The sequence below is a fragment of the Phragmites australis genome, chromosome 11 (assembly GCF_958298935.1).
Source record: "Phragmites australis chromosome 11, lpPhrAust1.1, whole genome shotgun sequence".
Classification (NCBI taxonomy): Eukaryota; Viridiplantae; Streptophyta; class Magnoliopsida; order Poales; family Poaceae; genus Phragmites; species Phragmites australis.
Window position 1 is genome coordinate 207,956 of NC_084931.1, and position 115,079 is coordinate 323,034.

General features: G+C 42.7%; 18 protein-coding genes and 1 pseudogene across 30 annotated transcripts; 10 read left to right on the forward strand and 9 right to left on the reverse strand.

The window, feature by feature from the left end:
* Positions 1-10,682: 10,682 nt before the first annotated feature.
* On the forward strand, positions 10,683-11,493 carry LOC133885646 (uncharacterized). Its single transcript, XM_062325380.1, has one exon. The coding sequence runs from the start codon at positions 10,872-10,874 to the stop codon at positions 11,079-11,081; it is 210 nt and encodes a 69-aa protein (XP_062181364.1). The 5' UTR covers positions 10,683-10,871; the 3' UTR covers positions 11,082-11,493.
* Positions 11,494-16,324: 4,831 nt separating this feature from the next.
* LOC133884474 (uncharacterized) lies at positions 16,325-20,616 on the reverse strand. Its single transcript, XM_062323904.1, has 13 exons — positions 20,474-20,616; positions 20,330-20,392; positions 20,070-20,243; positions 19,790-19,921; positions 19,553-19,692; positions 18,713-18,799; positions 18,216-18,341; positions 17,627-17,779; positions 17,461-17,523; positions 17,219-17,320; positions 16,902-17,072; positions 16,711-16,790; positions 16,325-16,608 (listed from the first exon to the last, which is right to left on the reverse strand). The coding sequence occupies exons 1-13, from the start codon at positions 20,499-20,501 to the stop codon at positions 16,548-16,550; spliced, it is 1,380 nt and encodes a 459-aa protein (XP_062179888.1). The 5' UTR covers positions 20,502-20,616; the 3' UTR covers positions 16,325-16,547.
* Positions 20,617-21,186: 570 nt separating this feature from the next.
* On the reverse strand, positions 21,187-25,644 carry LOC133884958 (uncharacterized). The gene is made up of 11 exons (XM_062324574.1): positions 25,627-25,644; positions 25,320-25,509; positions 22,997-23,067; positions 22,694-22,795; positions 22,429-22,518; positions 22,266-22,340; positions 22,147-22,179; positions 21,983-22,063; positions 21,819-21,854; positions 21,600-21,728; positions 21,187-21,504 (listed from the first exon to the last, which is right to left on the reverse strand). Exons 1-11 carry the CDS (start codon positions 25,642-25,644, stop codon positions 21,355-21,357), a joined length of 975 nt encoding a protein of 324 aa, XP_062180558.1. The 3' UTR covers positions 21,187-21,354.
* LOC133884475 (uncharacterized) lies at positions 25,529-26,354 on the reverse strand. The gene is made up of 2 exons (XM_062323905.1): positions 26,158-26,354; positions 25,529-26,037 (listed from the first exon to the last, which is right to left on the reverse strand). Exon 2 carries the CDS (start codon positions 26,013-26,015, stop codon positions 25,821-25,823), a length of 195 nt encoding a protein of 64 aa, XP_062179889.1. The 5' UTR covers positions 26,016-26,037; positions 26,158-26,354; the 3' UTR covers positions 25,529-25,820.
* A 3,116-nt stretch (positions 26,355-29,470) lies between these two features.
* On the forward strand, positions 29,471-30,387 carry LOC133884959 (uncharacterized). The gene is made up of 3 exons (XM_062324575.1): positions 29,471-29,652; positions 29,767-29,966; positions 30,056-30,387. The coding sequence occupies exons 1-3, from the start codon at positions 29,471-29,473 to the stop codon at positions 30,385-30,387; spliced, it is 714 nt and encodes a 237-aa protein (XP_062180559.1).
* A 1,982-nt stretch (positions 30,388-32,369) lies between these two features.
* LOC133885877 (formin-like protein 14) lies at positions 32,370-36,469 on the forward strand. Its single transcript, XM_062325643.1, has 4 exons — positions 32,370-33,780; positions 33,879-34,027; positions 35,093-35,337; positions 35,584-36,469. Exons 1-4 carry the CDS (start codon positions 32,558-32,560, stop codon positions 36,292-36,294), a joined length of 2,328 nt encoding a protein of 775 aa, XP_062181627.1. The 5' UTR covers positions 32,370-32,557; the 3' UTR covers positions 36,295-36,469.
* A 7,168-nt stretch (positions 36,470-43,637) lies between these two features.
* On the forward strand, positions 43,638-44,956 carry LOC133885281 (polygalacturonase inhibitor-like). The gene has a single exon (XM_062324973.1). It carries the CDS (start codon positions 43,681-43,683, stop codon positions 44,674-44,676), a length of 996 nt encoding a protein of 331 aa, XP_062180957.1. The 5' UTR covers positions 43,638-43,680; the 3' UTR covers positions 44,677-44,956.
* A 627-nt stretch (positions 44,957-45,583) lies between these two features.
* LOC133884963 (polygalacturonase inhibitor-like) lies at positions 45,584-51,486 on the forward strand (annotated as a pseudogene).
* A 430-nt stretch (positions 51,487-51,916) lies between these two features.
* On the forward strand, positions 51,917-53,014 carry LOC133884966 (pre-mRNA-splicing factor cwc25-like). Its single transcript, XM_062324585.1, has 2 exons — positions 51,917-52,426; positions 52,934-53,014. Exons 1-2 carry the CDS (start codon positions 51,917-51,919, stop codon positions 53,012-53,014), a joined length of 591 nt encoding a protein of 196 aa, XP_062180569.1.
* A 1,799-nt stretch (positions 53,015-54,813) lies between these two features.
* On the reverse strand, positions 54,814-57,400 carry LOC133884658 (eukaryotic translation initiation factor 3 subunit F-like). The gene is made up of 6 exons (XM_062324153.1): positions 57,052-57,400; positions 56,875-56,954; positions 56,083-56,312; positions 55,535-55,656; positions 55,341-55,454; positions 54,814-55,250 (listed from the first exon to the last, which is right to left on the reverse strand). Exons 1-6 carry the CDS (start codon positions 57,274-57,276, stop codon positions 55,161-55,163), a joined length of 861 nt encoding a protein of 286 aa, XP_062180137.1. The 5' UTR covers positions 57,277-57,400; the 3' UTR covers positions 54,814-55,160.
* A 1,500-nt stretch (positions 57,401-58,900) lies between these two features.
* Positions 58,901-67,440, reverse strand: LOC133884659 (methionine S-methyltransferase). 2 transcript variants are annotated; one of them, XM_062324154.1, is made up of 12 exons: positions 66,992-67,440; positions 64,225-64,418; positions 63,644-63,850; positions 63,456-63,551; positions 62,720-62,908; positions 62,341-62,529; positions 62,028-62,264; positions 61,754-61,888; positions 61,342-61,662; positions 60,987-61,166; positions 59,707-60,672; positions 58,901-59,477 (listed from the first exon to the last, which is right to left on the reverse strand). In XM_062324154.1, the coding sequence occupies exons 1-12, from the start codon at positions 67,287-67,289 to the stop codon at positions 59,160-59,162; spliced, it is 3,330 nt and encodes a 1,109-aa protein (XP_062180138.1). In that variant the 5' UTR covers positions 67,290-67,440; the 3' UTR covers positions 58,901-59,159. The 2 variants fall into 2 exon arrangements, with proteins under 2 accessions (XP_062180138.1, XP_062180139.1); XM_062324155.1 differs by lacking the exon at positions 66,992-67,440 and adding an exon at positions 65,596-65,992.
* Positions 67,441-69,408: 1,968 nt separating this feature from the next.
* LOC133884660 (putative 12-oxophytodienoate reductase 5) lies at positions 69,409-70,913 on the reverse strand. The gene is made up of 2 exons (XM_062324156.1): positions 70,749-70,913; positions 69,409-70,650 (listed from the first exon to the last, which is right to left on the reverse strand). Exons 1-2 carry the CDS (start codon positions 70,805-70,807, stop codon positions 69,612-69,614), a joined length of 1,098 nt encoding a protein of 365 aa, XP_062180140.1. The 5' UTR covers positions 70,808-70,913; the 3' UTR covers positions 69,409-69,611.
* A 1,238-nt stretch (positions 70,914-72,151) lies between these two features.
* On the reverse strand, positions 72,152-79,276 carry LOC133884661 (protein argonaute 1B-like). 2 transcript variants are annotated; one of them, XM_062324157.1, is made up of 24 exons: positions 79,103-79,276; positions 78,665-78,727; positions 77,691-78,361; positions 77,390-77,610; positions 77,168-77,317; positions 76,950-77,083; positions 76,658-76,767; positions 76,463-76,569; positions 76,240-76,378; positions 76,003-76,119; positions 75,647-75,754; positions 75,470-75,541; positions 74,676-74,798; positions 74,408-74,573; positions 74,209-74,330; positions 73,990-74,127; positions 73,754-73,896; positions 73,604-73,666; positions 73,470-73,533; positions 73,255-73,390; positions 73,087-73,160; positions 72,904-72,998; positions 72,781-72,812; positions 72,152-72,665 (listed from the first exon to the last, which is right to left on the reverse strand). In XM_062324157.1, exons 1-24 carry the CDS (start codon positions 79,239-79,241, stop codon positions 72,451-72,453), a joined length of 3,402 nt encoding a protein of 1,133 aa, XP_062180141.1. In that variant the 5' UTR covers positions 79,242-79,276; the 3' UTR covers positions 72,152-72,450. The 2 variants fall into 2 exon arrangements, with proteins under 2 accessions (XP_062180141.1, XP_062180142.1); XM_062324158.1 differs by lacking the exon at positions 78,665-78,727.
* Positions 79,277-81,782: 2,506 nt separating this feature from the next.
* On the forward strand, positions 81,783-83,855 carry LOC133884664 (ras-related protein RABA2a-like). The gene is made up of 2 exons (XM_062324160.1): positions 81,783-82,180; positions 83,205-83,855. Exons 1-2 carry the CDS (start codon positions 82,013-82,015, stop codon positions 83,694-83,696), a joined length of 660 nt encoding a protein of 219 aa, XP_062180144.1. The 5' UTR covers positions 81,783-82,012; the 3' UTR covers positions 83,697-83,855.
* A 95-nt stretch (positions 83,856-83,950) lies between these two features.
* Positions 83,951-88,209, reverse strand: LOC133884665 (ras-related protein RABD2c-like). Of its 3 annotated transcripts, XM_062324162.1 has the most exons (9): positions 88,086-88,209; positions 87,973-87,999; positions 87,790-87,862; positions 87,629-87,676; positions 87,449-87,496; positions 85,710-85,781; positions 85,290-85,445; positions 84,827-84,930; positions 83,951-84,281 (listed from the first exon to the last, which is right to left on the reverse strand). In XM_062324162.1, the coding sequence occupies exons 2-9, from the start codon at positions 87,984-87,986 to the stop codon at positions 84,185-84,187; spliced, it is 612 nt and encodes a 203-aa protein (XP_062180146.1). In that variant the 5' UTR covers positions 87,987-87,999; positions 88,086-88,209; the 3' UTR covers positions 83,951-84,184. The 3 variants fall into 3 exon arrangements, with proteins under 3 accessions (XP_062180146.1, XP_062180145.1, XP_062180147.1); XM_062324161.1 differs by having other exon boundaries at positions 87,973-88,131; XM_062324163.1 differs by lacking the exon at positions 85,710-85,781 and having other exon boundaries at positions 87,973-88,132.
* Positions 88,210-88,429: 220 nt separating this feature from the next.
* LOC133884662 (tubulin-folding cofactor E-like) lies at positions 88,430-94,018 on the forward strand. The gene is made up of 15 exons (XM_062324159.1): positions 88,430-88,969; positions 89,220-89,390; positions 90,536-90,582; positions 90,720-90,866; positions 90,950-91,024; positions 91,289-91,398; positions 91,500-91,618; positions 91,778-91,839; positions 91,934-92,041; positions 92,122-92,156; positions 92,416-92,484; positions 92,950-93,041; positions 93,134-93,210; positions 93,517-93,594; positions 93,708-94,018. The coding sequence occupies exons 1-15, from the start codon at positions 88,666-88,668 to the stop codon at positions 93,804-93,806; spliced, it is 1,593 nt and encodes a 530-aa protein (XP_062180143.1). The 5' UTR covers positions 88,430-88,665; the 3' UTR covers positions 93,807-94,018.
* Positions 94,019-100,477: 6,459 nt separating this feature from the next.
* On the forward strand, positions 100,478-104,915 carry LOC133884906 (MACPF domain-containing protein At4g24290-like). Of its 2 annotated transcripts, none has more exons than XM_062324505.1 (7): positions 100,478-101,195; positions 101,296-101,534; positions 101,863-102,064; positions 102,476-102,556; positions 102,632-102,821; positions 103,348-103,514; positions 103,925-104,915. In XM_062324505.1, exons 1-7 carry the CDS (start codon positions 100,929-100,931, stop codon positions 104,621-104,623), a joined length of 1,845 nt encoding a protein of 614 aa, XP_062180489.1. In that variant the 5' UTR covers positions 100,478-100,928; the 3' UTR covers positions 104,624-104,915. The 2 variants fall into 2 exon arrangements, with proteins under 2 accessions (XP_062180489.1, XP_062180490.1); XM_062324506.1 differs by having other exon boundaries at positions 102,488-102,556.
* A 277-nt stretch (positions 104,916-105,192) lies between these two features.
* Positions 105,193-112,960, reverse strand: LOC133884904 (YTH domain-containing protein ECT2-like). Of its 8 annotated transcripts, none has more exons than XM_062324503.1 (10): positions 112,667-112,809; positions 112,464-112,529; positions 111,007-111,077; positions 109,660-109,756; positions 109,491-109,558; positions 108,551-108,952; positions 107,544-108,410; positions 106,400-106,612; positions 105,872-106,048; positions 105,193-105,476 (listed from the first exon to the last, which is right to left on the reverse strand). In XM_062324503.1, the coding sequence occupies exons 4-10, from the start codon at positions 109,754-109,756 to the stop codon at positions 105,423-105,425; spliced, it is 1,878 nt and encodes a 625-aa protein (XP_062180487.1). In that variant the 5' UTR covers positions 111,007-111,077; positions 112,464-112,529; positions 112,667-112,809; the 3' UTR covers positions 105,193-105,422. The 8 variants fall into 8 exon arrangements, with proteins under 8 accessions (XP_062180487.1, XP_062180486.1, XP_062180483.1 ...); XM_062324502.1 differs by lacking the exon at positions 112,464-112,529 and adding an exon at positions 111,759-111,836 and having other exon boundaries at positions 112,667-112,807; XM_062324499.1 differs by lacking the exon at positions 112,464-112,529 and adding an exon at positions 111,257-111,836 and having other exon boundaries at positions 112,667-112,807.
* A 747-nt stretch (positions 112,961-113,707) lies between these two features.
* On the forward strand, positions 113,708-114,702 carry LOC133883836 (protein PHOTOSYSTEM I ASSEMBLY 2, chloroplastic). Its single transcript, XM_062323219.1, has 4 exons — positions 113,708-113,878; positions 114,001-114,060; positions 114,174-114,220; positions 114,318-114,702. Exons 1-4 carry the CDS (start codon positions 113,765-113,767, stop codon positions 114,403-114,405), a joined length of 309 nt encoding a protein of 102 aa, XP_062179203.1. The 5' UTR covers positions 113,708-113,764; the 3' UTR covers positions 114,406-114,702.
* The last annotated feature ends 377 nt before the right edge of the window (positions 114,703-115,079 follow it).

Genomic DNA, 115,079 nt, shown 5'->3' on the forward strand with positions numbered 1-115,079 from the left:
GAGTGTCAAACTTTACTTACGGAAGCGTATTGGTATGTTGCTGAAAGGATACTGGAGTTTTATGAATTTTTTTATGATTGAATTGTGAGTTTATCAGGAGTTTATTATCCAACATATTGTTTAGTAGTGCATAATATTGTTGAAATTGCTACTCATTTAAACAACTATGAAAATGATAATCTTTTAAGAGATTGTGTAGTTCCCATAAAATCTAAATTCTTAAAGTATTAGAAAGAAATTCCTTTGTTATACGCCTTTGCCTTTATTTTAGATCCTAGAGCTAAAATTGTATTTTTTCTGTAGAGTTCTCGCAATTCTAGGTGATGCTCTTGGTCACGATTATTCTAATTATTATACTAATGTTCGTTCTAAGTTATTCGAAGTTTATAGTAAATATGAAACAAAGTATGACGGAGTTCGCCTGCAACGACCCACTAGCACCCATAACAAGTAAGAAGACGACAACGTAGGGGAAAATATTTGGTGCAGGTTCTTCATCAAGAAGTTCAGACTCTTCGTCACGATTGTCTACGAGCACCGGAATTTCAACATCCGGAGGGGAGCTAACTACCTTCATCGACAGTGACGTTATCAGCCATGAACAAGAAAACTTCAACATACTGCAATGGTGGCATGAGCACAAGACGAATTATCCAGTGCTTTCACTGTTAGCGCGAGATTAGTTAATGGTTCATGTATCTATAGTTTCTTCTGAGGCTGCCTTCAGTCTTACTGGAAAGATAATCGAAGAGAGAAGAACAAATATGTCAAGTGAGATGGTTGAAATATTCACCATAGTAAAGGATTGGGAACAAGCTGAAGCACGAATGCAACACACTGCAGAAAACACTGAGCTTGAAGAATCATTTCAAAATTTGTATCTAGATGCTGATGAGAACGTGTAATTTCAAATTTTCTGAGCTAGGTTGTACTCTTTTTTCCTTTGCTATAAAGGTTTTTAATGAGACAACCTATTAATAAAGCTCATTTTTAGAATTAATTATGTGTCCCTATTATTTCTAAGTTTTTTATTTTATTCATGTTTTTTCTTTATTTTTTTGAAAATGACCCCCACCCACCTCTCGTCTTGGCCTATAAATATCATCTTAAACTCCATGTGATCTCATCGGCCATCCATCTCCCTTTTCCTAGTTGCTAGCCAAGTAGCCAGTAGCCACTTCACATCAAGAAATCAATTCCATATTTCAATTCATGGATCAAGACGCCGAGAACTCGCGTGCATGGTCATGGGTGTGGCAATATTTTGAAAAGATCTTTAGAGAAATTAACAGGGAACATGTAAGATTTGCTAAGTGTAATATATGCAGCAATGAATTAGGTGTCAGATCTCCAAATAGAACGGGACACTTGAGGAAGCATATTAAATATTGCAAGCAAAATTCTGGGGTTTCTAATGAAATCATGTAATTTTCAAAGCATAATCATAGGTTGTACTCTTTTTTACTTGCAGTAGAAAAGTTTTTAATGAGGCAACCAATCAATAAAGCTCTTATTTATTTATTTTCTATATATTTTTGATTTTTTGGAATTTTTTAGCCATTATTTTTGATTTTTTCCTATTTTCGGAGTGCTGGCGGGCCGAGCGTGCCTCCACCGTGCCGGCCGGGCCCGTCGTGCCTCCACCGTGCCGGTCAGGCCCGTTGTGCCTCCACCGTGCCGGCCGGGCCCGTCGTGCCGACCGTGCCACGGGCCGGCCCGGCACGGCACGGTGAAAGCTGTGCCGTGCCGTGGGGATCTCAAACTTCTAGGGCGGCAAGGAGATTCTTTTTATAACTCCAAGAGATAAGATTGGCTCTAAGAAAAACAACATAAGCTGAAGTGGAAGTTCGATCGGACAGTAAATGGGTCTTTCGGGCCGTGCCGTTTGCGGGCCGTGCCGAGCTGGGCCCGTGCCGGGCCAACCCGAGTGGCCCATTTGGACATTTTTACATACGACCACAATAATAAAGTAATAAGTGTCCTCAGGAAAGCATAACATATATAGCTACTTGATCATTTTACCTATTTTTCCTTGAGTATCCGAAGATTGTTTCTCTAAGTACATGATTAGTTTACTTGTTTAAAGAGGGAATCTCGCATGCTGTTATCTCTTTTCTTGATTAGCTCAAGATTGTTTTTAATTACGTGTGAGGAAATCTCGCAGACTGTTATTCCTCTGCTGTCAAATAAATCAACGTATTTTTTGGTTTTAGAATATGTATTTTTTGGTTTCTTAAAAGGCATTTTCATATTCTATAACTTGTGTTTCTGGCTTTCCTATTTTATAATATTTGTTTTTCTATTTTATAATAAAGATTTTTTGATTACGGGGTAAAAAATTCTGCTTTTTCCACTCTGATACAAGTTTTATTGTTTTGTAACATATTTTTTGTTTTATAATGTGTGTTTTTTTGTTTTTTTTTCGACGCAGGCTGTTGGGTCGGTTCGGTCCGGTGAGTTAGATTGGTTCGGACGCTGGCGTGGGGAAAATATATAATAGAGAGAGAGACTAGGTTCCCTAAAATTCAACAAGTTATTTGTGTGTAAACGATTAATCGCCCGAAATGGCCGTCGTTTACTATAGGTAACCACATAAATTAAGATTAATAGAAGAACTAATACATTTCATTGTTGATTTATTTGGAGTGAGACTGTCTTGATATCTCCCTGTTTCTAAAATGCGTTCTTCCTTTACAACAACCACAGTTGATGTCCACCGTCGTTTTTTTCATCCAACGGGCTCCATTCATTTTACATATGCACTGCACGGCGCATACATAAGGTTCATCTCCGTTCCATTCGGGCAGCGCAATATGTAACGTCAGACACGAAAATTCTGCTAGGTCATTCAGACATATGGTTAATCAGCATCTTTCATTTGTATTAAAATTCGTGTTAGAGAAATAGATAAAAATAATAATAAAATAAATAAGAGAATCGATAAATAGATAAGTACCGGGTGGAAAGAATATATCACCAAGATAACATGTGCATACGAAAAGATCTGCAAAGTTACATTTCCATGTAAGATCATAATAAAAAAAAAAGCTCTTCTAAAGCGCTCACGCCATAGATGCATGCATCAATTTGCGCACTCTCTTCTCCGTGTCTATCTAGAGAGAGAGATCATATCAATCTAGCCCACAAAGTCTATCTAGGTAAGGATGCAAGTGGCGTGGGTCTTGCCGCAACGCCGTTGGGTCGACCTGTGCCGCGAGCCCACGTAACAGGCCACGTGACCCGCTTTCGCTTACACGGCTGAAGTGGTGATCTCGTAGGACCCGATGGCACCGCAAGCTCGCGAACAGACAGAGGTGGAGGCGAGGGCGATGGCAAGCCGCCAGGGCCTCCAGGCTGCACCGCCGCCACCTCCGCCACCCATCATCGGCGTATCCGCCCCCGTCCCCATCCCCGTCCCCGTCGTCCACAGCCACTCCACCGCCACCTCCCTCGTCGACGCATCCTCCGTGGCTACCCCTTGTCAGCGGCCCCATCTACATGTGCCGGCGCCCACGCCATCGGCGCGCCCTACGACATTGTGCCCTCCAGCACAACGCATGGTCACGGGATCCTCTCCTTCCGCTGCGACAGCCTCCCCCTCCCTGGTAATTTCTTGATTCCATCTAAACTGATGTTGCTTGCTCAGATACATCTATTTGCCGGTAAATTAGCAGAATATGCTGTAGTATGAATCATTTTATATGAATCTCAGTGTGTAGCTTGGTTCATGATTTGTGTGAATGTGGCCTTGATATAGTTAGAGTTTTTATTTGTTCTTTTAATAGACCTAGTTTTACTTGATTGAGGGTTCCAATGAAATGTGGTAGGTGACCTTTATTGAATCTTTCCCCTTATCATCAGAGCACAAATTTACAAAACTGAAGCCTTTCATTCATCAGTCATACAATCTCTTTTGTATATATAGTCAGTCCTTTCTTCTTCTTTTTTTGTGGTTCTTAGAACCTTTTGGTTTTCTTTTTGATTTATCATTCTTTTATTTATAGGTTTCGACCAATTTTAGCATTTTGTTCATTCTATAGGAATTCTTTGTATCTGATTTTTTACTAGAGACAGGGACAATGTTGGGTTGATTTGTTCATTATGTAGTGTGTTTATGGCCAAGATTCAGCTTTATGCTAGGCTGGTATTTCTCTGTTCTGATTTGAGAAAGGCATGGACAGAATAATCTCCACACAAATATCCTACTGCATTGGCTGATGTGAGGTTTTTTGATGCTGCATTGGCTGGCCTGATGGACCATGCCATTTTCTTGCTGATGGACCATGGCAACGATGACAGAATAGGCATATGCTGCATAATGCTTCAGTGCATTGCGTATTCTTGCTGCTGATAATTTGTACCAGAATAAGATTAAATGGTACAGTGTTAAACACATCCTAACCATGTCATTTTCTTGCTGAACTTAGAAATAGAAGATCCCAAGTGTGAAGCGGACGAAGGCACCGCAAGCAAAGCGGTTCAAGTCACCAATAGTGCCAATGGTCGTGAAGTCACCTGGGATAAAGATAATGTTATCACCAAGAGTTGGGTCCCCATCTATATCGCTGGCAAGGTCCTCGTCATCAATCCCGATATCTCCCTCTAGCGGTAAGTATTGTAATTTGCTACTTCTATTTTGTCATAAACGTGTATCATTTGTGCAATAGTTTCTATGTCATTGTCTTTTAAAAAAATTGAATTCTATATTAGGATCTTCACGTTGAAATAGAAGACATAAACTTACATCTGAGATATGGACTAAATTTGAGCCTATATATGATGGTTAGACTCTTGTGCAAGCTAAGTGCATTCATTGCAGTAGAATATTCAAAGCAAATCGAGATTTTGGCACAAGTGGTTGTCGTAGGCATCTAAACAGTTGTGAGGAAAAATCCAGATTGGATCATATGCTTACCCAAATGAATTCTAATAATCTGTCCTTGCATGGTGCTCCAAAGACCTGGAATTTCGACCAAGAAGTATCTCGATAAGAACTGATTAAGTTGATTGTCATACATGAATTACCATTCAGTTTAGTTGATTATGCAAAATTTAGAACCTTTGTTGCTAGCCTAAATCCTTGGTTCACACTAGTTTCGAGAACTACCATCAAAGCTGATTGCATTGATGCATATGAGGAAGGGAAAGTAGCCCTACGAAAGATCTTACAAACCTCGACGTCTAGAGTTTCACTCACAGCTGACTTGTGGACTTCGAATCAAACCCTAGGCTACTTATGTGTCACATGCCACATTATTGATGATAATTCGAGGCTTATTAAAAGGATTACAAAGTTTACTCTTGTAGAGACACCTCATGATGGTAGAAACATGTTCAATGCTATGCTAAGGACTCTCCAAGATTGGAACATAGAAGATAAGGTCTTTGCAATAACATTAGACAATACAACAGTAAATGATTCTTTTGTGATATCTTTGCAAGAGAACCTTGTAGCCAAGAGTTTGCTACTCCGTAAAGGAAAATTGTTTCATTGCCGATGTGCTGCATATGTCTTAAATCCGATAGCTCAAGAAGGTTTCAAGGCCATGAGTGGTGGTGTTATCAACAATATTAGAGATAGTGTACAGTATGTAAAGAGCTCACAAGCTTGCAAGGAAAGATTTGAAAAAATGGTCCAGTAAGTAGGTATAACTTTTAAAAAGTGCCTTAATTTTGATGTTGCTACAAGATGGAATTCAACATATGAAATGCTCAATTCAGCTTCGGAGTATAAGAGGGTCTTTGAAGCTTTGACTCGAGAGGACACTCAATATGTACATGAGACTTCGGTTGAGGAATGGGATATGGCCAAGAAGTTTTACAGCATGTTAAAGGTATTCTATGATGCAACTAAAGAAGTGTCAGGCTCCAAATATCCTACTGCTAGCTGATACTTCCATCAAATTTGGGAGGTGAAGAGAATGTTGGAAAGAACGTCCTCTAATGCAGACCAAGTCATTGCATCCACGGTTCACGAGATGAAGGAGAAATTCAAGAAATACTGGGATCTATCGTTCTTGAAGATTTGCATTTCTGTTATTCTAGATCCTAAATTTAAGTTTGGCTTTCTTGACTTTCGTTTGAAAAAAGGCTTTGGAAATAGAGCATCCTTATACCTTTCTAAAGTGCAAAAAACATTTGACAAACTCTTTGCTGAGTATTCTTCGGACTCAATCTACAAGAATGCATAGGCAGTAAATGATGATGAACTAAATGTAGATGAAAGCAATCCTTGGGCAGATTGGGGGCAACATCAAAGTGTGCAGCAAATGAGAAGAATAAGTGAGCTTGACGAGTACTTGGAAGAAGAAACAGTCTCCATAGGAGTTCCTTTCGATGTCCTAGAGTTTTGGAAGATGAACTCCGCCAAGTATCCTACACTTGCATGTATGGCATGTGACTTGTTACCAGTCCTTGCATTAACAGTAGCGTCCGAATCAGCCTTTTCCACTAGAGAGAGGGTTATAAACAACTACAGAAGCAAATTGACTAGTAACACAATAGAAGCTCTTATCTGTCTGCAAGATTGGATACGAGCAAAAGGTATTTACCCTTCCCCACACTACCCACACCAAAAGTTACATCTTTTGTTATTGTGTTTAACTGCGTATTGAATCCATTTCAATTGTTTTAGACTCTACACGCGATAACATAGCTAGTAATTGGACAAAAAATGATGGTGATGATTAAATTTAACTGCAAACTTCAGGTATCTCCTTTTAAATCTTCTGTTTCTGTTCTACATGCTAGCAACTATAGATTTCACCTTATGATTGTGTAACTGTTCTGATTGTATGAAGTATTTATTGTTTGAGTGTTATTTTGGTTGACCTTTTGCATTGATTCTGGCCTTAAATTTTGTACTTTAATGTGTGTTGAAAATCAAGTCTCTGGTCATTTTCATTCTATCCATACTCAGATTTTTCTCTAACCACCATATACTAATGGGGAAATTATGAAAATACTAGTGCAAAAGAGCGCTTGTTGCTAAATACCATCGCAAGGTTGCTGAGTTGCTAAATACCATCGCAAACGCGAAAAACTTTGGAAAATATCATTGCCGGCATTAAAACACCATGAATAGTACTCGACAGTTCCAATTTCAAAATAGTGGTCTTCTATAACTCCAAAAATGTTAGAACTTTTTGTACGTGTTCCATAATCCATTTAAAATCCATTTTAGTTGGATTCACCCAAAAGTACTATGTATAATTTAAACTAAAATGCTCCCAAAAAAAAGACTACTTTATAACTTCTAACAATTATTAGAGCCTCAAATAAATTCCAAAAATTCTGGTAAAATTCACTAATATTTTTATTATTTGATTTAATAATTTCTAAAATTATTTTTAGACATATCTTATATGGTGACAATCAAATTTAATTAAAATAATAATATCGCATGAAATGATAAAAATGCATAAAAATGGAGCATTACAAAGAAACTCACTTTTTCACCATATAACCTAATGAAGGAAATAATTTTAGAAATTTCTCCATCATATAATAAGAATATTAGTAAATTTTCCTAGATTTATTGGAATTATTTGAGGCCCTAATAATTGTTAGAAGTTATAAAAGTAGCCCTTTTTTTGGAGAATATTAGTTTAAATTATACATAGGATTTTTGGGTGAATATAATTAAAATGGGTTGCACATGGATTATGGAACACATACAAAAATTTCTAAAATTTTGGAGTAACAGAAGACCACTATTTTGAAATTGGAGCTGTTGAGTACTGTTCATGGCGTTTTAACGCCGGCGATGGTATTTTCCAGAGTTTTTCGCGTTTGCGATGGTATTTAGCAACTCAGCAACTTTGCGATGGTATTTAGCAACAAGCGCTCTTTTGCGATGGTATTTTCATAATTTCCCCTATACTAATATATGGCACTGAGCTGTTGTCACTCTAGAACCCTTTTGTTGTCTGCACATGTGGCCATGAAGAATTGGCATGATAAAATATTTCTTTTGATGTGTTGATAGTTCAAACATACTCAGACATGTCATCAGCCTAGTTCTACTCATTCCTTACTTTTTATTATGCACTGACATACTTATTTTAATTCTTATGTTCATTACTTTCATAGGCCTTAGCTACAAATTACCGGCGATTCATGATCTACGTTCATGCAAAAGGGATAATTTTGGACGATGAATATGTCATTTTGGGTTCAACAAACATCAACCAGAGATCCCTGGCTGGTTCAGATTGTGTTCTTTGAGTAGTTATTCTTGCCTATCGCAGTTTGTATTATGTCCAAACTTGATTACTTCTCTGGGCTATTATCCAGCGAAAATGAATTGGCTTGATTCTTGACATTTATCTAGTGTCGTCCACATGTGCTCAACACATTTCAATCAGAAACTGTTTGTGAGTTGTGACTTTGGTTTCAGGTTGCACATGATAGCCATTTTTTTTGAAGGAAATGATAGCCAATTTGGGATTCAGGGTGCATATAGCTGATGTAACAGATATTTGGGTTTCTATCTGCAAGTACTAGATAGCACGGCAAGGTAGATTATCAAAACATCTGCTGCATCCTTTCAGCTTCAGCTATTGGTCACGTCAGGGATGAAATCTTTGCAACCTGTTCATTGCAACATTTACCGATAGACGCTGATGAGACAAGAGATGATAAAAGCCCCGCCAAAAGCTAGCGGTGCTTTGCGAGCTGCCGCAAAATCCCACAAAAAGCACGCGGCTGTTGCGGACGGGGTGCAGACACCTGCAGCCCGCCCCAGTTGCAACCTTATATCTAGGTAGCTCGCAGCAGCAACAAACAACAGCAGCAGCAAGATCGATCCATCGATCGAAGCAGAGAAGATGCAGGACTGGGCTCCGGTGTTCATCTCCTTCGTGCTCTTCATCTTGTTGTCGCCGGGGCTGCTGTTCCAGATGCCCGCCAAGTCGCGCCCCATCGCGTTCGGCAACTTCCAGACCAGCGTCGCCTCCATCCTCGTCCACACCATCCTCTTCTTCGCCCTCGACGCCATCTTCCTCATCGCCATCGGCGTCCAAATCCAGCTGGGAAGCTCCTAAGACTATGTACTAGTACTGCTGCAGGATCCATCTGTGCTACCCGATGATGATGGATGATCAATCAGGTGGCTTCACTTCACTTGCTCCATGTATATACGCACCTGCAGCTTTTATATATATCAAGGCATATCCACCTTTGCGTTCCTTTAATTTCTTGAGAAAAATCAAAGGCCTGTATGTATGGTATGGATAATCAAAATCGATGCATGTTCCTTAATTTGGTTCTTGGCCAGCTTTACTGTACCCATAGACATGCGAACACGCGTGTATGTATTTTTCGTAATTAATTTTGGGTTTTGGTAGGTATCATGCATCAAATGCCTTATATATTATTTATGGAGTTGTCTGAATTTTCTTTTAACTAGCTAATTTCTGTTCGAGTTTACATGCATGCCAACCATAGCTTCCTCTGATCAAAAGAAAATCGATCGGTTGCAACTTAATTTCTTCTTCTTGTGTTTCTTTTTTGGCGATCGATGTTTGCTGCCATAATTAACAAGCTAGCTAGCTAGGATGGATGGATGGATGGATGTGAAAGCGCAAGAAGAGAACAAATCGAAACATTATGAACACAGTACAAGCAAGTAAACATCAACGTCCTTCCTGCATCCAACTCCAACCACGAGCAGGAGCAGATAGCTCTTGCTTTACATGTGTGGTGCTGTATGCAAGGCTCAAATCCAGCAGGGTACAACATACATAATGAATTGTTTGCTTTAACGAATTGAAGAGTTTATTTTAGTGTACTCTTGTGCTGAAGAGCCTAACTGATTAATTAAGCACAAAATGTTGTAAGATGATTCCTTGTTTTACTGTGACGATTTGGTTGGTTTGGTGTTGCCAAGAAAAAGGTTCAGTACAGGTTTTCTTGAGGAAAAAAAACATTTTGCCTTTTCTTCTTCCACTTCTTCTTTTTTTAATTTGGGTCCTATCTATCTATTCGATTTGTCTTTTGAACGGCTGCAGCATATTCAGGCATCAAATCAGTCGATATATTGACTGCTGTGTGGCTTTACTTTAGGTTGCGAAAGAAATATGGTGCCTTTCCACAAAAGGATTGTTTTTTGTCTATCGACTGCACCTTTTCTTTTTCCTTATTAATTGATGGAAAGCGAAACCATCCCAGACTCCACACCAGAGTCTTTTTGTGCACTGGATACACACACACACACACACATACTTGCCTTGCTTCAGGAATATTCTATCGTTTTCCCAAAAGAAAAAGGTAGATTGATTATGCAATCTTGAGAACGAGAGAGACCTCGGCATGCATAGGTAGCATGATGAAGAGATGTCCAGAGAGACCTCGATCGCTCTCACTGTCTGTTAGTAATGATCAATTAGGTAGTAAGAAGCTAGTGACGAAGCAAGTAATCTTGTAGCAGTCATCTGGTGACTCCATCCAGCGCCTAATCATCAAAATTACAACGTTGACGACCGATGACGATTGGTAAGGTTGAATTAAAAAATTTCATGTTTTTTAAACAAGTAGAGTAAAGAAGTACATGTGGTGTTATTAGGGAAAAGAAAATAGTACTCCACTAGCTAGGTGTTCAGCGGAGTATGTGGATGGAAGGGAACGAAAGCGAAGCGTCACCAAACAAATTGCAATCATCAAATAAATGTGAGCACCAAACCACACCATCTGCTCAACAATAAAATCTTGTAGTGTATCAATTCAAATAGAATAGGTAAACAACACAAGCGAGAGGTCGCCTGGAGTCGATGATGACCTCCTGCTTGCAGTTGCACTGAGAGATCGATCCTCCTTAATTTCTGCTTGCTTGGCTGCCTAGCTTGTAGCGAGAAGCAGATCGAGCAGAGAGGATGTCTGACTGGGGCCCCGTGGTGATCGCGGTGGTGCTGTTCGTGCTCCTCTCGCCGGGGCTGCTCATCCAGCTCCCGGGGCGCCACCACTTCGTCGAGTTCGGCAACCTGCACACCAGCGCCGTGTCCATCCTCGTCCACACCATCATCTACTTCGCGCTCATCACCCTCTTCGTCATCGTCGTCGGAGTACACATCACCACCGACTAGCTGATTCCATTACTCCTCCAATTCAATGGCAGCACTTGTTGATGCATCCATCCAATCCTCATCGTCTGCCTGCCCAGCTAGCTAATCAATTAAGCTATTTAGTACAGTGCTGTTTCTTTCCTTCTTCCTCATCGTTTCTTTCTGTGCATGCATCTGAATCCTGACTCCTCCGGCGGCATGCCTGCCTGCCCTGAGCTTTGTATAACTTCTTGTTTTGCCACTAGCTACTTGCTATGTTGATTGGTTTACAATACATACATGTAAAGAGTAGCATGTCGTCGTCATGTATAGTAAGTATATACTAGCTGCTAGTGATCAGCACATTGAATGTCGTCTACATGTGATCCTTCGACTGAGTCTTGAGCCTACCGCAATTATCTATATCTGGTTAGGGTTAATTTTGTATATGTAACCTCGCTCTGACGTGTCAAATGCTAACAGACTGCTAATTATATTCAATAAGTTACAGGAATATAACCAATCACACGCAGGGAAACTCTAATTAAATAATGCCCCAAATGCATGTTACTCCAGATGAGAGACTGATCAACCCTGCCTGCCTGCCTACCTTATACACAGGACAGGACAGGACAGGACAGGACAGGACAGGACAGGTAGAGGCTGATCGATATGATCCATCTGGTTAGGTCATGTTAGCCCCCACACCGATCATAATCGATCAACTTCATTCAGCATTGTCCATCCAACCACTACCATCGAAAACTTTGCCTTGTGTTCTTCTTAATTTGTTGCATAAGTGGTAAGTACATGCTGTTATCCAGGCATTGATAGATGACACAAATGACATGACCAGTAAACTAGGAGTGCATGCATACATCTCTCCTCCTCGAGATGCATTATTACAACAAGAAACATTATATTCTTCTCACCACTAAATGGTACGGTAATAGCTAGGTTGTCTGAAGATAAGAGCAGGCCGAGTGGAGTCAGTCTCAAGCAAGACGCACGTACCCCCTGTTCTTTTTGAATGATGGATGGACAACGTACGCATGGATTGGAGGGCTGCAACATCTCTTTCAATTCTCTCTGCGCATCTCACTTTGACAATGATCCATGGCATCAGGAAATGTGTCTTTTTTTTTTATCTCTTTTTCTCCCACTAAACAGTTTCGTCAATAATAAATTACAATTAGTAATACTCACTACGTGAAAAAGAGACATGAGTGATGGGTGATAACCCTGATGGATGACGGGTCCCGCATCCGTCATTCCGAACGCGTAACTGATGAGTTGTTATGGGTGACGGATACAAACCCTTCACCAATGTATTCATAAGTGACGTGTCATAACTTGATCCGTCACTTATAACCGAACATAAGTAACGGGTTATAACAGTGATCCGTTATTTATGACTGATGAACCTGTTTCGCACTTTTTAGACACGAAAAAAGTAAAAAAAAAAATCACCCGAGAGCCACCTAAGACATGGCACATCGTATATGCCCAATCCACATTATTTTCAAACATATTTCGTTATCCTTTTAACCTCGCGCGCAACCCTTACCACCCCAACTATCAAGTGCTTGTGATAGAAATCGGTTATGTTATATTTTTAACCTTCGTTGTCGAAGGTCGCAAGTGACAGGTCACAGTTATGATCTGTCACCAATGATATTTTTCTCGAAATGTTAACTCGGAGTGCTTTTAGTAAAAAAGGTATAATTTTTACATACGAACTCTGATTTCGACGTTTTTTTTACTCTAATGCATCTATAGAAAAAGTTACATCCGTTTCTCCCCTACTTTGTTGGGTTCGGATAATTTTTCGAGACTAAAAACAGCTTGGAAGATTGAGTTCTCGCCCCCAAAAGTTTCTGCATCATTTTCGGAGCGCGCGTTTGTGTCCATAGCCGCCACCCCTTACATCAAATTTGTGCAAAATTGTACAATAATTCATATTCTAGTACTGCTGAGGTGAGAAAAGAATAAGAGAAAAATAAAAGGAAAATAAATTTTTTGGCCTACTATACATATATATGAGTGTATGTACATGCACTTTTACATAGAGAAAAATATTGTGTATATATATCTACATAAATTTAAATATATGTATGAATACTTACGTGTATATATATACACATAATACATGAAATGATAGCTCTATGTGTTGATCAAGTCATTGGTGATGGATCACAACTTGATCCGTCACTAATGACTAGCTAGGATGACCCGTCACTGATTAGTTATCCATTGGTGACATGTCAAATTGTGACCTGTCATCAATGACTGGCTAGGATCACTTGTCATTTATGAGTCGTAATAGGTGACGGGTCACAACTACGATCTATCACCTTTGAGTGACTTAGGATGACTGACCCGTCACTTATGATAAGTCATAAGTGACGAGTATCTGTCACTTTTATCATTAGTGACGGATCAAAACATGATCTGTCACTCATTTCGTATCTTCTTTATCTGTTTTTTACATAATGACTGAAATTTTATCTCATGTAACTCCCAAAGAAAATTTTGAGGTGAGAATATTGTACAGATGGTGGACAGAAAGAAATGTGACATGGGACTAGTATTGTGTCTATATCTATTTTGTACTGTTATTGGGAGTAAATTGTATACTAGTATTGGTGGGTATATTGCTAGATGATGAAAGTGGGCTAAGTGAGATTAATGTGACAGTATAGGACAACTCTAGGCTGTAGTTGTGTTAATTACTATTTATAGCTTTGTTTTACAATTTGTCACTGTGAGTAAATAATGTTGTTAAATTATGTTCAATTATATTGATTTAAATATTTTTACTTCTTGATAGGTTAATTGTTAGTAAAAAAGACATTAAACTGATTGAATTTAATTTAGAACTTGTGCTTGAGACTGTCACACTGATTGATGATCTTAGTGTAGCGTTGGATGGCTATTAACTCTAAATATAGCCGTTGTGAACAGCCGTTCGAAAAATTTTCATTTAAAAATAACCGTTGATTATTTATATGTTTAAAAATATTTGTTGAAAATATCGCGGTTTGAATTGTAGCCGTTTAAAAAGATAACCGTTGGGATATAGAGAGTTAGATATTGAGAGTCTGTTGAGAGTGTAGCGATACTGGGAGGGCTTCTTGTACGGGGTTTTTAGGAGTGACTTTTTGAGTCTGTTGGAGTTACCGTAGTATAGTGTTGGATAGCTATTAACTCGTAACCCGTATTAAGAACCTATTAATTAACTTGTTTGGCCTTTAAAGGATGGACAGACAAAGGGAAACGGAGGGAGGGCCGCATGCGATGATGCGATGCGACGTCAACTTTTTCTAGGCCTCTCCCCCGATCTGTACATTTGGCTTTTCACAATGATTACATACCACATAAGCATGAAAATGAAGTGTTGTTTTCTGGCCTTCTCTTTTATAACAATTCAGATGTCACCGGGTAGCTAGTACTGAAATCTTACCTTGCAGTCCGTTCATCAGCAAGCCAAAGCCTGCAGAGTGGTAACGACATACTCTAGTTGCAAAAGAGCAAATTGAATTATATTGCTAGGAGGGGAAATTGTGGCAGAAATCAAAAGTCAAAGGTCAGAGAGAGAGAGAAAAGGAGAATTGCAGCGCTAATTGTGGTTGCTCACTAAAGATAGCCGATGAGTTTTTTTTAGATACACCGGCCCCCTACTGTTAGGCGCCTATAATAAGAGAAGAGATTTCTTTCACCACAGAAAGAATTCACTGCATGAAGCAATAAGAAGCATCTACCTCTCAATCTGTACATGGCGATGGCCAAGGCATTGAGGAGCATCCTGGCGTTGGCGCTGGTGGCGGTGCTACTGGCTGCATCAATGGAGGCTGCCACCGCAGCAGCAGAGGAGGAAACCGTGATGGCGGCGGGGCGCGCCATGAAGGAGAAGGAGGCGAGGATCACGTGCGAGGCGATGGGCAACTGCCCCAAGGCGCCGGGTCCTCCCCAGGAGGCCAACTCCTACACGCGCGGCTGCTCCGCGATAAACAAATGCCGTGGCTAGCTCAACTCAACCTACATGCAGATGCAGATGCATCAACAACCATCCAATGTACTCTATCCATAGCCATGTCACTCGTTCATACATTCATTTTAAAACTATCTATCTATCTATCCATCCTTCTTGGTTTGTAATCAAACCAGCAGATAGTATTGATCGGGGATTTCAATTTCGTTTTAGAATTTTTTCCATTCACCTGTGAAAAGATAGAAATTTGTGAGATTTCGTCAAAATTTTAATCATTTTTTATCCTCAGTCATGTGGTACAATAGTTTTATGCTAATAGTTTAACTGTATGATAATTAAGACCTTAAACTTGTTGATTGCAATCTAGAACATTGATTTGGTATTGTCTCTCTTGTTGCTGACCTATATAAGCTATTCACGTTGGATGGCTGTTAATTCGGTAACCTACACTGAGAGCTCATCAATTATTTTGACATATGTTGATATGTTTCTTATGTTTCTTGTGTTATCCCGTCTTATGTAGTTGATTGTCATATGTGATATATTTATGAATATGAGTAGCACCTTTCATGCTTTACTTTACATTAAAATGCTCATGTTCATGTATAGTATGATATATCATGATGGTTGAGTTATATTCATTATGTTTAAATTTAGAATCAAATTAATCGGAATGTTGCTAATACATACTTCGAAACAACATAGAATATGACCTAAAAACATCTCTCGGCAAGCTTATATTAGACTTAAGAAAAAATAGTTGATTTTTTCTTCGGACTTTGCTTTAAGGATGGGAAGACAAAAATTTCTTTCACAGCAAAGCGCGGGTTGATACTAGTATTTATATAAGACTGGCCTCTAAAGCCATACAACTAACTTGTAAGAACATGGAACTGAATTGTAAGTATATTCAGGTTAGCAACAGGTGAAATGATGATATATTGATGACTTATTCATGTACAGGTCCATCCAAAAAAATAAAAAACCTAAAAACATGTAGCAAGATCATTGCGCATTTTGCTGCTGGAAGGAGGCGTGGCCGTCGGGCAGGAGCAAGGACTCAACCAACATGTAGTTGTAGACAGGATGGGGAAGAATGCTTCTTCGGTGGTGGTTTGGTACTCTGGAGCCTTCCCTTTCCTAATCGCTGCTGTTCTTTAGACCAAGCATGATAAATTTGGTTCGATACGAATTTTTTTTAGAGGTCTCGATACTTATGAATTATCAAGCCTACATCGGTGCATCCATCCTGTGCTCAAATGTTTTTCACTCATCGTGAAAACTGAAAACTTACTGCCTAACCGAAACATGGCAAAACCATATCACAAAATTTGTCAAATTCACCAGTTTCAGTCCTTTTCCCTCCCCCACAAAACAAATTGTGTTGGATTCCTGGTCGTCCAACTTCAGTTCCTTAACATCATCTCATCAAACTGGGGCTACACTTAAAAAATTCCTGCTCGTCCAACTTGAGCTCCTCGTCAAAGTACAACTTGAGTTCCTCCTGTTTCATGGCCTCATCGTGTTGGATTTGGCTTGTCCGTCCCATGGAACTTTCTCCCGGCTTCAACAGCCTCCCTGTTGTTTGATGATGATGAGAGAAAAGATTAAAGAGCAGAACAACAAAGCATAGCACAGCTCCAACGAAAGACATGCTCTCCAGACAGGAAATGATTCTACCTGAACGCGCTGACAAGCTCTTTGTTCTCCGGTTCAAGTTGCACGCCTTCATAGAACACATTTGCGGCTTCATCAAACCTCTGCCAGGGTTACCACAAGGGCACATCTCACATCATATATATGTCATCGTCTAAAGATAAACAAGTGGGGGGTGAATTCTCAAACACATCACATCTCTGAATGTCACAAACCTGTAACAGGCGCAACGCCGCACCTTCCCTGTAGCAAGCTTTCGCCCAATCTGGCCGCAATGCTCGACAGGCTCTCGCATCCTCCAGGGCACGCTCAGCTTGCCCTGCCCGCAGCCAGCAAAGGCTTCTGTTCGAGAGCACTGTGGCATCATTTGGATCCAACTCCGTAGCCTGAAAACATAGTAAAGGAAGGCTGACTTGGGATGGCACTCAACACTCAGATCTCAGGTAGACTTAGAACTCTCATTCAAGAGTTGATTTTGTTTTGCTCTATACTGTAGCTGTCAATGTGGAAAGGTTCTTTGATTCTTAGTTACCTGTGTATAATCATCTACTGCTACAAGGTAATCTTTTCTTCGGAAGGCATCGTCGCCTCTTGATTTGGCTTCCAAGGATCTCCTTTTTGCGTCTGACGACACCTGCAAGATATGTTAAGTACTGTCAGAATTCAAATGTTAACATCAACAGTTAGATCAAGTCTACCGCTTTGACTGTTATTATAGATAACAGAAGCCTTGGCTGTCATCAATTTATATATGATCATGAGTTCATGACACACCTCAACAAGTTGTGGTCTGGGTAAGCTGGCTGATTTCAGAGGTGTGGCTTCCTTTACTTGGACCTGCAAAATGTATTCAACAGTTAGTTTAGGCAGAGAATTTGCAATGTAAGAGGTCTAGTGAACCTATGATACAGCATATTTAAAAAGGCGATTCAAGTGGTACCTTTTCCTCAACATCTTTAGACAATGTGTATTCTATAATTCCATCAACGTTCCAATTTGAAGCACCGGAAATTGGGGATGTTAATGGTAAAAGAAGTTCTACAACTTCACGGTTATTTCTCAAAGCAGCAACCTGTATCGGCTTTAGTCCATCCTGTAGAAGGAAATGAAATGGCGATCAAATATTCACTTCACTTGCTTGTATGACAAAACAATAATAAGTCAGGCACTATTTAACAGCATGTGATTGTACAGCACAGAGCTGCATAGACGCCCAACAAAGACTAACTTTTAGCGCACTAGGTTTGGACAAAAGCCAGAGAAAGGCAGTTGCCCAATCCAGTTAAATGGAAAAAAAAATCCAAAATTACAATGAAAATACACTTTGTAATATGAAAATAGAAGAAATTATGACACAACTGCACCATCAAGTTATATGTGGTATTAGCTGACATAGTGTGGATACAAAGAGCAAAAGATCGACTGCGTCTTATGGATCTTTAAAACCGGTCAATGCATCGCATGAACCTGGATATTGACATTTCAGCATAACACTACTTGTCTAATTTAACATGAAATATACAACTTACATCATCACAAGTATTTGGGTCACCTCCAGCTTTAAGTAAGCATTTGATTATTTCCATATTTCCACTATCTGCAGCAATATGTAATGGGGTTGCTCCACCAGCCCTGATATTTGGGTCTGCACCTGCCTATATTGCAGATTATTAAGTTAGTTTCTGAGGTAGAAAGCATTGTTGATACCAGGTGTACTAGAACTAAGCACATAGAACAACACTGTGTAGTATATCAGTCAAATAATAGAAACAGCTTAGTGAACAAAGTGAAGAGAAGAAACATTTCAGCTCTCAAGACTTTTGTATGCTGGTAAAGAAGCAATATGATTTGCATTATAGCAATATAAGCAAGACTAGAAAGTAGGGGGCACAAGAAATGTGTTTAGTTTTATCCATGTCACCATGTGTATGTTTGTCCGAATTCCAGTGGCCCAAGCCACAACATGAAACAAGGAAACAGAGTATGAGAGAAACACAGGTGTTCTACCCATCAAATTATACTGTACCTGGATTAGAACCTCCAAGCATGGAAGGGAGCCTGCAGCGACAGCAGACAACAATGGCGTGATACCATCATCAGTTTCAGTATTTGGCTGCAAAACAAGGTTTTGAAGACAAATTAGCCTGATTACAAACATTAAAGAAAGCCTAACTAACTTCAGGTCATATACATCGAAATCGAATCAGAAAAATAATTATTGAGCTTCCAGAGAGGCTGCAAAAGGGTCTTCTGCTGCATAAGTTGTTTTAAAATAAGTGGTCACCTTTGGATGTTGCCACATCTGGATCCAGAGAAACATATGTATCGTCTTTGATATAGTGCCCCCAAAAGAGTTTAGATGGAAGATGTCCCTATCGGCAGGCATTTGGTAAAGGAAAGAGCTTCAAAGAAGTTTTTGCCTCATTTAATGGCGTGGATACAAAATAAGTAGTTGACCATCTTTGATGTTTATATTATAGTCCCCTGATATTTGTTGGTCTCGTAGACCTTTGTACTTTTGATTATGGCTTGTAGACCTTGAACTCTATTTTACGTTTATATTAGTATATTTAGTAGGGATATGCCCAATTGTTCTCCTTGAAAAAGAAACTATTGCTACATGTTTTTGTAGTTCATTGGTTTAAATCAAGGAGAGAGGGTTGCAGTCATAAAGAAAGATTGCAGAGATAAATACTAAGACCAAATAACAGCGTCAGAAGAATTGCAAGCGTAGCTAACCTTATGTTCGATGTAAATTCGTCACAACATAATCAAGAGTTTTTCAAAGAATAACCGAAAACTCGGATTAATATTTTGGTGGGACAAAAAGGTCAGTAAGGGGAAAGAGGATGTATGGACGGGGTACCTTAGCATTGTGTTGAAGCAGAAGTTTGACTGCATCCTGTTGTCCATGACCAGCAGCCCATACGAGGGGCGTACCGGCGTCACTTTCTGATTCAACATCAACTCCCTTGGAGAGAAGAAGCTTCATGAGCTCTATGTTCCCTGCTCAATTTGAACTAGACGTTACATCTTTCACACATTTATTTATCGTCACATGATTTGGTGACTGATTTAACGTTGCATGGAGCAGCCATGTTACCTATTCCTGCAGCATGATGTAGCGCTGTGGCTCCAAGACTAGTAGCCACTGAAGGATTGGCTCCATGGTCAAGAAGATACTGTGCAGTGTGCAGATGGCCCTGCCGCGTAGCATGGATGAGTGGAGTTTCACCTGGCGAGGAACGAGAATGACTATTAATTAGCAGGTAGGTAGCAGATACAGATGCCACTCTAACCAATACGCAAGCGTACAATCTGAACACTGTGAAGTAGAATTTCTATTGGGATGAAAAGCAAAGGTAAAGCATGTGTAGCAGTACCGTCATCGTCCTTGGGGTCGACGGGGAGGCCGAGTTGGTCGATGAGGAAGGCGCAGACGTCGGTTCGGCCCTCGCGTGCGGCGAAGTGGAGCGCGGTGCGCTTGTTGGCGTCCCGCACGGCGGCAGCAACGGCGGCGGCGCCCTTGCCCTCCTCGTCGAGCGCCGCAACGAGCTCTGCAAGTAGGTCCCGTTCAGACGTTGAAACCGAAATCGAAGCGGGAGCGCATAGGAATTGGAGAGAGGGCGAATTCGGCACGAACTCTTGACGGAATCGAGGTCGCCGGCGCGTGCAGCTTCCAGGAAAGCTTGCACCTTGCTCCGAGCTGCCAGGACAGTCGAATGGAATCAAACTCAACGAAGCTGAGAGGAAGAGCAAGAGAGAGAAAGGAGGGTTGGATTGGAACCTGAGAGGGCGGCGGTGGCGTCGGCCATGGGGAGGGTTCTAGAGGAGGCGGCGCGGCGGAGGAGAGGGAGGCGACTGCAAGTTCACTACCACCAGGGCTCTCTTTTCTCTTCCCTGGAAGAATAAAGGCAATTACAGCCCATCGACAATTCGGCCCATTTACTATCTTCTTTTCTTTTTTCCACTACTGTACCACTGTAGTAGTCCTGCAATATAACCTGCACTGCAGATGATAATGCTATACCAGTCATCTACTCATTGATGTTCTACTGATGCCGAGTTATTAAACTTACAAAGAACAAAGCCGTGCTGCTTAGTGTCAACAAAAAACCACCATTGTACTGTGGAAGAAGAAGAAGTAAGAAGAAGAATGATGGTAGCATTATAGGTCTCATCCCAATCCTAACTCATATATGCTGGACGAGTTGAACACTCGAACCAAACAACCTTGTTCCATGTGTTGTGATACAGAGGCTGGGATAATTCTATTTAATTATCTAAAGAAAAGTGTCGTACCGTATTGACACCAGTATAGTGAAGAGAGATTTTTCAACCATAATACGTGACTACCAAGCAACCAACGCCCAGCCGTCCAACCTCATATTCTGCGCTACTACTACCACTGTGATCTTCCAGACCAACTTCTCTTCAAGTATATACTGATACACTCAAGCGTCATCGTCCAGACACGAATGCAATGTTCTATGCCATGTCTTTTCCTCACAAACATAAGGAATCTCTTCAGTGAACTGCCAATGCAAATCTTTGACAAATGTTGCCATCGCCCTGGATGGGATGATAGATACAGAGACATTCGTTTCTACAAACGGCATTTGTGGACAAAAGGGACTCACAACCTAACTGCAAGGAAAAGGCATCTAATCAACAGGCAGAAGCCCTAAGAAAACCAAATCGGCTCGAGCTCGGGTTACGTGTGCTCATGCTAGCTTCGGTCGAGGAAGAGGCGACATGTGATGCCTCAGATGATCCTTCCCTTGTCGACGATGTTCGGCTGACAACACCCTGCTGCTCCTGCAGTGCAAATGTCAAGCACAACTGATTAAAATCATTGAATGAAAGCAGCAGATACAATCAGCCAAATACACAAGACCCCGAGCAAAGAAAACCTGCGATGCCTCTGCTCTAGGCGATTCAGCTGCTGGTGAAACCTGTGATGTCTCTGCTCTAGGCCATTCAGGTACAGGTGACACTGGTTCCAGAGCTAGACGAGGAGCAGGACGAGGCAAACAAGTAGCCTGTGGAAAAAGTTGGAAGAAAACATAGTCAACAAATGATTATTCAAAGTTCAAACTATGGCAAAGCTGGAAAAGGTCTGACTCTTTTACCCTCAAGATTCGCTCTGCAGGAATGGATGATGGCACCTGAAATTCAAAACACCTTTACAGAATGAGTCTCTAAGGTGGAATACACAACACTCCCACCAGGTGGGAGTAGTCACAAATCATATAAGCAACATGCCATAAAAATTAACAAAGGCTATGTGACTTGCCTGAAGAACATATGTATTATGTCCACCGCCCATTTTTCGGCTGAACTCACACAAATGATGTGTTCCGTCTACCGTTTGATCCTAACAGGATTCAAGTAGATAATGTTAGGAACATGTAGAAATTATCGAGGGCAAAAATTGTTGGCACCATGACTTCTCCTTACCTGAGCACATTCAAGACGCCTCAGCTTTGACTCCTGCGAGATATACATGAATGTGCATCAGTGCATGATAATAATATTCAATAAATAAAGTGGAAATGTGTTTCATACAAGGTGCCTACCAGACCTTGAACTACAAAATTAACCGATTGTAAATCCTCCTGGAATGCACTTAGATCCCCATGGATGACTGCGACCTACGAGTCAATTAGTTTTGCATCAGTCTCACTTCAAAATGCATCAAAACCAGAAAAGGAAGATAGTATGTGGCAGCAAGGTTCCAACCTCATCCCTTGTGCCTTCAATAATCTGCTGGGTTTCATCTAAACTAATATCCACACGATCAATCCTCCCAGCTAGGTGTTTCCTTGTGACCTGAACAGAAAATCAGAAATTGATGTATATGTTATGGCTGAAACACATAAAAATAAATTCGAAAATATAACACGATCCTGATGCCATGGTCCATAACACAGCTCGGGTGCAGCATTTAGTGCAAATGAGAGTAAGTTACAACTTTGTTTGCAAGGAACGGTAAGTAAAAGCTTACAATAACACTGTCTGAAACTTGATCCAATTGGCTGCCAACAACGTTGCAAGCATCAGATAAACCATGCTTTGTCACAAACATCATGTCGGAAAGTTTCCAGCCCTGCAAATTAATGTGCAAACTTTAAATACTAGCGACAGCAGTCAAACACAAAGTGATAATATAGGATTCTAACAATATGCGGTTATATTCTTGATCTTAGAATGACATAATAAACATTAGCAGGAACTACAATAATCTAATATGATGTATTTGTCCTCCATGACCTGCACTCTTTCATCAACTAAAAGAATCAAATATTACCTTCCACTTTATGTATGCATAGCCAATAACCCCAGCAACGACAACTGATGTTGTAGTGTATGCACCAAGTCCTACAAAAGGAGAAGGTAAGAATAAGACGTTCATTATTCAAGGACGTTAATCAGAACTTTATAGACTATAGAGGAACACAAGTTATTGATCATGTATGTTCACGGGTACGAATAAAAAAATTAATTCCAATAAAGAGATCTGCAACAAGCACTAAACATGTCACATATCCAAAAATCCGTACCAACAGAAACAACAATGTAATAATATTCACTGACGATTAACACACATCTATCTAATTTGGTTAGATACCGGCCAAAAATCAACTCTCAGATCTGAGTGACTGAGACATCAAAAACTAATAGGAAAATCCAGAGGTCTATTGAATAGCGGATGGGATTTGGAGGGAAGGGGAGCGACCGGAGCCGACGAGGATGGCGACGTTGCTGAGCACCATGGCGGCCTCTTCTCTGCTCTGCTGTATCGACTTGTTTTTCTTTTTCGGCAATGCCTACCCTATCATCCGATTATTATTTTTATTACTTAGGGTTCATTTCTTAATAATTTATTTATAATGAGAGGATAGGAGAGGAGGAGACTAGACGGGCTGCGTCTTAGGCCCTATTTGGCACAGTTTTTTCTGATGAGTTTTTCTGAGAAGCTAACTACCTTGAGAATCTGCTGGCTGGAGAAGCTGGCCGTTTGACAGTCCTGCTTTTCATATGGTTGATTGTCTGTTCTGAGTGTGAAAAGACTAGAATGCCCCTGAGAAGTATGATGACTTATTTGTTGCAGCAATTGTATCAGTTTTAGGATCTCGTCCTAACCCGGACGCATAGATGTTCAATGTCTTCCATGTTACATACTCACCCTTCAAGGAGTCCCACTTATTCTTCATTTGAGAACATGAGTAATCTTTGCATGTGCGTTCTTTGAACTTGGCCATTAGGTTAGCATAGCCTTTATTGTTAAGCAACCATGTGGTGTGTTTTTGGCTAGCACTTCTTCTACACATATTTCAATGAAAACTCTAGTGGCAAATGCATCCCATTTCGCAACCGTTTTCTTGGTCTTTTCAATTGTTTCCATCTATACAAAAGTACAAAATAAATCATTTTCATGATAGCAAATCAACTACTATAATCCATGGGTTGTTGTGATCCATCGAAAAAAACATGTCATGATCAGAAATTACTAACCGAATCCATGGAAACTATTGTTTGTGTTCATAATTCAGACATATAGAAACAGTTTGCTGGAGGGTTGTACTTGTCAAGGTTTTGTAGAAACATTCTCAAAATTTGGAGCATTGTTTGTTGACATACATGCGCATAGATACTACGAACTTGGCATCTGTTTTGTATTGCACGAAAGCTATACATGTGCATAGATTCAGCTGACTAATCATACTTTGAATTTGCTAAAAAGGACTATTACTAAACACCAAAACTTATTTCTACTGAAGTGCTATGTGCAGAACTGATATGCAGAACATATGAATTCAGATATTCAGAACTGGGATTATTTCCATTCACTGACAGATATGCATTCAGGTTACTCCTAACTGAACTACTCTGAATGAACATATACATTCTGATATCCACAGCCATATTTCAGGTTACTCCTAACCGAACAAAGTTACCAATTTCTCAAGCACAAGTCAGCGCACTTGTAAAGCATAAGTTCACAAAAGACATCATGTCAAGCACATTCAGTTTTGGATCATCTCTTTTTGCTGCGCATTGCAAAATATGTTGAGACCTATATCAATCTTGCAATGCTGGAACTTGTAAAGCATAAGTTCACAAGAAAATATGTACATGCAACACCAAAGTTACATTTCAGCATGCAAGATTCAGTTTGTATTTTTTGAGGCATAAAGCAAGTGTACCATGCAAGCGTTTGACACTATTCCATGACCAAGAAATTTCAAATTGGCTGCAATCAACTAGGAATACAAAACAGGTTGGCTGTAGGTATACAAAACAGATTACGAAAAGGAGATTGAATTTATGATTTATATGGCTATCTACTGCTCATTCTGAAAGCAAAAGTAGAGGTTAACTTAAGCAAAATTCCTACATCATTCGATCAGGCGGACAAGTTGGATGCTGGCCTACACAAACTAGCAAAATTCCTATAGCATCCGATCAGGCAACGTTCCAAGGTAGCATGGTTTAGTACCTAAAATAAGCACTAAAATCCTAGTCGTTGTGCTAATTAACTAGCATGGTTGACGGCAGAAGAGTGATTCGCAGGTGTTGTGCTCGTATTAGACTCCCAATTTTCCCTCAAATCAGTACCAAATCCGTACCGTGGGGAGGTGAATGGCCAGACTTGGAGAGGCTGGACGGGACGCTGGTGCTGGGGATTTGAGCGCCGGTGTTGTGTTGGGATCTAATAGCTGGTGATGGAGAATGGCCGGACTTGGGGATGGCTCTGATCGGTGGAGAAGGGGCTTTGCTTTTCACGAGTGGAGTCGCTGACAGGGCCGGGTATGCGCGCTAGACATACATCTGAACAGGCCAGGGGAAACCCACCTACGCTTGCTTATTCACATCATGGAGGAACATGTTACAGAAGCATATGGCTGCAAGCAGACTGAAAAATGCAACCACTACTTGAACCTTGCGATCCATGCTGTCATCTTTCAGGAAATTTTCCACTATTGCAACCACTACTTGAACCAAAATATTACAGCTTTCATCAAAACACAAACCCATTATTTATTACATAATAGAAGCATGGTCTTGGGCAAAACCTGTGATGAAAGTTGAGCTCAGAAAACATAAGGGGCCAAAATCAAAGCATGTCTTTAGGATCCTGCGCTGGAGGAGTTTCCGGCATCCTTCTTCTTCATATCTTCAAACTTGTCGATTGCGACCTGCAGCTCATCTGTGCCTCCCACCGCTCTCATGGTGTAGTAGTAGACCCCGAGGACGAAAGCAGACAGTCCCCCAGCCACCACCAGGTTCCTTGTCTTTGGTGCAAGGCTTCTGAATCCCGCCATCGTTAGACTCAGACGATGAGAACTGCAGGACATGAAGGCGAATGTTAGTATTGTTTATGTGAACTAAAATCGACTCCTAATCGTAGCACAAATCATGTCATCATCCACATCTCAGAGGAGCAAGGGCAAACAGAGGAGGTACCTTTGCTTGGCGGGACAGGTGGAATCAGTTGGGGGCTGAGGGAGGAGGCCAGATCCGGCGGTGCTGGATCCCTCTAGTCCGGGGCACGAGTCGGGATGGAGGGGGAGACGTCAGGGAGGAGAAGGGCGAGGAACAGACCCGCCGCTATTCTACTACTAGTCTAGGGTTCAAGTCTCTCAAACATGGGCTGGGCTCCAACTCAATGCAATTGCAACCCATGCCATGAGATGATTTCTCGCTGGAATTAATAAGGATGGCAACAAATTGGATCGGATACAGGCAAAGCAAATCCGTATCTGATCAGAGACTCGAATCAGGTTACCTAATCCGTGTCTGTAAAGGGTGACAGGTAAAATATTGTATCCGTACGCGCTGGATACCCAATACTCCTGGGCTACCCGCGGCTATTTGACCAGCAAGTTTGGAATCTCTCTGTCAACATATTACAGCAAACATTGAGGCAGCAATATTACAGCAAACATTCTAGCTATCAGTCCATCTCAAAGTAATTGTAGTTAGCATTTTTCTACTATTGAATGCTATTTTACATATCTGAAGTCCGAACTATCACTTTAGCAAAAAAATGATTCATTAACTCAGACATGTAGCAAGAATATCGATACAAACAATTTGAACAATCACATTTTTATTGTCCCCCTCTCTCAATTTTGTTTATCCTTTACCTACATAACAATTTCTTAATTTAAGACATACATATCATCAATTCAGTGCAATGATTTAAGACATGGATACAGGAAATGAACACAGTTTGAGCTAAGACCTTAGAAGTACGAGAGAGAGAGAGAGAGAGAGAGAGAGAGAGAGAGAGAGAGAGTAGGTCTTGGAACTCGGCTAGCTGGGGGGGGGGCTGCAGATGGGGACGATAGCTAGCTGGGGGCAACACTCAGGGACGGCTGGTCGGTGGCTGGATAGGGACGAAGGGTCAGCGGTCGGATGGGGACGACGGTCGGCTAAGGGCGACGGCCAGGCTAGGGCTTGGGGGCAACGGGCGCTGGCAGCTGTGGGTGCGCGTGGTCAGGGAGTTGGGTCTGGCGGCTGGGGGCTGGGGCGTCTGATGCTCGAAGACATAGGGTTAGTTAGATGGACTTATATGGGTTGGGTCGTCGGGTGTATTTCAAGGGTATACCCGTGGGTGGATTGTAATACTCATGTTCGATCTCGTGACCTCGTAGGTACCTGACTCGTCGTGCTCGTGGGCAAAATCCCAAACCCGTCCCCGTGCCCGTCGAGCACGGTACTCGAGGGTAGGATTGCCATCCCTACCTGGAAACAACAACAATAAACTGGTTTCAACTTGTCATACATACTATTGGTACTAGTAGCTAGCTTTATATAAAGAGAAAATATCATATGTGCACCGACTCTAAATTTTGATCAATCGGTTCCAATCTAGATGGCTCACTTTTAAAATGTTTCATTTCACCAAGTCGGATTCATCCTAAGTCGGCTCTGGTGGGATGATGGAATTCCCACCTCTCACTTGGTCCACTCTGATTGAATCCGACACACAAGATTGAGTTTATGTATATGTGCACATGATACTTCCTCTTATATAGAAGGGAAAATTGCAAAAATCACCATATAACCGTTTTGTTGCAAATGTTCACATGTTATTTCGCATTTGTTTGGTTTTGCCCCCTCCACTCATGTGACATGTTGATTTGGACTCATTTTTTATCATTTGGCATGTCTCGATGATACCTTGTGGCTTTGGGTTTGATGTCATGTGTTTGTGTGACTCATTCTTTACACAATTATCATCATCAATTGTCGTTTCATCATTGCATCCGGATACTTGATGCGTATCTTTAGACTCATAACTGCAATTGGTTAGCAGGTAGAACCTATATAGAAGTAGGAAGATATCATCCAATTATATCACATAAGTGAAAATAATGCCCATTGAGTATGTCACAAGCATTAGGGAGGGGGGGGGGGCAAACCAGGCCGAAATAGTATGTGTGTTTTTTGCAACAAAAGTGGTTATAGGGAGGACTCAAAATCAATGATTTTTGGGGTGGTTTTTGCAATTTTCCGTATATATAATAATATCAGCTACATAATAATTTTTTTGTGAAATCTTTTAATTAACCTCAAGGCAGGCAGAAGCAGAAAGGATTGGTAGATGCAGTGTAGAAGTGAAGGCAGTAGGTTTTTAGTCCATAGAGAAGATTACAAATTTAATATAGGTAGAAGAAGGAGAAAAAGAAAAAGGAAAGAATGGAATGGAATCCTAAAAGGCTGTACTCCACTAATTAAGATGTGTGGTCTTGTTTTGTACTAGTACCATGCATAAAATAAGCTAGTAGCCCTTCCTGATCAAATGATATATTATACTAAAGGTACCTGGTAATATAAATTTTCCTTGACGAAAAAGGTATGGAAAATGAACTACTACTAGTAAAAGAGAGACCGAATGAATTGTTTGGCTGCCTTTTAGGATTAGAAGATGAGAGAAACCAGATCAAATTAAATTAAATTAAATAAGCATAGAATTTAATTTCATTTCATTCCATTCATGGACAAAGGAAGGGGCCTCCCATGGTTGTGGTTGGTAACTCTCCATAACTGGTAGAGGAAGAGGAGCAGTTGCAGAGGACACAAACCACACAGGGTAGGGAGAGAACGTGTAAAGCAATGGCTTCCCGCCAAACGGACGGGTTGAGAGAATCCCAAGCAAAGCAGCGCATGCGATGCGGTCTGGGGTTCCTACCGTTTCGTTCGCCCTTTCTTTTAGGTGGATTTGTTTGGCGATTCAAGATCTTTTTATCAAGAGATTTTTTCTTTTAATATTTTAATAGTTTTCTTTTACAGTTTTTTTATAATTCTCTTTATTAAAAGATTTCTAAGATCATTCACTTCGTAACGGAATTTTCTCTCATTTTTCTTGATGAATCCTTTCGAATAGAAACTGTTGAAGATAAATAAAAAATAAAAAAATAAGAACGAAAAAGTGAATTGAAAGAGAACAAAATAAAAAAAATGTTAGAGATAGTCTTACACTTGAATAGAGTATATTTGCTGTACTAGTTTTTCCTTTGTTACCGTACACACGCACGTTGCATTGCGTTGTGTCCTCCATTACATTATTTTCTCAAGATTTATCAAAGGTACCGTTTAGAACATAGGAATTTCATAAAAAATTCACAAGAATCCGTTCAATTTTCATATGAATGGGAAAAAATCCTCCATTTCAAATGGGGCCTAAACTTTCCCTTTCCCACCCCCTCTGTCCTCTTTCTCTCTCTCTCCCACCGGCAGTTCAGTTCGCAAGACAAAACAAACGCGAGGCATGGCAGGCAGGGAGGGGCAGGGGCTTCCGCACCACCATCGTTGTGACGCCCGTTTTCTCTCCGCAGCCCAGCCCAGCGCCATCTGCTTCCAGCCCAGCCCACCCCGCGCGCGCGCCGCTGCCCAGTGGGACCTGCCCGTCAGCTCTGTCGTCTCCGCCGCGCCCCGCAACAACCCGCGCCCGTATCCAAACCGATCCCGAACTACCGCGCGCCGAGTCCGATTTCGTCGCGCCGTCCGCCCTACGCGCTGCGCCCCGCAACAGCCCGCGCCTGCCTCGCCTATATAACCCAGCAGCACCGCCTTTTCCCCCCTGCACACGTGCAAGAACCCGAGAAAGCCGAGCGCCATAGCCGCCGCCGTCGCCGAGCCATCCGCCGCGCCAAGCCCTCCCCGCCGCGTCCGAGCTCGTCGCCAGCTTCGCAGTAGCGGGAGGAACTCGTTTTGCTGCTCGCCGACGCATCTCCACCGCCGGACCGAGTTCTCTCCGCTCGCCGGTAAGCGCCGCCGCCCTCCTCCGTCGCTAGCATCGCCCGGTGGTTCCCGCGGTCAGCTAACCCCCCCTCCGGCACCTTATGTCTCCCAGGAAGCTTCCGCGCCCGTCGATTTCGCCCCTCCGCCGTCGCAGCCGGGTCCCCGTCGACTTCCGAGCGCCGCCGCCCGCCATTGTCGTCGCCCGTCGCCGTCAAGACCTCCCCGGCCGTCGACAAGCCCCCGGTGAGCTTCCCCGTGCCCTCCCCGTTCGGTTGCGCCTTTTTCCCGAAGAGTTGGCGGTCGGTAGCGTTAGATTGCGTATCTCCGGCGATCCTCCGGCGAGATCCGAGGCGGCGCCGCCGTGTTCCGATCGCCGCCGGCCTGTTTTTCCCCCAATCAATCTCAGCCGTCGGATCCCCTTTGAACCCTTTCGCAACCCAGTAGAAAGCCGCCACGTGTCCCTCTTAAACCCAGTCAGCAGCAGAGACACGTCAGCGCGCCACGTGGATGTCCCTGTCCTACGTGGCAGAGCCCAGTCAGCAGTGGATGCCCAGTCAGAGCCCAGTCAGCCTGTGACGTCAGCATTGCGCATTAATTAGGATTTTCAGTATAAAAAGAATTCCACCTATTCTCGGAAAATAGGGAGATTTGCAAGGAGACCCCTAGGCTTCACTGTTTTTGCATATAGGCCCTTAGATAGTTCTGGATAATTGCAATTTGGCCCTGGACTATAGGATAATTGCAATTAGGCCCCTGGATTTTAGGGTAATTATGTTTAGGTCCCTGAACTTTGCACTTAAGCCCCTAGAACTATCTGTTTTACAATTTAGTCCCTGCAAACTTTCAGAAAAGCCCCTGTAGAGTAGAATTAGTGTAACTTTTCCATATGACCTCCGATTTAGGTGATTTTCGCGCCCCCGAGATCGTAGCTGCGTGTACTTTCCGTTCATAGCCTTTTTAGAGTTAGTTTCTCCTGTTTAGTGTGTTGTGCTTAGCTGTTTTGTTATTTCTTTCCGGTGTGTTCTTCGGCTTAGGAGGAGAGCAGAGTGCCAGCATTCAAGACCAAGTTTTCGAAGGTTCTGAGCAGCCAACTTACGAAGGCAAGTGTCCTTGATCACCTTGATTTAACCATAGATCATTATAGTTTACTTTTCCTTAGTTGCATGCTTGTCTAATTTTGAATCCCATGAATAGGGTTTACTAGAATTTGTATGGCCTTTCCTTGTAGCCTTTTTGGGGTTTTTGGTCCTGTAAAAGGGTAGTCATGCTAGTGCAGTCATGGATTAGAATCATTATGAACTTTGATTAATAACTATGGAACAAGTACTTGGGAGAATTGATAATCTTGTAGTAACTTGAATTTAGGGATCCCAACTGGATGGCTAATATGTGGTGGAGCTATACAGCAGGGTTTGTGTATGTTCTTGTGTGGGATCCTAAGGACCGGTTCTTGGAGCCTGTAACCTGGCAAAACAGCACAACCATGAGGCCTATATGGGTACGGCCTGGCTAAGTAATTAGTGTTCTTCGCATTCTGTACGCACCAATGGTTGGTTCGGTGGCACAAGAGGGGGCCTCTGCAGTGGATGGGATCCCTGTTAGCGGTGAAACCTTAGTGGGTGCTTATAGATGTGGAGATACTTTGTAACAGCCTTGTAGTGAAACCCCGGCCATACACCCCGGAAGTGTAAGGCAAAAAGGGAATCACGACTCGTGGGTAAAGTGTGCAAACTCTGCAGAGTAAATAACTGATCGATCAGCCGTGCTCACGGTCAAGAGCGGCTTGGACTTCTTCAGGATTAGATGAGAACTTTAAGGGTTAGTTTGGGTAGTCGGGTGGTGGTACTCCCGATGAGTCGGTAGCCGGATATGGGATATCTGGTGAGTCTGGTAGTCGGATGGAATCCGATGAGTTATGTTCTTATATTGTTGGAATAAAATCTAGTAAATAGGATTGCTAGGTTGTTTGAGTCTGTTTTAGCTGAGCATAGTCGCAGTAAATCCCCAAGTTGAACTTTTCTTGTCAATAGCCTGCATGTCATATTTTTCCTCCACTTGCTGAGTACTTTATGTACTCACGCTTGCCTTTTTCCCTACCCTCGGATGCTGCTCAGAAGGTGAAGTCTTCGAGGAAGTCCCGGGCGAGGACGCTGATTTCTAGAAGGAAGAAGGCGTTGATTGAAGACCATGTCCTAGGCTGGTGTTTCCCCCGGACAACGCCTGTGGATGGATGGGTGTTCCGCTGCCAATTGAAGATTTATTAGTATTTTCTTTCAGACCTACGGGTCCTTTTGTAAGGATTGTTTACGTTATTTGAGACACAGTTTATGTTATCACTAATGACGTCGCTGCATGTATGTAAACTTGATCCTGACATACATGTGGAATACATCTGGTTGTTTCCTTTAAAACCGGGTGTGACAATCGTCTCCATTCTCCAAGAGGGACCGGACCCAAAAACCTGCCTTGGCTAGCTGTAGCGCAGAATCGTCGCAAACAGCCACGCACACACTCCAAACCCAAAGCATTTCATTTCACTGCTGCTGTTTGCTTCCTACTCCCAGCTCCCCCCCCCCCCCCGTGTGCAGCTGCCGCCGGTGGAGGCAGGCGCGTAATGCCGCCGCCGCCCGCCTTCCTCCTCTTCTCCCTACTGCTCATCCTCGCCACTACCACCGCTTCCACCACACTAACGCCCCGCCCCCGCAGCCGCCTTGCTTCTCTCCCGCCGCCGCCGCCACCCCCACCTCCTATCCGCCCTCCCCACCGCCACCATCACACCGCGCCTCCTCGTCCCTCTCTCACACCACCACCGCACCTTCCCCCTCCTCCGCCACTCCCAGCAGTACCCACACCCATCGCCGTACCGCCGTCTCGGGCTCCGCCACCCACTCCCACTCCCATTCCAACTCCTCCGGTCACCACCTCGCCGACGCCCAAGTACCCATCCTCCTCCACCAACCCCTCCCCCGATCCTTACCCCTTCACCAACTACCCCTTTTTCCCGGCCGTCGCTCCGCCGCCACCTCCCCCTGCGGAGGCTCAGCCCTCCTCGGCCGACGGCGGCCTCGCAACGTTCCCGGCCAACATCTCCAACCTCGTCGCCCCAACCCCGCGCTCCCGCCACTTCCCAGTGCTCCAGGCGCTGCTCCTCTCCTTGCTCTCGCTCTGCCTCCTCCTCCTCTCCGCGCTCCTCTCCATCCACCTCTTCCGCCGCCTCCGCCACCTCGGCCGCTCCGGCGCCGCCACCACCACAGCCTCCTCTGCCCACCGCCGTGCAGCCAACGACGACGACGATGACGGGGATGAGGAAGGCCGCCGGCTCAAGCCGCCGCCAATGCCCACCTCCTCCTCCAACCCCAGCACCGAGTTCATCTACCTCGGCACCCCGCCGCCGGCACCCCAGCCCCCGGGGTCGAGCTCCCATCTCCGGCCTGGTTCGCCGGAGCTCCGCCCTCTGCCGCCGCTCCCCCGCGTTGGCCCGCCCTCCGGCGAGTTCGCCTCCCGGAGCTCCGCCTCAGACCCCAGCACCGTGCCCCCCGCCGCCGCCGATGCGTCGTCTTCGTCGCTCTCCCCCTCCTCGCCGTCGGCTTCCTCACCCACGCTCGGTTCCAGCCCAGTCCATCCCCGGCCGCCGTCTATCCCGCAGCCGCGTGGTCGCGCTCCCAACCCGTCGCCCCCCAAACGGAGGCCGTCGCCGCCCATGGCAGCGCACGCCTGGAACCCCTTCGTGGCCGTGCCGCCTGGAGCAGCTGCCTCAGACGAGGGAGACTCCGATGAGAAAAACATGCGCAAGTCGCGGCCTTTGCACTCGGATAAGCTAAAGCCCGAATCTTTGCAGTAAGACGCGGCAACCATGACCCACCAATTTCCTATTAGCTTTCCTTTTTATACTTGTGCACTGGGTTTGATTTTTGAGACTTCTTTGTGTGTCGTAGCATGAAGGACGAGGTGATCCAGCTCTACCTGAACAACTCGGCGCCGAAGGAGGTGTGCTTGCTTGGTGCTCCAAGGTGCCATGGCATCGGGGTGGTGGTGGGGGCATTGGGTGTTTCCAAGGAGCAAGTGCGGGATGCCCTATTGGAAGGTACATATAGCTTGCTCTCTCCTGTATCAGGCTAACCAGGTTGAGTTCTCTGAATAATGCTGCCAAAGTTTTAATCTTTCATGGATGAAAGTACTCTTGTGTTTACGATCTGTGGGGGCCTTGGAAGTTGGGCAATTTTTGCAGCATCACATGGTGCATTGTCAGCTATGGGTTACACAGCCTTCTTTCATTTTAAGCGCATTGTATATTTTCAGGAAAGAAATGGCCCTTAAAGCACATTTAGGGTGTTAGAATGTTCTGTTAGTCTTCTATTAAAATTCTTCGTGGGCAGTTCCACATTTGCATTTCAGACAAAGTTGTCCATTTAAGGTGTACCACTCTTTGTTTTACAAGTCGCAGCGAATTGGTTCAATCTATTACTATTTAAACATGGTCTTCCATGTTATGTCTTAACATGGTATATGTCGAATATCTAACTATAGGGTATATACGCATAAGGAGTATACTATATACACACAGGGTATATCTTGTGCATACTTAATAACTTCGGATATTACAGAACCGAATCTGTAGTACCTGATACTCTCGGAATCTAGAAGGTGTATACTAGAAAGGCCTCGATTGCTTACCCAACTCAAGAATACTAGTATCCATAGTAGATCTATCTACTTAGATGACAAGTAGGACTCCCTATCGATTACGGATGGATATGATGCGGTACATCACCCCTATATAAGGCGGGGACCCAGACCCCTCGAGGGACGTTTCTTTTTCCGGCTACTCGAGGCAAGCATCATGACCTTTACGTAGAAGGAACTTGGTGACTTTAGTCCTAGATTAGACTAGATCCGATCTACTCCTTGTAATAGGTTAGTCACATTGTCTGTACTCGAGTAAATACATATACATAATCATCCACACAGGATGTAGGGTATTACTCCAACCGGAGACCCGAACTTGTATATATCGCGTGTGCCTCGCTTCATGTTCGATCTCTGATCCACGAAGGTAACCCCGTTATTTTCCGGACACATTGTCAGGAACAAATCCTCGATAGTTTGTTTTCTCGTTACTAATTCTAGGTTTTCTCTTTGCTGGGTACAGGTAATGCACATGGTTTGGGAGTAGAAGCCTGGCAGATGCTCACTCAGATCGTTCTCACCAACGAAGAAGACCTTAAACTGAAGTATTTCAAGGATAATTCACTGTCCAAACTTTGCCCGGTTGAGGTTTTTCTGAAGGCAATGCTGGATGTGCCATTTGCGTTCAAGAGAGTGGATGCCATGCTTTACATTGCTACTTTTTATGTGGAGGTCAACGAGCTGAGAATGTCATATGCTACTCTTGAGGTAATGCCGTGTTCATCAGAAAATGCAGTATGATTATGCTGGCTAGAGATTGCCTTACGGTGCCTCAAGTGCACGAGGCTTGCCAAATTTTTGTTACATAGGTAGACATATATCGCACAAGTCTTGCACAAGGCTTGAGATTATCTTCTGCACAAATGATATTAATTCATGTTTGTATTGTTATCATTTCCTTCTTTCGACTATCATGTATTCCTGTTGAATGTTTGATTCATTTTCTTCGTCCAGGCAGCTTGCCAGGAGATGAGAAGCAGCAGGCTGTTCCACAAAGTCCTTGAGGCTATTCTGAATTTCGGCAATTTCATGAGCATCAATGCTGGGTCTCCAAATTCACATGGCTTGGAGCCAAACACGCTTCTGAAGATTGTTGATGTGAAAGGAGCTGATGGGAAGGCTGCACTCGTACAGTTTGTTGTCCAGGAAATTGTGAAACCTGAAGGATACAATATGATGCACCCTGGCTCAGCGACATGCAAAACTAACGCCACCACCCTGCAGTGTGATGTGGAATGCCAACAGCATGGCCTTCAGGTTGTCTCCAAACTCGCTGCTGAGCTGAGCAATACTAAGAAAGCTGCATCCATCGATATAATGAGGCTTAGCAGAACAGTGTCGGAGCTTGGAGTGGGGCTTGGAAAGGTCCATGACGTTCTGAGACTGAATAGCATGGTTACATCGGCTGAGAGCGCTCGGCGTTTCCACAACACTATGAGCACGTTCCTGAGGCAGGCGGAAGAGGAAATCCTGAAGCTGCAGTCCCAGGAGAACATCTGCCTGTCTTGGGTGAAGGAGATGGCAGAGTACTTCCACGGCGATTCAGCCAACGATGAAGGTCACATGTTCAGAGTTTTCGCGGGTGTCAGGGAGTTCCTAGCTATGCTCGATCGGATGTGCAAGGAAGCTGGGGAGATGAGCAGGAACTGCATCGGTGCAGACTGAGGATGACGCCCTAAAGCGCTGGAGTTGTCTTTGGCAAATTCTGTAGCCGTCCTCCTTTTTTTTTTGTATAATATTATGTTACCTCCAAGATTATGTTTCCTAGTGTTAGTAGTAGATGAGAACAATGTTAAGGCCCTATAACTAAATATAATGTATGCTGGCTTGTATAAATTAAGTTTACTGGTCACGCTATCTCGTTAGCTTTAGTGCTCTGAATGCTACCAAGGAATTTGGCTTCTGAATTCTGATCTTATGCTTTTCGCGCTGATTTTGTAACTTTTGCGTCGATTTTTTGTCAGAATTCTGTGATGTTTGATTTGGGTAACAGATGGAGAATTTTTTTAGCATGGATGGTTGGCAACTGGGCATGGCGATGTTTTGTCTTTGGATCCGCAAAACGTCCGGTCAGATTTACAAGTCAGATGAGAATCAGATATACTAGTTACAAACCCAACCGGTCTCGTACTCTCATGTCTCTCTCATCTCATCTTGTAGTCGTCTTCCTCCTCCGGCCTCCACCTCCAAGCAAGCAGAGCATTCTTCTATACCAATAGCACCCCGCTTCTCCGAAGCCTAACCTCACCCCCCACCACCCATGGGATCCCACCCGCCACCCTCCCGCGCAGCCCTCGAGCCCCTTGCCACGCTCGACCCCGCCGCGCTCGCTGGCCTCCCGGTATCCTCCCCTCTCACCGTCCGCTCAGCCGCCCTCTCCGACCGCCTCCTCTACCTCGGCACTAGCGGGGGAAAGCTCCCCCTCTTCTCCCTCCACGCCGACAACCACGCCTCCCCTGAATTCCTCAACCTCCTCGCCTACGGCCACCGCTGATTAACCACTACTATAGAACTAGTCATAAGTGCAGCCTTATCAGTGTCAGTTCAGTCAAAACAACACTGATAGGGTATCACTACGAGTTGTTAGCAAAATCAAGCATTCACCTGTCCATTCAGACAAAAACTGGCACTGATAACTAATATTAGTGCCGGTTCGTATTACAAACTGGCACTGATAAAATGATCGGACCCGAAATTTGTATTGAATAGATTTTAGTCTCGTCGTCTCGCGTCTGTCGGCTCAACTCTCCTCAATCTTATCCTCTCATGCCGGTCTCTCTCTCGGTCTCCTACCTCCACTGGCCTCTCTCCTCTCTCAGTCTCCTGCCTCATCCGACCTCTCTCATCTCTCAGTCTCCTCTCTCTCTGTTGGTCTCCACCGGCGAGGAAGGCGGCAGTGGTTGCGGCGACGGTAAAGACCGCTTGAGCTCGGCCTCTCGTCCCCATGGTCGACCAGCGAGCTCGCCGACGTCATATCGTCCAGATTTGGCCGACCATGAGCTCGTGGTCATTGGATCTGGCGACGACGAGCCCGTGGCTTCCGGATCTGGCTGCGATGGCTTTGAGGGTGGCTTTGAGGGGCTCCGCAGGATCTAGCGGTGGCGGCTTCGAGGGGCTCCACCGGAGTCGTTCGAGCTCTGTCGAGCCTCTCGTCTCATCTCATCGTCGCTAAAAGAAGGGGGAGGCGAGGGCATGAGGCTGGCTGAGCTCCGGCAGGGCTAGCCGAGCTCAAGGCGAGGAGATGAGATGGGAGACGAATGGGGCAGCACTGCATCCATGGCTGCATCGCACCAGCACCCACCCTTCCCCGCGCTACATGACGCGGGCCTGGCTGAGGCGCAGCGGTCCGGCGGTTGAGACTGGCGGGGAGCGCCGGAGGGCTACCGCGAGGAGTTGCGGTGCCATGTTATCTTGTGCATGTGTTGTAGCGGCAGCCTTCGAGCTATCACATTTGCAGGTGTGCCCAGCAATGCCTAGTGGCAGTGGGAGTGACATCTGAGCGGGCTCGATTCCGAGCCGGCTCGGATGTTGCTCCCGCCGCCGCTAATTCTTTTTTTTCTCTAGAAATGGTAATAGTGCCGGTGGTCAACCGGTACTGATAGTAGCACACGATTAGTGCCGAGTAAAGAATGCCGGTTGAAAAACGGCAGTGAAGCCATTTTTCAACCGGCACTGATATGCAGTTCTATAGTAGTGAACCAAGTTGATTGGCAGTGATGGATGGATCGATATGATAAATCCATGTACGATCGAGAGGAATGAACTAAGCTCGATCGTGAAGCGAGTAATTATATATATATACACACACACACATACACACACACACATACATACACACACACACATACATACATACATACATACATACATACATACATACATACATACATACATACATACATACATACATACATACATACATGACTGCTATTATGTGCCTATGCGCAGCGTGTATGCACGCTGCGCACAGGGCTCGCGTACGCCCGACCGAGCCAGCCTCACGCAACCAAAGAAGATCTGACGTACGCGCCAGCCTCACACAACCGAACGTGCTACCACCCACCACCCTGTGGGCCCACTAGATGACCAAATGTGTTCCCACCCCGTGAACAACGATTGCAACCAGTTGCAACTACATGCATAGGCAAGTTATAGCATGTAGTATAGAGTGATTGGAACTACATACATAAAGTGGTTACACATGTTATAACTATATTATCTACTATGTTGTAACTGTATTGTTCACTAGGTTGTAATTAGAATGGTTGTAACTGCAACAATGCAATGCTCAACATGTTGTAACTCAGTTCTACATGTTGTATTTCAACAAGCAACGCTACAGTTCATCATATTGTAACTGCAATGTTCTACATGTCGTAACTAGAGTGACTACCATGTTGTAACTACATAGACATAACTTCTTTATGATTCTAAAACTTCATCAAAATATAGCCTTGATGGATCTTATTTTGTTAAGCACTTTTTTCCAATAATGTGCTTCAAACGGATCGAAAAACAGATGTGTGTTTCTAGATATATTATATTTTAACGATTAGAATCAACAAAAGATTCTCTGCATGCATGCATACAGTTAATTGCAACTATAGACATAGAGTTTTCATCATGTTGCAACTGTGGTGTTTACCATGTTGTAACTAGATTGTCTACCATATTGTAATATATTGATTTTATTTCTCATGTTGCAACTGTACTACTTGACAATGTAGTTTTGATATGCACATTATAACTGCAGTGTTAGACATGTTGTAACTGTTCTTAGTTGCATGATGGTAACTGCAGTCATGTTGTAACTGCAGTGTTAGTTGCATGATGCAATTGATTTGATTTTATTTTTTTTTCAATTTTGCAACTGTATTGCTTGACCATTTAGTTTTGATATGCACATTGTAATTGCAGTATTAGACATGTTGTAACTGCTCTTAGTTGCATGATGCAATTGATTTGATTTAAATTTTTCATGTACTGCTTGACCATGTTACAAATATACTGTTAAATATGTCGTAACTGTAGTGTTCATCATGTTGTAACTAGAGTGTCTACTTTGTTGTAACTAGTCGACATGCAACACTGTAGTTTACCATGTTGTAACTACAATATTTAGTATGTTGTAACTAGATTGTCTATCATGTTGTAACTATAGTGTTACAACATATTAATTTTATTTTTTATGTTGCAACTGTACTGCTTCACTATGTATTTTGATATACATATTGTAATTGCAGTGTTAGACATGTTGTAACTGCTCTTAGTTGCATGATGCAATTGATTTGATTTGATTTTTCATGTTTGCAACTGTACTGCTCTTATTTGCATGATGCAATTGATTTTATTTTATTTTTTGGTTTTTTTTACTGAACTCTAAAGGTAGAAATATCTCACAGTACGAACTTTGCTTGAAACTATTTTGTGACAACAATGTTACATATTTACACTGTAAACTCTACTGATCCGCATATCTATATATATATATCTTATTTTCTGCTGCTTTTGTCCGGTTTTAAGTCCCTGTCTTAGAATGGTTATAGTTGTAATTGCCAATATTCCCTTTGTGCCTTAGGATTCAATTTCGTTTAGTAGTACCTTTCGTAACGTTTCATTTTTCTATCTTAACAAGAAAATCGTCCTCTGATTAGTTCTTATTGCAAGTTGCATATGCAAATGAGTGCTACATGATTTGTAACTTTTGTTGCAATATGACTGCATTCATGTTTTTTCTTCAAGTCTTCACCATTACTTAGATACCTCTTTCTTTCTTTCTTTCATTGAACTACAAATTTTTTAGGCATTTGCTCCCTCTGATACAACTGACATGTGATAATTTCATCTTGTTTGGCAAAATGAGTTAGCTATCATTGAGCTCATACATGTTGCAACTGTACTATTAGACATGTTGTAACTATAATGTTCACCAGGTTATAACTAAAGCATCTACCATGTTGTAACTAGTCGACACTCAACAATACAGTTCACTATATTGTAACTATAGTATTCTCCATGTTGTAATTGGAGTATCTACCATGTTGTAGCTATGTTACGTAACCGTTATGATCCTAAAATTTCATCAAAATATAGTCTTCATGGATCTCATTTTGTTAAGCATATTTTTTCCAATAATATACTTCAAATGGTATATATATATATATAACTGGGTAGTTACGATCACAAAAGCAGTATAGTTACGATCCACAAGATATGTCAGTTATTACAAAAGGAGTACCATGTTGTAACTGCATAACGATTCTAAAACTATATCAAAAATATAGTCTTCATAAATATTATTTTATTAAGCGTATTTTTTTGCAACAATATGTTTCAAACGGATCAAAAATTGAAGTATAATTGCGATCCCAAAAATAATATAATTACGACCATATATATTTGTAGTAATTGACCTATCTTGTAGATCGCAACTATACTGCTTTTAGAATCGTAACTAAGGATGGGCACAGAGGTGAAGAAGTTACGATCACATGAGAAAAATCACATAATTACAACTATACATATTTGTAGTAACTGGCATATCTTATGGATCATAACTATACTATTTTTGGAATCATAACTAGGGGTGGTACAACAGTAAACTACAATACGTCTAGGCACATAATATATATATATATATATATATATATATATATATATATATATATGTCTATGCACAGAATAGACCTGCGTTGCGTGCTACCCAGCAGATCGAGCTAGCTTCTTTCCCGCGCGCGCCCCGACTTCCAACATGCACAAAATAAAGGAGCCAACTAACCAGCTTGTGCCACATCACCGATCATCCTACCAACCTGACTTGTATGTAGGGGATCTTTTGCTGACTTCAACCGTTAAAATGCAATATCTCTAGAACCACATATCTGATTTTTAATCCGTTTGAAGCATTTTGTTGGAAAAAATGTGCTTAGCAAAATGAGGTCAATGAATGCTATATTTTGATTAAGTTTTAGGATCATAAAGGAGTTACGTCCATATAATTACGACATGATAGATACTTTAGTTACATGATAGTGAACATTACAGTTACAACATAATGAACTGCAGTGTTGAGTGTCGACTAGTTATAACAAGGTAGACACTCTAGTTACAACATGGTGAACACTACAGTTACAATATAGTAGACATTGCAGTTATAATATGGTAAACTTTGCAGTTATAATATAGTAAATTGCAATGTTGAGCGTCAACTAGTTACAATAAGTTAGACAATCTAGTTATAATATGGTAGACAATCTAGTTATAGCATGCTGAATAATACAATTACAACTTTGCCAATTGCAACATGGTCATAATTAATTACAATTAGTCAGACTAAACATGTAAATTGTAATCTCACTATGTATATAGTTGTAACTGCTCTATATATGTTATTACAACTAATAGTTACAATCACTCTATAGTGCATATTGTAACTCCTCTATACATATAGTTGTTACTCCTCTATGCATGTAGTTGCAACTGTTTGTAATCGTTGCTCACGAGGTGGAAATACACTCGGTCATCCAGTAGACCCGCGGGGTAGGTGGTGGGAGCATGTTTGATCGTGTGGGGCTAGCACGCACGTCAGAGCCTAGTTAGCTGCTCGATCAGGTGCGCGCGCAGCCTATGCGCAATCTGCAGGTACGTTGCGTGAATAGATGCACAATATATATATATATACACACCATTCTGTATTTGCCCACCTTCGCTAGATCCAGACCGTCTGGAACATATACTGTTGCGTACTTGTCGACGAGGCTGGGACGCCGCTAACCATGCGCACGAGTGTGTCCATAGCGGAGGATAGGGCCTCATCATTGTCGCATGTTGTCCTACGGGACACCATCCCCGGAGATGTTGCATCCTCTGGATAAGCATGTCCATATCTACATGTGGCCTTCGGGCATTGAGCGTGCGGCCTCCGACCATCGAGCTGAGCACAGCAGCAGACGAGCTGCCCCTCAGGGGCACCATCACGGTGCACGGTGCCCTCTGTCGCCTCATATCTGAGGTGTCATTCCAACTCTCGGACAACCTAGGCGCTAGGGTCACTAGGCGACCTGGGCAACGAGGAGCACCGAGAAAGAGCTCTGGGTGCAGTTGGAGCAGTGAAGAGAAAGGAGAAGGGGATGTGAAAGTTAAGGCCTCTTGGTGCTCGATTCAGGATCGATTTGGGCGGAGAGCTCCTCGATTAAATGAGCATGAAGGGGAAAGAAAATAGTGCGGTGTCTCACAACGATTCCGAACGAGATCGAGATGGTTCTTTCGACGAAGATAAAGAGGTCACGTAGTGGTTGTGAGCCCATAGGGGGGATTTTTTGGGTATCAGTGGAGCCTCCCACGTGGGACATATGGGTGCTTGGGCAGTAGTGAGGGACCCTCGTATCTATTGGACGGGGGCCATAGCGTGTGTGCAGCCGCAACACAAATAGATGTATGCTTGGAATTTAAATTATCATTTTGGGGCACTCTCCGAAAGAAAGAAATAAAGATAATTTTATCTTGCATAAAAAGTATGCATGATTTTTTTTTTTGGCAAAATGGACCAGCTGTATAAGTAGCCACGAGGCAGACAGGAATTAATAATGCACTCCACTCCCGTTAGAGCTGCTCTTCTTATTCATCTAAGGATTTGTTTATTTGGATTTCTGCTTTTGTACTTATCCGAAAAACTATGTTTTTTATTTATCTAAAAATTTATTTTTGAAAATAGATTGTTAATTTTTACAACAAATTTTTAGCTTCTCAGTCCATAAATTTAAAAAAACATCTCTCAGCGAGCTTATCCGTTTTATATTATTTTCCTTGAAAGCAATTTTCTAATTTCTTCGTAAACCACTTCTCCATAAACCTATTTATTCTAGCTTGTAGTTTCTAATTTTTAATAGCAGCAAAAATAAAATCAGAATCAGAAAACAAAGGCTAAGAGACGGAGCATGTCAGAGTCAGAGTGTAGTTGCCATAATTGAGAAGTACGTCTGCCAAACGCAACACAACAAACAGAGCAGAGCAGAGCATCTGAGATAGCATGCACGCTGTCTAAACCACAAGATGAAGACGATGCACGCCACCATCCTTGTCGTGCTCTCCTCCCTCCTCGCCGTCGCCTCCTCCAGCAAGGACCGCTGCCACTCGGGCGACAAGGCGGCGCTGCTCGCCTTCAAGGCGGCGCTCGGCAACCCTTACCAATTCGCGTCCTGGACGCCCGACACGCCCTGCTGCGACTGGTACGACGTCGACTGCGACGACTCAACCGGCCGTGTCATCGGCCTCTCCGTCTTCCAGGACTCCAACATCACCGGCACCATCCCCGACGCCGTCGCCGGCCTTACCCACCTCAAGAATCTTATGCTGCACCACCTCCCCGCCCTGTCCGGCCGCATCCCGCCGGCCATCGCCAAGCTCTCCAACCTCTCCATGCTCATCATCTCCTGGACCGCCGTCTCCGGCCCCGTGCCGTCGTTCCTGGGTGCGCTCACTGCGCTCACCTTCCTCGACCTCTCCTTCAACTCCCTCACGGGCGCCGTCCCCGCGTCGCTCGCCGCCCTCCCCAACCTCTCCGGCATCAATCTCAGCCGCAACCGCCTCACCGGCACCATCCCGCCCCTGCTCCTCAGCATGTCCCCCGACCAGGCCTACCTCTGGCTGTCGCACAACAACCTGTCCGGCACCATCCCCGCCGAGTTCGCCGCCGTGAACTTCGCGCACATCGACCTGTCGCGCAACGCCTTCACCGGCGACGCCTCGGGCCTGTTTGGCCGGGCAAAGGCACTGCAGCACCTGGAACTGTCGCGCAATGCCTTCAGCTTCGACCTCTCCGGCGTGGGGATACCGGAGAACCTCAACTTCGTGGACCTCAGCCACAACGCCATCTACGGCGGCATCCCGGCGCAGTTTGCCAACGTGAGCATCCTGCAGTTCTTCAACGTCAGCTACAACCGGCTGTGCGGCCCGGTGCCGAGCGGCGGCAACATGGCGAGGTTTGATCTGTTCTGCTTCCAACACAACAAGTGCTTGTGTGGGACTCCACTTCGGCCATGCAAGTGATCCATCAGTTCAATTGTAATCTTAAAATAAAACCATCTCCGTCAGGCATCGATAATCTAGCTAGTTGCATCAATAATCAATGTGCGCAACAAATGTCTATGTTGTTGATCTATATCAAGTGCCCATCATTTTAACTAATATTGATGTAATCTTTGGATACGTATGCTCATTTAAAGGCAAATACACCTTTCGGTATGAATGTTTTAAGTCGCGTTCATATGGTGGTGAGCCATATGAAAAGCTACAAATTAACAAGACGGCATTGCATTCTTTTTCTGAACATGTACAATTGTTACATAAGCATTGCGGAAGTTCAAATCCTAGCTTAGTTGGATAGATAGTTAGATAGATAGATAGATGTTGCGAAATACCGATCGCACGATCTGAATAGCAATGACAGAAACAATGCAATATAATCATTGGCCCTCTAGCTGTTTGTGCCCATTATATTGACCAACAACAGTCGAAAAAAGAGGGAAAGGCTTATGTTAGCAGCCATCAGGCAAGAACCCACTTACTGATTGTGAGTTAATGAGTTAGACTTTCTGGGCGACGTGGATAGCCTCAACGGTCGCGGTTCTACTGCGCTCTAATAGAAAGAGATTAGGCAGCAGGTAACAACCCACTCACTGAACCTCATTTGATCGTTGCCAGACTCTTATTTTTCTGCTATTGTGAACCTGATTTTTATATGCCCCTCTCTATTTTAGACTGCTAGCTCTTTTTCTCTGCTACTGATATTTATGTATCCCACTCAAAGGATTGATCTTTATCCATATATTTTACAAATTATATATCTGCGCCAAAGCCAAGCTTTTGCGACTTGCGATATATTGTGTACACACGCAGAAATGGCAACCAACTTGTGCAGATAGAGAGAGCCCACAGGCAGTCAATCAGACACAAGATGCATGGACACGCCGTCCTGCTCCTCCTCCTGCTCCTCGCCGCGGCGGCGGCAGCAGGAGCCTCCAAGCAGCAATGCCACGCCGGCGACAGGGCGGCGTTGCTCCCCGTCAAGCAAGGAAAAATTTATCGGTAATAAAGATTTATCGGAGTTTAGCGATAAACAAGATTATCGGATTTCTATCGGTGGTAGACAATAATTTCCGAACAAAATTAAAAAAAGGCTCAATTTTTTTTAAAAAGTCACGTAGATTGTATCTAAATCATTTGATATAAAAAATAACACATAAATGAATTAGGGTTGGATAGGTGGTTTGGCGAGCTGTGGCCTGCGGATCGAAGTTTTATTGCTCGTGTGTTGGATTCGGGAATCAAAAGGTGCTAATTTCAAAAATTACCGAAATTTTTAGTCGATAAATAAATTTACCGGCCCCGCCGATAAACAGGATTATCGGGTTTATCGATTTTTTTGGGCGATAAATTTTTCACAGCCGTCAAGTCAGCCATCCGCAACGCCGCCTACTTCGCGTACTGGACGGTGGACGCACGACATCCCGTGCTGCGACTGGTTCGGCGTCGGCTGCGACTCCTCCTCCACGGGGGGCCGCGTCGTCAGCCTGGCCATCATGCGCGACGCCAACGTCACCGACCCCATACTGTCACACCCAAAATTCCTATTTTGGGCTGTGAACATTTTAAAACAATAAAATAATATTTTTCTGAAATTGAAAACTTTTCCAAAATTTTGTTTAGAGTTTAAAAAGAATTTGTTTTGTGTGATGAAAAAAAAGTATTTATAAAATATTAGAATAGGTTAAGGAATTTCAAGGTTGGATAAATTTTTGTTCTATTTTTCACACATTATTCAAAAATCCTCCGTGGACAATCTCATCTCGCATCATTTTGATCCAACCCAGCGTGCACTACTTTTCCTTAATTTTTTTCTTTCTAGACTGTGGCTCCAAACCAGCATCAAGCCATCAACTTTACATCACGTTGCATTAGTAGCATGACGGGGCACATATGTGCTAAAGCCAACCCAAACCAGCTCTCTTATATGTGCATGTACCTGGTCATTTCATCCACTTCCAAACAATGTCGTCCTTTCGCCTGGCAGCCAAGGCCGGCCAACAAAGCTCGAGTTAGTGCTCAATCAAGACGCGTTGACATCAATTTATCCTCTTTCAATTCCTAGCAATTTATAGTGGAAACCGCCACTTAAATGGCCATAATGGCAATTGAAGCCACCTACCACTAACTCCTCATCATCAGCCTCATCTTCTCACGCAGTTTCAGAGTTCAATACAGCTTTAAATGTAAATCTTGACAATACCAACGTTGTAAGTCTCGTCGAGAGCTTCGATTTGAAACTATGGAAGTCCCATTTTGGATAACGGACCTAGAAGTTATGGCCCCGAAATCAGTATTGCACATATAAGTCTGAGTTCAAACATTTTATCTTGTAGTGTATTTTTGAAAATCAAGATGGTGTTTTCAAAAGTTCCAATGAATACTAAAGTTGTAGATCTTTTCGATTACTATAATTTAGAGTTCAGAAATGTCCAATTTGAAGTCCGGACGATATAGATATCATCCTCGGAACACATGCCTATGAATTAGCATCGCGCAATCAGATCACAACTTAGGCCTGGGCCATGGCCAGTTTGGATCCCACCTTGGCTCACCAACCCGACGTCCCTAGCCCCATAAAAAGGGACTAGCACACCCTCCCCTGACCTTTTCCCATGTCCACCAAACCCCAGCCGCTGCCCCCAACCTGCCAGGCACCATTCACCGTCACGGACAGCCATGTCGTCGCCGATTGGCATCCGCGTTCCCGGTGATCCATCCATCCAAATGACTTCATCTTTTGTCAGATGTGACCCAGGTCGTTCCTCATCATGTCCCAAAACCGTTTGGCCAGAGGAACAAAGAAGCCACTGGGATCTCCGTCACCACCGCTTTCGTTCGCTGCTGTGCCGCCAGTGTCGCCGTCGCCGGTGCCATTGTCGTCTCCGCAAATTCTTCATCATCGATCATCGCAGCAAGGTGAGGACCAAACCAGCCCCTTCCCCTCCTCTTTTCCCCTGTATGGATGCCATTTGTGAGCCATAATCGAACCCCCAGCCCGACCAAATCCCTTGCTACACGGCCATGGCCGTTGCCGTCGCAGACAGCCCCACGACCGCCAAATGGTATCTTCGTTCCCCGGCTGATCAGAGGTCGGATCACCACGCCCTTGAACCAGAACATACCCCTGGATGTCCCACACGCCCTCACCAAACCGTTTTTCCATTAGAGCCCCGACACCACCGAGATCACGATCGCCGTGCCCGCTGCCCAGTCTGGAATTTTGCACGTGCAACGCGGGTTCAAATCGCGTTCCCCGGTGAACTAGCACTCCTATCCATGAGTCCTTTGGTCGAGACGTGCCCCTGCTAGTACTCTACATCCTCCCAAAATCAGTTTATTCAAAGCTGCAATAGAGCCCCAGTTCACGACATCGCAATCCCTGATGCCCAATCTCATACACGTTCTGTGTACCTAGAATGTCAGTCGCGTTCCCCGGCGAACCGGAGCTCGAATCATCGATCCCTTTGACGGAGATGTGCCCCTGGTTATCCTCAACAATCCCTAAAAGTAGTTTGGCTAGAAGATCACCGACACCGATGATTTTGTGGTCGCTACGCCGCTGCCCCCATGTGTGTGTTTTGCGCGTGCACCCGGAATGCATTCGCGTTCTCCGTCAATCTAGGAGCCGTTTGGATGCACTGACTGTGTCACGGTGTGTCCCTCACATATTCTATGTGGCCACATGAAGGTTCCCTCGTATCTGCAGCGATGCCACTAGGAACACGATCCTAACTTCCAACGTCGTTGCGCAATCTCGCCAAAGTTCCAACCGATCAATCTCCTTCTCAGGTGAAGCCCTATCCAAACCATCACTGCAGAATCGTGTTCCAGAAAATATGAATATTTCTATTCAAACTGTTTCTTGAATATCACAGCCAAACTCCGAGAACGTGCACATCTTCTTCGTTGTGTCTGTATGCGGTCACCTTCGAACCTGGGACCGTTCGTCTCTCTTTTGCCGTTCGTCTCTACGCCCGTGCTCTCCTTGATTTGTTGAAATACCATTGTTGCCCAATGTCAACATCAGTGATCGCCATTGCTATCGCCATCTAATTGTGCATTTCGCCGCCTTCAGCTCGCCGGTGTACGTGTCCTTCTATACCTCAGGTCAAACTGAGCCCTTCGAGAGTTTATGGCTGCGATGCGACCCCGTCTAAACCATCGCCGTCAACCCCGGGCCTTTTCCCTCACCGACGACACTGAGGGCCCACCGCCGACGAACTCCTCCATGCCAAACTCCCCTACTCTACTCTCTGATCTCGCTCTCTTGGTGAATATCCCAAATAACCCCTCCGGAGATACTTTATTTTTATCTTTACTTTCCTATTTAGGATGTTTATATGTTAGCCCCTGCCTTTTATAGTTAATTCTGGTCCAGCCCTTATTATTCAAACAGAATCATCTATTCAAATCTTGTTCAGCGAATTTCGTTCAAATCCAAGCAACACCCTATGAATTCGCCTAAATCTCATATCCTATACAACCATAGAGTTTTGTTTTATGATGTGATGCCTCTGTTTGATGTACTGTTCTTAGTTATTTGTGTTTTCTCTTTTGTCGGTTGTTCCTGCAAATAGACCACTATGTTCCGAAGCAATACAAGGATCTCCAAAAGCAACAGTTCGGAAATCGATGATCTGCAAAGTCAAGACTTCGAGACATGCCAGAACCGAGTTTACGATATCATTGAGTAGCAGCCAAGCAAGTGTCCTTGAACATCTTGCACCTATTTTTAGGAATTTATGTTAGTTGTTTATCCTTCATTGCATGCTTGTCTAAATTGAAAACCTATGAATAGGGTTTACTAGCTTTTGTCTGAATATCCTTGTCGCCATTGATGAGTCATGGGAAGAAAATGGTAGATATGCTAGTCGCTGTCCTGGTTGGGTTAGAAGTTAAACTTGACTAACGGTTATGCAACATGAATCGGGTATGGTAATCTTTCGTAACAACATGGAATAGGGATCCTAACAGGATGGTTGTTATGTGGATGGTGCATGAAGGCGCATGTGTTGTGTCGCACGATGGGAATGTGTCTGTTCCTGTGTGGGGTCCTAAGGAACAGTTCTTGAAGCTTGTAACCCGGCTGAACAACGTAACCACGAGACTTATATGGGTACGGCCTAGACAATTAATTAGATGTCCTCCATATTCTGTACGCATCAGTGGATGGTTAAGTGGCACAAGAGTGGGCCTCTGCAGTGGATGGAATCCCTGTTAGTGGTGAAACCTTAGTGGGTGCATATGGATTTGGAGACGCTTTGTAAAGGTCTTGTAATGAGAACCCGGCTCTACACCCCGGAAGTGTGAAGCAAAATGGGAATCACGACTCGTGGGTAAAGTGTGCAAACTCTGCTGAGTGTAAAACTGATCGATCAGCCGTGCTCACGGTCAAGAGCGGCTTGGACTTCTTCTTGATTAGTTGGGATCAGGTTCTGGTATTGATGGTCAGGTAACCAGGTAATGGGATTATCTGGTGAGTTATGGTAGCCGGATATGGAATATCTGGTGAGTTTGGTAGTCAAATAAAATCCGATTAGCTATTTTTTTGTAAATAGACTGCTAGGTTCTTTTGAGTCGTAGGTTAGGATGGCATAGATGTAGTAAACCTGAGTCAAGCCTTTCTTATCATAAGCCCTCATATCATATCTTTCCCACACTTACGGAGTACGATATGTACTCACACTTGCTATTTTCAATAATTAATGCTGCTCAGTTGGAGAACACTACGCGAAGATCAAGAAAGCTGAAGACTACAATGAAGTCAAAGCGTCCTATGTCGTGTTGCCCTCAGTCGATTGCCTATGGTGTGCCCTGAAGCTTTCGTTGGAGTTTTCTCGAGTTCTTCCGCTGTTGTTCAAAACTCTGATATTTATTTCAATAAAGTTGTTTTTGTTCGATATAGAACTGTATATCAATGATATGTCACCGTATGTATGATGAAACAGATCCAGACATACATGTAGAATACACCTGGTTGTTCTTTTAAAAAACCGAGCGTGACACATACCCGGTGCCGCCATCGCCCTCCTCACCGGCCTCCAGGAGCTGCTGCTGCTCCACGTCCCCGGTGTGTCGAGCACCATCCCTTCCGCGCTCACCTGCCTCTCCAGCCTCACGGAGCTCACCATCTCCCAGACTGGCATGTCGGGCCCCGTGCCGCCGTTCCTGGGAAAGCTCACCACGCTCCGGTCGCTTGACATCTCCTTCAACGCGCTCACCGGAGCCATCCCATCATCCCTGGCTGCTCTGTCGTGCCTGGCCAGCATCAACCTCAGCCGCAAACCGCCACACCGGCACCATTCCGCCGCTGCTTCTCAGCAAGGCCGGTCCAGAGGCGTTCCTCACGCTGTCGCACAACAACCTGTCTGGGAGCGTCCGGTCGAGTTCGCTACCGTGAACTTCATGCAGGTGGACCTGTCCCACAACGCCCTCAGCGACGACGCCTCCATGCTATTCGGACAGGGAAAGCTGCTACTGGGCATCATCAACCTATCCCGCAATGCCTTCAGCTTTGACATGTCGGAGATAGAGTTCCTGGGGAGGCTGGCCTCGATGGACGTGAGCCGCAACGCGATCCATGGCGACATCCCGGCCCAGGCGGGGAACCTGAGCCAACTCATGTTCTTCAACGTCAGCTACAACCAGCTCTGCAGCGAGGTACCGTGGAGCATGGCCACCTTCGACGTCTACAGCTTCCAGCACAACAAGTGCCTCTGTGGCGTCCCGCTCGCAGCTTGCCATATCAACTCCATCACTGCCTCACCATGACCAGGATATATAATATTTTCAGGAAGCTAGCTAAATCACCACTGCTACTTAACAAATGTAATGTATCCTTCTGGAACTATTATATACTATAAGGACACGCATGAAACGATTTTTTTTCAACCTCGGCCATTTAAAAAGTCTCTACTGCATCATATCTTCATGAAGTGTTCTGCTTCTTTGTCCGCCCCGCGTGTCTTTCGTCCACTCGTGCCCTGTTTGTCAAGATTTGCATCGTCTGCCCGCCCACATCCAATGTGCTGCCCTCCTGCCACCCGATCCCGCACCAACACCGCTGCAATGCATCGCCTCTCCTGCCCTTGCTCCAACTTCAGACCCACAGCCGCACACGACCACAGATCCTCCATCCTTCTCTCTCCTTCCCACTTCCAAAACTCAACACAAACCCTAATCCCCTCCCCTCCCCCAAGCCATGGACCGCCACCGCTCCTCCCACCGCACCCGCGACGACGACAGCCACCACCGCTCCCACGACCGGGAGGAAAACTGCCACCGCCACCACCACAATCGTGACGGCGGGGATGACGACGACCATCTCCGCAACCGGCTTCCTTGTTGCCGTGGGAGTCCCCCCCCCCCCCCGGTGAAGCGGGACCACTCATCGAGCCGCTCGCAGGGGTCCGTTGAGCGCTGCGACTATGCCAACCGTGAGCCGCTGTCATCGCGGACGCAGAAGGGCCACGACAGCAGCGGGAGTGACGAGGCCGACCGTGAAGGGGGCAAGCGGGCCAAGGTTTCCGTGGACCCGCCTCCACCCAAGGAGGAGAAACCCAGGTGGGAGCGCCAGAGGTTTGAGGATGTTGATGCGAATGGGAAGGATGGTGATGAGAGGGGCAAGGGGGATAAGGATGCCTCATCCTATGACCGGAAGAATGGGCAGTTAAGAGTTAACGGTCATTCGCATAGGATTGCTGGGCCTAATGTAAGTGTCTCTCGTATTACTAGAGGGTTTTGGTTCTTGTGTTTTGATTTAGATCACTAAACTTTGGGCAAGTAAATGCTGATGCGTGTTAATCTAGATTTATAAGGAACTCACGGTTATCGAATGGGTCGAATTAGTTTCTTGCGTCACATTTGCTTACTTCACAGGGTATTGGTTGATAATCCACCATTTATTTGGAAACATATGAGAGTTAGTAGTCGAGACTGACATTTAGAGTGAAGTTCCTAAATAGATCTGTTATATTATCTTATGATACAATATGAGTCAAATGAGTACTCAAGCAGGACTTGAAGATGCATTATTTTCTTTGTGCTTTTGGCTAACCTAGATATCCTACTTGCACCATTTTGTTAATACTTTATTTTTTGGGTGTGTTTGTTACATTTTCCATTTTTTGAAGTACCATGTATTATGTGACAAATTTATGCCCTATTATTTTGCTATCGTTTATTTCTATGTTGACTTCGCATCTCTTATATTTTGCAGGCTGGCTCTCAGCAACCACTCAATACCACACCTGTTGTTGTGGTGCCATCTTATGTTCCCTTCTTTCAAAGGTATCTTTGATTATTACTATTGGGAAAATAGACCAACCTGTGGACAATGGTTACATATCGCTATCAAAGGTCCCTCCGGAGCCTAAGGTCTTCGGACTCTCAGCCGAAGGCCTGACCTCCGGAGACTGTGGACCGCTTTTGGGCCCTCCCCTCTGGTGCCTATGTGGCCTTCTCGAAGCTCGAAGATGCAGTAGATTTTCGGAGATAATATCGGGAAAGAAAGGACACCCCCTGCAACGGACCTGACACGAAGTGACGGGCAATTAATGTCGGTGCAAGTGGAGCTTATCCTGACACTCCAGTGCAATTGAGGTCATCATGACAACCCTAGCAATGCGACGCTAGGCCGCAATGGTACCAGCTCATCCCCAGGGTTGCTTGTACCGTAATAGTCGTTATGGTAGATATTATCTTTTATGTAGGGTTAAAAGTAGTTATCTAAGATAAGATCATGTAATTCGATCAGATCTTAGATATTTGTACATGGTGATAACTTATACACCAAGCTACATACAATCCTATAAATGAGGGGCTATGGTCATCTGGGGGAAGGACAGATACACACAAACATAAAGACATATAGTGATACTCTCTCTAGATCAATCTTTTCGACTATCAATACATTTTCGGTATCCCTTTGTCTCAAACTTCGTCTTCAAGCTTGAGTCTCCTCCTTAGAAGAAACTCATGTCATACTTATTAGCGCAATACGATCTCTTGCGCCAACAAATACCAACAATGAAAATGAGGGAGTTAGTATTAGATCTGATGAGGTTACTGGAAAGTGAGGGAGTTAGTATTAGATCCAATGTGCAGTATGGTTTGTTTTGGAGAAACCCTCCAATTTCTTTACGGTTTGTTTAGATCAGTGAGTCTAAAACCTAAACCCATCTTAATGAGAGCTGTTCATATTGAGCCATATAAGAGGCATCCTGAATTTTCGTTCTCCATATAACCTGATTATGTTGTTCTTTTCTACTGAAATTCTAATCAATTTAGATTATGTTTTTCACTCTCCAACATATGTGTGGTCTTTATTCTTGTAGGTGCTACTACGTGTGCAGTGTGCTCTTTATCCCTGATACAAATTTATTTTTTAACTCTACTTTTGCACCGAAGAAAGTGTGAAGTTCAGTCTGCATATACGATCTGAATTGCTTCTATACATGGTTGGAATTTATGTATCAATCAATTTTATGTTATCTTGTTTTATTGCAATACATGTGTTTGGCCCGTCAACTATTTTATCTCGTAGATTTTTCTTTTTCTCCCGTTACAATGTATGGGTACGTAACTAGTAATTAATAAATATGTTGTTCCTTGCCAGTAGATATTACTCAATAAATTTGTTGTTCATGGTGCAATATCTACTAGTGTTCTTTCTATGAAAGTCTGCTATGGAAACAGAGATGCAAACAACTTATCGCAAATGTATCAGAGGCCATGCGCAACTAGTGGACACCCTCAACATTTTGTAAAACCTGACAACAATTTCTGAAATCTAAATTAACAATTTGCAGATACATATTCAACATTTATATGTGATAGTATATTGGATTTGTTGAGACGGTTTGTTTGAGCCATTGATAGTATATTGGAACTGCATGCCTGTGTACATTGTTAGTATAATTACGTATTTACAGAGCATACTGGAATGCGCAAATCCCAACACCCTACCTGGCTCACGTTGCTGACATCTACATATAATCCAGCAAAAAGTTCAGGGTACTACACTCTATCCGGACCGTCAACAAAATACGCTAAACCACAAGTCGGGAACTCCAAAGCAGATGTAGCACACAAGCATCAAAACTACAGCTCCAAATGACGCGGTTGTAGAGCAAACCTGATCATTGTTTCACATTGGGTTCCTCCTCGGGCAAAAAAAGGAAATCAAGACAATTTACGCCACCATTTGCTGTGTTGCTACACAAAATCAAGCACTACAAATATTCGACTAGAAGCATAACATTAACCCAACAGACACGTCTCGGCCTTTCGCGCTACTAATATTATGGGATCTCACCACAACAAACTCTTTTCTTTAGATCTCATTTAACAAGTACAAAAATGCATTTCTGCCAATGATCCAGATGTTTCGATTGGGCAGAGATGCAAAACATCACAAATAGCACGAGGTAATCAACCCAGCGAAATTACAGGACTTGAGCAGCAGTGTTCAACTTCTCGGCTATGCTGATCTGTGTCCTTGTGATGCTTGATAGGTATACCAGCGCAAGGTTATCCTGTAGAGTTTGTTATTATTAACTGATTAGCAAACAAAGCAAGGTGGCCATCTTTTACTAGCCGATGCATCAATAGGCAGAAATATTTACCTGAATCTTGTCATTGAAAAGCTTATCAAAAGCAGCCGGAGACAATTTGGGCATTGAAGCAACTGAGTCAGCAATGAACCTCCCAATTCTGTTGTCAGGTGCCACACGTCCTTCCTACAATGTGATACGGAAATATATTTAACATCACGATCCAAACAAAAGAAATGGGGAAATTTTGCAAGAAAATTTCTTACCACAACATCATCGACATATTTGTAGATCTCATCAATAAGAATGTAGAGCTTTTCCATTGAAGACTCCATTCCTTCCAGATCATTGGGAAGCTTCTCCACCATTGTAGATTTCAGGATCTCAACTGTTACAAAAGCAATAAGGTCTAAGAAAGTTTGAAAGGTTTTTCTTCAAAATTAAGATTGTTACAGAGACATTAATGTCAAGCAACCACTGCGACTATTTATGAGAAATTCAACAAACTGATGAAACTAGTAATTAATACAACTGCAAAATGAATTTTCCTCCAGCAGCAGGTATTTAGCTCCATAGCATTGCTAGCCTCCACTAATTAGATCGATACAAAGGAGCGTAGATGAATTCAACAGTGCAAATACTTCAAAGTTACTGCTAGTAGAGTTTACGGATTCATTCAATGTAGTTCGTTCATTATTCTAAGCGATTTATATATTCATTATAGAGTTTCAGTTCTTCAAAGTTCGCATCCAGTAAAACAAAACAAGTTAAATATAGCATGTGACGGATTAGCAATCAGAAAAGTGACACATACATCCAGCTTTTTCTGCCTCAATCATCCTCAGATCCAGAGGAATTTCCTGAAATTGTGCAGCGAGGTGCCTATCTCCGAGGGACAGGTTGGATGAGATATAGGCTTTGACGGAAGCCTCTCCCCTAGTGAAGCCAGTGTCAACTGTAAGATGAATGGGGTTTTGTACTTCCCTTGAATAGAAGTCGTGGATAAGTGTACTGCCGCCTGAAACACCAAAGCCAGTCGAGAACCTGCATACAGATAGATGGATAGTATCAAAGAGGGTGGAAAACTAATTGGGTGGGTTCGTAGGGACTTTCAAGTGAATTTGTAATGCGACTTTTAAGTGACAGTTAATGTGCATTCGGTGCTATCAAACCGAACAGACACTGAAAAATAGCTCCACCACACCAAGTGCGTGCATGAATTTTGCGTGCAAGACGGAACCATTCATGTACAGTGATTCTGCCAGCGGTGCAATAAACATGAGATAGTTGTAGCTGCTATCAGGATTGTTCTCAAAATAGAACCATAGCATCAAGATGTGGGCGGTGCAGTAGATACAATTTGGTTACTTCATCAACTCAAACTGAATCGGGACCCAAGAAATACCTATGCGCAGAGGAATTAAAGAGAACACATCTGTTGTAATTGTAAATAAATGGAGTTTGAAAAAAAAAAGGCGTAATTTTGCGCAACCATATAATGGGTGATGGATGGAGGTAACAAGAAGAGGAGCAAGGTCAGTGGCATACGTGTATATCGAGGAAACAGATAAAGAAGAAGTGGGGAGAATCGGTGGTGCTTAATTACCATCCGACGATGACTTCCTTGGGGTTGACCTTCTGGTGCGAGGCGTACATGTTATGGTGGTACTCGATGTCGATTGCGACCTACACACCAAAGAGATGGAATGCAATCCATGAGAATGAGAATGGGGCGGAGATGACGGCAGATCGAAAGCGAGGAGATGAGTGGAGAGGGTGAAACCTGGTCAGCGGACTCGCTGTGGGGGACGACGTAGGAGTTGCGGACGTGTACGGTGCCGTCGGGGAGGAGGGAGCCGAGGAGGGTGCCGATGACGCGGTCCGCCTGGTCCGGGCGGCGCACGTAGCTGTCGCAGATGTTGAAGAGCACCACCGCCTCCACCCGCGCCGACGCCGGCGAGGAGGAGGAGGAGGAGGAAGGGAAGAGGAGAGCGGGGGAGGCCGCCATGGCGTGGAGACAGAGAAAGCGACGAGGGTTGGGCGGCGGCGAAGCCAAGAGAAGAGAAGGGGAGGGGAGGGGTGGTGGGTAGGGTTTGCCTCCTTCCTTTGTTGTTTCTTCCTCCTCCTCCTCCTCCTCCTCCTCTGGGCCCGGCCCGGCCCGGCCCACTTAAACTGAAACACACATGCTGAATTGCTGATGCTCTAGCCTCCCTCCCTCTAGCTTTTCTAATGTTTGCCCAAGAAAGAATGAATCTGCAAAGCTAAGCTCCAGGTCCTAAGAAGCACACATGACGAAAGGCGAGCCAACAATCATTCCCTTCCCTGTTGAATTGAACATCTTCTCTCCCACCAACAGCATCCCATCCATCAATTCGACCTCTAGGCCCAGTTGTGCTTCCTTGATGCCCAGGTTTCCAATACTTCAGCAGGCAGAGTGATCAGTTAGTTACACGCAGTTACAAGGTACTCATCAGTTTCAGCTGACAATGGTTTCCGCCAAAGACAGAGGAAAGAGAATATCCAGATAATTCAACCCAGCACTTCACAACTTTGAATGAATGGAAAAAGAAAACAATTGAAGCTTCAAGAAGAAATAGAAGGTGTAACTTAGATGCATGAGAAATCACATGTTTGTATAAATCTAGACAACTTAAAGTTTACTGTCAGATTGGTGCGTCGTCTGCTACATCTATTTAGCCCATATAATGGCTATTGCTCCGAAGCATATCTTGGTGACTTGGTGTTGTATAAAACTGACATGGTAGTATTTGGATGTTTTATTCATCAGACATGGACGCTATTGCATATAACCGGTGCCTCAGGGGCACGATATAAATCGTGGCAAGAAAGGGAAAAAAACAGCTCAATATCTCAGGTGTGGATTGGATGAGTTTTCGAAAGAAAATCTAACCTGGCAATTCAACGAACTCGGGTATGATTTGATGGCAATAAGGAGGCTAGTCAGTAACAAGGAAACAAATCAATACACAAGGAACCTCCTTCGGAATTCACATGGAGCGTACAGGGGTTAATCTTTTTAACCTCTGTACGCGTATGCTATGCGTATGCGGTTCCACCTGTGGGGTGGGTTGTGTTGTAAGTGAATTTTGAACGCGTGTGTGTTACAGATGGTATTCAAAACTAACTCCCGCTGCACGAGTGTATGCGTATTAGCCCGTGAAGAGGACATGACATGATCGTAACATCAAGAAGAGATCGTGTGTATTTATCTATCGTGTACGTGGCAAGCTGTCGAAGGCGTCAGCCTTGAGGGAGGGGGGGGGGAGAATGTAATATTTGAGCCTATTAGTGTTTCTAATTTTAACATATGTGGTTCAAATATTCTGGTGTGGTGAATTTAGTATACTTAGATAGTTTAGGACTAGTTTATAAACCTTGCACTCCAAATTTAGCATATACAGCTTAACTCTTTTACATAAAATGATAAAAAAATGTAAAAGATATACTGTACCTATACAGGGCCGCCTCACAGATGAGCAGGCTTTAAGCGTTACTTAAACGATAAGTGTAATTGGGCTTTGTCACGCAACAGAAAAGGAAAGGGATCATGAACCGTTGATAATTTGCATCGTCATGCAACTGCTTCTGCCGCCACACACTCGCACGCGATGTATTACAAGGTGCCTTCCATTAAAGAGAGGAGAATGCAGTGACAAGATAGCATACCAGGAGGAACCTCAACAATGAACGTGCACGCTACCAGTAAACCACAGCAGGCATTTCTTGCTACTGTTATTCCTTTATATATTTTTCCTCAACAATATCACTTATTTCATAGCACTAATATAAGGTTTTCAAACAATGGATGGATGGATGGATCTCCTCGGGAGAATTCTGGTTTCTTTCCACGGTGATGATGGAAGCAATGGATCAGTTACCGTTCATCTGGGCTTGAGCATTGCTTCCAAGAACCAACTCCTTGAACCGAGTTATGCATCCCATTGCCCGCTCGAATTCGCCGCTCTCCAGAGCAAAGCTGAACCGGCAGTAGTCGCGTATCCCGGTCCAGGAGCTGCTGTTTATGCACAGGCCAGTGGCTCTGAGAATGGCTTCCCTAATGTTGCAGCCATCCAGCTTGCCCTCAAAACTGTCAACTTTGAAGGGCTTCCCAATGTAGGCACTCGGTTTCGCCAGCATTGAGATACCGCCACAACCACTGGCAACGTCCCAGCCACAGCTCTGCAGTGTCTGTTCATTGTAGAGAAAGAAAATAGCACAGAGAAAATGTCAAACATGGCTGGAAAACATAACAAAATTCAGTTCATAGTCACTACTCTAGTCATGTGCAAGAAATGTCTAAAGTTGCAGTCAGATCATTCTAGTGTAACAACTCGGGTAAAATCTGTTTTTGGAGCCGCCAAGGGCACCTCAGGCTACTGATGTCAGCCTAAGTGTCCAGAATGTAAGAGAAACTAACCTTTATCAAGTGGTTGGCACGATTCATCAGTTCCTCCTTCTGCTCCGCCATGAGATTGGAGAAATGCTGATCCTTCTGATTCTTAAGGCCCAGTAGCTTTTTGAAAGTGTACTTCAATGTGCTGTGAGGCTGACTCAAGCTTGGGAAACTGTAAAATGTGTCAACCAAAGATGAGTCGCTCAAAATCAGAAACCCAAAGTCATGGCCTGCTGCAGTCAGCTCAAAGGAAAGCTCTCCCAGCAGGACTACAGAGAATGACGGCTTTGAACATTTCATAGCAGAAAGACATCCTTCCAAATTCCACTGACTCCAGCCATCAGTTTGGTACTCCAGACCAGAGAAGGAGGTATCTATCACTACCCTAGCTCCATATTCAGCGCAGACACAGAGGAGCTCTTGAATATCATTGTTACTGTAAAGAAAACCAGTAGGGTTGATTGTGGGGCCAGAAATGCACACCCATGGCCGAGATACATTCTTAAGAGTGTCAGCTAGAACCTTTGGTTCAATCTTGAAACCTGACCCAAAATGTGTTGGAATAGTCAAGGTGCCTGCGTTCACAAACTTTGCTGCAGAGATATAATGGCCATTGGTGCCCAACGGGAAAAGCAAGGTGCCCTGTTCTTGCATGCAACAAAGAACAAGCTTGTTGAAGAGTGCAAGAGAGGTGTTGCCATAGATAATTTCAGAGCAACCATCTGCCGGGAAACCATAGCTATCTTTCACCAGCTGTTGAATGCTGGAACGGACATCGGTTTCAGAGTCAGAGATGTTTTGCCTGACAAAACTTTCAAAAACAGAGGCGTTCACTGCAGAAGGTACTGGCAGGAAGCTACGATCTAAATCCATATGAATGACACTGGATTCATTTGAATCAGGAACGAAAAATTCAGCGGCCTTTAGGGTAGACATAGCTGAATTAGAAAATCCTATCATCTTCTGAGGTATCACTTCTGCAAGTTGTCTCTGGAAAATAGCGAGGGAAAAAAGGCATCAAATAAAAGTATACCATTAAGGGTCACAAAATGTTCCATGGGTTTCTGGGTGCATCATTACTTTACTCACAATGAAAAGGCACAATCAAGCATCCTACTAATACATTTAGCTGTTCATTTTGAGTAGGTAGTACCTAACTGAGCAAATATATGTGGGCTATCTGACTTATGCTAAGGGGAATGTTCATTAAATATTATGAAACAAAAAAAATATTGAACGTAGAAATTACGGTGAGGATGGGTTATGACCGAGTACGAGAGTTGGAGGAGGTAAGCCATGTTTACCTCTTGCTGTGGATGCCGGTCAGCAATTTGAAATGCCAGAAGCTCATGGAAAAGGCAACCATAATAGTGCTGGCTGATCAGAGAAATATGCCCCTCCAATAGCTCAATAGTTTGTGACAATGCTCTATATACAGCTGCATCTTCAGATATGGCAAAAGCAACTTCAAGATCAGAATAAACCTGCAAGTGTAATCCAGAATCAGATAAAGCACATACAAATGGAACTATAGACTTTACTTCTAATGTAGAAGTAATGATGCAGAAGAAAGTTCAAACACAGTTTCAGGCTGATTGACGATAGCATGGTAATCAAGTGCACCCATGAAACTAAATTGCTTGGTAAAGTTGTAGGCACCTGATTCTTTACTAAACCGCACAGTATAGCTGCATGGGAAGGTAGGATTTTTCCGGCAAGATATTTCAACACACCATTAGAGCTTGGCAGGCTAGACAACTCCAAATGCTCTGAAATATCTAGGAATAACCGGGAACCAACTTCTTTTGTTACGCTCAGTAAGTTCTCAAAAGCAGCACTAGTGATAGCCTCAAACTGAGCCATGCCGGTAACAACAACCTGAGGCTTCAGCTTCCTGATCAATTCAATCAGTAAATCTGATTGGCGTGGTGCCTCAATTACAGTGACTGTGTCTTCAGCACGGTTACAATCTGCTCTTCCCTGAAATTTCATTAAAAAAAATGTATGTGTTGGGGAACTGGGAACATCCAGATCCATTATCTTACACACAGATAGAAAGAAAGCAAGGTACCTCAATTGCTAGAGATGTTAACCATTGCTTGGGCAAGTGTCTGGTCAAGTGTTCATCAACAATTGCAAGCGCTGGTGAGAACAATCGAAGGGCATTTTCTATTGCCACAGCACGAGAAGGGAACACAACAACATTCTAGCGAACCAGAAAAAAAGATGGGCATCACGTGAATCATAAGTAAGAAGAAGCATATAATCTCTGATCAGAAAAAAAGAAAAAAAGAAAAACAAGCATAGAATCAGTAGATTTTAAGGCAATAGGGACTAAGTCTTACATCAGGAGTTAGAGGAATGTGGTGATAGCTCTTCATAAATCCAGCAACAAGCTTCCGAAAGTTTAGACATCCAGCTGGTGGCTCACAAGGATTAGATTTATTCTCTTTCAAAAAACTAGCTAGGTATGCTAGGAAGGGAATTTTTTCGTCAGCAACAGAATCGTCGTCAAAGGATAAATCAAGAGAACTGCTGACTTCATGGAATCCATCTTTAAGAAATTCAAATATTTTCTTCACCTGAAAATTCTCTAATTAGTACTATTTCTGTTGTTACATTATTGCTTTTAGAAATCATTAGAGAACACAAAGTAACCTGGTTGGGCTGGCGAAGTTGACAGCTATACACAGACAAAGCATGTGAAATGCGGCCACCAGATTGCATATATGCCCAGGCTGTGCGAGCGCAGATAGGCTGATCCCCAACAAGATCCATGAAGAACTCAAAACGATGTCTGCTATTTTTCTCAATCTCAACTAAAGCTGAAATATCTGTGTCAGCAGCCTGAAAACAAATCAATTAATTGGTAATGATGCTGAACAAGAATAGCGGTGCAATGTAAGAGTATCAACTAGTACATGAGTACTCAAGGCCCTACTAAAACCTATTGCGTAACTCAAATTACATATTACTGACCAAACCAAGACAAATTGCTGAGATGGAATATATCTCCAATCTGTCACAGCCTGAGTACCTGCATAATTTTTGTTTGCCAGAGCTTTGTGATGCGAAATCCTCGGCGTTGAAATAGACGTTCACAGACACCTTGTCCTGGTCGACCTCCCATGTTGAATACCATAATACCCAAAGGCTTTATGACAGCTATACCTTCTTCAACTGCCCGAGCAATCAACCCAAGGCCAAACTGGTCCTCGACAAAACCCTGGATGCAGTAATATATGCAACAAGGTCACAAACGTAACAAATGGAAAAAGGATATCAGAATAGTTCGAGCAGCCGTTGTAATAAGTATTAACTTGAGTAACAGTATGTGCAACATTTTTTTTCTAACCTGTTCAGAAAACAGTGCCAAATGCTCCTAGGATAGAAGATTAAATAAAAATCCAAAGTCATTATAAGAGATACAACTTGCATGATTTTGGGACCACGAGTTGAATAAATAACCTCTTTGCAGTTGATTACCAAACCACCGTCGTCGCTACTCACTATTCTTCTATCAATAAATTTCATATACACTTTATTTAACTTGGTGTTTTGGGGGTCAATTGTTTAAACAGACACAAGAAAAAATGTAGCTATATCAAGGAACCGTTCAGAAATAGATTTACTTGTGAAACTTAACTCCAGCTCAGGAAAATGGAAATAACTTGAAGACATATCACCATTAGTAAACTGCAGGGCTTAAGTTTCATGCATATCTGTGCATTTTGAATGTGTGCTGAACATATGTAAGAAATCCTTCAACTGACCTGAAGGGCACAGTAGTTACTCAAGGAGTACAAGAATTCTTCACTTGAATTTTCAGTTATAATCTTTGACATTGCCTCTGGATTTGGATTAAGAATCTGAAACACAGATATTTTGAGAGTGTAAGTGTTTCCTTCAACTTTGGATTACAGTAATTACCTTTCACCAAACATAGGAACAGCTGCTGTACCTGTGGTATGCATCCAACAATGCGATCAAGCTCTATGTTGTTGTTTCTACAGTAAGAAAGGAGATCTGATTCATGGAATTCAACTCTGTCGAGCAATGTTTTCCCCTCCCCGTCATAGATTGGGACACCATCATCATCTAGTGCATTCAAGTACAGGTTTATCCATGCAATCTTCACAGCTCTGGGGTTTATATCCAGACCATAGACCTTCAAAGAAATAACAATGCTTAGCTTGGATTCTGAAAAACATTGGTAGCCCAGATAAATAGGACGAATCCAGCATGGTTTGAGCACTCAGCAAGTAAAGTTAGATTCAAGATAGAAGGGGGTTCTAGTAAGAAAACATGCTATTAAACTAATTTACTACTCAAACCACGGAAGCACTCCCTCAAAAAAAAAGAAGAAGAAGTGGAAGCATTACACTCAGTGTGTGGTGCTTTCTCCGGAGCACTAAGCAAGTTAGACCCTCGTGTTATGTATCTTGAGACATGAACAAATGTCCAAGTGCCGTAAGATTATACTTCTATAACAATGAGGAATTAAGGATACGATAAAATGTCCACAGGACAAGAGATGACAACCTTCGAAGGGCACCACTTTTCTGCAAGAGCAATGGATATCCAACCATTGCCACATCCCAGCTCTGCTACTGTCTTATCCCTGAAAATGGAATCTGGATGACGATTGAGGCCCTCGTAGAAAGTGAAGGACCAATCTTCAGGAATGAAAATGCTTGGTATATCCATCATCGTCAGCTTCTTTCTTTGTTGGAAACCTAGAAGCAGTTTATAAAACTTTTAAGAGAAAACCAGGTGATAGATACGTGATAAAGTTAATGTACTAGTGAACTGGAAGCTTTTATCACTGGGCCAACGAAAGACAGCAGTTTATACACCCAAATGACAACTAGAGAACTCATGCCAGATCATGAACTCTGGATGATGAAAGGTGCTAGTAAGTTTAGTTGCTCGAATGCAAGACTCCCGTCTAAATCTGATGCAAGTAAACTAGTAAAGGCATGGCGCTCCTATGTCCTGTTTTTCTCATAGGATGACAAGTAGAAGTTGATAGGTACTCCAGGCTTGTACGCTATGCTTTTTCCCCCTTGTGATAATAAGCAGGCCAGGATCCTTCCATTCTCACAAAATGTCAAGATTATGCAGAAGAACTGCCTAGAGGCACTCATCTGGGCATTGACAAGTGTCAACTGCAATAGATCAAATATCTTTAAGAAATTTGTAAAGAACGTGTTCGCGATCAGACATCCTCACAAGGCATGCCTTGCACCAGGGGTCATATTTTATTGTGGGAAATTGGGAAGCAAGGGTAAAAGATAATGTCATAAATCTGGCAGTCAGATCAAGAAAGCACTTGCCTTTTTTCTCTATAAAAGGCAAACAGAGAGTCTAAGAAATTCAACAACCAAGACGGATCGTTTCCTGGACAAGCAACATGGGAACCGAAACTAAATCCAGAAGTATACAAATAAATCCGTCGAGCAACACAAGATGCTTACAACAGTATTACACATGGTTGGTAGTTGGCACAATCACAGGCAATCCGGATTCCCAAAGATCCGGCGGGTGTCAGAAGCAACAAGATCATTGTCATACTATAGTACTGTAGCTCATTTTCTTTTGTAATCAAATCGTTTGCGTTTGACGACACATTGGGCCACTCTGGTGTGTTCGTGACCAATAACCACAGCAATTAACAGCTACCGGAAGTATGGTAAGATTTTAGCAACAGATTACCGGTGATAGACTGTGAAAATATAAATATAAAAGGCGACATTGGCGCAAGATTTGTGTCAAAAGAAGATCGCAGAACCCAGTGATGGGTGATGAAATAGCAAGAGGGGTTCATCTAGGTTTCGGAACGCATAAACCCCAGACAAATCCGCGCGGTGAGAGATGATGCGTGGACGCAGGATGTTAAGGGGAGCGACCGACCTTGGATGTGCGGATCGAGCTGGACGTCGTGGATGCGGAAGTGGAAGGTGCGGAAGCAGTCCTCTTTGGCGGCGGCAAAGCGTCGGCGCACGGCCCCGAGGAGGCGGCGGGCGGCGGGGCGGGTGGCGGGGGCGTGGAGGCGTTCGAGCACGGCCTTGGCGGCGCCGTACGCCGCGTCGCCCGACGCGGCGCAGTCCGCCAGGAAGGCATAGACGTCCTCGTCTTGGGCCGCCATTTGCGATGCGACGGAGACGAGGGAAGGTTGTGAGATGGTTCGAGTGGAAGGCCCGCGAGCGCCGGAGGAGAGACTGCGGAGGTGGAATCAAATGGCGGGCCTGACTCCGGCGTGGACGACGGGGAGGGGTAAACTGGTAAATTCCGTGATCATAATATGGTCTGCGAATTGATTAATTATGGCCTCACTCACTGTTATCTTTTTCTTTAATTTCTACTGTATAAAATACGAGCTTGTTATCATATCACATCTCCCGGTTACTCTCTTTCTATATAATAAAAAAATTTAAAATTTAAATAATTTACTCACTTTTGATATCTACCTTCATCTTTCAGTCTCTATATCTCGTTACCGGCTACGAATATAAGATATTTTTACTAATAAAAATAAATAAAGAAGTTAAGAGAAAAATTGATATATAATTTATTTTTTATCCAATCTAAAATCAAACTACGGCTTTGATTTCAACTGTGACGTTTACATGATGCATCCATATCTTTATACTTAAATATATTTGATGTTACTGTATCTAATATTTATATTTTCGTTACAACGTATAAATACTTAGCTAGTTGATGTAAAACAGACCGTTCAATATGCATAGATATGAGAAATCAAGTAAAGAAAAACGACAAAAAAGTCGACCACACGTAGCTATCTTTATTTCTTTTTCAGCGATGGAGATGTGTGACTGTCTTGTTCTTCTTTTAGCCTTGCATTGGTAAACTTAAAAGGAATATCACACGTGTGTCAAATCCAAAATGAAACGACGTGCAAATCAAAAGCAATCTGGCGTGGGCCATGGACCGAAAGCACCTTGCATTGGAGGAAGAAAGATTGGAAAGAGACTTGAGTTGACCTGATATTCGATACAAATACGTGATCCATGTGTATATAAAGAGCAGCTGTCTGTGCTGTGCTGATGGGACAGACAGACAGACAGCTTTCTTTCTTTTTGTTGACAATTCTAGGTCCATACAGTATATACTCCAATCACTGCCCTTGTATGTATATATCTCAAGAAGAAGAAGAATAAGTAGAAGGATTTCGTCGTTGATTTAATTTGCATGATGTTGATGATCTGATTACGGGACGTTAATTTGCATGATATCCTAAAGAAAGTGAGCTGCGGAGATGCATGCTGTTACTGTTTATTAGTACCTGCGGCAGTGGATGAAGCAGCGGCGCCGGAGAGGAAGGTGATGGGGAGGCCATGCCCATGCAGGAGCAGGTCGTGGATGCGGAAGCCGTAGCGCCGGAAGAAGCAACAGCCGGAGCTGGAGTGGTCGTCGGACCGGCGGCGGAGCGCGGTGAGGAAGAGGCGCGCGTCGCGCCTGGTGGCTGGGTCGTGGAGGCTGCCGAGCAGGGCCTTGAGCTCCGCGTAGGCGGCGTCAGCGGAGGGCTCGCACCGCTGCAGGAACGCCTCCACCTCCGCATCGTCCACGCCCACGCTGCCCATCCTCTCCTTCTCCTTCTGCTTCTGCTTCAGCTGAGAGCGACGACTCTACTTCTACTTCTGCTTCTGTTTCTGTTGTTGCATCCACCCATCCCATCCCATCTCATCCTTGTTTATATATACATACATGGAGGTCGATGGAGATCGATGGTGGTTTGATTTTCCTGTGTCGTTTTTTCTTTCTGTTCCATTATTTTGGCCCGCCTTTGCTTCTCGATGGCGTGCACCGACAGCGGATCACCAATTATTTTGCAAACATCACCTGCATGCTTCAAACATTACATGCTTTTGGAATCTTCTTTGGCGACGAGCAATGAGTTCCGCTTTAGAGGACCTTTACAGTATATTATAATACTAAATTATGAAGAGTATCATTATTATGATCCAACTGTCCATTTTAATAGATATTATTGTAATTATCTTGATACCCTTAGGGGTAACTACGTCATTGACTGACCGGACTTCGGACCTTCACCACCCATCATCGACCGACTGACGGAGGGTGGAAACCCTAATAAATAAAATGAACAGAATAAGTGAAAGCTTATCTGAAAAATAAACTAACATTTTGACTTTCCCTAATTAAACATATAATTTACAAGTTTATCATAAAAAAAATTTCCAATCCTACCCTTATGATACATATGATACTCTTTAATGATACCTATGATACTGATGGGCGATAGAGTATTATTGAATTAATCTAAACCACCGGATGAAAAAAAATAGACGGCATGCATTCATTTAAGTGTACTGTAAAAATCCTCTTATGTTAAACTAGGCAAATGTACGCGTCAAACTGCAAGTTGTATCTTTTTTATCTTTATTATTCTTCTATGATTAATCAGCTAGCTAGCTAGTATGAGTACGTCTGGTATACGTGAGCAGTGATGTGGATGCATTTGGCTCTTCCTTGTAATCGGAAAAGAAATGGAGTTGTAAACCAAAGATACGCTTAACTTTTTTTCCTGTACAGGCGGACATGCAAGAGCAATAATTGGACCAAGATCTCGCAGAAATTGTCCTCCGGCCTTTTCGTTGTGATCACTTATTTTCTATTTCGCATTCAGTCGTGTGATCATCATACATCATGGGAAGGAAAACCATGATTATCATTGTAGTTGCAATTTTATTTAAACATCAGTTACTATTATAATAGATTTGCAGTGCTAACACTTTACTTTTTACAACCAGTAGCAAAGCAGAGTTTCTCATACAAGAAAGAGAAGAAGACGATATTCCAAAACTTATTGCCTTCTTCAACGAATGCAAAACAAAAAAACAAGTATTTCTATTGGGATGTAATAGTTCACCCCAAGACCAAAATCATCTAGAATATTTTCTGGAGCCACACAATCCAAAGGGTTGAATGCAAAGTTTTCAAGGATGTCATCACATTTGACACAATATGGTAATTGAGTTTGAACTAGTTACAATATGATAGATATTCTAGTTACAGCATATTGAACAATATAGTTACAATATTACCGATTACAATATGGTCGCAACATTGTCGATCGAGTATTAATTACAACATGGTAGACATTCTAGTTACAATATGGTAGACATTCCAGCTACAACATGTATTGTCGAATGTGTACTAGCTACAATATAGTATACACTCTAGTTATAACATGCTGAACAATATAGTTGCAATATTACCGATTGCAATATGATCGTAATTAATTACAATCAGTCAGTTTGGATAAGTAAGTTACAATCTCAATATGCATATAGTTGTAACTGCTCTATACCTATAGTTGTAACAGGTAGTTGCAATCAATATATGGTTATAATTATTTTAAAATTTGTCAAAATATATCCATGATGGATCTAATTTTGTTAAGTATATTTTTTTAAGTAAGATGCTTTAAGTGTTTCAGCAATCGGAGTTACCATTTAGGAGAAAATTTACTTCAAAACTTAGAACGAGAGAGTAGGTGGGATGGTGGGGTTATTTTAACCAGCCTTTGACCATACATGTGGTTGGCGTCGGGAGAAAAATAGCTTGCTGGGTTGGCACCAGGAGAAAAATGGTTCACTGAGTATTAAGCCTAGACGTATAATATTTATACAGTGTATATATATATATATATTCAGTAATTATTTCCGCACGAAGACGTAGGAGAGCAAATCCGATAATCCTTTATTACTAGTGATTTCATATCACGGCATGGCAATATATATAGCATGCATGCATGCAGACACACAATGAATTGAAGTAGCTAGCCAGAGAGTACGTACGTAGGATGCATGCATCCATGGACGGGAAGATGGATGAAATTAAGCGCGCGCGCAGGCATTCATGCAGATAACTAATAAGAGCTAGTCATGAGAGAGGAATGGGTAGTCGGTGTATCCGACGACGGGATCGGAGGTGTAGAAGGTGGCGCGGTCGTACTTGTTGAGCGGCGCGTCCGGCAGCTGGAACCTGTTTGGCAGGTCCGGGTTCGCCAGGAACAGCCGACCGTAGGAGACGAGGTCCGTGTACCCCTCGTCGACCACCTTGTTGCCTTCCGCCCTGTCGTACCCGCCGGCGGCGATGAACGTGCCCTTGAACGCCTTCCTGAACGGCAGCAGCCGGTGCGGGATCTGCCGCCGCCCATCCACGAGCGCCATCCTCGGCTCGATCATGTGGCAGTAGAGCACGTTGAGGTCGCTGAGCTTGTGCACCATGTACGTCGCCAGGGCCTCCGGGTCGGAGTCGTGGCAGTCCATGTAGTCCGTGAACGGCGACAGGCGCACGCCCACGCGGTGCGCGCCGATTTCGTCGACGACGGCTCCGACGACCTCGAGCGCGAAGCGGCAGCGGTTCTCCAGGCTGCCGCCGTACTCGTCGGTGCGGTCGTTGGCGCTGTCCTTGAGGAACTGCTCGATGATGTAACCGTTGGCGCCGTGGATCTCCACGCCGTCGAAGCCGGCGTCGATGGCGTTGCGCGCGGCCTTCCGGAAGTCGTCGACGATCCCGGGGATCTCCTCCTTGGCGAGCCTACGAGGCGGGGAGAACTCCTCGACGTGGCCATCTTTGCTCACCTGGGGAGGCACCGCCCGGTCGGTGCTGGAGATGGGCGCCTGCCCGTTGGGCTGGAACGCGTTGGTGGAGACGCGGCCGACGTGCCAGAGCTGGCAGAAGAAGACGGCGCCCTTGGCGTGGACGGCCTGGACGATGGGCTTCCAGGCGTCCACCTGCTGGGAGGTCCAGACGCCGGGGGTGTCTGTGTAGCCCTGCGCCGTGTCGGAGACCCCCGTGGCCTCGGTGATCATGAAGCCGCCCTTGGTGGCGCGCTGCGAGTAGTAGACGACGGCGTGCGGCTGCGGCACGTTGCCGTAGGAACGCTGCCTCGTCAGCGGCGCCAGCACCACCCTGTGTGTTTCCGTTGCATTAATTGCGATGCAGCTAGCTAGCGTGAGATCGATCATGAGCTAGCAGTGAAGTGATGGCCTGCATGCATGCATACATACCTGTGAGAGAGCTCGAACTGGCCCATCTTGTAGGGGGTCAGCAGAGGAATGGCCTCCATCGTTTGAGTCGTAGTTGGACGAGCAAGCTTCCTTCCTGATCGATTAAATCGTCGTCTGATGGAGCTAGCTTGCAAGCTTCCCGAGAATGAACTAGCTAGTTAGCGTGTCCATTTATATAGATATATGAAGCAAGCTAGCTCCCCTGTGTCGTTCATATATAATTGATGAATACTACTGCGGCTGCTACTATATTACCCCTAGTAGCGATGATAATAATATTGAATAATTGTTGTGTGGAGTGAGAGGGACGACCGACGACGATGCAGCAAAGGTTGAATGGAAGAACTACAAACAAGATCGAGAGGAGACTCCGATCGATCCATAGGAAGAGGAAAGCAACTCCGGCGGCTATGGGTCAGGAGTCAACAACTCCAGCGCTGCTGCCAACAGATGATAGATATTTATGAACTGTACCAATGATCTGGCGATGCACATTATTATTATTATTATTATTATTATTATTAGATGCAACTCCTAAGGTTCGTTGGTTAGGTAGCACGATGGAGATGCTTGTTAGTTTCCTCTCTGCACTTTTCGGTGCTTTGAGATTTCTTCAGCTTTTTTGGTTTCTTGAAAACCGATTTAGATGTGAGTTTTTTTTAACTGTGACCACTTATATATAATAAATTAGTTAGATTGTCTCATCAAAATAGCACCATTAGAGAGAACATGGCAAGTGCTTTCAAAATTTACATTTTACTAGTATATTATTGTCAAGTTGATTGTCAGAGCTGCTTCCTACTTTGTTTTCAAAGTAAAAGGGCAGTTAAGCCAGGTGGCTTTCAGTGGTAGTCAAAGTCCAACAAAACGGGGAAGGACGGTTCTTTCCTTCGCTCTGAAATTGAAGGCATTGTCCATGGTGCTCATTCGCAGAAGGTCACTACTCTTCTCCGGGGCAGGTAATTGAGGATGAAAAGAGGAAAAAAAAAGAAATGAATAAAGACAAAGCTCCCTTTTTATCAGAACAATTCAAAGATTAATTCAATTAACTGGCTGGAACGGCAAGATCGCCGTCCAACACAAAGACTTGCATCAGATCAGACGGATTGCTCCAAGAGTTTGCTAGCAAGCACATGGGGTACTTTTGGATAAGCACACCCGCCATCTTCGCATACTAATCATACCGCCAGGATCAAAGGTTACTTAACAAACCAGCATTGACTAATCATCAGACCAGCAACGTTTGCACAGCATAACATATATAGGCTCAAATAAAAGGGTAAATATTCAGTGCAAACCCCCCTCTCGGTGGAAACATGACCCCCCACCACTAAAAAACATGTTTAGATGCACCGAAAAATTCGAGAAAAATGTCACACATGTACATGAGGTGATGACACACATGCATATAAAAATTCGAGGCTAAACTCAATTTAGTTCATGAGTTATGAAATTGACAAATCCACTACCAGTACCAGTATCAGCCCATCTTAAGAGTAGATAGCTACCACACTTCACACACTACTAAAGCTTGCGTTGTGGCGCTCACAGCGTCACCGGTACAGTATAACAACTACTTCAAATTCACACATCAGATGAATAATTTTAGAGGTGCATAGAAAACGGTCTTCCAGCATCACCATAATTTTAAAGCAAGTACTCTAGGACAGATATTACTAGCCTAAAGCAGCAGGCCTACATCTTAGCAGTAAAACATGACACGCTTCACATTTTCCTTGAGAGCAGGTAGCGCCCTCACAGCAACATTCCCGGTAACCCTGCCGCTGCGTGCACCACCTGGTGGAGGGCCACGGCTCGTCGCGGCACCGCTGGCCATTGACCCACTGTCAGAGGTATCTGGCTCCATGTAAAACCGAGCTCGGAAGGCTGCCAGATGAGCATAGTATGCAGGAGGCACTGCAAGCAATCGAGCGATGGAGGGATCAACATTCTGTTTTCTATCTATTACCAAAGTAACACCTCAATGGGTCACTGTTGAGTAGTAAGAAACTAAATGCCAAGTTGGGCTTACCAATTGATACTGAGCGGGTGCACCTAGCATACCTGCACAAGTTCAAATTGGGTTTAATTAATTGGCAGTTAAAGAGAGTGCATAAAGAGCAGATCAGATCGATGGTGCAGCGGTAAATATTACGTGTAGCACAAGTTGTTGGTGAGAGTTTGCAACTCGTCGGCAGTAAATTTGTTCTCATCCCACAGAACATGATAATGAGCAGGGCGGCTTGTTCCCTGGAAGAAAGGATCCAAATCCAAATCAGTAATCAGCCCATTCCATATCAAGTTAAAAAATTGCAACAAAAAGATAGGGAAACCCGACCTGAATGCCAGCATGGCTACACAGGTAGAAATCAAATTCAGTTGGATGGCAAATCTTTGAATCCACCACAGTGCCTACATATAGATTAAAAAACATTTTCAGGAGTCAGGACATTCAAATTAGACCTGCTAAGCCCAAATTGTAACAAGAGACGCATCAACAACTAACCAGGCAGTATGTTTCCACTTCTATCAACAGTACGCTGATCATTGTGGTTATTAGCAAACAACCTAGTGTGATGCCGCTTCTGGACCACGACAAAAGTAACTGGAGGCTGGTAGTTGGGTTCCAAAGATGCACATGCCTATATCCATAGTTTAGCAAGGGCAATAAGAAAAAAGGTGAAGAAAATCGTCAAATAAATGCACTCAGATTAAGTTTACCTTTCTGATGGCATCAAGTTCAAACAACAAAACTTGATAGAACTGTCCCTCACTGACGCCATCCCTGAAAATCAGAAACGTTTTAATATACAGATAATCATGATCAGAGAAGATGCCCATGCAAGGACAAGAACCTGTAGAATATGATCCTTTGGGGTTTCTGTCCAGTTGCCCTCTTGAAAGAAATAAGAAGTTCCCTGCAAAATCAACAAAAAAATATTGCTTACAGCAGAATCAGAACATGGAGAAGTGAATGCATCTCATTTTCTCAATAAAGAACATACTTGATCATGCCACCAGTGACAGTCCCCTTTTGGGGATCTTGCCATACTTTGAAAAGATCCTGTATCAACTCTTGGCGATGAGCTTGGGCACTCACTAACCCAGCATACTTGGTGACCTCAGGCCAGTCTTGAGAAGCAACCACCTAGAGGGAAAAGAAAATAGTGAAACTTCAACAGGAAAAAGAAAAGAGAGCATAACTTCTGGCCTTTCTTTCTCGTGAAAGTGTTGCACTTACAGCGGCAATGGAAGAACTGGAATCTTCTCCAGGATGGGGATGGGTAACATCAGCACCAAATATAATAGTTGGTCTGTCACTGACAAGTGGGATTCTCCTTGTCAAAGCATCTACAAGTACAGTATTCCTTCCCCCAACCTGAAAAGTAGGGAAACTGTAAGACACTAACGAACAAGGTGTTAAGTAAAAGATTGGAATAGTTGGAGTGCAACGATATACCTTCACATTTATTTTAAGGGCAACATTTGCAAGATACTGCTTGCTCATCTTGAAAACATGTTTAGTCAGACAACACTGGGAAACCAATCCAAGATCAGTCTCGCATATCCTTTTGAGATCCCCTGAGGAATGAAAAGAATATTGATGACCAAATTTATTCACCAAGCATTGATCGAGTGCCTTTTGGAAGAGAGCATACCATAAAGAGAACCATTATTGTCAGGCAGTATTACAATCAGCAGGTCAAGTTCTCTGCCCTGTGGTCTGAGTATCTTCATTGCATCTTGATAACGCGCCTTTAGTGCTCTTTCAACATGTTCAGGCCTCACAGTCACTGGGGGTAGCACAGGTTCAAGTGCAAAGTCCTAGAAGAAGAGAAGTATCGAGGGCAAGTAACACACCAAACAAAAACAAAGTGATAAATAGATCATATAAATTGAAATTCTATTTGGGTGACAAAAATATACCATTCCAGATATCTGGCACATGATAGCCAGCTCATGACAGAAACCCCTGGCAGCACTATCTTGCACATTTCGTGAGAAGTTAATGCATGCCCAGTTGCTGACTCTGCCACCGTTGACCATTTTCTACCAAAATAAGAGAAGCAATAGAATAAGTTACAAATGTTAAATCGGGGAACAAAAAAGGGAATATGTAGAAATCAAAGGCCAAGCTACAGGTAGAAAATAGATGATATCTAGGTTAAAATAGTGTTAATGGCACAAGAGTATAACCTAAATGACCAGTTTCAGTGGCAAAGTCGCATAAACGTTACATTAGTCCCAAATTAACTACCAGGGTAGTTGCGAGAGTAAAAGCAGGCAAAACAAGAGCAAAATTTACAGATAACTCAGGTGTTCATGATATAGTTTTGCAAGTAAATAATGCAAAATCCCTCCAAAACTTTACCATATAAAACTACCCAGGCACATGAAATTGTGACATAAGGAGATGACAGAGACAATATGAAGTTGCATACCAGTTGTGAAACTTCAATAGTCATTAGTAGCTATGAAGCTTGCATAAACAATCTTATTATTGTATTGCTCACGCAATGAGCAGACAAGACAACTGCTTAAAGCGTGCTATCATACTTCAAGGGTGGCTGCTATATCATGGTTGCTCAGCTAACTTTAATTTTGGTACTGTTCTCCCCTAATGTTTGCATAAGGGGAATAACTGTGTACAGCTGGGTATTCATATTGAGAGTGATCTATCTTGATTTCTTGGGACATTCTTAATAAATGACCAGGCATACCTTGTTTGTCATGTTCCACTGGCCAACTCTGGGCAACACATCCTTCTCTCTGCCACTATCATGGTATTTAAGCTATAACACAAAAAGAAGAATTCAAGGTCAAAGGCCGTGCACTATGCCCAAAGATAGAAAATCAACTGTTGCGCGCTGTTAAACCACGCATGAAAATTTACTTACCCTTGGGGGAGGCAAAACACGAGCTTCAACGGATGCAAGACGCTCATCAATTCTTATGCCAAATTCCTGTGCATATGGATCTTCGTGGTATGCATTGTGATGCACAGTCTGATCAAAAGTGGTAAGGCAAAAAAGGAAGAGATTTAGAATTGTCAGTGCAGCTTGATTAATCTTCGTGAAGACAACATTTAATTAAACGAACAAAGCTATTACAACAACAAAGCTTTTAGGTCCAAGCAAGTTGGGGTAGGCTAGATATGAAACCCAATAAGAGCCACATGAACCAGAGAGAGAGAAAGAAAAGACAGTAATAAAACAAAACAATAATCAAACCAAAATATATGATCAGCGGTCACCTGCAAGATGTCCAGCTCACGCTCTTGAGGACGCTGGCAAGTGACTTTCAGTAAATTAGTGATCTGTTTCTCATTGAGTCGTTTTGAGTAACGCTGTCCCTCAACTATCTTGCAGACCTGATATTTCAAAGCCATAAGCAGCTTGCGAAAATATGCTGATGCTGGATGTAGCATTTAGAAAAATCATATACATAATATAATACATCAAGTGCAATTGAGACAGTTAAAGACACTAACCTCCATAGGCAGATAATTTGGTCTTTGCTGATTGCCCACTTGCAAGCAAGGTAAAGTGGTGTGCTGAATACTGAAACCATAAGTCTCTAGAAAGTATTGCACCACAGTCTTCACAGTACCACGATCATCAACAGGGAATCTATCACAGGAAAACCAACAAAATCATGTTAGCACATTATACTTTACACTATTATCTCATATAAGGTAGGGAACATGCACGTACGATAACTCCCTTGTTGCTTGTGAAGTGAGACCAGATATACGATATTTCCTGCGCATGTTTCCTCGGTGCGTGACCTCGACTTTCACACCTCGTAGGGCTTTTTTTATCTACAAAGGAAGAAGAACAATGGTAACTCAGCAGTGACTAAGAATAAACTAAAGTTTCTATCAAGAAAGGTCAGGTAATAAGTCAAACCTTCACACGATCAGAATCAGACAATGGTCTAACTGAGATATCTCTATTAAGAAGCTGAGCAACGAAATCAATCACAGGGAGAGGCTCAATAAATGCAGTAGAGGACATATCTGCAACAACAGAAATCAGGCATCCTCAATATGCCAGACAAGACTAATAGTGACCCCTTTAACCAGACTCAAAGGCTTGTGAACTAGAATGTAATGTGTTACTAAGGGTCTCGGTCATGTAAAGAGTGTGACAGCTGAAAGATAAACAATGAAAAATCAAGATGGGAGTGACAGTATCGAACCAATATTCAGTGAAAGGCCCATCTGTGTAGGCCTTATGCTTTGGTAGAAACCACGCCAACTTTCCAAACCCTCACCAAGTCGCTGGCGCCTCCCTAAGTTGGGAGAATAAAATGATCTACCAACAGGAGAATACCTACACAAGAAAAATGCAAAGGCAATGAAGACTTTGCCTCGGGAAAAATGACTCTAAACAAAATATCGTTAGCCCAAAGATTACCTGGCAGTAGGCAATTCACGTAGTACAATGTCAAGCACTTGAAGAGCCTCTTGAGGAGCATCTGCTTGCCTTCCAGATAGAAACATGGCCAAATGATGGAGATCAGCACGGGCAGCAAATTTGATCACCACCCTAAATACTCTCTCGCGCCTTGAAACAGAAGGGATGTCAGTACTGACTTTCAGATACGTTTTAAGGACAGCAACGACAGCAAAAGAATACCTTTGACCTCCTTGGGCACCACCAATACTATCTTCCTCATCGTGCAGAGTAAGTTCAAATGTCCTAGAAGTAAATGGCAAAGGTCCAGCTGTATAAAGGCTCTTCCTTCCATCATATGCAGGTAGATGCCCATCCAAATGGGATTTTCTGTAAAGCCTTACAAGCTCTCCCATGACAGCACGGTTGACACCACGTGAAGTAACCTCAGGCGTTATAGATACCTGATGACAATAGACTGGTGGTCAGAGATCACATAATAAAAACTATGGCGAGGAGTTACGTCTTCTTATGAGGAGCATACATCGTATTGGTGAAGGTCTTTGTCAGGCAGCTCAGCAAAGAAATGATTAGCCTTCACGACACACCTGTCCCCATAAGTACCCTTGCCAGGGCGCAGCGGGAATCTAACTGATTTGCTTGATGCTGGTGCCATCTGAATGTCTTGGCTGGTTGAACCTTGACCACGAATTGCAAGTTGCTGAAACTGTTGCTGGACTTGTCCAGTGGTCACCTCTGCCGCAGGCTGAGAGGATGAGCCAGCTCCCGATGGAGGTTGTGATACTGCTGGGGCTTGATATTGGACATATGGGGCTTGGTGCAGCTCGGGAACTGATCTTGATGGACCTGGAGGAATACTTCTTCCAACACTACCTCCCCTATGCCCGCCATAGTATGGCTGCGGCACTCCCCCTCCTCTGGGGCGTGGACCACCACGTCCCTGGTACTCGTGCGGGTGATACTCAGGTGGCCCACCACCTGGATGTTGTGAAGGTGGACCTCCACGGCCCTGATATCCACCACGGCCTTGGTGTTGCCCGCCACCACGGGCACCCTGTTGCGGCACCGAGCCACGTCCTCCCACATGCTGTTGAGTTCTCTCAGATCGCTGTGAGGAACCCTGTCCAGAAGACGCTCCTGAAGGCTCACCAGAGCTACCAGGGCCAGTTCTTTTCTTCCTCACCATGATGGACGCTGGCATGACAGGAATATGTAAAAATTGCGAGACTAAAAAATCTAATGTATCAAAACTTAACATGACAATGAAAAAGAAAAAGAATGGGTCCGATTATAACTTTTAGCTAAAAGCCCAACATCTACCAAATCCCAAGACCTAGCATGGGACACAAAATTTGCAAATTGTTTGTGCGATGATCTATTTTACATATGATCATCACCAAGTAGCAATGCTTATCAAACAAGACCACAATAGAAACTGATTCAACTCAATTTATGTAAAGAAATGATGCATGATGATGTGTCAAAATAGATTAGTACCAGTAGAAAGAATGCACGTGATGCAAACATCGCGGGCACTTGCAACCCACACCAGAATACCATCTGACAATTAAAATGAACTACAATCAGAACGCTTTATCCTGGAAATGTACAAGAATAGGCAACCATCGATTTGATGTTACCATTTAACACATTGATGAACCCACCGAGCTAATCGCAACTTATCGGAGCGCCAAGACAACAGAAAACAACAGATGTTGGCAGTGAATCCGTGAGTTGCTAGGAAATGATATACTTTGCGAATCACAGGAACACGAGGAAATCGGCGAGCCCTCATCGGATGAGGTCAGGACGAGCTAGATCCGCCCAAATTCATTCACGGACAAACCCTCTGGCCGGGGTCACCGACGCCACCGCAAGATCGTCTGGCTGAAGGAAGCAACGGATAGATCTAGGAGAGAAGGGGAGGAGCGGTACCGGGACGGGGAGGGGCGGTCTGTCTCCGGGAACCAAACCCTAGGGCCTCCGACTCCACTCGCTCCTGCCCTGCCGCCGGCCGCAGTGCTGCTGCAATGGAGCCTACCTGGATTGGGTGGCGTTGCTGATTCTTGTTCATGCAATCGTTTCTTCAATGATAACTGCACTTGATTTAACATCAATATCGGACAATATATTATTTTCTTTTTGTTAGCTACCTTGTCACTCATACAATCACCTATAATATGATCCGTGTTACTTAGGGATAGAAATTCTTAACGTAATATGTATAATTCGTCATGTTTCTTTTGACCATATTATCTTTGATCAAAATTACATCTCTTGATAAGAACCAAAATAAATTGAGTGGGAGCTTAAGCTTCCAAAGCATACGTGACACAGGAGGAGATGAGTTGATGAATCATCCTGCAATACATATACTGTACAAAAAATTACCTATTGGCATGTATACCCCATCAAAACGTATTTACTTCGTTTGTTATGTCAATACATATTATTTTAGATACTAATCTCTGCCAGACGATTAATCTATCGCTAATAATAGATCTACGGAAAGAAATATTTAGAGATATAGATCTTATTACCTTCACTGCCGTGTCTTGCTTTCTCCCTGCTATATTGTAAAGAGAGGGGAATTGGTCACAAGGAGATTTTGTTCCTAACCACGTGTCTTTCCAGAATCTTGTTTGAGTTCTATCCTGCATTTAGAATGAACCCTATTTAAGAAATTCCCCCTTAACTTTTATCAACCCAGACCAGAAATATGAATCTCCAGGTTTCCCTTGTACTTGGGTGAAAACTTTGGTACCAAGTTACTTATTCCTTAGTAATTGTTGCTAGACGTCGTCATCGTTTAGTAATTTAAAAAGACACTTACTAAGGATGCAAATGTTTTTTTTTTATTGAGAGATTAGTAATGCCGAAGCCTGACAAAGAATTTTCTATCTAGAAAGTCTGTATTTCATTTTATGATTATCACCTTGTTAGAAGAACCTCAACCATATATAATTGAGTCTCTTCAGAATACCTTGAGGAATTTCGAAGAATGACATCATGAACACCGAAAGGATTGCTTAATACAAAGTTAATAAGGATTAATCGACCCCCTGCAGACATAAGCTTTCTTTCCAGTTGCTCAGTTTTTTCTCAAAGCGTTCTTCCCCCTTTCTCCAATCACTATTCCATAGTTTCCGATGGCTCATGGGTATGCCTATTGGTCACACACAAATAACTGTGTATATTGGTCTTTACATTCTTTAGCATCGCCGTAACAGAAAAGTTCACTTTTTTAAAGTTAATTTTCAGACCGGAAAGTTATTCAAAGACACAAAGAAGTAGTTTCATATTCTTTGCCTGTTCCAAATTACGGTCTAAGAAGGTTTTGATGTAATATGCATATTGCAGGATTGATAGATCATCTTTCACCAAATGTGGAACAACTCCCGCAATCTGTCCATCATTCGTAGCTCTTGATATCAATATCGCTAACATATTCGCGACAATATTGAACAATATGGGTGAGAGAGGGTCCCCTTGTCTAAGACTTTTTTGTGTCCGGAAGTCAGGATCGATCTCATTATTGACTTTTATGCCAACATGGCCCCCAAGATATAAATCTTGGAATCCATTGGCACCATTGTGTCAAGAATCCCTTCATTCTCAACACCTGTTGTAAGAAGGACCATTTAACCTTTTCATAAGATTTCTCCAAATCAATTTTCAAGATTACCCCATTCGGCTTTTTTCTATGCAGCTCATGTATGGTCTCGTGGAGAATAATAACTCATTCCATTATATTACAACCATGTATGAAAGCTGTTTGGGTTGGACGTACCACTTTTTTAGCAACAGACCCAATTCTATTGGTTGCCATCTTGGTAAAAATTTTGAAGTTGACATTAAGTAAGCAAATAGGTTGATACTCCTGAATTTTGAGTGCATTGCACTTTTTAGGAATAAGTGTGATGACACCAAAGTTGAGACTAAAAATAAATAGTCTTCCTGGATGGGAATCAACAAAGAGATCCATGAGGTCTCTTTTAATTATTTCTTAGAAAATTTAGTAAAATTTAGCTGGAAAGCCGTTTGGATCAGGAGCTTTATTACGCTCCATCTGATAAATGGCATACCACACCTCTTTTTCATCAAAAGATGCATTTAGAATCTCATTTTCACCTTCGCTAACATGTGTAATATTGACTAGAATAGTCTCATCCATAGAAAAATTATTATTTTTGAACTTACCAAATATACTTTTACAATATTTTATGATATACCGCTTAACATCGGTCTCCCAATCGAGTACCTTTCTCATGCTCTAATTTCGTGTTGTTGTACTTGGGTGTTGTATGTCACTGAAACTATCTTTCTTATAAAATACGGTACATTCATATTATCATCGTAATATAGTATAGAACATAAATATTATATGGTCGTAAGATAGCTTTCGGTAACAGCTTATTGTATAGCACTCAACCAGCTATATTATATTAGCTGGTAAAAGTCTTCAGTTTCTGTTGCAACTTAATAGCATTTAACTTGTGAGGTAACAAATGAATAATAAAGGCATAGGATCGATGCGATGAAGCAACATGGGGCGGTTACCGCGGAGCTACGCCATGTACGTATCCCGGGGAGAAGAAAGAGAGATTGCGAGAGAGGAGTGAGCTGGGAATTAGCTGACTCGGACGCAGCGTGGGAGTGAGTGAAAGCCAGCAGAGCAGAGCAGAGCAATAGACCCATCCGCGCATTTGCTTTCTCGGTCCGTCAGTCTCTCTCCTTCCTGCAGTCGGTGACTGAGAAGACACGCACGCACTCGCGAGCGAGAGAGGGAGAGAGACGAACGCAAGACAGAGCAGGAGGAGGAAGACGAAGGAATCAAGAAAGTGAATGGCGGGGCGGCGTGCGGAGGAGGAGTACGACTACCTGTTCAAGGTGGTGCTCATCGGGGACTCCGGTGTGGGCAAGTCCAACCTCCTCTCCCGCTTCACCCGCAACGAGTTCTGCCTCGAGTCCAAGTCCACCATCGGCGTCGAGTTCGCAACACGAACACTCCATGTCAGTCCCTTTCCCTGCTCGTCTCCTCTAGATCAGATCTTCTGCTATTATGCTTGGACCGGAAACTCTCAAGCCTGCTCCAGATCCACTCTAGTATCTCATTTGTATCGCATAACCAAAAATAAGGGACGCAGATATTAGATCGATCAGTATAGCGGATTAATCCATCAATTTTCCCATCTGCTCCTGCTCCTGCTGCCGTTAATCCATCAGAGATCAGAGTCAAGCTGCCTGCTTTCTTGCCAATTCACACTGCCCCGGCCCCTACAAGAACATACTCACTGGGCTGGCCAGCCAGCTAGATCTGCGCTACCTTTGTGAGGGATGGGCAGATACTATACATACTAAGATTGATTGATTCATCCATCCATCCGGAATTTCTATAGCTAGCTCAGCTCAACGCTAGGAACTAACTACATCGTCTTCAGTTGCTACCTGCTAGTGCTATTGGTTTCTTGCAACAAATAATAAGGAATTAATTCATCAACGAATGGAAAAGAAGCAGGCAGGCGAGCTAGCAAGTTGCCGCCTTTCCTGCTAAGCAAAACAAAGGAACAATGAGTAGCCTCAACTCAATCCGCGTTCTTTTCGGATCGAAATCGGATTGCCTCGTTCTACATTTCATTTCGTGCTGATTACATTATGCGTGCTGGATCAATGGATGACTCGGCGTCTCGGCGCCAGCTCATCCGTGTCCGATTGGATTATTTGATGGGGCATACGTACGCCACCTGCACCACCACTAGTATTTTAGTGACAGATAAACGTTAGCTTCAATCAGTGTCACTCTCAATCCGTAGCAGACTAGCGATAAAAAAGATTACTTAAAAAATGACAATTTACTTATCCCTCCCAGCAGCCAGAGATTTTCAACGGGCTGAATTTTGTCACAAGAAGATTCTCAGCTGAGTAGCTCACTGCTCATTCGTGGAATTGATACAACTTGCAGTGAGCTGCAGGCAGTACTCTGCATCCAAATCCAGATCGTTTCCAAATTAAGGTGTCTAATTTTTACTTGGTGTAGGTTGAAGGCAAGATCATCAAGGCTCAGATCTGGGACACGGCAGGCCAAGAGCGGTACAGGGCGATCACGAGCGCCTACTACCGTGGAGCCCTTGGCGCGGTCCTGGTCTACGACGTGAGCAAGCCTACCACCTTTGACAACATCAGCCGGTGGCTCAAGGAGCTGCGCAACCACGCCGACTCCAACATCAGAATCATGCTTGTCGGCAACAAGACCGACCTGAAGCACCTCCGTGCTGTCGCCACGGAGGACGCACATAACTTTGCCCAAGCAGAAGGCCTGTCCTACATCGAGACATCAGCGCTGGAGGCGACAAACGTGGAGGAGGCGTTCCAGCTGATCCTTGGCGACGTTTACCGGGCCGTCAGCAAGAAACCCATGGCGTCGGATGAACCTGGGCCAGGGGCTGCCGGAGGCGCTAAGGAAGGCAAGGCGATCAATGTGGCGGCCGGCGACGCCACTGCTGAAAGGAAGCAGTGCTGCTCAGCTTAGAAAGTGACACATGCCTCCCCTCACCTTCTTCTCTTCTATTCACGAGTCAGCGACGTATGTGTTCATTTTGTTGTGATGCTCTATATGATTACATCATACCAAGTCTTTTAATCGTTTTGTATCAAGTATTAGCATGCCTAGACTCCAAATTTCTCTCTCTGTCTTCTTCGTATTGAGATCTACATCACTTAACATTCCTCTGAAAAGGACAGGACTAGACTCCTAAAAAGAAGCACAATCAAAGAGAGACAAAATCCACCTGACGACAAGATGATTGATATAACCATAATGTTCAACAATCAACAGTCACCACTCACACCGTATCATGTAATTAACTGATGGTATTGCGCCATTACACAAACTGTGATGCTAATCTGTATGCAGTATGGACATCTAACGCTAAAACGACACAATTTTGGATGGATCTTGCAGCATCCATCCATCCAACCACTCACCAAAAGGCTATGATGATAGGTATGTTGTTGGGCCTATGACGAGCAGCAGCTGCTCTTCTGCTGTATTGGCTGCCCTTTCACGTGAACACGGACGGTAGGTCTTCTCTCCACGGTTGGTTGGGTTGCCATCCTGCAGTAGGAGCACGGCAAGTAATATCAATCATCACTCAGGCAGGCTCCTCAATCGAATATCCAGCTCAGAACAGCACACAAAGGCGAGTTATACAACAATCACATGGGAAGCATGAACACTCTGTAATAATAGAGAGGCACGGAAAAGAGAAATAAAGCCACAAAGATTGTACAATAATCAACTCTTAGCACTCAGAAAAACCTGAGTTAATATAACAGACTGTCCTAATCTTACCTAGGAAAATAATCTTCAAAGTTAAAAAAAGTAATTAAGTAGTTAGAAAGGTCCACGTGAAACTGTGAGAAATTTTCATCATTGGACTGGCTTGCATACATGTAAAGATTGGCCAAAAAAATTTGCGAGTGCATTGTTTTCCTCAAAAAGAAAAAGAAGAAGAAAAGTTGTGCATCAAGCAGTAACAAAATCTACTGAAAGTTTTCCGGAGCTTTCATTTCTGCAAGCATGAGGAAAGTTCAATAATCTAACAGTGCCAAGCATAGCAGATAAATAGGAACAATGAAAAGGTGTATTGCTTAATTTACCTTTTCTTGATTTCTGATGACATGGTTAAGAAAGCTTCCTCCACATTGATGGAGTCCTTTGCACTTGTCTCGATAAAAGGAATTCCTATTGAATCTGCAAAAGCCTGCAATCAATTTGATCATCAGATATCAAGTCACTGCTTATGAAATCTGAACACCCATCACGATGAACATATAAACATGTAGATCTATCAAGAATAAAAACAGATTCACTGTGGTTATTCGTTTTTTTTATAACTACTAGAGATGCATTGGTCCTTTCATTGTAATATTTGTTGTTCGTTAATTTCTAAATTAGCCAGCACCAAAAAAAGACATCAGTTCCTAAGTACTAACAAAGACATATAACTAGCTCGTAATAGTACAAAGCAAAACTGACATAGAAGTCCAGTATGGTAGCGGAAATCTCTTGTTTGGATTATCGCTATAATTAATGGAGAAGCAAAAGAAAAGGGATCTTTACCTTGGCCTTTTCTGTATCAACAACCTTACTATCGACCAAATCACACTTGTTTCCGACAAGAAGCTTGCATACACTGTCACTGGCGTACCTATCAATCTCACTCAACCACTGCTTGATGTTATTGAAGCTTTCCATGTCAGTCACATCATATACGATCTGAAAAGTGCAGTGCACAATATTAACTCCATGCCAAATTGCCAATTCCATGGAAATATAGAGACTGGCACATTGCATAAGGTGAAAAGGAAAATGAACTGCTTTGTTAGATAATGAAAAGATTGGAACCACAGATCTATCAAACAGTCCTAAACCATGTATTACTTGGGCAAGTTAAACAGGACAACATCCAAAAAGAAATGTTTAAGAGTGATGTAAAGATCAGCACAAACTGCAAAAGGTGTGGTGTTCAAGAGGAATTACAATGATTCCATGAGCTCCCCGGTAGTAACTGCTTGTTATTGTCCTGAACCTTTCCTGGCCTGCCGTGTCCCACTAAACTAGAAACACCATCATTATAACAACTGGAGGTTGAACAAACGCAAATAGATTTTGTAAAGTGATGCATGAGCTAACACATTAAGTCTCACCAAACAATTATTCATCAACACCCTATTTTCCAATTGCTAACAACATAGCTGTCTCCCAAGGATGTTCAATCTAATTTATTTGACTATCAGTAATTAGCTACTTGGTGGGTACGCTTGTTAATCAAAATTATTTATGTAAATTATATCAGATAAGTATATCATGAAGATCTCTCTTATCATCTAAGGATGCGTTTGGTAGGGTTCCGGTTTCTCCCAAAACATTTCGGTTCCGGATTCTCCTTGGATACATTTCTTTGGTGAATCAGAATCATCTCTGGAAACCGTTTGGCTAGCTGGTAGGATTCAGTTTCTTGAAAGAGAGGATGGTGGTGCAATTGAGCATTTTGCCCTTGTCCTGATTGGCTCTTTTTTTCAGTGGGTATTGCATGGTTACGAGTAATTTTAACATGTAGAGCATGTCAATACAGAACCAACAAAATTGGTTTCATAATGTTTGGAGTTATATTATTTTTACTACGCATTTTAAAGTGTTTCAGCTGATTTAATGGTGTATAATAATTCTATTTTGGCCCAGGGGCCCACCTGGCACAGAGAGAGGGGAGAGGATAAGGCAGAGAGAGGAGCTCGGGCGTGAGAGAGAGCTGCAGAGAGAGCAAAGAGGGGGAGGTGGCGCGGGCGGCGGGGCGGCCGGCCGGCCATGGATGCCACCTCACAGAGGCTCGGCTGGCGGCCGGCGACACGGCGACGGCAGGGACGAGTACCAATGGCACTAGCGCGACTAGAGGGTTCCGTTTGAGGCGTAGCTCAGCAACGGCAACGATGGGGCGGGCGGAGCTCGGGCGGCTATAGCTCGAGCGGGCGTGGGGGCAGACTTGGCAGGAAACGGGAGAAACGGCCTCCGAGCCGTTCCACCGATTCGGGCCGATTCGATGGATCGTTTTGGGCGGAAACGTTTCGATGGTCGTCATTTGGATGCCGTTTCTCCCGAATCAGCTGTGAATCGGAACCACTCAGACCATCCAAACGGGGCCTAAATCATTTCCCATCGAAAAAGAAACCTGAGATATGTCCATTAAGGATAATGGGTTTTGGTTGGTGTGTGGCTATAGATGCTAATGAAGTAGCAGCAACAACTTGGGAGCATAAGCAACAATTGCTGAATTCAAGACATGCAGCACATATTCTAAGATTTCAGATCCATCACAGTCCTAAAGAGTCTACATTTCTCCGCAGTTATGATATTGGAACTAATTCCACTTCCCTGGTTTCACCATTGCTAGAATGATAGTGCGGGCTAAGAACTGAAAGCACCAAACTACACCTCAAACCAGGTTTGGACAATGTTTAAAGGACACAAACCATGAGCCCATAATTTCTAGGGTTCCTACCTAGCATTCTCGATTCAAACAGTCCATCTTGCAAAACACCAAGAGCTATGATACTCAAATCAATCCTACCCACCCTTGTGTAGTTGTGTTTAATTGTATCATGTATGAACTACGAGACCATGTATCATATCCCAAACATTAATGAATCCCAGTAATATCACTGGCAAACAAATATCAATGCTAATAAATACATGCTAGAAGAAGTTGTTCTTAATGAACTTACAATTTGTAGCTTCACAGTCTTTCCATCAAGCTCGACAGTTCGGATTTTCTGAAGGATAGGGCATTAGCAAAGCAAAAAAAGAAAAATAAGAATCATAAAGTTTGATTAGACATGCAGTTGGTCAATGATTCATCAATGAATAGAGTAGCATAACAAGAGAAGAGGATCTTGTGTACTGACGAAATCAACACCGATGGTACTGGTGTAAGTGTCCACGTACGAATCGTCCTGTGTGAATCAAACCAACGCGCTTTTGTCAGGACCACAAGCGAATCGCCGAATTACGCGTACGAAATTTTCATAAAAGAGAAAAGAAGAAGAAAAGATGGAAGCTTTGTTACAGCAAATCGGAGGAGGAGGCAGGACTTGCCGACGGAGGAGTCGCCGATGAGGAGCAGCTTGAAGAGGTAATCGCTGCAACAAACGATGCATAAATAAATCTTTTGGTCACAACTCCAACCAAGAAAAGAGCAAATAGACCAAACAGGAAAGATTGGAGAAGATGGCGGCGAGGCGGGACTTACTACTCGATGCTCATGGCTTCCCTTCGGCTTCGATGGATTTTGTAGAGAGAGAGAGAAGTTTATTGGAGATTAAAAAGGTTTATTGGAGATTAAAAAGGTGGGGTTTTACTTACTTTTTAGAGGGAGCAGAGCGAAGGGGAGAAGCAACGGCAAGTCTCCTCTGCAGGTCTGGTCATGAACCGACGGTCGGAGGAGTGGGTTTGGCTTTGGCAGTGGCGCCTGCACCTAGTAAAACAGATAAAAAAAAGGTTTTTGACCTTGCAAAAGATTGGATTTTTTCTCAAAGGTAAATACAACAAATGCAAAACTATTTCTTCCGGAGACTCCAAAGTTTTATGATGGTCTTCGAATCTGACCAACTACATAATTTATTTATGTTGCTTTCAGTACGCACTTGTTATATTAGCAAACAGAATGAATTTATTTTGGTTGCAGCTAATTCCATCCAATGTCTTCCAGCCCGCCTGTTTCATCGGCTGTCAGGAATCACATAACCGGAATTGGATTCCAAGGAGGAGGAAATGAAAATGAAATGGCTGTGTTTTGTGCTCGGCTGCCTCTGGAATCGAAAATAAAAGCCCACAAGAATTCCATCTGCTTCAGTTGTTCGTTTGGCCCAGTGGGCTTCCCATCACTCAATTACGTCACCGACGCCCACGAGTGCTCCTCTCCTCTCGCTCCAGTGATCTAGCCATGGCCGCCGCCGGCTGCTTCCGCCTGGGCCAGCGCGTCCACGCCGTTGGCGACCCCCGCCGCGTCGGCACGGTGCGCTACCTGGGACCAGTCGAGGGTCACGCCGGCGACTGGGTCGGCGTCGACTGGGACGCCGGCGCCGGCGGCCGACACGACGGCTCGGTTGCCGGCCGCCGCTACTTCGTCGCTGCGGGCGAGTGCTCGGCCTCCTTCGCGCGCCCCACCGCGCTTACTAAAGGAATCACGCTCCCTGACGCGCTCCGCCTCCGCTACCGTGTCGAGGACTTCACCAAAGAGGAGGAGGGTGAGTTGCGTTTGGATCCTTCTTCCGCCTTCGCATTTTTTTATGCTGCAATGCTTTCATTTTCAGAGGACCAAAGGCTGCATTTTTCTCTCTCTATGCATTCGGCCATGTAGTTATATTTAGCCGTCGCGAACAGTATGCCATTTTGTGCTGTGTTTGTGAAAGCAAGCATCATCGCAATTCAGTACATATAATGTACACTTGTAAATGGTAATGATGCCCTGATCGCATGATTTACTACTGCTTTCAGATGAAATGTATGTCTTCTCAACAAGTCAGAAGCGTGTGTCGGTTGAATTCGTTGGGAAGAACAAAGTTCAGGAGAAGCTCAAGAACTTCAATGAGTTGTCCAGTGCATCCGTTTCCTACATGGGAGTAAGCTCAATTGGACCACCGGATGAACTGAAGAATTTGGTTCCAAGTAAATACCGTCCTATGATCACCTTCTTGTCATTTTTGCTTGCTCATATTGCGACCTAGGGATACTTTGGCAACCTTCCTTAATTTCTATGTACATAGTGCGATCTTTCTTTTGAGGTATGGCAATATCTCCTCCGTAAACTTCATGTCTAGGCATCAAGTGCTCTTTTGACATGGGAAATAAATGAAATTGATCTAGTGATTTGTCGACAAAGACATAAAAAGGAAATAATGAATTGCACAAAACTACAACTATTGTGTCATTTGGAACACAAAACTACAATCTCTACCGTCGAAATTCACTGTTCATCATTGCAAAAATCAATGGTCTTCTATTTCTCTAAAAATCCTAGAACTTTTTGTGCGTGTTTCATAATCCATGTGCAACCTATTTTAATCGGATTCACCCAAAAAGAATTTAGAATTTAAACAAAAATTCTCCAAAAAATGCTACTTTTATAACATCTAACAATTGTTAGGACAAAAGAGCATTACAAAGGAACTCACTTTTCACTATATAACCTAGGGCTGGAAATAATTTTAGAAATTAGTCCATCATATAAGAAGAATATTAGTGAATTTTTCTAGATTTTTAGGATTTTATTTGAGGTCCTAACAATTGTTGGACGTTATAAAGTAGCCTTTTTTGGAGAATTTTAGTTTAAATTCTACACAGTCTTTTTAGGTGAATTCAATTAAAATGGGTTGCACATAGATTATGGAACATGTACAAAAAGTTATATGATTTTTGGAGAAACAGAAGACATTGATTTTTGTATCGGTGAATAGTGATTTTCAACGGCAGAGATAACGAAAATCGGGTTATGTCTGAAATTGGTGTGCAAAACTTATATTTTTGTGTTACTAGGCACAATAGTTGTAATTTTGTGCAATTCACTCAAAAGGAAAAGGAACTGAACTTGGGATCATTTTACTTCTTGGTTGTGAATTCGTGACTCAATGTGCTTGTGATGTAAGGCTATCAACACCTCAGCAACTTAACTGTTGAAATTCTTACCCCATAACTGTCCTCACTATCATCAAGAATACCCTTAGTTGTTCTCAGTGTACAGAATTCATACTATAGTAAAGTCTATGTTCATCCCGAGTTTGGATGAGTGTTGACTACTGTTTTGCTTGTTTCAGATCTCAGGCTACTTGATTTAACTGGAAATCTGCTCTCACAGTGGCAAGTATGTGTTCTCACAGAATGATTGTTGTAATTTCCAATTACTATCAATAAAATGCATGCAACTTTAAAAATTGAAGCAGCCGGAGAATACTACCAATTATACATGCCCTGTGCCTAAACAGTTTGGTTCTCTATCAGGATATATCTTCTCTTTGTCAAGCTCTGGCATCCCTGGAAGTTCTTAATTTGACAAACAATACCATGGAGAATGATGTTGTAGAAAGTCCAATTCTTGAGAATATCCGTATTTTGGTTCTCAACAACTGTGGTGTAACATGGGAACTGGTATACCCATTGCCTGTCACTTTGAAGCTTTTGTTAGTTGATGCCAATCACATTGTAAATTGACTTTATCTTACGTGGAACAGGTTGAGAATATTAAAGTCTCGTTTGCATGTCTCAATGAACTTCACTTGATGTTGAACAAGCTGAAGTTGATCATGGTTAGTGTCTCTTATAACTCTGCTTCCATGTGCTTCATGTCTACTGCTATATTCCCCATTTTTTCATATCATCTGCATCCAATGACAATAGAAAAACACATCATAGATGTTTTTGGAAGCTTTCACCTCGTTGCTCACCAACGTGGCCCATTTTAAATGGATTATTCTTTCCAAAATTTTGAGCGCATGTTTTTCTTGCTTCAGCAAAGTGTACATGAACATTACGATTTTGTACAGCTAACTCTATTTCGCCCTCTTAACTAGACCCCAGATGGAAAATTTGTGCAAGGTTTCAATACACTGTGCGTCTTAAATTTAGAAGATAATCACATTGATTCATGGGATGAAATTGTGAAACTTTCTTACTTAAGAAGGTAAAAATGTAAATATTGTAGTTTTTGCCCTTAATTGAGTCAAAATTTGCATTTGATCTGGTATTGTGAATATTAATGTTATTTCCCCTTTCTTTCTGCAGTTTGGAGCAACTCTATTTGAATAAAAACAGGCTAAAGAATATAAAGTATCCATCTCCTCCTGGACCTCTCGGTGATGCAGCTGTTGTGCCATTTGAAAATTTGCAAGTCCTTTTGCTAGGTATTTCTTTTATGGGGGTGGCTGTTGTTGTCTTTCCCATATATAAAAGAATCCAAGATTCTAAAATAATTCTGTTTAACTTAAGTACTGCTTCCTGCTTTTCAATTAAAAATGTAAAACTGAAAATTCTGAGCTAATGTTGACTTTTAAGTGCATCAGGATCTAATGAAATAGATGACTTCCCTTCTGTGGATTCACTTAACCTCTTCCCAAGTTTAAGGGTGAGCTGTTTCAAGGATTGGTCCTTATTGTTTGGAATCTTATTGCTGTCTATAATAGCTTGGCATGGCCATACTGATATCTAATTCTTTAAAGGATGTCAGGCTTTCTGATAATCCTGTAGCTGATCCTGCCAAGGGTGGTGCTCCTCGATTTGTGCTTGTTGCTCGACTCAGAGAAGTGAAGATACTAAATGGCAGTGAGGTATGTGCCAACTCTCTGGATGCTTCTTGAGCATGTACGTTGTACAGATATATGATGTCCATCTTTCTTGACATGTCTAGATAAGTCCACGTGAACGGAGGGAAGCAGAAATACGGTCAGTTAATCCTTTTGGCTCTGTAATTATTTCCTACATTATGGTATATTGGTATATAAGGCCTCTTTATATGGCTAGTCTACCCTGGCTAGGGAGGTCAGATGGGATTAAATGACAGTTTATAGGTGGTGTTCTCTATGTGAACTGCAGGCTTTTGTTCTCGTTATCTGAGAAAGTGTTGTTAAATTCGTTCACCCTTTTCCTAAAAAAATGTTTGATTGCCTTTCTTGAAGTAATATCTTGTTATGTCATATTTTAGATATGTCCGCCTTGTCATGGGAAAAACAGAATCAAATGATCCAGAAGAGATCAAACGGCTGCACCCTAGGTAAGTTTGTGGGAATTATTCTCATTCTTTAGTTTTTTGAATCTTAAATTCTGACACAACATGGTCCAGAGGAGAAATAAGCCATTGATTTGTTTTTTTTATTTTTGCTGAAAAGAGCAAATTCAGTTACTGTGGTGAAGACCCTCATCTCATGACATAACACATCCATTTGATATTCAGCGGAATCAATACCAGTGATGCTATGTATCACGCTAATGCAGTGATCTTTCTAACTATGAGGACCCCAATTGGTCATGTATAGCCCCATGGGATATGCGATCGAGAAGCAAATTATGGGTTTTCTTGTTATCCAATCAGGATTATATGGCTACCTGATTGTAGACATGTGCTTGTGCTGCCTGTCTTCATTTGTCGATTTTATTTACTTCTGACAGATACCGAATAGTTGTATCATCCGTGATTAATTGATAATACTCATAGGCAGCAAAAAATTTGTGGATGCAGATTTTCTGAGCTCAAGGCCATTCATGGTATTGAAGATGAGAAGCCAACTTCAAGTACATCGGGCCCGCAAAAGATGGCTTTTGGCCTTATAAGTAATGACCTGGGATTATAATGCAGACAAGAGAGTTATATGGTTGATTGATTAGCATGAAAGAACCGGTTATTTTTTGTGCCTTGCATGCAGGTATCACCTTGAAATGTGTGGGGCCGTCTATGGGTGAAAAGCAACCATTGACAAAGAAACTGCCTCCTACAACAACTGTGAGTACTTGTTGGTGCTACTTAGCTATCCTTATTAATCTTTGCCCTTTGGTTTCTGTTGAGAGGTTTTAGCCGTACCTTGCAAGTTGCAATGATGGTTGAACATGGCTTCCATGTTGTTGGAGCTGTCTTTTAGCAATAATTGATATGTAATTCAGTTAATTCTAAAAATTGGTATGTACATTAGGCTGCTGAGAAGTACAAGTTGTGGTGCTATGATGATTCAAGGATCTTTACTTGTTTCTTGCGTGTATCTATCTAGATGAAGTAATGTCTAAACTCGTTAAGTTTGTGTGTTACATACAGGTCGGGAAGTTGAAATCTTTGTGTGAGAGCTTCTTTAAACTGAAGGACATAAAAGTGAGACTGTTTGTCGAGGAAGAGGTATGAACTGTAACCGTATGTGTATGATTTTCGCTTCCTACCTATGAAATATTTGGAGCTGTACCCTTCGTGTATAAAGTCGTGTATGATTATTGCGTTTATTTTGATAACAGGGTTGCCCTCTACCACAACCTCTGGAGGAAGACACGGCCTCTCTGATGGAACTTGGGATCGGTTCGGGAGCAAGCATTATTGTGGACGAAGAGAGCTAGCCAGTCGTCTTCAGAGAACCCGTCAACTATATTTTGCAAACTACACTTGTGAATGCTTTAAGAGTTCCAAAAATGCTCTTCCTTGTTCTCTGAGCAAATTAAATGTGCACTTGGTGAAATTCATGTTGTGTAAATTAACATTGTAATAACATTGTGAAGACGGTGAAATTCATGTTGTGTAAACTGAAGGTCACAAATTCCATTCAAAAGCATCCCCCCCCCCCACCCTTTTTGGTCTCGATGAATTTGCTGCCACTTTCTGCAGCCACTTTATAAGGCTCAGCCCCAATGGCAGCAAAACAACCAAAGACTACAGAAATGGATTATATTACTAGGCACAGACCTCTTCAACCATCCTGGCTGAATCTGATTGGCAAAATAAAAAAAGAGTAAATTTCATAAAACTATAACTATTGATACCTAATTATCATAAAATTATAATTTTTAAAATAAGTTTAACAAAATTACAAGTATTTATGTCCCTAGTAACTTTTGGAACGAATTTAACAAAACTATAAAGTAATTGTGTCCCTAGTAACACAAAATTATATTTTTTACACAAATATATTTTTTTGCGTTTCACAAAACTAAAACTATTTTATGAAAATAGTTGTAGTTTTGTGCAAAAAATATAGTTTTGTGTTATTAGGGATATAAGTACTTGTAGTTTTGTGATAGTTAGATGTAAATAGTTGTAGTTTTATAAAATTTACTAAAAAAATAAAGACATTGATATTGAAAAAGAAAATCATTATAAGTAATAAACATAGTGTTGTCGTACAAACTCTGCTAGGTGTCCCCTGTTGATTGTCCAAAGCCCACCATTTCTTCATCTCCTTGGAATCTCTTGTTTGCAGGATCTCCACTCCTCTCTACCTGATTTGTGATTTCCTTCCCCTGCATCTCTAAAAAAAAAATTGCATGCGACGAGACAAGACATACCCATGTCTGGACCAGTCTAAGAACAGACCAATACCCTTACTATATATATTGACCTAGAAATTAATCTCAATATAAAAAAACTTCACAGATAATAACATAACACAATGTCATTAACTTAATGTAAAAAGTCATTCTTACAAAGAGGACATCTGAGGGCCAACAAGCAAATAAACATCGCAGCTAGCGCAGTCTTCTCATTCGCATCTCTCACAGGCAATCGATGTAGAGCACCACTTTAGAATTCTTTGTCCTCAGAGTGATCCTCAGAATTCTTTCCCGATTGAGCATTATGGTTATAGCAAGTGTGAGTACGTCTCGTTATGAGTACTCTGCAAGTTGTGGTAAAGTAATAAAATGAAAGCAATCACGATAATAAGGCCTACAACGATTTATTTGCATAAAGGCATAATTTAGTAAAAACATTTAATTAAAAGCAATAGTAAATGACTGAAAGTTAGTAACCTCAAGAGTAAACATTCTTTACCTCAACCGAAGTTGACCACCTCAAACATGATTCTCACAACTATGAATGAACCACCAAGCCAAAAATTTTCAAAGCATTTCTAAAATATTCTAGTCATGTGTGGCATTCCTCGTTGCTCATAACCGTGAGCACGGCTGATATATCAGTTTAATACTCTACATAGATTGTACATTTTACCTACAAGACGTGATTATCCGTTTTGCCCGTGCTCACGTAACACTTACAGACTTCCGAGGTGTGCGACTAGGATTCTCATTACAAGTCTTTTACAAAGTATTCGCCTAACAAGTGTCTACCCGCTAAGATTTCACTGCAAAGTGACACAAATATCCTCAACAACGAAGCCCCTCTTGCGCCTTACAGTTCCAAGGAAATATCATACATTCCCCATTTATCTGTCTGGTCTACACTATGTTACGAGAGAACTAATTATTCAGTCAGACCCATCCCATACCAGACTTGTGGTTGTACTATAAAACTCAGTCTGATCGCACTATAAACCGATCCTTAATTGAATTGAGCAAGACTGCCATCCATCTGCCCCTAGCAGCCAACCAAACATCTTGCTCAATTCCCTAGTCCATATTACTAAAAACACAATTTTATCTCGTTGCATAAAACCATGATCAAAATTGTTAAACCAAGTGTTTTCCAAGCCTTTCTACCGCTCACGGAGTACCTCGGCCACCGCGACAAGGAGTTCGCCTTCACCGACGAGAACGCCGTTGTTGCCCTCGGGTTGCCGGAGAACAAGTAAGCTCATCCATCACTGTCCGATCTCGTGCATACGGTTAACATTAAAAGTTGGCACACCCCTTCACGCCATTATCTCAATCGTCTCATCTTGAATATGTGCCCCGAATTTAAATAGAAGTGAGCCTAGTCAGCATAGCCACATCAACATGCCGTATGAGCATTTTGTCTGACGTGGCAAGCTTAGTCAGCAAAAATTGTCTGATCTCGAATATGCACCTCGGATTAAATAGAAGTTAGCCTAGTCAGTGCAGCCACATCAGCATGCCACATGGGCATTCTGTTCGATGTGGCAAGCTTAGTCAGCACAATCAACCCAGTCAACATGCCACATCGGTGTTGCTCTTTTCTTTTTCTTTTTAAATCCCTCTGCTGACATCGTCATGATGCAATAAAGCCTTTTTTAGAAAAATAAATCACAAAAATCTAATAAATTCTAAAATAGGATTTTATAAATAATAAAATTTGGTAAAATCTTTAATAAATTGATCAATGTTTTAAAATTATTCCTTAGTAGAATAAAATTTATAAAATGTTTTTATTCTTTTTAGTGGTAAAATAAATGTTTTAATTATGAAAATGATTTGGAAAATTCTTTAATAAATCTAAAAATCCTTTATATATGTTTTAATATTGGATAATTCTTTAATAAATCTAAAATAATTGTTTTAATGGTTAAATAAAGTTTCTTTAATGTTCTTAATTTTGGAAAATAGGATATAGTTATGAAAAAAGTTTTTCTTTAGTAAAATAAATATAAATAATTCGTTTTAGTGTTTCTTTAATTCCTAAAAATCCTTTTTAATTCCTAGAAAATCCCAAAAATTCCTAGAAAATACCAAAAGCCTATAGAAAATTGCAGGAAAAATCTTACGCCCTTCTTTCACCCTTTCAAAGCTATATCTCTACCGTTGCAACTCCAATCTAATCGTTTCCTTTGCCAATAATTTAGCAAAAATCATAAAAATAATAAATAGAGTTGTTTTGTGTGCTTTTGGCTTGTTTTTGGCTTTTGGTGTTTATTTGCCTTGTTTTCTTTTGTGATTAGACGCCAATTTCTGGTGAAGGATTTTGCAGGTTTCCAAGACCAGAAGTTTGAGAATCCTGTTGAGCACCAGGGTGAAGGCAAGTTGTCCTATGCACTTTAATCCTATGTTGCATGCTTATAGTTGTATAAAGTTGCATGCTTATAGTTGTTGATGGGAAACCCATGATAGAACTATACCCTAGTTTTCTCATATCTACCTTGTTGCCTCGGTTTTGATTGGATCAAGGGTAATATTGCTTAGCCATACTTGAGAAAACACTTGGTTCAATATCTTGATAATGATTTTATGCAACAAGATAAAATTGTGTCTTTAGCAACATGAACTAGGAAACTGAGCAAGAGGTTGAGTTGATTGCCAAGGGCGGGTGGATGGTAGTCTTACTCCATTCATTTTAGGATCGGTTCATAGTGCGATCGGATCAAGTTTTACAGTACAACCACAAGTCTGATATGATATATGTCTAGTTGAATAATTTGTTTTCTTCCAATATAGTGTAGACCAGGTAGAGGAACAGAGAATGGATGAGATTTCCTTGGAACCACCTGGCGCAAGAGGGAGGCTTCCGTTGTTGAGGATATTTGTGTCACTCGGTAGTGAAACTTTAACGGGTATACACTTATTGGGAGAAGACTTTGTAAAGGCCTTACAGTGAGAATCCCAGTCGCACACCTCGGAAGTGTGTAAGTATTTGATCGACATAGGCATAATGATCATCACGTATTATAGGTAAAGTGTACAACATCTACAGAGTGTAAAACTGATATATCAGTCATAGTTGTAGGAACTATGTTTGAGGTGGTTAACTTCGGTTGAGGTCAAGAGGGTCAGCTCTTGAGGGCATTTATTTTCAGTATTTACTCTCGCTTTATTTAAACGTTTTACTTAAATTCTACCTTTATGCAAATAAACCCCTATAAACTTTATTATTTTGATTGACTTCATATCATTACTTTAACATAACTTGCGGAGTACGAGATGTACTCACATTTGCTATAATCATACTGCTCAGTCAGGGATAAGTTTCTGAAAATGACTATGTTGATGGAGAAATCTAAGGTGATGCTCTATATCAATTGCCTGTGAGAGATGTAGACGAGAAGACTGCGCTAGCTGCAGTGTTTATTTGCTTTTCGAACCTAAGAGGTCCTCAATTGTAAGAATAACTTTTCACGTTAAGTTAATGATATTGTGTTATGTTACCATATGTGAAGTCTTTGTATATTAAGATTGATTTTTAGCTCACTATATACAGTAACGGTATTGGTCTGTCCTTAGACCGGTCCCGACAGTTGGCCACAACCACATGGGTGTATGGACAGGTTCAAAGAAGCACTTGAGCATTGTGATCTACAGGATTTAGGTTTTGTGGGTGATATTTTCACATGGAGAAATCAAGAATTTCGTTGTGATGACTATATATACGGGAGCGCCTGGATAGGGCTGTGGCGAACCTGGAATGGCGTAGTCGCTTCCCAGCTGTGGGCCTGTGGCTGTACTGAATGGAGATCCTCGTCACGATGGAGGGGAGAAACCGTTCAAATTTGAAGCAAACTGGTTAAAAGAAGAGCATTGTGAGAAAGTTGTAAAGGAAGCCTGGGAGGTAGCAAACGAAGACAGGGGTGTGAAGGTGTATGATGCGCTGAAATTTGTAGCTGCAGGTCTGCAAAATTGGAGTTCTAATGTTCTAGGCTGTTTGGAGAAGAGGATAATTTTGAGAAGAGGATAAAGAAGGCCAAAAAAGATCCGGAGATGTGTAGAAGGAGTGCGGTGCATAGGGATAGTATATATAGCTACAGAGGAGATCTTGAAGTATAAGTTAGAAAGGTTGGAGGAGCAATTAGATATTTTTTGGAGGCAGAGATCCCACACTAAATGGTTGGAGAAAGGAAATAGGAACACAGCTCCTAAATGCTGTTGAACCCCGAGTTACAAGCCAAACGAATGAATTTTTGCTGAAAGAATTTAGTGAGCAAGGAATAAAGTCTGCACTGGAAGCGATTGGCGATCTTAAGGCATCAGGACCAGATGGCATGTGATCTCTTTTTTACAAGAAAATTTTGGGGCTTTTATGGGGAGAATGTAGTTGCAGAGGTGTTGCAAGTTTTGAGGGGAGGGCCGATGCCAGAGGAGTGGAACGGGACAAATATTGTATTGATTCCAAAGGTGAAAGAACCTGAGAAAGTGATGGACCTAAGACCCATTAGCTTATGTAACGTCTTATATAAGATCGTGTCCAAGGTTCTTGCAAATAGATTGAAATGTATACTTCCAGACTCCAGAGATTGTGTCACCAACGCAGAGTGCTTTTGTCCCGGGCCGGCTTATCTCAGATAACATTTTGATTGCTCATGAGATACACATTTTTTTGAGGAATAGAAGGAAAGGAGAGACAGGGTATGAAGACTGGCGAAGGAGTAGTACGAGAGGGCCGGGATGCGGGCGGAGTTCATCACAAGGAAGATGAGTCCTTTTGGCGTAATATTTGGCAGCTCAAATGCTCAAATGAGATGAAGCATTTTGTATGGCGGATGTCGCATAACAGCCTTGCATTACGTATGACTCTACAGCGAAGAGGCCAGGTATGAGGATCAATACTAAATGCGGCACGGTCTGTTTCAGAGTTGATGAAGATGCATGGTGGACATTTGTTTTTCAAATGTAAATATGTTAAACAATTATGGTTAGCTTCGAATATGGATGAAATGCGGGTCAACATGGCAGACATGCAATCAGCACGTCAAGTGGTAGAGTGCATACTGCTGCAGACTAAAGAATTACATGCCTATGGATGTGGTGGAATGAAAGGAACAGTTTTCGGGAAGGAGAACGAACAAGGGAGGTGGCAAGCTTATGTCATGGCATTCAGGTCTTTGCTGATGAAATCAAACGTGTTTTTCTCACAGGAAACAAGTGCTTGTATAAAGCAGCAGCAGCCAGCAGGTTTGGGAGAGACTAAATTGTGATGGTGCTTTTGTCCGAACACAGGATCAGGAGGATGGGGTTAATTTTGTGATTCACGATCATGTTGGAGACGTAACCTGTTTAATTCAGGCGGAGATCAGTGCTTGCATTCATGGGGTTAAGGCGGCTATTGATGTCGGCATCCAACACATGCCATTGAGGTGGAGACAGATGCATTGTTGGTTAAACAGGCGGCGGCGACGTCTACTGCTTTTGATCTCTCCATAGCAGAGCAGGTGGTCTCGTCTGCGAGTTGAAGAGTTTGATGCTTCTTCATTTTGTTAGTGCTTCAATCGATCACAAGCATAGACAATGTAATAAGGCAGCGCGTGCTGTTTTAGCACAACTTGGTTGGATGACCTTCCGTTATGTATCAGGAATTTGGTGGCCGGTGATTTACCGGCACATGGTTAATGAAATTTAACTTAGTGCAGTCAAAAAAAAGTTGCCAACCAAGCAGTCTTCCAAGTTTGACCCCAACCTAACCAGCGAGAGCAAGAGGACACACAACTGCCAAACTTTATTGCTCCTACTGCCACTACACCTCCTCTCTTCCACGTCGCCTCCACCAAATTCCCACCGCAATCCCGCCGCAACATGCTCCTCCGCGCGAAATCTGATCGAGCATCCTCAAGTTTTCAGCTCCGGAAAAGCTCAAGTACATCGAGCTCGTTCTAATTGGTGCGCTTCAGGCTTTCAGCTGCTTCGAATCGAGAAATCGGCTCTCAAGGTTGCCGGAAGCTTGAGCCTGCTGCTCGCGAGTTGCAGAAATCTTCGAAAGGTTCCATCTTTTCGGCCTCTGAATCCCTGGAGCTAGAGGGCTTCTTGAAATTTCGAGTCTTTGATCGGTCTGAGCTGCTCGGGGTTCGTCAAGATCGAGGCACGAGAAGATTCGGCAGCATTTAGGGTTTCCCCGCCGTGTAATGGTCGGGAATGGCGCTTAAGGCCACGGCTCAGGGCGCCGCGGAGGCGGCCATAGCGGCCATCGGCCACGGCTACGATGTTGCTGCGGACGTCCGGCTCAAGTACTGCAAGGGTAATCTGACGGACCCGGACAAGCGCCTCATTGACCTCGACCGCGATGAGGTTCAGGACATCGTTCTCCCCGGCGGGCTGACGGTCACCGGCGTCCCCAAGTCCATCAAGTGCGACAAGGGTGAGCGGATGCGATTCCGGTCTGATGTCCTCTCGTTTCAGCAGGTATGCAGTTTCAGTTCTTGCTTGATATCGTATGGTTCATTCTGTCATTGGTTTGATTCATAGATATACACTATATTGAACCAAGAAATGTATTTTGCAGATGTCAGAACAGTTCAACCAGGAATTATCTTTGACTGGGAAAATTCCATCCGGCATGTTCAATAGTATGTTTGAGTTTTCTGGCTGCTGGCAGAAAGATGCAGCTAATACCAAATCACTTGCTTTTGATGGTTGGTACATTTCACTATATAAGGTTGCGCTCTCAAAGTCCCATATTCTACTGCGTGATCATGTTACTCAGGCAGTTCCTTCAACCTGGGATCCTGCTGCTTTGGCAAGGTTCAACCCTTATTCTGGCGTGATGCCTTAAGACCAAAATGTCATTGTGTTCAATTCCCTTCCTGTTTTCCTTGCAAAAAAGTTATAGTAGCTTCAATTCTGTCTTAGGTAGCTTGTATGTCAGAGTAGCACTTGTGATTCTAGTTTAGTGCTATTGTTGGTCCTTACCGATGTCATGTAATTTGTGGATACCGCTTTGGCTGCGCGCTTTTTTTTTTTTGAGTTTCTCAGCTAAATCATGTCTTTCTACTGTATAAGTGGACAATACCCAAGAAAATATGAGTTAATATTGTTCCTGAACCTTGATTCTGGTTGCTTCACTTTTCAGGTTTATTGAAAAGTTTGGGACTCACGTAGTTGTTGGTGTAAAAATGGGAGGGAAAGATGTTATTTATCTTAAACAACAGCACTCATCAAGCTTGCAACCAGCTGCTGTTCAGAAAAGATTGAAGGAGATGTCAGACACGAGATTTCTGGATGCAAGTGGACAGTACGATATGAACAACAAGGATGGATATGGGGCATATAAGGTACATCGTACTCTGCATTTTCTGTGCTTTTCTTTTGTTTCTTAGGGGGACATTTTATGTTGCATATTAAAAAAATCAGCAGGACAATGCTTTGAAACTTTCCTATTGAGGTACTGACAAAAGGTCCTGTTAAGTATGTGAAAACTGCATGACTAGTTAACATCAGCTGTCTTTTTTTATATGAAAACCGAGCGATAGCTCAGTTGGTAGAGCCTCCAGTTGAGGGGCCACCCACCCGGTCTCAAACCCGGGTGCTCGCATGTTGCGTGGTACCTCCGTGAGAATTAGTTTCAATGAGTTTCCTGGCCAGCCAGGTTCGGTACTCCTCTACTTTTAGAACAAAGCTAGAGGGACGTTTCTCTCCCCATGCGAGCTTTTTTTTAAAAACAATAATTTGGTCTTAAATTGTAGCATTCTGTGCAGCATGATGCAAGAGAGCAGCGACTAAGATTTGCGGAATCAAGTCCGTCAAGTTCTTACTCTTCGAAGGAGGTATTGAATTTTTTTCAAGTACTTTGCTTATCACTATTTACTGTTCATGTAACATTAATTATCTTTGATATTTAGGACTTGGTGATGGTGGTTAAGCGGAGAGGTGGAAAGGAATGGGACAAAGAGATGCCACATAGTGAATGGATAAACACTGTTCAAGCAGAACCTGATGTTATTTCGATGTCCCTTCTACCTATTACTTCGTTGTTGACTGGAGTACCTGGTTGTGGATTTTTGAATCATGCGATTAATCTGTACCTACGCTGTAAGTTTGTCTCTCACTATTCATTTCATATGACAGATCATCCTTTTGTTGATTCATTATATTATCCTGCTTGCTGATCATGTCCATTATTTATTTATGAAGCTGCTACTAATATTTAGGGCACTGTAGAAATCCAAATCTCTTGGTTTAGGAGGCCTAAGCCATCTCGCAATAGATAACATTGTTTGCTATGCATACTTTCTGATCCTTGCGTTGTCTTATTGATATAGCTTGCTCTCCTTTAGTGTGTCATTAGGTGCTTGCTGTGCTTGCTATATAAAAGCTGGAAAGTTAGGACTTGGTACCCCTTTCTGCTAAAGTTTCGCCAAATGTCTGTGAAAAAACAAAAGGTGGATTATACAAGGCTTACACAGGAAATTCCTACATAACATTTTGGGTTGTCTAGTACATTCGTATTAGATGTTTGGCAATCGGTACAGAAGCATGCCAGCTTACATGAATGTCATTGGGCACCACTGCCATAGCTATGTTAGAAAAACTTGGTGATGTATTCAATTTTTCGCAGATAAGCCTCCAATTGCAGAACTACACCAATTTTTGGACTTCCAGCTACCACGGCAGTGGGCACCTGTGTACAGTGACCTCCCCCTTGGCCCTCAGAGGAAGCGAAAGAGTAGTGCATCTTTTCCCTTAAGTTTCATGGGACCAAAGCTATATGTCTGCACTAATATGGTATGTGTATTCTTGTGATCTTGGTAACTTCATTAGTTTATACTTCATACATAGTCTGTATGATGAGATTGATTATACAAGCAAGTAGCTATAGAGTGTTCTGTGGTATGTGTATCATTGTCGTCTTTGTAATGCTAGTTGAACTAGCACAAGAAAATTTAATTACCTTTGTCACTTGTCAGCTTAACAAATTAGGTTCTGATCTCACTAAGATATATCTGCTAAAGGACAAGGGAGTGATCTAAAAATGAGGAGAGAGTAGAAAGGACACAACTTGTTTACTTTACATGGGTTGTCCACGGAGTCCACCTTGTCAGTTGTCACATACTAATTTCAGAAGCTTTGAAGTTCGAAGAGAAAAGTTATATTCATGTCATTTCCTTTACATGTCTTGTGGTATTTGAAAACAGGTTGATGTGGGTGAAAGACCTGTTACTGGACTACGGTTGTATCTTGAGGGGAAGAAAAGCAACATGCTGGCTATCCATCTTCAGCATCTATGCTCGCTTCCTCAAATCCTCCAGCTCCAGGATGATCCTTACAACCACCGAACTCCGGAACCACATGATCGCAAGTACTTGGAACCATTTGGATCATGGAAGTGTTTCTCTCATGTTTACACAGCACCAGTGGAGTCAGACGATGACTTGTCAATCGTGACCGGGGCACAATTACACGTGAGCAGCCATGGGTTCAGGAAAGTCCTTTCCCTCCGCCTCCAGTTCTCCAAAGTGTGCAATGCTGCACTTGTCAAGAACCCCGAGTGGGAAGGATCACCAAATCTGGGCCAGAAATCCGGCCTCATCTCCACACTCATAAGCACACATTTCTCAACAGTGGCTCAGAAGCCAGCCCCTCGCCCTGCTGATGTGAATATAAACTCGGCTGTGTACCCTGGCGGTCCACCTGTGCCTGTGCAGGCACCAAAGCTGCTCAAGTTTGTGGACACAGCAGAGATGGTGCGCGGACCACAAGACACACCAGGATACTGGGTGGTCTCTGGTGCGAAACTACAGCTGGAGAGGGGCAAGATTTCGCTGCGCGTGAAGTATTCGCTCTTGACAGCCATGGTACCTGACGATGAGTATGCATTTGATGAACAAAGTTGAAATTTGGATCAAGACTTGAAGAGGGGCTAATGCGCATTTAATCATGTGGCGCACGACAAGTAAAGAGTTTCAGTGTGTTTCTTGGGAAGGCTTGCCAATATGTACATTGCTTGCATTTAGATTCTGCCTATTTTTCTCAGTGGAGCCGGCTGTCTGTAGTTCAATCTCAGAGTCGAATTTGTTTCACAAAGGGTGAACTGTACAATGTCCTTTGTATATATACATGATGTACCAACTACCAACCCAACTAGGGGAAGATAACACTAGCTATTCTGCTCGTATCTTTTCTGAACATTGCCATGCTTTTTCAACCCACTCACGGCAGTTCCACTTGTATCTTGAAGCTACTGGCATTCTGCACAACATTTTTTCCTAATAATATCTCTTGCTAAGGGTGTGTTTGGAACGCAGGAATCTTCCCGATCCTATGGGAATTGAACTGTGAAATTCCTACATTTCAAAACAGGCTCTAAGATTGTACAAATGACTTGAGTAGCCAACATTCAAAATCAAGTAACAAGCAATAATCAAGTCAGGAATAATTCTACACGTAACCGGGTTTCAGGAAATATCCAAGTAACCAGGTTTAAGGAAATATCCAGAGCTAAAATCTCGGCTCGTCGTGTGTTTACTGACACAACATCTATGCTTCTACACAAACACTGTATACAAGAGGTTTCATTTTGACCCATCTAGACAATTGTCGGATGGAATTGTTCTGCAAAGGAACGTCAGTGCCTTCGACTACTTCACTGACTCGTCATGCTATTTATTTATTTCAATGGCGCAGCAATCCGTATTAATCCCAATTCTCGTACAAACTCCAACTCTCCATGCTTCCCTCCAAATTTTCCTACAAATGGAAACAAGCATATCAGAAAATAATATGTAGCAACAATACGAGAGTAGGCGCCACACACATGACAAACAGACAGCAGGGTTTAAGGTTCCTAGCACCGGGTTCTCTGGTTCCAGGACCGGATGATTTCCAAGGGAACCTGAACCTGCATACTTGTTTTCTTATTTTGGATAGACTGCCAGCGACTGCAAACAAGTCGCATCTATCTAAAAAGAGTCCTATGTAATGCTACATGGACTTGACGAGCAACCACAAACACAATGTTCATAGAATGCACGTAATTCTATCAAAATAATAAGGTAATAAAAGCATCCCCTCTAATGATAATAGAAAGCATGTCGCTGTTCTTGAAAGCACCACTCAGTAGCAGTAAACAGAAATGCGCATACCATTGATTTGGAGTCATCAGAGAATCTAGCTTGATGTGTCGACTCTGAATTTCCTCGCTTTTGAGCACGGCGGGCATTATCCTTCTCTTCATAAAAATCAAAATCATCCAGAATTGATGTTTCCTGGCGATGAGCCTTAAAAATTCTCAACATTTGCAGACCCTGTGGCCGCCCAATCTACATGAAAGGAACACAAAGGGAATTGGCTAAAATAATCTAAAATTGGGCCGTAACAAAACATATGAGAAAACCATTTTATGTCAATGAGAGTCTTCATAATCATATGGAAAACATTAACAGGAGTTTACATAAAACCTACTGTCTTGCTTCAGATAATATTAACTAATCCATTTACTGTAGAATCACCAGATAATTCATTTTCTCTTGATAAAACATATTCTCTAAGTTTCTATATCTCCTAAGTGTCAATACATGTGAACTATTTAATTTGTAAATTAAAAAATCTCGTTATTTCAAGAACAAATTTGGTATCAGAAAATCAGAATGATTTAGTTAGAAGCATGATACCTCCTGAGTGTCCCTACTAAAAGTAACTATTCTGTTGTCGTTGTTTTCAAGAATTATATGTTTGAACAGCCGATTCGGAATGTCCTTTATAATATGCCATACGACAGGGAAAAACCCATTCCATTTATCTTGTTGCCAAAAGTCCATGGTCTTCTTGAAATCAACAGGACCTAACATCTCAGCCAACCCTACAAACTGTCCACTGGTATTTACCTGAAAAAGGAAACATGAGGAAAGTAACTATCTTGAAATTTTGCAAGTTGATAAAATAACCATGTAGCTGCTTCAGTCAAGTTTTTTGAAGAACATCCATTGTGCTAAATGTATCTTTTCTCAAGAAAATCGTTACTTAATATAATGGCAGGCCTGTCTGGACCAGAATCTGGTCAAAACGGTTCTCTAAGGAAATTAAGCACACATTTGGAATAATCAACCCAGTAAAGATATAAACAAAAAGAGCAAACAGCATCAATCACAACATCACAAAGAATTTACAACAATCTTTTTAATGCTAGTAAGTAGCAACTATCCAACTACAATCCCTTTTTCATTAATCTGTCCTCACAATACGTAGGTGAAAAAGCAAGCATTTCCATACACAAATCTGACCAAACCAGTGTGCACAATCGGATGATCATCAAAACCTTTTTATTTTTATATTCATGTGCAAAAATCATCCTAAAACAAAAGAGGCTGAAAATAAGATTCCTCTAAAGAAGCCTTTAACATGGGTCTAAAACAAAAGAAAAAAAAACTGGAGCAGATTTTGACAGTCACTACAGTTTCTTAGTGTTGTCATAGTGTGCATCAGTAATTTAATAAATTGAAATGTTAACATGCCTCCTTAGTGCTTATTTGGTTTGCCAATGACACCATAACTAAAGAGTGGAGGCACAGTAACCAACTATCTACAACTTCGTAACTTAAAGACAAAACCATTCTTAAATCCACCCTCTTGGGAAAGCACTGATGTCTTACTTAACTATATTGCTCAAACATCAAATTTATCAGATATTAGAACCATTGACCTCCCAAGAAATACATGGCACGATAGTCTTTTGTTGCTACAAACTGTCATTTATCGCTGTAATGAACAGAAATAAGGGATAACAAATTAGAAGGAAAACATTTGATCTTTACTGACCGAGAAGAATAGGAAGACAGGGCACTTTCCCCCCTTCTCCTTCATTAAAGTCTGAGCTTCATGGAAGGCAGCATCCAGCTTATTGTTCCCGTTTGGTGTACTTGCCCAAACATTGTATTTGATACCTTTATGAATATCATCTTCACTATACGACTTTATCATAAAGAACTTGGCATGTTCATACTCAGTTGAGAAGTCGGATCTATTAAATTGATCCCTACGAACCAATGGACTGATGATATCTTTCTCGGTAGAGGATACTGAAATATTATTCAATTTTTTTGCCCTGGGCCCACGAACTTGGTCCATTATATCTTCGGAATTTCTCCATGGGTTATCCTTCATATTACTCCTATAATGGTTACTACTGTTTACAAATCTATTAAGCATCCTATGTTTTGTAGAAGTATGTTTGCTTGTGGTAACTTTGACTTGCTCATTGGTATTCATTCTGGCAAAATTGTGTCTTGACTGACCATTCCCATGAGAAACACCTTCCTGGTATCTTGGCAGTGGATGTGACTCAGCATAATGGTAACAGTGACCAGAATGCAAGGGGATCTTGTCTCGGTAGCGCCAATTTCGAGACAGTGACGGGATCTCATCACCATAGTCATGTCTCCTTGAGAACGATGGGATTTCATCACCATAGTCATGTCTCCTTGAGAACGATGGGATTTCATCACCATATTGCCATAGGCTTGAGCGTGAAGGTGCCTCATTACACATCTTACTAGACAAAGAAGGGATCTCATCTCCATACTGCATCCCTCTTGGTAGCGAAGGGCTTCCATCATCAAAGCACCATTGACGTGAAATTGGAGTGATATCATCTACATAGTGGGACCCTCTGGCATAATCGACCATCTGTTTCAATGAGAAATTGTCATGATGAAATACTTCCATACACAAAAGGCTAATTTTTTTTCTACTAGCGTCCGATACAGAAATATATACACAGACATAAGTTGCCATTCTAGTACAGTTTGAATGATCAACAGATATACCTCATTGCAGTGTTCTACAGATTGACTATTATGGCTCGAAAAGGCAGTAAATTGATCTGATCTTCTGTAGCGATGTTCTGAGTCATCTAAACCAGAATCAACTTTAACTGCTGCTGGATACTTTCTCATGTGAGTAGCAGTAGTAGGATATGAAGCAACATAATCTGGCCTTGTACTGAGGGTGTTAGTTTTGGTTTTCATTTTTCCAACTACATGCCCCAATGTGTCTGGACTACTTGGCACTGCTTCTAATGAAGGCGATCTTTCCCAAGCACAGCTTGAAGGAGGATAGTAAGGCTTCTGCCTATGATATTCTCTTCCCGGTGGCAATGATTCCTTAGAATATGCATGTGATCCAAGATCAGCAACATAGTTGGGCTCCGAAGATCGTGCTTGATAATCCTGATAAGGGAGGATTTGTTCAAATAATGAGTGAACAGAAGCTTTAATTTCCAGAGAGCTTTATCCACGAATTTTATATTTGAATTAAAACATACTTGTCTTGGCACATAGTTCCTGAATAACAATTTTATTTGCTGTGCTATCTTAACAACAGGTATAAGTCTGGGTAGTATTCTGGATATATTACATTGAAAATGCAACTACTAAGGAAAGATTTTTAACAAGTGCACATCAGAGGTGCATTTAGAATTTGAGCAACGGTTCACATGTGAACGCAATTGTGTGTATCTTTTTCTTCCATTAAATTGATCTTTTGAGCTCATGTAAACAAGTTGAAATGTTCAACTCATGACAGGACTAACTTTAGAATGTCTATTGATTTGTGAATTATTTCAGATGTGGTTTCTTACTTGGTTAGTTAGCCTATATTTTTTTTATGGTTGAGAAGGATAGATCCCTTAATGAATAGTAAAAGGAATGGTATTGTAGCATTGTACCAAAAAGAAAAGGATGAATGTAATGAAGAGCAAGCCCGTACCAAATGTGGCAAGCCCCTTTTTGCATGAGACAGCAAATGGCCATCCTCTTCAAATTTCATACTGCCCCCTGCAGAAGGAAACACAAATTGGCAGCAAAATAAACACATACCCACTACTACCTTGCTCAATTAGAATTTAGGTATCTTTGGAAACTACCAGGACACATACATGGCCGATATGAAGAAACCGAATCTTGCTCGACAACCACATCCTTCCTAGCGGAAATACCAATTTCTGTTTCTGGCGGATCAAAACCTTCCTGCATCTGTCAAGCAAATGACAGAAAGTAAATATGAGAACCGATATATAAAATGGTTAGTCTTGATGTGTTGCTATTTCTCAATTATCACAACTAGCCAACAATTAGGTCAAAGTATTAATATCTCATCAGCTGAATTCAGTTTGCAGTGGGACAGAATATGCAATGTTGTCGCAGAAGATAGTCATTTTCTTTCTCTCAATACTGTGCATGCACATGAGCACACATGCATTCCATGCAATCGGCAATCGCTACTTCTGATGTTACGGTCGTTAAAATGTGGTTGCGCATACAAGATCCACCAAATGTCTTATTTAGAAAGACAAGGTTCCAGTCACCTATCAATATATATATTTTCCAGATTCTAAATAATGGATGATGGATCAATAAGGTGACCTTCCCTTCAAAATCCATGCACCAAACATATATAATGTGCTAGGGAAGCTCCTAAACAAAATTCATTTATGGATTTCTGCGGTTGGGGAGAAGAGAATTATGGGACGGAAATGGAGAGATATGGGGCGGGGGTACTGTTAGCTGCGGGGGCCATCACCCCACCTGTCAGTGAGACAGGGAGGACGGGCATATGAAGAAACAAGACAGGACAAGCATAATAGTCAGTAAATAAATAGCCCTTTCCCAAAAGGGACTCTTTTCTTCTTTAACGAATGCGGTAGATATATGTAACTGACTTTATTTACATATTCAAATGATATTCCGGATAGGAAACCAGTTCTGCATTCCCTTATAATGTGGTGCAATAGGCCATTACCTAACCAACTTGAGTAACACCTAATGAAAAAAGAAAAGGACAAACTCATACTTGTCCTTTGTGCATGCATAAATAAAACAATGCATGTCAAAAAGGCATAGAGAAATCAACATGCAACTAAAAAAGAGACAATTTTTCCTCAGTTGATCACAATCCCTCAACGAGAATAAATTCAATCAGGAAATAAAGCGAATACATTTCCTCTGAATAATCCCACATTGTTCATGACGGCATTGTTTAATTATGCCCTAAACCTCACAATTAAAAGGGTCCTCCTAAGTGATCAAGCTGCATCATTTAAAATCAGGTGCTCTGAATTGCTACGACATAAAAGCATCGCACCCATGTATGACAACATGATACTCGGTATCTGGATGGGATTATCGAAACCAGTCATGTAGAATAACAGGGACACTATTAACGTGCGGCGTGGGGGCTCAATTGAACCCCAATTTTTTTTTCAGGGGAAAAAATGCACCCTTACCTTGAATGTCAAGCCCTATGTTGTGGTGTCAACCGAGAACCCGAGATGGATAATGTGCGCTGAAGAAGAACCTAATCAAACAGTGGATAGATGGATGCATTAGATTAATAGGGCACGATGCAGCCAACAAAACCACAACTAAATGCGTGGAGAAAGGGAAAAATTGATTTTGATTGCACATGATCAAAGCAAAGAAAAAGTCCCTCCAGAACGAACGAGAAAATCATCAAAGCAAGCTAGGGTTCCTTACCACCAAAAAGAGAGAGAGAAAGAAACCGATGAGTCCTGATGGATCACCCGCGCCGCGGCAGCCAAATACTAGTAGAGGGGGAGGAGGGCGGCGACACAAGCAGAAGGAACGGCTTGCTACATCTCGTCGCCGGCGGTGAGGTCGCCGATGATGCGGCACCGGATGAGCGAATTTGAGACGAATACCTGGGAAGGGTCGAATTTGGGAAGAAGAGGCTAATGTGCCACCGCCTGGCCTGTCCGTATGAAAAACCCTCCTGGGGTGGCGGCGGCGTGCTTTTGCGGTGGCGGTGTGAGAGGTGGGCAGCGGCAAAGGGAGGGTGCGATGGGATTGAGATGCTCTAAGTTGAGCCCTTGAAAGTCATGCACGCATGACTAATCCCACCGTCCATTCAGTACAGACTTTATGCACATTCTTAAATAAACCAGCACAAATAAACTTGAACTGCTATATTCTGGTAACAACAAACTACTGTAAACACTTCTTCTAAATTAGAGTGTACCAACAAATTGCACAGATGAACTTTGCAGGTCCTAATCTTCTTCTTCAGCTCTGGCCATCTCTCCCGGTCGGCATGTCGCTGCAGTAGCAGAGCAAAGCACCGGAAGATGTCGAAGTCAGAGTTCACTCCTCCCACCAAATCCAAAAAGGAGACCCCAAACCTTGGATCGCCGTGGGTGTACTGTTTCACAATTTTAATATAATCCCCACCCTTTCACAAAAGAAATGATTTTTCAATTAGGTCTCCGAAACAGGAAAAAAAATACAAGCACCTATAAATATATACGGGAGGCCATGCACTGACATCGCATCGACGCATCCTCATCACCTCACAGCAGTTAGCTACCAAAGAGCTTTGGGATGTTCAAGAGATGGGAAGCAAAAGGCATCCAGCTCAAAAATTTTGCTAGAATCAGATGGGGTCCCAGAAATTCACAACCGAATCTCGAGATAATTTGAACTTGATCGTATCACTTGTAAATTGTTCGACACCCAGTACTAACTTTTCTTCTGATAAGCCACTGACTGCAATAAATAATCACTGGAAATTGTACAGTGCAGAGCCAAACGGTGCAGTACAAATCATTCGCAACAATGATTCCAGTCCCAGGTTCAAACTAGAAACCTAGAATTATTCAATTCAAACTAAAAATGTTGTGATGATATTGCATAATTCTGTCAAATAAGTATCCAGTGTTTCTTGTACCTGCAGTCTGCAGAGTGTGCACGGGGCACGGCGCACAGGTTAACAAGTGAAGAAACCCAAGCAAATCTGAGGCTTCACCGGTTTAAGTTACAACAAAATCAAACAGATTACAGGTCACTAAAAAATGCAGAAAAAGTAGCCCAGGGAACATTTCAACAAACACATGGTGGGAGGGTCATGGGAGGCAGCTCGAGACGACTCACCGCCGAGGCCCTCGTGCCCGATGCGCTGCCGCCGCCACCACGCCCCGACTCGTACGCGCCGGTGGCCGCCGCAGCCTTGCACTCCCGACGCCTTGCGATGTAGGTCGGGCGGGCCGTCGAGTGGTGGAGAGTGGGCCGACCGCTGGAGCTGGAGCTTGAGCTTGAGCTTGGGCCAACCGCGAGGGGCCACGTATATAAAAAAATGCATAAAATTTTAGATGTACACCCATGACCTTCATGGTGATGGTTTCGGTTGAGAATCTGCCTGTCATTTGACATCAATACAATTCGTAAAGTTGAGTATTCAGGACGATATGCATAACAAATATTCAGAGAGTGTAATATTCAGTTAAGCAGGGGTGCAGAAAATTTCCATAAATAGAACGGAGAAATGATTATCCGGCACTATCCAACTTCGACTCTACGAAGGAAATGGAGTGGAAAATGTAGCGTAGTAATTTTATGCATGCACATAGTTTTAGCATATAGATGAAAGTAATACTAACCTATAAAAATTTGTTTCATATTTTTTTTTTCAGTTTTAGATATTTTTCTTTACATTTTAGATTTTTCAACCGATTTATTAATGTAACTAATATTCATTTCGATTTTTTTCTAGAATTTTCGGGAAAAGAAAATTACATATGTATGTATACATATATACCTATACGTATATATATCGAAGGCCTACTGCTACAGTAGCTACAGTAAACTCGCGGATTCCACCACCGTTAATAGATAGGATTGATGTATATGTAGCTTGGCACGCTCACATCATGGACTGATATGGGCTGCTGCCACCCACAGCCAAGCTCCATCGTCATCGTAATTCAGAGCTGCTCCGATCCGATCCAGGCTAGACAGACAGGTCCATCCCTATCCTGATCGTATGGACACAGCACCTCACAGCACAAAGACCATCTGAAAATTCAATTGCTAGCTAGAAAAAAATATGTGTATACGTATAATCTGATTCCGTGGCTCTAAAAATTTGCAGTCGCTTTCTTCATTTGCCTTTCTTAAGAGGATAGAGACTGGATATATCCCTGTTGAATTGGTTCAGTTTCGGAGGCCAAAGAGTGGTTGAGGCAGGCTGCCATGGAGCTTGCCACCAGCTTGGTGACCTTGAGCTTGAGGTGGACAGCATACAGTAGAGCTGCGGATCGGAGCTGGAGGCCAGCCATGGCATCCAAACGTGGAGCTAGACTGATGGTACGGTATATATGGCAGATTTTGTTTACATCCTTCTTGTTTAAAATAAGAGGAATGTTGCTTCAATTCTGCTCGAGTTGCAGGAGAACATGAATGATGTATCTGAGTTAGCTTTTCTTCAGGTCTCTGCAGGTTGCAAGACATGCAAAGGAAAGGGTGCAGTAGAATGCCCAGGGTGCAAGGTATGGTAAATCAATTTCTATATGAGCATCCTTTCATTTCAACTCTCTGGAACTGAAAAAAAAAAACCAAACTTGACCAAACTTGATGTATGAAGCAAACTGAACTGATGTAGGGGACTGGCAAGAACAAGAAGAACGGCAACATTTTCGAGAGATGGAAGTAGGTTCACTATGCTACTTTATTTATGTCTTTCCATGTTACAAATTAAGACCAACAAGTCATATATACGTATCCTTGTTTGATCGATGACGATCAGGTGCTTCGATTGCCAAGGGTTTGGGCTCAAGAGTTGCCCCAGCTGCGGCAAAGGAGGGCTCACACCCGAGCAGAGAGGGGAAAGATAAATGCTCTAGAGGCAACAGACATTCTCAGATTCAGACAGTGCTCTTCCCTGCTGCCTGCCACTCTGCTTAATAATCGTCGTTATCAACTACTAGTAATATTCGTCATCTAGATTAGGTGTTGAAGACATGGAGTGCAAGATACTGTCTCTATCTGGGCCAAAACATACTCGTACCTGCTCGAAATATGTAATGCAGTGCTGTATGTACATCTTTTCAGAAACACAAATATGTAGCATGTGTATGTGTATACCTTGGCTTGGGGTGCTTAGTGAAGGACTGAAGGGATCTCATTTGCAAGGGTTTGTCCAACAGTAACTTGCTTGTTGATTCGTACGATTGCAGACCTTGCTGATTGAACGAAAACCTCCTAGTTAGTGTATCTGGTTAAAAAGACAGACAATCATGTCATACTCAAGACTTGAAAGAAGTGCTTGCGAATGATAATCTAGATGCTTTTGGGGGCTAGTTAATTTGGGTGTAGATTCTCTTATGAAATTTGTAGGAAATCGAACATCGATTCTCGTGATCCAATTTGCTTTCCTACCGAGTTCTTCCAATCATGCTGGGAGTAACTCGTCAGCAGAAAGGAGCGCATGGTATAGATAATATGAGCTCCTGCGTTGGTTTTGTCAGCATCAGAAATCTCTGGATCGAACAATCTTTTTTTTGGAGTC

Excerpts from the sequence above, each read along its gene's own strand:
- LOC133885646 (XM_062325380.1), top strand. The coding sequence starts at position 10,872 with ATGTCTGACTGGGGCCCCGTGGTGATCGCGGTGGTGCTGTTCGTGCTC.
- LOC133884474 (XM_062323904.1), bottom strand. The coding sequence starts at position 20,501 with ATGGCCGACGCCACCGCCGCCCTCTCAG. Across the intron at positions 19,693-19,789 it reads ACATCATGCTGCAGGAATAG|GGAACATAGAGCTCATGAAG; the intron begins GTAACATGGCTG and ends CAAATTGAGCAG. Across the intron at positions 17,524-17,626 it reads CTAAAGATGTTGAGGAAAAG|GTCCAAGTAAAGGAAGCCAC; the intron begins GTACCACTTGAA and ends TACATTTTGCAG.
- LOC133884958 (XM_062324574.1), bottom strand. Across the intron at positions 23,068-25,319 it reads TGGCCATTCACCTCCCCACG|GACTTGGTGCATACACTACA; the intron begins GTACGGATTTGG and ends CTCCTTTTGTAG. Across the intron at positions 22,180-22,265 it reads ATTTTGTAGTTCAAGGTCTG|GAGTCAAAGCTGAGGCGTCT; the intron begins GTAGGCACCTTG and ends TATATCTCGCAG.
- LOC133884475 (XM_062323905.1), bottom strand. The coding sequence starts at position 26,015 with ATGGCGGGATTCAGAAGCCTTGCACCAAAGACAAGGAACCTGGTGGTG.
- LOC133884959 (XM_062324575.1), top strand. The coding sequence starts at position 29,471 with ATGGCAGGCAGGGAGGGGCAGGGGCTTCCGCACCACCATCGTTGTGAC. Across the intron at positions 29,653-29,766 it reads CCCCGCAACAACCCGCGCCC|CACCGCCTTTTCCCCCCTGC; the intron begins GTATCCAAACCG and ends ATAACCCAGCAG. Across the intron at positions 29,967-30,055 it reads CGAGTTCTCTCCGCTCGCCG|GAAGCTTCCGCGCCCGTCGA; the intron begins GTAAGCGCCGCC and ends TATGTCTCCCAG.
- LOC133885877 (XM_062325643.1), top strand. The coding sequence starts at position 32,558 with ATGCCGCCGCCGCCCGCCTTCCTCCTCTTCTCCCTACTGCTCATCCTC. Across the intron at positions 33,781-33,878 it reads CTAAAGCCCGAATCTTTGCA|CATGAAGGACGAGGTGATCC; the intron begins GTAAGACGCGGC and ends TGTGTGTCGTAG. Across the intron at positions 35,338-35,583 it reads TGTCATATGCTACTCTTGAG|GCAGCTTGCCAGGAGATGAG; the intron begins GTAATGCCGTGT and ends TTCTTCGTCCAG.
- LOC133885281 (XM_062324973.1), top strand. The coding sequence starts at position 43,681 with ATGAAGACGATGCACGCCACCATCCTTGTCGTGCTCTCCTCCCTCCTC.
- LOC133884966 (XM_062324585.1), top strand. The coding sequence starts at position 51,917 with ATGGACCGCCACCGCTCCTCCCACCGCACCCGCGACGACGACAGCCAC. Across the intron at positions 52,427-52,933 it reads ATAGGATTGCTGGGCCTAAT|GCTGGCTCTCAGCAACCACT; the intron begins GTAAGTGTCTCT and ends TATATTTTGCAG.
- LOC133884658 (XM_062324153.1), bottom strand. The coding sequence starts at position 57,276 with ATGGCGGCCTCCCCCGCTCTCCTCTTCCCTTCCTCCTCCTCCTCCTCC. Across the intron at positions 56,955-57,051 it reads ACAGCGAGTCCGCTGACCAG|GTCGCAATCGACATCGAGTA; the intron begins GTTTCACCCTCT and ends TTTGGTGTGTAG. Across the intron at positions 56,313-56,874 it reads AAGGAAGTCATCGTCGGATG|GTTCTCGACTGGCTTTGGTG; the intron begins GTAATTAAGCAC and ends ATCTGTATGCAG.
- LOC133884659 (XM_062324154.1), bottom strand. The coding sequence starts at position 67,289 with ATGGGCAGCGTGGGCGTGGACGATGCGGAGGTGGAGGCGTTCCTGCAG. Across the intron at positions 61,663-61,753 it reads TAACATCTCTAGCAATTGAG|GGAAGAGCAGATTGTAACCG; the intron begins GTACCTTGCTTT and ends ATGAAATTTCAG. Across the intron at positions 59,478-59,706 it reads GTGCCAACCACTTGATAAAG|ACACTGCAGAGCTGTGGCTG; the intron begins GTTAGTTTCTCT and ends TACAATGAACAG.
- LOC133884660 (XM_062324156.1), bottom strand. The coding sequence starts at position 70,807 with ATGGAGGCCATTCCTCTGCTGACCCCCTACAAGATGGGCCAGTTCGAG. Across the intron at positions 70,651-70,748 it reads CAGTTCGAGCTCTCTCACAG|GGTGGTGCTGGCGCCGCTGA; the intron begins GTATGTATGCAT and ends GGAAACACACAG.
- LOC133884661 (XM_062324157.1), bottom strand. The coding sequence starts at position 79,241 with ATGAACAAGAATCAGCAACGCCACCCAATCCAGGTAGGCTCCATTGCA. Across the intron at positions 78,362-78,664 it reads CACGTGCATTCTTTCTACTG|CGTCCATCATGGTGAGGAAG; the intron begins GTACTAATCTAT and ends CTGTCATGCCAG. Across the intron at positions 74,799-75,469 it reads AGTGGAACATGACAAACAAG|AAAATGGTCAACGGTGGCAG; the intron begins GTATGCCTGGTC and ends TTATTTTGGTAG.
- LOC133884664 (XM_062324160.1), top strand. The coding sequence starts at position 82,013 with ATGGCGGGGCGGCGTGCGGAGGAGGAGTACGACTACCTGTTCAAGGTG. Across the intron at positions 82,181-83,204 it reads TCGCAACACGAACACTCCAT|GTTGAAGGCAAGATCATCAA; the intron begins GTCAGTCCCTTT and ends TACTTGGTGTAG.
- LOC133884665 (XM_062324162.1), bottom strand. Across the intron at positions 84,931-85,289 it reads TTGATACAGAAAAGGCCAAG|GCTTTTGCAGATTCAATAGG; the intron begins GTAAAGATCCCT and ends AATTGATTGCAG. Across the intron at positions 84,282-84,826 it reads TCATCAGAAATCAAGAAAAG|GATGGCAACCCAACCAACCG; the intron begins GTAAATTAAGCA and ends CTCCTACTGCAG.
- LOC133884662 (XM_062324159.1), top strand. The coding sequence starts at position 88,666 with ATGGCCGCCGCCGGCTGCTTCCGCCTGGGCCAGCGCGTCCACGCCGTT. Across the intron at positions 92,042-92,121 it reads AGATACTAAATGGCAGTGAG|ATAAGTCCACGTGAACGGAG; the intron begins GTATGTGCCAAC and ends TGACATGTCTAG. Across the intron at positions 92,485-92,949 it reads ATCAAACGGCTGCACCCTAG|ATTTTCTGAGCTCAAGGCCA; the intron begins GTAAGTTTGTGG and ends TTGTGGATGCAG.
- LOC133884906 (XM_062324505.1), top strand. The coding sequence starts at position 100,929 with ATGGCGCTTAAGGCCACGGCTCAGGGCGCCGCGGAGGCGGCCATAGCG. Across the intron at positions 102,557-102,631 it reads GTTCTTACTCTTCGAAGGAG|GACTTGGTGATGGTGGTTAA; the intron begins GTATTGAATTTT and ends TTTGATATTTAG. Across the intron at positions 102,822-103,347 it reads GATTAATCTGTACCTACGCT|ATAAGCCTCCAATTGCAGAA; the intron begins GTAAGTTTGTCT and ends AATTTTTCGCAG.
- LOC133884904 (XM_062324496.1), bottom strand. The coding sequence starts at position 112,945 with ATGTCAAATGACAGGCAGATTCTCAACCGAAACCATCACCATGAAGGT. Across the intron at positions 109,757-112,666 it reads CGGGCACGAGGGCCTCGGCG|ATGCAGGAAGGTTTTGATCC; the intron begins GTGAGTCGTCTC and ends TTTGCTTGACAG. Across the intron at positions 108,953-109,490 it reads AAAGGGGCTTGCCACATTTG|GATTATCAAGCACGATCTTC; the intron begins GTACGGGCTTGC and ends CTCCCTTATCAG.
- LOC133883836 (XM_062323219.1), top strand. The coding sequence starts at position 113,765 with ATGGAGCTTGCCACCAGCTTGGTGACCTTGAGCTTGAGGTGGACAGCA. Across the intron at positions 114,061-114,173 it reads TAGAATGCCCAGGGTGCAAG|GGGACTGGCAAGAACAAGAA; the intron begins GTATGGTAAATC and ends GAACTGATGTAG. Across the intron at positions 114,221-114,317 it reads AACATTTTCGAGAGATGGAA|GTGCTTCGATTGCCAAGGGT; the intron begins GTAGGTTCACTA and ends GATGACGATCAG.